Source organism: Rattus rattus, chromosome 1, assembly GCF_011064425.1.
Source record: "Rattus rattus isolate New Zealand chromosome 1, Rrattus_CSIRO_v1, whole genome shotgun sequence".
NCBI classification, from domain to species: Eukaryota; Metazoa; Chordata; class Mammalia; order Rodentia; family Muridae; genus Rattus; species Rattus rattus.
The window spans coordinates 44,578,463-44,722,641 of record NC_046154.1 but is presented as its reverse complement, the minus strand read 5'-3'; the positions used below and the strand labels follow the sequence as shown (position 1 = coordinate 44,722,641).

The 144,179-nt window shown below is 41.7% G+C and overlaps 2 protein-coding genes and 1 pseudogene across 2 annotated transcripts; 1 reads left to right on the top strand and 2 right to left on the bottom strand.

Annotated features, from left to right (window-relative positions):
• The first annotated feature begins 10,192 nt into the window (after window positions 1-10,192).
• Window positions 10,193-11,552, top strand: LOC116887469 (annotated as a pseudogene).
• A 17,274-nt stretch (window positions 11,553-28,826) lies between these two features.
• On the bottom strand, window positions 28,827-93,780 carry LOC116890245 (serine/threonine-protein kinase Nek10-like). Its single transcript, XM_032890993.1, has 13 exons — window positions 93,640-93,780; window positions 93,006-93,076; window positions 89,671-89,884; window positions 78,317-78,500; window positions 78,136-78,222; window positions 76,314-76,368; window positions 68,566-68,603; window positions 52,578-52,678; window positions 45,760-45,870; window positions 34,003-34,111; window positions 32,088-32,140; window positions 31,954-32,009; window positions 28,827-28,899 (listed from the first exon to the last, which is right to left on the bottom strand). Exons 1-13 carry the CDS (start codon window positions 93,778-93,780, stop codon window positions 28,842-28,844), a joined length of 1,278 nt encoding a protein of 425 aa, XP_032746884.1. The 3' UTR covers window positions 28,827-28,841.
• Window positions 93,781-109,955: 16,175 nt separating this feature from the next.
• Window positions 109,956-138,118, bottom strand: LOC116887459 (selection and upkeep of intraepithelial T-cells protein 1-like). The gene is made up of 8 exons (XM_032889070.1): window positions 138,057-138,118; window positions 133,356-133,436; window positions 119,826-120,173; window positions 117,812-118,093; window positions 113,930-114,040; window positions 111,742-111,849; window positions 110,521-110,643; window positions 109,956-110,035 (listed from the first exon to the last, which is right to left on the bottom strand). Exons 2-8 carry the CDS (start codon window positions 133,429-133,431, stop codon window positions 109,956-109,958), a joined length of 1,128 nt encoding a protein of 375 aa, XP_032744961.1. The 5' UTR covers window positions 133,432-133,436; window positions 138,057-138,118.
• Window positions 138,119-144,179: the final 6,061 nt, after the last annotated feature.

Genomic DNA, 144,179 nt, shown 5'->3' with positions numbered 1-144,179 from the left:
GTGGTTACAGTTTAGAAGAATTGGAAATACAAAATGCTGAGTTTCAACAGTAAGAAATATATGGAGAGTATGCATGCCAGGACCTAAGAAGATGGATCCAAGCCTACAGGTAGGCCCAAGAGAGCCATAATCAATGTGTGCTTGTGGTGGTTTAAATGAGAAATGTCCCTTGTAGACTCTTGTACTTGAACACTTGGTCCCTATTGGTAGAACTTTGGGGGTGGGGTGGGTGGCTATGGCCTTGCTGTAGAAAGTATGTCACTGGGGATGGTATTTGAGAGCTTAAAGCCCTACCCCACTGCCAGACTCCTCTCTTCCCTTTGTGCTTGTTTTTCTTTGTCCAGCTCCCATACCTGCTGTTTGCTGCCATGCTTCCCCACCACGATGAGCTCTTACCACTCGGGAGCTGTAAGTCCAAACAAACTCTTCTATAAGTCACCTTGGTCATGGCATTTTCTCAAAGCCAATAGAAACTTAACTAATACATGTGCATTAAAAGCTTTGCTCTTATCTGGTATTCCCAGCAATTCTTTTAGCAAATTTGTTCTTTGTGCTGAAGAAAATGGACCTACTTGCTCAAACTGGATAAAACGGTAAGAGAAAGTCCAAACGTAAAGCAGCCTTCATGGGCTGGCTCACGGCTGTACTGGAGCCACAGAGGCCTCAGTTACAGTTTTCCATCCTCAGTGTTGCTGGCTGTACCCTCTGAGTGTAGCAAGACACTACAGCAAGCTTCAAGTGAGCACACCCAAGTGTCTACTGAAAAGTACTGCTCCACAGCTCTCTCTGGTCAGGAAGAATCACCAACATGCTCCTTCACTTCTCAGAGGAAGCAAGGGGTATGATGTCCACTTTCTCTGGAATATGTGATTCTAAGGACAGAAACCTGAATAAAGCTAGAGTTCAGTTCATTTGAGGGAAACAGTGAAAGCATAAATGCTGGTTAGGTGACAACTAGCCCATCCCATGGCTACCACTGCTACATGTCTCTGTAATGTTAACTGGGTGAGACCAGCCAGTCTACCACATGGAGTCCTTGTTGCTCTCTGCATTTCTCTGTCCTCCACTCCCTGCACTATACAAACAGCAAATAGTATGTTCTGTCCTACAGCAAAGTTTCAGGTTATTGTTATTACAACAAGAAGCAAAAGAAGAAACTTATTGAGAGAGAAAGCGTGTCTTCATAGCATTGGGTTTCACAATATCCTTCAATAGTCTTTGAAGAAGACAGTTGCTTTGAAAAGGGAAGGTGCACTCTGTAAGAGCCTTGGCATTCTGAGTTGCAGAGAGCAAATGTTTTATGGTCACTAGTGGACTTGGGAAGAAGACACCAGCTTCCCCATCTCATTCCTTCAGCACTGGGAAAGAGTAGAAGAGGTGGAGAATTAGTGCCAGATGACTCCTTAGGCTCCACCTAGATAGGAGGTCACTGGGCAGCATCCAGCAGCTATTGGGGGATAAGCAAATATCCCATGTAGATTGGAGTGTGTTCTACACTCTGCTATATGCCAGTTGTCTTTCCAGGTCATCGATAATAGCAGCAGTCAAGGATTGATCTATGGGCTGTCTAGCAAGAATGATATCATTGAATAGCACCTTCCTATGAACACCCATAATCCTGAAGACAGGAAAGAGTGAAGGGGCAGTACCTGAAAAACAAGTGCCACCTCCCATTGAAAGTGCCCTTCTTCCTTATTGAGCATCTCAAGTCCCCAACACCAATTACCGCCCCCGAAACCTGTCCACATCCCTCAGTGACACCATCATAGCTTTCTCCAGCCCCACACATTCAAGGTTTGACTTGAAGACTGAGTGTTGTTCAGTGTGAATACACAGAACAACATAAATTTCCTGAACCCTACAGGGAGTTTTACACCACACCTCCTTGGGAAAGTCTTGTGAAAACTGCCAACCCCTTCTGTTAGGAAACAATCACTAACCATCCCAATATCTACACCATCGATGAACTGCTGGAGTGCCGGAGGGCCTGGTACCACACATCCAAAACCACAGGATCTCCATGACACAAGTCAACAGCAAGATATCCCAGAGGAGGCCTAGTGATGTTCCTGTACTGAGAGTACCAGAAGCCAGTGGCCTCCTACCAGGACAAGTCATTGTAATAAACTTTGCAAGCAAGTAAGTTTGGAAAAAAGGGAATCCTGTGAGACAGAGTGGGATACACTGCAGCTTCCACAACAAGATTTTTTTTCTCTGTTGCAGGAGGTTGCAAGGGTAGGGAGTCAGGGACATGGGAGGGGGAAATGAATGGGTTTGGGGTGTATGATGTGAAATTCACAAAGAAGCAATAAGTTTTCTAAAAAAGGAACAGTTGTCAGTTTATGTCAATATTCCTAGGATATTTGTTGGATTAAAAACAAGTGGATATGATAACAAAGCTTCCAAAGGAGCCGACACCAGGAAGATTTCACAGCATCTCTCTGCCTCCCGAGATGCCTCATTCCTGCCACTGCTGACCACTCCTTCCCACACACTTCCCACAACCAATAAACCAGCTCACATTGCAGGTGAATATCCTACTAGAAGTGAACTTTTCTCTCCAGGGGTGAAAACACAGAATCACAAACACTCTGCAGGGATCTCAGCACAAGTCAGCACCCAAGTAACAGCTTCTTAAGTGTCCAAGAACTGCTTTAACGGCTGCCTGCCCATCATCAAGGCTCCCAGAAGACAGTGAGTGAGTGTGTGTGTGTGTGTGTGTGTGTGTGTGAGAGAGAGAGAGAGAGAGAGAGAGAGAGAAAGAGAGAGAGAGAGAGACTGTGTGAGAGTCTGTGTATCTACGTGCCTGTGTGTGTCTCTGTGTTTGTGTGTATGTGTCTGTGTGTGTATGTGTCTCTCTATGTGTCTACCTAGGTGGGTCTGTGTATGTATCTGTGTATGCATATATGGGCATGTCTGTGTATATGTGTATATGTGGTGTATGTGTGTATGTGGGATATGTCTATGTGTATGTGTCTCTATATGTATGTGTCTGTGTATCTATGTGTGTCTGTATGTGTGTGTTTGGACATATCTGTGTGTCTGTGTATTTGTGTGGGTATATCTGTGTGGGTGTGTCTATGTGTTTTTGTGTCTGTGTGTGTGTGTGTGTGTGTGTGTGTGTGTGTGTGTGGAGAGAGAGAGAGAGAGAGAGAGAGAGAGAGAGAGAGAAGGAGAAAAAAGGGGGGGAGCTTGTGGTCCTGTTTCTCGCACCTGCTCAAGCACAGGTGTCAGTGACAACGTGGCTCAGCTGTCCATTTCCCAAGCCTGCCTCAGTGTCAGGCACACAATCTTCTGCAGATGACACAACCATGAAACAATCCCACAGACCTTCTAAGATTCTGTCATCCCCCCTGGCAATTCATACCCCTTTAGTGCCCCAAAGTGCTTAGACTCCTCAGAAGTGACAGTCCACATGGCTGTGTCCCTGATTCATAGTTCTCTGTGCAGACTGTTCTTAGCCCTTTCGCCATACATCACCAGAAAAGAAAAGGTTAAGTCCAAGCTCTCTGTCATGGGGGCTGGGCTGTGGTAGTGATGTCTGAACACATTGGCGTGACTCCAAACAGCTGTGAGGTCCCTAAGTGGTCCTACAGCTCACAGAGCAGCATTAAAAAGTTGATGGGCCATTCTGGCAGCACTGGGCGGGCTGTTGGGCACCAGGTCAAGCAATGAAATCCAAAAATGATGCCATACCTGAATCCTCACACTTCTCGGCCCAGCGCTAGAAATAAACCTTGAACCACTTTGGACACAGTAGAAAGAAAAGGTTGTAGATGGGTGAACATAAAACTTCAGGAGAGAGCATGCAAGCCAACTGCATAAGCCACACGTGGAGCAGATGTTGAGGAAGCTGTTAGTCTCCTAGTGTCCTTCAGTGACAACTTGACACAACCAAGGGTTATCTGAGGAGGCTCGAATCAGCCTGTTGGCAAGTCTGTGTGGCCTTTTGTTGATGGACATGAGAGGACCCCATGCCCTGTGGGCAGTGCCACCCCTGGGCAGACAGCCATGAGTTTATTAGAAGGCTGGCTGAGCATGAGACAAGAAAGCAAGCTGATACGTAGCATTGCCCCATGCTTTCTGCTTCAAGCTCCCGCCCTGACTTCCCTTGAGGATGGGCTGTAACCCGTAAGATGGAGAAATGCCTTCCTCCCCAAACTGCTTTTGGTCGTGATGTTTATCACAGCGACAGTAAGCATAGGACACAAAGCACCTCCTCAAACATTCCAGGAAAGTTGTCTACATGCTGCTTTTCCTCATCCCAGACAGAACAGATCAGGGGCAATAGATATTCAGTCCCGACAGTGGCTGGCTGGCCTGAGAACAAACTGGGAAATTCTATTAAAAAGTGGGGCTCACCAGAAAGTGAGAGAAAAGATAACCAAGAGCCAACCCACCTTTAGACCCATCCCATGGACAAGCACCAATAACTGACAATATTTAATGATACTCTGTTATACTTGCAGAGAGGAGCCTAGCATAGCTGTCTTCTAAGAGGCTTGACCCAGCAGCTAACTGAAACACATGCAGAGACCCGTGGCCAAACATTGGCCAGAGCTCTGGAACTCTTATGGAAGAGTTGGGGAAGGATTGAAGACCCCAAAGAGGATAGGAACTCCACAGGAAGACCAATAGAGTCAACTAACCTGGACCCTTGCGGGCTCTCAGAGAGTTGTTGGTAGCCGCCCGTACCAGCTGTTGTCTGTTAGTAGCCGCCCGTACCGCGCCCAATGTGGGGCCGATTTCCTGCGAGTGAGTCAACAGGGCACAGCTGTTGTCCACCCTCTTTGCCGGTGAAGGGGCCAGAGAGTGAACCATGAGCCAGGTTTGTCCGAGGTCCCAGCACGTCAGATGTGCAGCCCGTCCCCCAACAACCCTCCTCTGGGGGCATGCAAATTATCTGGCATTGGGGCTGTGACCCTAAATGTCTTGATGTTAGGTGGAGGGTATCAGACCCCACGAAGTCTCCTAAATATATATAATAAAGAAATTTTAATTTTCCTCCCCAATACTACAGGGTCCCCTGTCCCTGTTCAAGAGGGTTGTACAATAAACAGGCCAGGCTTAGGTTGCAGAAGAATCCTGTTTTCCTGTTCAGTTCTTTTTCCAGAAGGGCAGGGAACAGAAGAGCTTTGACACTATACCTGAAATGAAGCCTGAAACCAAAGACTGGAGGTGTGACCAGGAGCCTGGCTTTAGAGTCTCGACTGAATGCAGCTCTCAGACTCAAGGAGATTCCAAGAGGCGACAGCCCAGTGAGGACATTCTCTATTTCAGTTTGTCCGGGTCCCAAATACACGTTCATGTAGCAGATGTGCACATCTATAAGTCTCCATGTGGGGTCCCCCCTTGCATTACTGGCTCTCCCTAAAGCTGTTGCCTATCTGTAGAATCCATTCCCCCAACCCCTGTGCCAGGCTGACATATCTGGTCTCTGTGGATTAGGATGTTCCTGACCCTAAATGAACTTGATGTGTTCCTGGTCTGGTGAGATTGGTCTTGATCTGCTCAAAACAAGGAAAACAACACATTTTCCATCTGCTTTAAAAAGCAGAAGTGAGCTGCATCTCCACTTCATCAACTGAAAGGATACATTCAGCCACAGATCAAGGTAAACAAACACATTTTCCATCTGCTTGAGACAGGACATGCAGGACATGCTAATAGAAAGAGCTTTACAGAATGAGCCTCACATAGTTACTTCCTCGAGGGACCATATTTGCTCACAGCAGTCTAGTTCCGGGTGAGAACAGTGGCTCCACGGTGTTCCTAAGACTTTCGGTAGGGAAGCCACACATCACCAGGCCTTTGGCTGAACAAATGAAAGGAATGGGAACCTTCTGGAGCTTGAACAACAAAGCCTCCTGAGTCCCTTGGGAGTGGAGAGCCCCAGGCCCAGCACTGGCTCTCTCTGCAGCAAAACTACTCCCCAAAACTTTACAACTCTGCCTCTCAATACATGGTGCAGTGCCTGTGGATCTAAGTACCTTTAGACCTTGTCACTGTCCCTGAGACCCAGCCAGGATGTGAGGTGCCTGGTGAATTACAGACCAGTTAAAAAGCTTAGCACAAAAGACACCTCAAAGCAAAATACTTCCTTGGTAATTTTTGTACTAACATGCTGAAATTGTCAAACTTTCTATATATATTGAACAAAATAGGGAGCATCATTCAAATTGGTTTCTGTTTAAACTTTTTGTTTAATCAGTACTGGAAAATTTAATTTTAAGAAAACTGAAAACCATGTACATAGACTCCTGTTTTCATTTTGTGACTGAATGGCCCGACCTTACTATAAAGACTCTTTTTCATAGCTGGCCTCTAGTTTAGTCTCTGGCCCCACACCTGAATTGAGACAGAAATAGAACTTGACATCTTGACATTGGTTACATTGATCTAGGCTTGGAAGTCTGCCTTAAGAGAAAGCTGTTTGCTGCAGAGTTCAGGACACACATTTCTGAGATGGAAACTGCTATGTTTTCCATCTGTGTGTGTGTGTGTGTGTGTGTGTTGGGGTGGGTGGGGGAGCCATTCTGATATTCTTCTAAACAAACAAAAATTGGCAACTATTTAATTATTTTTTTCTCTTCCCCTTCCCGGTTATGTTTGGTTCTACCCTAGGTCTCTTGGCCATTCATCTAGGCAGTCTAGGGAATGGGCTTCCTTTCCTGGTTGACCTCAACCTCAAATTCAACCAGAAATTGATTGGCCATTTCAAGTTCTGAGCTACCATTGCCCCAAAGTATCTTGCAGGCAGGCGAGGTTATAGGTAGAGAATCTTGTGGCTGGGTTAGTGTCTAGGTCTCCCTTTCTGCAGTCTACATTGTACGTTCTTGCTCCAAAGAGACTAGAACACAGGTTTGAAGGCCCCATGTAGGCACTAGCTCAACCTTTCTATACTCAATGAGTTCTGTGAATGTCCTCAGCAATAGGGCCCTACCGTCAGGTTTCAGAGAGTGACCCTCTGGCTGGAGTCATCCTGATTTGTTTAGGGATCCTCGTGGGATGCCCTCAGCCGAAAGCACAACCAAATACAAACCAGTCCCACCACTGGCAGCCTCGCCTACCTACAGAAGATGGCCAGTTCTGACTCCTTCACCCCATTACTATGAGTCCTCACTAGGGTCACACACGGAGATTCCTAGACGTTCCCGCTATAGTAGATTTCCACAGCACCTCCCAAATATCCCCCAATTCAGCTGATTCCTCTATTCCTCTCCACATGGATCCCTCTGGTTCCCAGCCCCTCCCATCCCCAGTCCACCTGCAAATTATATTCTATTTCTCCTTCCCTAGTGTCCTCCCTAGAGCCACCCTCTTTACCTAGCTTCTCTGGGTCTGGGATTGTAGCATGATTATTATTTACTTAGGAGCTAATATCCAATGATAAGAGAGTAGATAGCATTTTTGTCTTTCTGGGTCTGGGTTACCTCATTCAGGATGATATTTTTTCTAATTCTATTTGCCTGCAAATTCCATGATGTTATTTTTTAACACCCAAGTAATACTTCACTGTGTAAATTGATTACACTTTCTTTATCTTTTCATAAGTTAAGAGACATCTGCGGTGTTTCCAGTTTCCGGATATGATGAATAAAGCCACTAAAATCATGAAGTTGAGCAAGTGTCCTTGGGGTAGGGTGGAGCATACTTTGAGTATATGCTCAAGAGTGATATAGCTGTGTCTTGAGGTATATCAATTCCCAATTTTCTGAGGAACTGCCATATTGAATCCCATGGAGGCTATACAAGATTGCACTCACATCAGCCATGGAGAAGAGTTCCCCTTGCTACAAATCCTCACAAGCGTGAGCTGTCACTTGTGTATTGATCTTAGTCATTCTGACATATGTAAGAAGAAATCTCAAAGTCATTTCTATTTTCATTTCTCTGATGGCTAAAGATGCTGAACAATTCTCTTTTTTTCAATTTTTTAATTGATTCTTTGAGTTTCACATCATATACCCCAGTCCCACTCATCTCTCTGTCCCCTACTATCTACCCTCTGCCCTTGCAACCTCCCCTGAAAAAGAAAATAAAAAACAAAACAAAGCAAAGCGTAGGAAACATCTCATGACATAGTGTGTCACAGTATGTCCTACCATATATCCCTCCGTCCACACATCTTTATTCGCAAATGTTTATTACAATGAGTCATTGATCTGGTTTGAGGTCTCTGGCTTCTGTCACACCATCACTATTGGATCTTCACTGGGACTCCTCCCAGTAATCCTTTGGTCGTCATAGGAGAACCTGCAGTTTTGGACCAACAGGACTAGATCTTTCACTCATTCCAATAGTTCACAGATGATGTAGATTTGGGGGTAGACCAACACAAAGTCCTGGATCTGGGCCTGGGAGGTGGCTGAGTTGGGCAGCCCACTGGCTCTCCCACATCTGTACTATCAGGGTGACTTCTCCTACATTGCTCTGGCTAGCTCACCCAGTACTGCTATCAGATGGAGGCAGGGTTAACTCTCCAGCTCTCATGCCCTAGGGGCATGCTTACCTGAACCCACACTTCCAGAGCCAGCTCCACTGTGCTGCCCAGTGGAGGCACCAGGCCTATTGTCCCAAGTACTGCAGCTAGTGAGGGACTGGGCCAGCTCTCCTGCTTTCACACACTCAGAGCTTGCTCACCCATGCCTTCCCATCAGGGCCAGTTCCACTGTGTTGCTTAGGCAAGGTTCAGGGCCTGTTCTCTGGAGTGCTACAGCCAGTAAGGGGTAGAGCACTGAACATTTCTTTTACTGTTTCTCACCCATTTGCAATTCCTTGATTGAGAATTCTCTGTTCCAATCTGTACCATTTTTAATTTTAGTTTGTTGATGTCTCGTTCCTTGAGTACTTTATGTATTTTAGATTATTACACCTCTATAAGATGTGGAGTTAGTGATTTTTTTGTTGTTGTTGTCGTTGCTTTGTAGGCTGCCATTTTGTTTTATTGCCAGTGTCCTTTGCCTTACAGACATTATTCAGTTCCATGAGGTCCCATCTATTATCATTCTTAATACCTGTGCTATTGATATTCTCAGAAAGTTGCTTCCTGTGCCAATGTTTTCAAGCTATTTCTCACTGTTTCTTCTATAGGGTCAATGTACCAGTTGTAATTGAGGTATTTCATCCAACTGGACTTGAGTTTTGTACAAGGTGATAAATGTGGATCTATTTGCATTCTTCCACATGCAGGCATCCAGTTAGACCTGCACCATTTGTTGAAGATGCTTTCTTTTTCCCATGGTGTATTTCAAACACCAGGTGACCACAGTTGTGTGGATTTATGTCTGTGTCTTTAATTAAATTCTATTGATCATGTGCCTGTTTTTAGACCAATACAATGTTTTTTATTATTACAGTTTTGTAGCCCAACTTGAAATCAGGGGAATTGATACCTCCAGGAGTTCTTGTATTGTTGAGGATTGTTTTAGCCATCAAGGATTATTGTTTTTCCATAGTAAGTTAAAAATTGTTCTTTCAAGGTCTTTCACTTGCTTGGACAGAGTTACCCTATGATATTTTCATGTTATTTGAGGCTACTATAAAACATGTTGTTTCCCTAATTTCTTTCTCCATCTGTTTGTCCTTTGTATAAATGAGGGCTACTGACTTTTGTGAGTCAATTTTGTATTTCAGCCACTTTGATGAAAATGTTTATCACTTGGAGGAATTTTGGGTGTCACTTATGTATACTATCATATTATCTGTGAATAGCAATACTTTGACTTCTTCCTTTTTATTTTGTATTCCTTCAACTGTCTTATTGCTTCAACTAAAACATCAAGTACTGTATTTACTAGATATGGAGAAAATGGACAGTCTTGTCTTGTTCCTGATTTTAGTGAAATTGCTTTGAGATTCTCTCTTTTTAATTTGATGTTAGCTATAGTAGACTTGTTATAAATTGTCTTCATTGTATTTAGGTATGCCCCTTGTATCTCTAATCTCACCTGGAAATTTATCATGAAGGAGTATTGGATTTTGTCAAAGGCTTTTTTAGCATCTAATGAGATAGTCATATGGGTCTTTCCATTTATTTATGTGGTGGATCACATTGACTTATTCTTGCATGTTGAACTGTCCTGGCATTCTTGGATGAAGCCTGTTTGATCATGGTGGATGATCTTTGTGATGTGTTATTGTTTTGATGTGCTTAATTGGAGACTGATGGGAGAGCTGGGCAGGGAACCTGATGGCACAGACTCTGGACACAAATAGTAAAGTCTGTTACTACTATGACAGATATGTTGGAAACTACCATTATGGACAAAAGCCACCCAATAAAGCCTCCCTGAATCTGCATGACTCACAATTTGCAGCTCAACTATGATCTCTAAGTTAATGCTGAGGAGATGACCAAGTACAACCATGATGACTACATTAAATTCTTATATTATATTGCCCAGACAACATGTCTGACTATAGCACACAGATACAAACATTCAATATTGGTGAACTCTGTCCAGTATTTGGTGACTTCTTTGAGTTCTATTGGTTGTCTACTGATGGCTCTGGATAAGTGCTATAAAACTTAACAAGTAGAAGATCCACATTGCTGTGAACTATGCTGGTATCCTGTGTCATATCATACAAAGAAGTTTGAAACATTTGGCTTCTGTTATGACCATCTTGAAACTGTTCAAGTGTCATCAAAGGGTGCTGTATATTGACATTAATATTCACCATGGCGATGATGAAGAAGAGGCCTTCTATACCACAAAGTCATGACCATGTCCTTTTTTAAATACTGAAAGTACTTCCCAGGAACTGGGAACCTACAGAATATTAGAGATGTCAAAGGCAAGTACTATGCTGTTAACTAGCATGAGGGGAGACCAATAAGGAGTCCTGTGAAGCTATTTTCAAGCCTATCATATCCAAAGTAATGGGGAAGTTCCTACCAAGTGCAATGGCCTTACAATGGTGCTCAGATTCCCTGTCCGGTAAGTAGTTGGATTGCCTTTATCTCACAATCAAAGAGCATGCCCAGTGTTTGGTGTTCGTCAAGAGTTTCAACTTGCTTATGCTAATGATGGAAGAAGGGACCATTCATAATGTCACTCTGTGCTAGATGTAAGAAAGAGCTCTGGCTCTGGACACAGAGATCACTAATGAGATACCATACATTGACTAGTTTGAATACTTTGGACCTAGTCTTTCTAATATGACGAAGCAGAACACTGATGAATACCTAGAAGAGATCAAGCAGTTGCTATTTGAGAACTTGAAAATGTGACCCATGCCTATGGGGTCCAAATCCAGGCAATACCTGAGGACGTCATCCCAGATGGAAGTGGTAACGAGGACAAGGAAGCCCCTGACAAACACATCTCCATTTGCTCCTCTGACAAGCAAATTGCCTATAAAGAAGACTTTTCCAATTCAGATGAGGAAGTGGTCGCAAGAATTTTTATCATTTCAAAGAAAGCCAAAAAAGTCAAAAGTGAAAAAAGGAAGATCCAGAAGAGGAAAATGAAGTCACAGAAAAGGAGAAGACCAAGGAGAAGAAGCCAGAAGTCAAAGGAATCAAAGAAGAGGTCAGGTTGATCTGAGCAAAATCTGTAGCTCTGGCCTGTCCCCAAGTTCCTCACTTTTCCACAGTCTCTCAGATTTTATATTGCTATTCTCTGTATATCCATATGAAACATATTAAATATAATGTCTTCAGGGACTAAATAGAAACTAGGGACCAGAGCCTGGGCTTGGTACTGGAGAACTCTTCTCAAAGTTTCTTTGGCCATCCTGTCCCAGGTCTTCATTTTGAACCTGAGTGGAAAGGAAACAACCATGAGACAAAATCCCGAAGTGCCCAGTGCCTGCCTAGGAGCTATGCCAAGATGCTCTTACTGAGCTTTCTAGAGGGGATGGCTGGGTCCTCTGGGACTCTTTGTTTCAGCTTAGGTAATATCAGCCATTTTTAGCTTGGTTCTTTTTATACCTTCCCATGAGTCTCAGGCAAGCAGAACTCATGTTGCCCTGTCTTATTCAGTTCTGCAGGTAGGGATGGTTAGCCTAACTTCTTTTTTGAAATATTTTCATGTTGTGAGACTCTTTGTAATAAAACAGCATATTTCCACTAAACATTGTTTATCTAATCTTGATTTAACTGTAGTAAGTGGTGTCTACCCAGGAGATATTCATTTTTTTTCAAATTTCCAATTTTGTGAAGTATAGATTTTGGAATATGACCTAATGTTTTTTTAGATTTCCTTGGTATCTTGTTATGTCCCCCTTTCCATTTCTGATTTTGTTAATTTAGATATTCTCTCTGAACCTTTTAGTTAGTCTGGATAATTGTCTGCCTTGTTGATTTTCTTAAAGAACTAACTCTTTGTTTCACTGATACTTTGTATTGCTCTCTTTGTTTCTATTTTATTGATTTCAGCCCTGCATTTGATTATTCCCTGCTGTCTAACTCCTCTTGGGTGTGCTTATTTCTTTTTGTTCTAGAACTTTCAGATGTTCTGATAAGGTGCTAGTATGAGAACTCTGCAATTTCTTCGTGTAAGCCCTTAGTGATATGAACTTCCCAAATAGCACTTCTTTCACTGTCTCCCATAAACTCAGGTATGCTGTACCTTCATTTTCATTAAATTCTAGGAAGTCTCTAATTTCTTTCTGTCTGTCTCCCTTGACCTACTTTCCATTGAGTAGAGAGTTGTTTAGTTTCCATGAGTTTGTAAGCTTTCTATTGTTTCTGTTGTTGATATTGGGCTTTAAGTCATAGTGGTCTGATAGGATGCAGGGAGTTATTTCAATTTTCTTGTATCTATAAAGACTTGCTTTGTGTCTGATTCTGTGGTCAGTTTTGGAGAAAGGTCTGTGAGATGCTGAGAAAAAGGTATATCTTCTTGTTTGGATAGAATATTCTGTAAGTATCTGTTATGTTCATTTGGTTTATAACATGAGTTGGCTCCAGCATTTCTATTTAGTTTTTTTTGTGTAGATGACCAGTCAGTTGGTAAGACTGGGTTATTCAAGTCTCCCACTATCATTGTGTGAGGTGAAATATGTGATTTAAGCCAGTAGTAGTTTGTTTGTTTGTTTGTTTTTTAACAGAAGTGTGTGCCCTTGTGTTTAGGGCACTGATAACAAGAACTAAAAGGTCATTTTGGTGCTTTTTTCTTTGATGAGTATGCAGTGTCCTTCCCAACCTCTTCTGATTAATTTTGGTTCCAAGTCTCTTTGTTAGTTATTAAAATGGTTACACCAGCTTGCTTCTTAGGTCCATCTGCTTGGAATGTCTTTTTCAAATCCTTCACTCTGAGTCTAGTACTACAATATACATCCTTCATGTTGATGTATGTTACTTGTGTGTAGCAGAAGGATTGGTCCTCTTTCACATCCATCTCTTAGTGGTATGAGTTTGAGGTGACGATAGGTCTAGGAGCTGATTCTCGGTTTCTCTTTATTAAGTGGGTGTTTTGTTCCATGGTTGTTGTTTCCTCTCTGGATTCTCAGACAGTGTTTTGTTAGTTTTACTAACCTCTTTGGCTGCTGTGTTCATGGGAATGCTTGCTGGTGTTGGAGGGTGGGGAAAAGGCAAGGCCAGGGTGAGATGGTCTGTTGTAACACTAGGTGTGACCCTGAGGATAGGTATTGAGGACAGAGACTGGAAAAGGTCTGAGGCTATACTACCTGGTCATCTGACAGCTGTGACCTTTGTTTGGGGGATGAGACACAGTGATATCGTGGAGGGCAGGCTATAGAGGATGTTCTGTGGGATCCACAGAAGTAGACAGGGGGTACTCTATTTCAGCACTGTGATCAATCCTGACAATTGGATCTAGGGGATCAGAGAAAGTGGAGAAGATCCATGAGCAGCCTACCTGCTCTTCTAAAACTTTTAATTCTTATTTAGTGCATTCTCAATATATCTGTCCCAGTTTAAGTGCAACTGGGTATTAACTACAGAAAACAAACAGCAGCCCCTTATTTGTGAAGCTAGCAATTTCCCCAATGTTCCAAAGATTTGTGATCCTAAGGTGCTGGGTTCTGATGCCTTATTATACTGTGTTATGTATTGTTAACTACACAGATAATTTAACTATGTAATCAGAGAAACAAACAAAAAAGAGAAAGTGAGGATGGAGGGGAGAGAGAGGAGAAGAAAAGGAATGAAGAAAATGAAAAGAAAGATGAAGAAGTGGATGAGGAGGCAGAGGAGGGAGCAGAGGAGGAAGACGCAGAGGAAGAGGACAGGGATGAGGAGAAAGGTATCACTTTCCCCTACCTTGGGGTTAGTGAATCTGTGTCTCTGTGTAAACTTGAATCAGACATTTGACCCCTCTGAGCCTGCTTGTGCTTCTAGAAAATGTGGGTAGCCATGCTACATCAGACCCATTTTTAAACTCAAAAAAGTAATTAATTGGAAGAACTTCAAAAAATGACATTTGTATTTCTCCTATTCCATCAATCAAACACGATTGATATTTTATACACATCCTTCCAAATATTTAGCCAATGAATCAGCCTTTGAGAGTAGTGAACAGGATACAGAAAGGATTGTCAGTGTGCTTTTAAATGTTGCACTAACAAAGGCAGAGGGCGCTTACCCAGGATGGCTGCTGTCCTCATCCTTTTGTGTGCAGTGAACTTTTAGAGTTCTTGTAAAACAAAAAAACTTCCAGGTCACATTTTGCCGTTCTCTGCCTCATATACTTTACTTGGGTTTTCCTGCTTCCTTACAGGTATAATGGTGGCAACTTCTGGTCTCCACTCCATAGGCTTTGAGGGAGCCGTGACTCTCCTGCTGCTCATCTCTTCTTGGTAGCACTGAGATGAAACTTCTCTCAGAACGCCCTCAAGCCTTCCCTAGAAGCATCAGAGGCTTTAAAAAGGAAATCCTTTCTCATGCACAAACCTCCTCTATGTTCAAAGCTCCCAGACTCATACTAACCCCCTGCCCACATTGGTTTCTTTCTAGTCATCAGCTAGCTCAGTGTAATTTTTCTTACTAGTGTGTCCTTCAGTACCTGCCTATCCCTGGACTAAGGTGAGCTTGTCTCTGAACTATAGTGTCTCTGGTCTCAAGAATTACCATCATGCCTTCTCTAATGCTCTACCAAGTGGGAGCTGGTAGGCCCAGCCTGACTTGGGCCTAGCATCTATTCTCTTTGGCTAGGTCTCAGGCCCATCCTCATTAGCCTAACCTTCCTTCCTGGCAATCATCCTACAAAAATTCACAACTCCCTGAGTGCTATTAGGCTGAACTTTTTATAATTACAAATTTGGTTAACCTTTGGACACCTCCGTGATTTTTCAATAGCTACTCCTTGCAATGCTGGTTGAGGTCCAAGGAAGCTTAAAATAGTATTGCCAGTTCTCAGCAAAGACGCCAATGACAGAAGAGGCTCAGAGAAAACTGCTGATGCATCCAGACCTGGCCAGGATAGAGTCAGGCCTACTCAGAGAATTAGAGCTAATCTACAATACATATATTCAAAACTACTGGGAGCCTACAGTGAGACAAGTTCATAGAAGACAAGGGGCCTGTTCAGATGGGAATGGCACAGACCATGTGCCTAAGCTGCATCCTAGTCTATCAATTTCACAAAGAGTAGCAGAGATTGTGCAAATAATGTAAGAGAATGTATGGTGGGGCAAGATTTTTCCTGGGGAGTTTTCAGAAAGGAGAAAGATGTAGCCAGAGATAAGAATTTAAGGGCAAGTAATTTACCGATGTGAGCCCAAAAAACCTGCAATAGGAAACTAGATCGGCAGCAGGAGAGAATGCAGAAGAGCAGAAGAGGGCAGGTAGCAAATGCCTCCCCTCTTGGAGAAGCTCAGAGTCAGGGGTCAGTTCATACTCATGTTTCCCTGCTCCAGAGCCGCAGCTGGTAACCAGCAAGATTGGGAAACAGGGAGACGGATTAGATGAAGCCCTTGACCTTGCTATGTACTCAACTCAGGTTGGAGGACAGATTCTAGAGCAGCAGTTCCCAGCAGGTGGGTCATAGCCCCTTTAGGGGTTGCATATCAGATATCTTGCATATCAAAAATAACTTTATACTTGGGGGTCGCCACAACATGAGACTATAACATTAGCGAGGTTGAGAAACAGTGCTTTAGAGCAGTGAGGTGAAGGAAATCAAAGAGCTATACCCAGTGATCCCTCCCATCCAGTCTACCCAGAAAGCTTAGGGAGTACCACATGCTATCTCTGCTAAGGGTTGGAAGAAGCTGGATCGAGCTTGAGAACTCTAGGCTTCCTTTATGTACGGTGTTAATTCGTCATCAACTAAGAACTACTGCATTGGAATTTAAACTTTTCTAAAAATAATATTTGTAGAACGCAGCAGTCCTAAAACTCAAATCTCAAATGCTACGTCACAGGCCAAAGAGAACGTCAGTGTGTGGTCATTATGTGTGGTGCCAAGTAAGGTCCCACTCAGACGCATATGCAAAGGGAGCCTCTGGTGAGGATGCTCACCGTGTGAGCACAGATTAAAGGGAGGGGTAGGGGAAAGAGAACACAAATTGCAGCCTATTCCTGTGCTCCATGAAGCTACCTCAGGTATGAAGGACATGGTGCTTCATGGTAACAGTCATCCAGTGGTAGCACTGATGGGCTACCTGAAAATCTGCACAGAGATCTTTACTGTCTTGCTGCTTGTGATCCTTATGACCACTACTCAACTATGAACACAGAGTCGGGAACAGGGAGAGGGGAACAAATGAAACATGAGGAATCCGGAACCAACTGGGGCATGTCACTCTCCAAAGTTGAAACATTTAACTGCAGGCCATGACTTCTTTTGTAAAATTTGTGACTGTGTGGTTGTAGGGGTGGGGGTGGGGGTTGGAGAGATGGCTCAGTGGCTAAGAGAACTGGCTGCTCCCACAGAGTTCTGGGGTTCGGTTCACAGAGCCCACATGGTAACTCACAACCATCTGTAAATTCAGGTTCCAGGAATCCAGTGCCGCCTTCTGGATTCTGTGGGCACAAGACACACATGTAATACATGTCTGTATGTTCAGGCAAAACACTCAGACACATAAAAAAACTAATAAGGTTTTTGAAAAATTGTTTAAGTGCCTCTGTGTGTGCACATCTGTATCCATGTGCCCTTTGATGGCCAGAGGTGAGTGCCACGGGTCTTCCTCAAATCACTCCTCGGTTTATTTTGAAAAACAGGTCCTTTACTGAACCGAGACTTGCAGATCTGGCAAGACTGGCCAGCCAGTGAGCATCCGGCATGCTGCCATTGATGCCTCTTCAGTGACTGACTCTTCAGTCAGGAGCTAGGAATCAAACTCAGGTCAACACACTTGTGTCATGAGGCCTTTCCAAGCAAAGTCATCCCCTCAGCCTTCTATTTTATTTTTGTAGGTACAGGATTAAACCTCTGACCTTGTGTATACTAAACACATGTTTAACCAGTAAGCTTTACCCCTCCCCCAACTGTATTTTAGTGGAAATGCTCACACAGCAAGCTAGCAGGCCAAGTGGGCAAGCTTCCACATCAGGGTCCAACAATGGCAAAGGTCAGACATGGTGTGCCTGGGCAGACTTTCTCTCTGCCAGCTGTTGTCTCTGAACTTGTCCTGGTATATGTGCTTGTCGCCCCCACTTCCTATATCACCAAACAATGTTCAGGTCTCAACTGCTCAGAACAGAATTCAGAACTCTGGTCAGGTTATCTGGAAGACTTTGGGGAGAATTCTTTTTAATTTTTGTTCTTTGACCAAATAAAGGTTATTTTAATAATGCAAGGAAGGAAGTTGGTGAGGAAACCCTGCCTGTAAACCTAGCATTTGGATTTGTCAGCCCTGGGTTCAGGAAAAGCTTGGCTACATAGTCAGTTTCAGGCACCTGAGCAGAGAGGGAGAACTTGCTTCAGAATAAAAGCACTGGGTAGGGCCTGAAACTGTAATTCCAGGACTCGAGTAGCTGAGATAGGAGGACCAGAGCCCATTCATGGCCAACCTCAGCTACATAACCCTAACCCCTACCCTGCTCCTTCATTTTAGGAGATTCGCAGAACGATGTGACTAGAGAGACTAGCTGTATTGGTGAGGTCTGAGTCTGACTGAGAGGCCCTTCCTCCAAAGGAAATAGGGTGGGGAAATGAGTGGGGAAGATTTCTAGCATCACCCCTTGGCCTCCATCCAGACACGCACACCCCCATCCACTCACACATGTACAAACACATACCACATACAAATGAAAAAAAAAAAAAGGAAAAATATAAAGTTGTTTTCCTGAGGATGGTGGTAGGAAGGGACTAGAGAGTAAAATCAGGGGGACTTAGAACCCCTGGACCTTTGTCTGACAGTTCCTAAGGCTGTTAGTGGGAATTTGGTGAACCAAGCCCCTCAAGGGGATCTGTGTGGCTCAAAGCTCTCCTGCTGTGTGAACTTAGCCTTGTAAATACAAGACAGAGAACTGAGCGAGGACTAACCATTTCAGTTAGTACCACAAGGAAAGGTTAAAGGTTAAGAATAAAATTTTAGCCCTGTTGAGTCTCATCCTTAAGAGTCTCTCCCTATAGAAGATAAAGATATAATAAACACTGATGAAGATGGTCAGCCCTGTGTCTCTTGCAAATATCATCTAAACAAAATTCAAAGTGAAGCAGTGTAATTATCTCTCCATAGGGACAGACTGAATAATGACAAGGCTGACAAGACCCCGGTGTTAAATGTTTCTCCAATATCAAAATATGACCTGTAGTTTAGGAGTCAGAAAACATTTTTTTCTTGAGGCTAAAAATAGTAAACATTTTAGCCTTCATATCAAGGTGGGTTTTCTATTTCAACTATTCAATCCTGCCATTGTGACTGGAAAGCAGTCAGAGGCCACACAGAAGGACAGGTAAGGCTGTGTTCTCACAAAACTGTATTTACAAAAGCAGGACTGCAAAGGTTTCCACCCTTGGGCCATAGTTGTTGGAATCATGTGTATATCATTCCCTTGATATCGTAGATGCCCACCTTCTATTGACAAGTAGAAGGTGTGAAGCTGGACATCACTGGATGGTTTGAGAGACCATGTCACCCGGCAGATCTTGGTCTGGTATTCCAGAGTTTCGTGTGTGTGTGTGTGTGTGTGTGTGTGACCACACCTGACTGAAAAAACAGTCTTAAAATTAATAACTCTGCAGACCTAACACCTGCTCCAGAGAGCAAGAGAGTCACTGTCATCTGTCCTGTCTTTTGCTCATTTGTATTCATCTTTCTGTAGAGGAGGGGGAATAAAAAATAGAAATGGATACGTTTCTTTAAAAAATAGCACTCTGGAGAGAAATTATTCTAATGGCTAGGTAGCAGAGGCATGCTTACAATTTCCCATTTGTCACTGTCAAACAGATGAGAAGCCAAAAGAGCTGCACTGTAACGGGCCACAGCACATACTGAATGTGCTAAGGAACAGGCACGAAAGAAGCCCAGCCTAGGGCATTTTTGTGCCAAGCTGGACCTCTCTGTTCTATACTTCTAATAGCCAAGAGCCTCTATCTGGCCCTCTGTGTTCTTCCACACTGAAGAGACACCAAACACATTTTTGAACTTGTAAAGTCTCCCAGGGCCTCTCTCTGAGTGTTCCCTGCATGCTGGTGCCTGACATAGAACCATTAGTTGCTTAGAGTTCTTTCTGCTATGGTGTGTTTAGCACACTCTAGGGGTTAAAGAGCCAGGACACTGAAACTGTGTGGCCAGAAGCCGTTAACTCAGAAAGCTGTCCCTGGTCCCTAGTTGTTCCCTACAGCTGTTAAACTGTGGCCATGGGTCGTGGATGTTTTCCATGAATGACCTCAGCAGATGTGAAGGTCACAGCAGTTTAAATTGAAATGGTGACCTTTGACCAAGAGAGCTGAGGTTCCCTTTGGGGCATTTCAGTATCATCAATAAAACAATTTAGAAACACACTTAGAAAAACACTCAAGGACATGTTTTACTAGGACTAAAGAAAGAAACAAAGAAAGAGAAAGAAGCACAGCCCAGTGAAAATCCGAATAGCCTAGAGGGAGGGAGGGAAGAAGGATAAAGCATGGCTCTTAAGTTGAACATGGAATAGAAATAGCCAAATGGCTAGCTTACAATAAGAAGAAACACTCCCAAGAATGGAAGTGGGCTAGCGAACAGAGGAAAGAGCCCCCAAAGCACCTAGGCACACAGGGCATATGGTCTTTTACACACACCCGGTTCAATGTCCCCATTTTGTATTTCTTGGGTGGTTTTTTCTTATGTTTGTTTTGTTTTATTTTGTTCTGTTTTGTTTGTTTTGGGTTTTTGTTGCTGTTTGTTTGTTTGTTTTTGAGCTCGCTCTGTTTCTTAGATGCTGTCCATGTTAGAAAAACTTTCTTGCCTGGTGTTAATCTTGACGTACCTCTCCTAAGCATCTGTCGCACTGTAGCTGAACAGACGTGGTAATTTCCCCCTGCCATTTAAATTGAGGAGACAACCCATTCCAGAGAGCCAGGGAAAAATAATTTAGCACAGGAATGATTTTAGGAGTGAGGTCAAAGTTGCTTAATGAGATGTTCTTTACCATTTAATGTCATTTTCAAAAACTCCCACCCCTGCAACTTATATGAGAAACCAGTCTTGCCAGAGTAGGGTGTCTGTAGTGACAATTTTGGAGTTTTGGGTTCTTTGAACAACACAGAAATATCACAAGAATTTGTTTTCATCTTAATGCCAGGTGTAGGATATGAGACGCTTCAGATTGCCCACAGCAGCTGACGATGATTTGCCTCTTGCTCTAGTGAGGTGTGATTTTTGCCAGCTGCAGATAATGTGACATTTGAATTCTGGGAAATTTTCACAAGTATTTATCTAAATGTTAGGGCCCCAAGAGGTAAGGTAGTTTGTTGGTTAGTTGTTGATTAGTTGGGAGGTGGTAGTGGTAGTGATGGTAGTGGTCATGGTTTGCTAAATAGTCGTGTGCAAAGAAGAAACAAGAAGAAGAAATTAGATATCCTGCTGATGAAGATCAAACGTGCCCCCAGGAACTAGACAATCATAATTGGCAAGATGTAGTCTAACAATAGCATTGCCCCTTCTGACCCCGACTTTATGCATGGACCTTCTTCCTTTCCTCTCTATCCATTTTTCTCTCCTATCTGATGTTAAAAGGTTGAAAGGGTAGAAGAAATTGGGTGGGGAAGGGTGGAAGAAAGAACCCCTAAAGTAGCAAAGACAGCTACAGGTGTCCATGGCTTGAGATGGGACTGTGGTGAAGGGGCTACAGGAAAGAGAAAAGTCGGGTTCACCCATGGTGTCAGATCAGTGGAATTCATCTACAGGATGTGTGGATACCCACAGTGCTGGGTCAGGGGAAGGGTCTCAGCACTCTCCCAGTCATCCCTTATCTGCATCCTGGCGTCCATTTTGGATTTCTTGGGGACCTGTAATGAGTTCTCCTCAAAGCAAGTTCCCCATTCTCAATACACATGACCCTTGACCTGAAATCCAAGTGGAAAATTAGAAAGTAAGCATTTGAACCCAAGTCCAGGAGCCAATGGACCAAATTCTTAATTGTGTTCACCTTTTATATCATGTACAAATACATCTAGGGGATTTGGAGCTTTGGGTAACTCTGTATGTGTGTGAGTGTTAGTCTGGGTTGAAAGTCAGGCCCTTGCCTCCTGTCATGTTTGGTATTGTACTCTGAGACAGACACGCTCCAATGTAACATCAATGACCTGTGCTCATGCACAGGCTCTGTTCCTGGTGGTGTTGTTTGGACTTGGTGTTTCCAGTTGCTGTTTGTGTCTTAACTGAAGAAAGGTACACAAATAGCTAAGCAGCAGAAGTTTGGGACAACAGCAAATGTGCAGGGTGGATATACTAACCAGGGAGAAGTGGGACCTAAGAATTGAGGAGTACTTCCTTTTATGTGTACAGCAGGAAGAAGTGGTTGTCAGGGACAAGGGGTATGTACTTCTTAGTTTTCCTTAAGCATGTCCCCGAGTCATGCACAGAGGATATTAAGTAGGGGATTCTCTCTAAAAGTTCACTTTGAAGACACAGTTTGTCCTACTGCACATGGACCTCAGTCAGTGCAGGCTGGATAGACTCAGTGCATCCAGATCCAGGATACATTCAAAGATGCATGCATTACAAGGAGGAGTTGGCATATGCGTTGCTTTGTTAGAAGTAGGGTATATGTGTGTGTCAATGCAGGTAAAGGTCCTGGTTGCTAAGCTCACCCAGCAGACTCCCTCAGTCTCCTCTCCTTGATCATCATTCCTGCTCACCATGGCAACAGTGCAGTGAGATCTATATTGCTTAGTTTTGTTTGTTGTTTGTTTTGAAAGTTACCGTCTCGACCCACAGCAGAGAAAGCCAGACACCTCCGTGTGAATTGTCTACAGACTGAGCCATGTAACAGAGCTGTAGGCAGTACTTACACGCTGAGCATCTAAGACGCCGACTGGTCCCCAAAGTAAACAAAGTCGCAGTGGTCTCAAGAGTTTGGCAGGTAGAGCCCTGACTCCAGTCAGCATTTGATTCCAGCAGTTAGACACTTAGCAGAAGATTAGCTGAACTGTGTTTAGGGTTCTAAAAACTATAGTGCAGTGTTGCTCAAGAGTTCACAGTGATTGCCATGAGGCAGTCAGCACTTGATCCATCTTTCCATGCTCATACTGACTTCAAACATGAGACTGCTTGGTCCAGGGCGAATAGGGAGAACCTGACACATCTGGAACTTGACAAAGAAGTCATGCATTCTCCCTTTAGTTCTTACTGTTGTCGTAAAACCACATCCAGCTGTTGGATAGATAATTCTGGGGACACCCAGAGGAGAAGGGATGTGAGAAATGTGGTTCCTTCTTTCTTTCCACCAAGAGTTCTCTGGGGTCTAGGTTGGTGACTGGCTCACCTGCCAGCCCTTATGCATTTGTATCAATGGGAATTTATTGCAAGAACGCGCCAATTATAGCCCAGGGACACAGAGTTTATAGATCTATGTGGATGTTTAGGTAGAATTATATGATGATGCACATCTGTAACATCATCAATGGGAAGGCTGGAGTAGGGAGTTTGAAATACACTGCAAGATCCAGCTGGTAAAATGGTCACAGAACAAAGGGGCAAGAGGGAAATGGAAAGGGGGAAAGGAAGATGGGAGAGAAGGAGGTGGGGAGGGACCTTTAAAACACAAAAGGAAAGAATGAAAAAGTTAAGAAGTGACCACTTACTCTTGACAAAAGACAAATTATTCTCCAATAATTTGAAAATACATTTTTATTTTCTTTAGCATTTTACAAAGCACATTTACACAATAGCAGAAAAAAAATAACATGCTTTCAACTTTCAGGTGAATCCTCTATAGAGGCATCAATTTCCCTTTTTCAGCCTGTAACTATGCGTCTGCCTTAGAGACTCACTGTGTTCATAGAGAGCTTTCCGGAGCAGCCGACGGACACACTCTCTGCCATTGTACCACTGGTGTCTCCCTAAAATGCAGGCCCCCTTCAGGAGAGTCACAGTCTCTTCTGTGGGTAAAGATGAGGGCATTGAGGGCTTGCAAAATGTGGGTGACCTGAATGAGAGGGTGCTAGGACAAAACAAGATCCTATCTCAAAACTAAGAAGAGACACTGGGAGGATTCTTGTCTGTTGTGGGCACATCTAGAAAACAAATCTGTGCTGCAGGAGAAAAAAATGAGGCTCCACTTCCTCTCAGAGGACAGCACTGATCTTTTTGATCTCCCCTAATCACCACTGGAAACCATAGAAGCCAGGAAGCCTTTCAATTCAGATCGTGCCTACTAAATGACCGCAAGCAAAATACTGAAATGATTTTTCTTCTATATGATTTCTGCTTCCCAGTTTGGAGGAAGAAAATAATGGAGTCTTTCCATAGCTAGTCACCATGCAGGCTACTGGCAAATCATGAAAATAGCTTTAGCGTCCCTTGCCCAGTCACACGGTGCAACCGTGTTCACACATCCCCACATTTACCCATTCAAATTCTTCACAAATTGCTTTGTAAAAATTTTATTGTCATACAAAAATGAGCCTGGGTTGGAAGATGGGGAAGAAAACAAGGCCCCTGGGATGCAGCCATGTTGACTTACAGGCAGATAAAACTGCTGCTTTGGGGCCTGTTTCTGGGTGAGCAGCAGAGTATTTGAACAGTTTGTGCCATGCTCGGAGCTCAGTCCCTGGCACCAAAGCCCGCAGTAGCAGCTCTACATGGAGCTCAATGCCTCTCCGCCTCACAGGGACCTCACAGGTCATGAGACCACAATGGAGCCCTGCTAATGTCTGACAGGCCAGCTTGCTGTGACTGTGCCCAGCTACTAGTCCCAGGAGACCCAACGGCAGGGATCACTTGCGCTTCTGATCAGCTGCTCCCCAGTGAGGCACCTCTGGGTGATACCTGCCCTGCCCTGGGAACTTTGTGCTCTCCAACTACTGAAAGCAAGATTGTGTTTGGGAATTGACTAACTTCCTTGGGAAATCTGTCAGCTTTACAAGGCAGAACTTCTGGGTCCTCACAAACACTATGTTCTGTCATAACATGAAGCTCCCCTAAAGAGTACTATTCCTACTCGATACACGGCAAACAGGACAGGGAATGTCAGGGATTTAGCTAAAACTTAAGAGCACGTCCACCTCCTAAATTCTCTCTTAGAACCTTGGCTCCAATGGCACTCAGCATATGGAGCTGAATCGGGGGATAACACATTCACTAAGAGGCCCTCAGTGAATGGCCAAGCAGTGAGCCCTTAAGCACTGCCTTCCTCAGATTATTGTTCCTAGTGTAGACTCGCTTTGTTTTGGGGGACAGTTTGTTCCTGCCGTGTTTTCCAATACTTAGATAAGTGTTCCCTAGTGACCATTCCATGTCAATTCCAAGCAGCCATCTTGCCTGCTAGTCATCAACATGGTATCGAGACTTTATTTTCCATAATGATTAAACACCTCGTGCAGGGAAAACAGATGAGCTACCTGGAATAGCTCACGTAGCAGCCACATTGTTCACGTGTTTTTCTTATTTCTGACCACAACAGACACAGAGGGGGAGCTGGCTTCACAGAATATAATGAGAGAAAGGGGAGCAGCATCTTGCTTTCAGGAACATAACATCCCACTTTCAGTTAAGGTGAACTCACTTTTACAATATGAACCGAACTTAATCATTTCAGTATGATCAGCCAAATGCTGCACAGATGTGAAATCCAGTAGACTTCCCACATGAAGAGGCTACTGGGACTTCAGGGTGGACCATCCTCACTTTTGCAAATGACTATTGCCCGGAGGATGCATAAGCTACAAATATCCATCTGTCACCTCATTCGAATTGCAAAATCTTCCCTGTCCCTCTTAAAAATGTCAAAATAACATCAGCAGTAAAGTTATAACAGTCACATTTGCTACATGCACATTAACGGAAGTCTCTTCAGGAAGTTGCTTCCTTGAGACACGTGTCTTAGCATCCGTGTGGGCTCACAGCATCCAACAGTCAGTGGCGTGTGCTAGCGGAACATCGTAATCATAAAACCAACTTATTCAAAGTTGTCACCTTACACCAAAGGACATTAACACAATCCAAAAGGTAACAAACATATATAGATCACATCCAGGCCTTGAACATAATCTAATATTCAGACAGAATCTCATACAGGATTAAGGTCAGAGTGTGGTAGCCTTCAGTTTCCATCCACTGCTGCATGCTTTGAACGCTGAGTAGCTGCTGGACAGCTGTCGGGTGGCCTTGCACTGCCTGGCAGGTGATTTTGGTACTCATGGAAACCAACATTTTCAAAAAGTAGGAAGTGAACAGTAAAAGTTGCTTCAAATCAACTCTTTTTATCTTTGCACACAGAGAGAAGATGTGGGCATTTCTAAAGGAACACAGCATGTTTGCTTAGGTAATTCCAGAGAGAGAGAGGGATTAAAAAGGGTATATATGTGTGTTCTATGCTTATTAATACTGATAGAGTGCACTTGCTGATATTATTGCCTTTATAAATCTCAAACATAAGTGGTGACTCGGTGGTGATATCAATGGAACTAGATATAATCATCCAGTTCCTTATTTGTCCCTGAGCATTAAAATTCATTACATTTAATGAGTCTCAGGTGGCACTTATGTAGGAAGACCTTAACTTGTATAAACTTGATAACAGTGTCCCCCAGTGTGTGTGTGTGTGTGTGTGTGTGTGTGTGCGTGCGCACGCGTGCATGCGCGCACATGCACACACACGCACATGCGTGCGCTGCTGAGGACAGAACCTATGGTCTTGTGGGTCTGCAGCCCATTGGTGTTCTACATTAGGGTACCACACAGATGCCCACATGAAAGCCAACAGCACATCTCTGGGTTTCTGCAATAGCTCTAACAATTCTGTCTGTTTGCTTGTCATTCCTTATTTCCTTAAAGACTGTACATTTGTCACATGCCCTGCCTCCCCCCAAAAAAATCTTTGCTGCATTCAGTTCCCTGAGAATGGAGTGTTTTGCTTTCAAGGAATGAATTGAAGTTTCAAGTACAGATTAACAGAGAAAGCTGCTGGGTCAAAACATAATTAGCTGAAGCATTTGGGCATCAAAAGTTATCTGAAGAGATTAATTCAAATTCTACCCCATAGGATAATCAGTCACTGGGAATGAGATGGATTCAACAACTCACAGGGTTTCATTGTAAAACAAGTCATTAAAAATTATACAAAACAAAAAGAAAATATAAATGCAATCAAGAAGAGATCATGAGGCACGTGAGTCTCAAGTAGCAACTTCTTTGCAGTAAAGACAATTGCATTGATCAAGATAAAATGGCTGCTCTTGTTCCCGTCTGAAGGTCACAGAATGAGAGCGCTGGAAAAGCTAACTTCGGTTGCAGGAGAAGGGCTGTATTACAGGACTTCCTCAGACAGTGCTTACATAGAGGATAAGCCATCCTTGACGGCAGAGACTGGAGTGGGAGTACGGGGGTGAGAACGCAAGGGGAGCACACACGTACTTTCCCTTCGGAGAACAGCCAGTTACTGTGCAGCTAGGCCTGAGCAGCTGTTACAGGGGTATGTGTTGGCTTATTTTGCTAATTTTATAATTTTCCTAATTCTTCTGTAATAAATACCACTCCTATGGTCTAAAAGAGGTACAAAGAAACTGTATCTCTTTCACCTTTTCCTCAGTAGACTATACTCATTTTTAAAAAAAAAAAACCTCAGTTTTTTTCTTTATCAAGGCAACGGATGCCATTATTGTATATTTATGTGCACTGTCATTTGAGAAACAATTTGCCTCTCTAAGCATTCACCCCACAGCTTAGTGCCTCTTATGTGGGTTTTCTGTCATGACTCAAGCCTATGTCTGTCCCTCTAGGGCTCTGCCCCTTGCCACGCATCAGATGAGCTAAAAAGAAATGACTGTGCAGACAGAAATAAAGCATTGTTTCAGTGAATCAATAATAATATTTGAATTCCATATGTGAGATCCATCTATGGATGGAATTCTTTTAAAAGCTGAAAATGTACAATTCATCACTATATTTAATAATTAAACCTACAGGTATTTTAGTTGCTATCTTGGCTTAAAGACAAAAAAAAATCATCAGTAACCCTCACAGGTATCAGTGTGTATATGATCAAGGAGAGTGGAGGTGTTATGTAAAGGTTAACCACACTAATTCTAAGAAATAATATGACCGCACATTATGTGATTTACATACTATTCAGGAAGGATCTACTGTGTTCTAATGACAGCCAATATATTGCACTATTCCATCATGCTAAAATACAGCAATGTAATTAAAAGACCTCGAAAGCCGATGGCAAGATAAACATGTAATTACAGCTTCCAACTTGCTAATTATGTGCAATGCGTTGTTCTGAAATGGAGACATGTACAGGTTGGGTGGGTCCTGTACTGGAGCTATCAGAAGCCAGTTGAAGAAGAGGAATTTGAGCTTAGTGGCCTAGTAAGTCCACTCCGCATAGAGGTGGAATGCTAGCCTCGTCTCTAAGAATGACATTCTCACTTCTCTTTGGGCTATCTCGTGGATAAAGAAGGAATTTATATTTTGGTTTATAACTTTTGGGTAATTTCTCAAACAGTAAATGCTTGTCTTACACACAGGGAATTTAGTAAGGTCTAAAATAAGAACTGTCATCTCTTTCACAGTCTATGACTTCTTTAACCTGATCTAATGACACGGCAAGCTTGATTAGCAGCAAACACTAGCCTTAGCAAGCCTCCCTCTTTCCCTGTATATACATATTGTACAGCAACAGACTCTACTAGTCTAGCTGCCATCCACGTATCCGAGCTCGCATACTTGTGTGCAAGGTTACAAATACTGTCTACACTGTGTCACGTTCCAGAACCTCTAGCACCCAAGTGGATCAGAGAGAACCAATCATTTCATTTATAAACTACTATATTCTGAATTTCTTTTAAGATTAAAAAGTGGGAACCCAATGGAATACCTAATATTTTGCACCTAATATTTTATAATTGTTTTATCTAAAACTATTCCATGTGCATGGAAGGCTACATACTTTTAAGCATAGTTTCAGCCATCCTGAATATAAAATGTCCCTTTGAAGAATATACATCATTTTCATGTTGACCTGGAGGGAAGTTCTGCGCTCTGTGCTGATGTTGCTCCACCCCAACCCTGGCAGCCATTTTGCCATGTTTTCTCCCAGAAGTACACTGATAGCCTGTTATTGAGCCCATAATGCACACTGGGGACAGAGCCCAGCACTCTGGGTGCCTCACACCCTCAGAGGACCATAAGAGCACTTTTGCAGCACTGTATGTGTCTCTTTCCTATGCTGTCCTAGCAGCATCCAGTCCTGGGCATTTTGCTGTCACATCACGGCTAAAACTGGAGCTTGAACTTGACTGGGAAACTCCATTTTCTCCAATGCAGGACTCTCATCTTTTGGCTGTGTAGCTCTTGGTCCCCCATGGATAAGAGTGACACCTAGAAGATCTACAAGTAGAAACAGTGCCATAGAGTCACAAATATTTCCATCCAACCCTCATATTTCAATACCCCTGGTTTAAACAAATAGGCCCAATAAATAAACACAATTAATAAAAACTAATTAATGAAATGGGAACTCTTAGAAAGCTCTGACCTTTTGCTAAAACTTGTTAATAACAGGATTTTTCTTAAGTTCTAAATACAATGACAACCAGTGATTCCTACAGTGGATAATCAATGCCATCCAAAGTAACATATGTTACACGAATGTCTGTGTTTATTTAACTATCACAGGTTCATCAGATTTGATGTGCATTGAGAGAGAGAGAGAGAGAGAGAGAGAGAGAGAGAGAGAGAGAGAGAAACATGTTGCTTCTATATATCTATATCATGACAAAATTATTGTTAAATAATCTTAGGAGTCAGCAAGCTGGCTCACAGGGGAAAGGCACTTACCAACAAACCCAACAACCTTGACTTCAATCTCTGGGACCCACACGGTGAAAGAAGAGGACTGTCTCCTGATCTCAAATTTAGCATCATTTGTAGGGTTATATAAAAACTCTAGTATATTCATAAACTAACTCTCTCTCTCTCTCTCTCTCTCTCTCTCTCTCTCTCTCTCTCTCTCTCTCTCTCTCTCTCCTTCTCTTTCCCTCTCTCCCTTTTCTATCATCTCCTTCCTTTCCTTCTTTCCTCCTCCCTCTCTCCCCCACCCCGTGCGTATGCGTGCATGCGTGTGTGCGTGTGTGTGTATGTGTGTTCATATGGGTGTGGAAATCAAATGTCAACCTTGGGTGTTGTTCCCCAGGACACCATATCCCAATCAGGGTCTCACTGACCTGAAACTCACTGAGTAGATTAGGCTGAGTGTCCAGTGAGCCTAAGGGATACGTGCTGGGATTACAGGCACATATGACCACACTTGTTTATCTCTAAATTTTGTAAAACGAAATAGTTTATGTCTACAGGTATTTTGCCTGTCTGTATGTTTGTACACCACTTGAATGCCTGCTGCCCAGGTGGGCCAGAAGAGGGCGTTGAATCCCCTGAGCTGCAGTTACGGTTGTGATCCACCATGTGGGTGCTGGGAATTGAGCCCAAATGTTTTAGAAGAGCAGCCAATGTTCTTAATTACTGAGCCATCTCTCCAGTCCCCATCCCTGTTTTAGTTATTTTTAGCATTGGAGGGGGGGCGTCTTCATACTTGCAGGGCGAGCATTTTCCCACTGAGCTGCATCCTCAGCCCCACATTTACAATTTAAGGCTCTCACTTATTTCACAGATCACCTGGCCAATCACTGAATCAGTAAGCTGTGATCTGCTGTGTTTCTAGCTTAGATTGCAGGGTTTACATTTATTCACAGATGAAACTGGAGAGGTACAATTAAATAAACCAATTCTGTCACTCATTAAGACTCTAAATGCATACACCTAATTTTTCATTTCATGCACTCTTCAGTTTTTCTACAAAAATGTGAAGCTGTTTGCTTTCCTTGCCCCTGAGCCTCTGCTGAAATGCACGCACAGTGACAATAGTTGAGAACTTCTGCCCCAAAACTTCAAACCAAGGGCACTTGAAATAATAAGATGCTGAAAGTGAGGAACGGAGACGTTTATACCCACAGAAAGCTTGTGTGCCCAGCACTGAAGCAAAGCAAAAAGTGAGAATGCAGATACCTCCACAGGGATGCTGGGAGAAGGGCACCGGAAGGATGTGATGTCTGTGAACCATGGACCCTCACAAGATTAAGATTACTCATCTTGGCTCGACAGTCCCAAATCAGAAGCAGTGCTAAATTTGCAAAGGTTGTAGTTTAGAAATATGTTATCAAGCCAAAAGAGCAAGTGGTTGAATAACCTCATGTGTGATTCATAAGAAAGGCTCGCTGGAATGGCAGCAGGAAGAGAAAAGCAAGAGACTGCATTGAGCTCCAAAAGGAATGTAATTTCTCTGTAATGACCTTTGCAAGCTGATCTTGAGTCCTCATTTTCCAGGCTACTACCTGTCCTTAAGGAACACTTCCAGATAATTTAGAAAGCTAACACAAGTGGCTCTCCTGGTTGCAGTAGGAAGTGTGCTCTCACAAGAGAAGCCTGCTTGGGGGAGCATACTCCAAAGGACTGTATATCCTAAAACAGCCCTGAGCATCTGGGGCACATGCTAGATGTAGATGGTTCAACTTAATGGCTCTTTGGGAACACAGAGGAACAAACTGTGAGCTGCTGCTACCATAGCCCATGCATGCCCTTCCCTGCATAGTACTTCCACACATCCTAGCCAATCCCCCAAATGGGAGGGCCTGACTTCTTTTCCATTGAACTTTTCTGGGATTTATTCACTTCTTGGTCTGACCTTAGGAAAGGCCAGAATCAGCAGGAATGGGTGCTTCCTGAGGAAGGTAACCGACAAGGACTTCCAAAAAGCTGGGCGATCACTACTCGGTGGGAGAACTCAGGGCACGCTGTTGACCATGCTTCTCAGAGTGGTTTCATGGCCCAAGACTGAGATACACAGTATGGAAACTTGCTTGATGGTGACATCTCACTGGCATCATCATCCTTGTCATTACTTCTCAGAACCACCTCTCAAATAAACAAGTGGATTCAAAGTGTTGTGCTATCACTTTGCCTAATAGTAAAAACCACAGGAATTCCACACTGGATTTCAATTTATCAGGTAGTCTGTTTATCTTTAAGTTACCAGAGGAGGCTATGCTTGGCTTTGTGGATAACAATGGCTATCTGGGCTTCCAGCTCTTCTAGAATGACCCAATCAAAATCAACCAACCCAGAAATGCTTTCCCATTGTCCCAAGCTCATTATCTGATGAGCAGGCAAGGACTACTACAAGGTAACCTTTTACTTCACAGTAGAACACAGTAGTGAAGTTTCCATGGAAGCCGGCCAACACATATTCCCCCTCAAAGCAAATATAATGGCATTTAAAGATAATTTATTGAAATTCAGCTTTCAGGAATCAAGGGTGGGGAAAGCAGATCTGATGGTTAACTCACCTCAATTCACCTTTCACCTTTGAAAGTAAACTCTGGATCTCACCTGTTAGTTGTAAAGTTGTAATAGCCACTTTCCTCCAGGACTTCTTCAATCACAGTCTGCAACCAACAGGCAGATCGGTTAATACGGGGTTACAAGCAACACAAGTAAAAGCACAGGGGCTGAGGGAACTCTACCTGCATCTGCTCATATGTGATTCCCTCTTCCACTTCAAGGCTGCTGGATGGACCTGAAACACAGCGGTTACAGAACATCAACGTTTGCTTCATAACTTCTCACTTATACCCTACTGGCAATTAATATTTCAACAACAACAAATATGGCCAACTTCTTAACTATAAAATCTCAAAAGCAAATTCCATGGCCAGAGAGGTGGCTGAGCAGGTCATAAGCCTGATTACCTGAATCCCTCCTGGACTCCTAAATGTTGTCTCTGACCTACACACACACACACACACACACACACACACACACACACACACACACACACAAGCACGTGCACACACACATAAAAATAATTTTTATTAATAATAAGTAAATTCCAAAATATCTTGGCCTTGCTTCTCCTCCATGCTTGGTTGTTCCAGGCAAGGCTGTTACACAGCAATAAACAAAGACATGGGAGCAACACGAGGACATGGAAGGTAAGGGATGTGTTTTAAAGTGAATGGTGATTCCAGGCACACAGCACCTGCATGCACCGGGAAGCTGCCCAAACCAACTGTCAGTGTCCCCTGAGCCAGCTGCACTGACCTTTGAGGAAGCCCCCTAGAGACAGGCAAGAGAAAGGTTATTAGGTTGGGAAAGCATGAAGACAAAGTACTGGCTCGTTTTAAAGCCTTGTTTAAAGGTACTACCCATAGTGCAGCAGGTTCTGGCGTCTGGATTTGCTGAGCCTCCTGTGACAGGGGCTAAGCTTCTGTTCTACAGTAGGGTGGCTAGCTGCCCTGGGAGGAGTTAGTTTACCCAGACTCGGGCTTTGAAAAGAGTTCCATCAGAGTCCACTGCACCTCAGTTACTTGGATGAGTTTGGTCAGCAGGCAAACTGACCCAGTCTGGGAGCAGCTTTGTTAAAAGCAAATGACTTCGGACATTCTGTTATCTTGCTCGGGAATTTCTCGGGGTTCTATCTAAATGACACTGTGCCCAGCAGGATTCGATTTGTGACAAGAATACGCATCCAAAGTTTAACACCATGCCAAAAAAAAAAAAAATGATTTCTTAGGCAACAACAACACACCCCTGCAAGTTATCAAATATTTATCTAACTGCGAAGCTTCTCTTCCAGAGCCTGTGTCCAGTGTTACTGCAGTTGCTGGGGAACTCTGAAATCTCAGAAGAATGGGACTCTGTTTCTCATCTTCAAGCATCTCAAGGAGAATGTGGCCACGCTGAGCCCCTCCAAAGGCATGGCTCTTTTTGTGTTCACTGGACCTCCTCACATCGAATATACAACCTCGAAGTAGTGTTTATCTTGCTTATCATTTTATTGTGGTATTCTTATATTTACTCCCATGTTATTGGAGGAACTGAACTGCAGAGGGACAAGATCATCTACTAAACGGCTGAGCTGAGAAATCCAGGTATCTGGAGTCTATGTCTTGGAGCTCATGAGACCCAGTTTCCTTATGTGGAATTATTTCTGAAAAGAAGAAAAAAAAAGGCAGATGCCTGATGTGGATTCTTTGGGTGTGTCTCAAGTTGTTTCCATTTTGAATATTTAAGCCTTCCACTTCTGCCTTTTATCTTCCTAGATTTGACTTCATCAGGCAACCAAGACAAAACTGTAAAGGAACTACAGCTCACACAGAGACACCGTTTGTTTATGAAGCAATGGAGGGAGTAGCCTGTATGGAGACAGGGTCTCTAGGAGCCTCTAGATCCTACTCAGTGTATCTCCAACTCCTGCCTTGGTGAATGAATGGAAACAGACTCCATTGTGTGTGTGTGTGTGTGTGTGTGTGTGTGTGTGTGTGTGTGTGTGTGTGTGTGTGTGTATGCGGTAGAGGTGACGCTTTAGGGCAGATGTCTATATGAGCAGAACAGTTCTTTCTGTTTGTTTGCTTTTTGTGCAAGCCAGCTCCCTCTTACCTGTGGGGTCACTTGGGGACCAGTTTTTTGCAGCGCTTGAATGGCGAAGTAAGTGGTAATCTGAGGTAAGAAAGTTCGGTTCGATAGGTTCTGGAGACCCCTGTGATAACTGAAAAAGGAAAATGCAAACGTGTATCAGAGGCAGACAGACAGCAGACAGAGGGAAGACAGATGGCAGGTCAAGGTGTCCCATTCCAATTCCGGAACTTTCTTTCTCGGTGCAGGGAAGTTGGAGTTCTGTGGTAGACAGAGAAACACCATCCTGCTTCCAAAGGACTGAAAGATTGGAAGCAGAAAATCACAGTGAAGGCAGGTCAGATAGTCCCGTAGTCATGTGAGAAAAGCAGGCTTTGTAAAGGCAAAAGGAAGGCAATGTAAATACAACAGCCCGTGCCTGGGACAGCAAGATGTTATTTTTAATCAGCTGTGGGAGGAACGAAGCCCTGTTATTCCACAGAACAACATGCTTAGTCCAAATCGAAGTGCCTTTTTCCTCATCTGCTTTAACAACTCCTTCTTGTTGGACCATGGCAAACGAGTTTCTTAATACATTTTTCTAAATTACTATTAATTAACTTGGTTCTCCAAACATTAGTTCCTAATACTCTATTCACCCAGTGACAGAATTTATTAAGTCCCAACTGTTTAATGCTCTTCTGTGCACCTGAAATTTTAAATAGAATTTCCTAATGGAATTTTAGGCTATAAATATTTTCCATCTCTTTATACTTTTAATTCAATCCAACACTTGGATTGGCCAAATTCTAGTGCCTGAGTTAATGTACTATTAAAACATCAAGTATTAATAAACCAGAAGCAGACAGCACAATTTGAATGGGACAGTAGTAGTTAATTTGGATTTACAAACTCTGTTTATGAGTTGGGCATGTCCATTGCCAATCACTTGAGAAGACTGGCAGCAAAACCACAACTAAACATGTGCCACCTGTCACCTAAAACACGTATGGTGTGCATATGTGTGTGCCCTTATGTGTTTATGCATGCATGTGTGATCGTGCATGTGTGGGCATGTGTGTATGTGTGTGTGTGCGTGCACATGTGTCTGCACATGCACCCTCCTCCTTCCACATCCATCCATCTTCTCTGCCCCCTTCCTCTTCCTTCTATCAAAATATGTGTATAACAATGTTCATAGCATACTATTTTACAGTAGCTAAAAAACTGGGAAAATCTCAACTGTCTACGTAGACAAATACACCATGCTGAGCTCACAGAGCACATTCTACAAAGCAATGAAGCAAATGATCAACAATGAGGACGTGGATGAATAGTGAACAAATGGAGTCTGACACAGGAGACATAGCAGGAAGCTTCACCTATGCATTGTTTTATAATCCATCAGAACCAATGAATGGCGATGGATGTCAGGGGTGTGATATGACTAGGACGGAGCCTGATGGACAGTTGGGGAGACTCTGTGTGCGGCTGTGGTGGAGATCACGGGGATGAAAGTGTACTTCACTACATATTCTGCATTATCTTGATATGTTTCAAAACTAGCTAGTCATAGCTGATCCATCACTGCACTGCACATCAAGAAGGTTGCAGTTAAAGGTTCAAGCCACAGCCTCACAGGATCTTGTGTATGAAACTTAGGGCAATGAGCTGGAAGCAGGACCCTGAGACTAGTAAAAGGACGTGTGGGAGGACTCGAACCAGCCCAAGTCCTGAGCTGAGGAACAACAGCTGAGTGGCCGGGTGCTCCGGGGGAGTTCCTGGTCATAAGCCAGTGTAGATGCTGGCCACGCATGTACCTTGCAACTCAAGACAGAGCCCCATCTCAGCCCTTCAAAGGAATAAGGGAATTTCTAGAAATTTTATCTATTACTGAGGTCATCTGTCTCCTAACATTTGACCATAATACACAAGCTGGGAACTATCTAGGGGGTCAGGGACTGGTTTTAGATCCTGGGCTGTCAGTTACCCTTAATCTGAAAAGAAGACAAAGATGGCAAAAGAAGGTCATTGGTGTTCAGTCAAGAGCAAAAACATCTTAAATTGGACCCCCCAGGGACAAAGCCTGGGGTCTTGTGTTTGAACCTAGAATTTTTATTCTAGAACTCCCAGGGGTCCTTTCTATAGCTTACCTTCCAACTAATCCTCTTGCCTCACACTTACTGGGCGCCCATCCTGACTGGGCCATATATGTCAGTATAGGACAGCATATAAAAAGAAACAAAACAATCAGTCCCTTGGCTGCAGAATTCAGAGGGTGACCTTCCACGCCATCAGGCAATGCAAAGACGGCACCATGGAAAGTGGGAGGGTTGTCAGAAGGAGGGTGGACAACCCAGGTGGTGCAAAAGCTGGGAGATTCTTAACGACTGCAGCTCAACTCACTGCCACTGGCTGAGGACTTTTAAGACATCATGGCAAGTTCATTTTGGCTTTTACCACTCATTGCCTTCATCTGTGGATGAGGGAACTGGAAAGGCCATTTACCCAAGGAGCACAGAGCAAATGTAGAATCTGAACCAGAGCCCGGACAACATCCTAAGGTCAAACATACCTTCTAACCCTTGGCTTGAGACTTGAGGACACAAAAAGATAAAAAGTCCACAGAGATTGACATTCTGACAAAGAGGAAAGGATACTGTTTCTAGTGATCTTGATGTGGGCATAGGGAGCTGAAGGTGACTCTAATTCTGGATGGGCCAGATGGCGACGTCACTGCTGCCCAGTAGGTGGAGACACAGAGGAAACGGAATGTATTTGAAGTCATAGTCTGTATGGCTAGAGGAAGCTGTAAGTGCTTGATATCCTCACCATGGCATTGTGAGTTCTCAGCTTGCTGTACCGTACTTTCTCTCTTTGCCTGACGCATAAGGCCCGTCCTCTGCCCTAGAGAGCTCGATCAGTTCAGAAGTACAAATGACTGCTTACATTTTTGAACTAACAAGTCAAGGAATATATTAGAGAGAATAGACTGTGGCTGTCACCACCTGGCTCCAAGACATTCCCAGTTTGAGACAAATACTGTGCCATTTAAGTTCTTCATCAGTTAAGAACAAATATTCAGTCAATTTCCCAAACATCATCTTTTCCATATCAGAAAACCTTGCTCTCTGCTGGAGAGCAACTTCACAAATGGCATGGGATCTAACCAGCAGAGAGAACTCTGGGAGACATAGAACCCAACATCAATGAGACCCGATGCCAGAAGTGAGGGGGGAATGCAGCTCAGATCTTCATTCTCCGCCCCTCTGCTCTAATTTCATGTAACTCCCTTGTCCCCTGAGACTGGATGCCATATTAGAAGCCGTAACACATTGCCTAATGTTCCATGTTCTCTAACCTACAGCTTCTTTTAGTTTACTAGCTTTTCATAAGCACTTTGATATCAGAAATGACCAATATCTACTGGTTTCTTCCACAAACCAAAGTCTTTCTTCTCCTTTTCTACCTAGGGTCTGTAATACTAAGCTTTTAATGAACTCATGCTTGTTCCCAGTAGATGGCATTACTCACTCTCCTCAGAGGCTCCTGTATCATTTCTTCACCCACACCAATGCCAGCCACCACCCTATCCACCCCATGCCTCAGTCCAGAAAAGGTTAGTTAACTCAGATGTGGCAACCCTGAGAGGCAGTCTCTTCCTTGGAAGCTGTTCTGCTTGCCTCCTTATTCTACAGCTCCTGCCTATGATAAAAACTCCTTCCTAAAACACACCTTTCCCTTGCCTGTGCAGTCCATTTCTCAGGCTCACAGGACAAGCTCACTACTGGCCTTTGATTGTCCAGGGCCCTCACACACGTCCAGAGTTATGCTCGAGTGAGGCAAGAATGCCGCCGTTGTTCCCAGGGACATGCCACCACTGGTTTTCACTGAAATATATTGGTTCCCAGCCTGGTAGTCAGGGAATGAGACCACAGGAGCTGTGTAACATGGAGCTCCTCTCCCGTTTCACGCTTGCTCCATCTACAACCTGTTCCTCCATTTCTCTCTCTGGTTTTTTACCATCACCCTTTCACTTTTCTTAGGACCTTTCATTAATTGGGGGTTGGGAGAAGCACTTCTCCCTTTCCTTCTTTCTTTCTACCATCCCTATATCCCAGGCTGGGATACCAGAGGAAGTGAGCTGAGCTTAGTTAAGCTGGAGACAAAGCTGTCTGAGGCCTACAGTTTTAACCTTTCCTCCACGAACAAGTATCCATTCATCCTAACTTCTGAGAGCCAGGGAGTGATTCTTATTTTTTTCAAAACTATTGATCATGGTCTGAAGAAATCATATTAAATATTTGCCTTATTTCCCTGGCTTACGGTGCCACATAGTTGGAAGCTAAAAGTGCACCTGAATAGTACACCTGTTCTATAGGACAGTGGCTGACTGAATGCCTGGGTAAAGAGATAGCTGCTAGGCTAACGAGCACTTGGAAACAGCGGCACCTTGGAGGTCCATATAGATTTGTGACAGCCAATGCCAAGTCTGGGAGATGCACAGAATGCTGGCAACCCTAATTTATATCCTGCTTGTACAGGCCAACAAGTGATTCCCAAGCAAAGACCACAATAGATAGATTCCAGGTTCTTGCTTTCACCTCCAGGTTCAGTGACAGGGACAGGCCGAGGAAAGAGTGTGCTGATGCCATCACCTTCTGAGTTAAAGACTAGCCGCCAGCAAAGAGTAAGAGGGAACCTGGGTGTTTTGGTGGTCTTAGTTTTCTGTCTGAGGCTTCTTTATAAACCTGTGCATACTCTCAGGGGGAGGAAACTCTCTGCTGTTCACGGAGCCCCAATCTCAGTGCATCTGGACTTCTCTGGCCTTTGCTCTTCCCCTTGTCTTTAGCTGGGTGCCAAGGAAACACCCCTTTCCTCATTTCACCCTGCTCGTATCCAGATGCAACTAATCGTGCATTGTGGAGGTCACGTAGATAAGCCCATTGGAGGGGTGATGCCCCTTCACTCAGCTTGAAGCAGCCAGATCAGTCATCCTAGGTCCCCAGCAGCAGTTACGGCCACCTCTTCAGAGAGGAGAATAATGAGGAGACACTAGCTGGCCAGGCAATGTGGGGATACGGACTTCAATTGTTGTCCTTAGCCAGAAGCTAGAACTGTCCTTTGTTCTGTGCTAGACAGAAGACAGACATGCTACAAGTGATTGGGGCTCCAGCCCCTGGCTCAGCTTCTTGTTATCTTTCTTCTTTTACACAGCCCCCTGGAATTAGACCTGAGTGTGTAACCAAACCAACTATGCACACCTGGCACACAGACGTCTCACGGGGAGGCCAGCTGGACTGACCAGCTCTCCTCCATGCCTCAACCCAGTTTCTTCCATAAATCATGAGAAGTCGCTAAACTAATGGCCAAGGTCAAGTCTTTTGATGGTGACCTGCTCTGTACAGGTGTTCTCTGTCTCCAGCTCTCACCTATCTTACAACAAACACCTCTCTGAAACTGGCCATCTTAGGTAGGGCTTCTATTGCTGTGATAAACACCAGGATCAAAAGCCATGTGGGGAGGAAAGGGTTTGTTTCAGCTCAAGGCTTTCACATCATAGTTTATTATCCAAGGAAGTCAGGGTAGGAACTCAAGGCAGGAACTTGGAGTCAGGAACTGAAACAGAGACCGGGGAGGAGTGCTGCTTACTGACTTGCTCCTCTTGGCTTATTCAGCCCACTTTCTTCTGTACCCAGGATCACCTGCCCAGGGGTGGCCCTATCCAGAATGGCTAGGGTCTCCCACGTAAATCACTCATTAAGAAAATGCCCCACGGGCTTGCCTGTAGGTCAATGTTATGGAGGCATTTTCTCAATTGTGGCTCCCTCTTCTCAAAGAACCTTAGCTCAGTAAAACTGAAAACAACAAGCAAACAATAATCTTCACTCCGCCTTTGTCCATTAAATTTATTCTTTGAGTTCAGAAGCCACTGATCCAAGATGGTTTTGGTGGCCATTGATTGTTAGGGATAATCCATACCCAGTGTTTGCTTGCCTGAGGGAAGAAAGCCTCTATAACTGTGAAGTAAGCTCCCCAATTTCTATCATTCCTAGACACATGGGCACCCACAGAAAAATGCATGTCACATACATGTACACAAACGAACCTCAAATGTTCATAAAAGTGGAGACAATACACTGAACTCTGTGTGCCTAGCTCTCTGCTTGCACATGGCCAACGCTGCCTCGTTTATCTCTCTTCTATTTCCCTTCCTATCTATGTCCTTCCTTTAGGAATTAGATAACAAATTCTGTACAATATATTTTATACTCAAAATATTTCAGCAGGATTCTTGAAAAACTATGTATGTTTTATTAAATTGTCATTAAAATCATGGGGAACTAGAAAGATCATATTGAGTGAGTTTATTTTAGACCCAGAAAAACAAACATCACATGTTCCCTCTCAATTGAGGCTCCCGACTCAGAACCTTCAGGTATGAGGATAAAAACCTCCAGTGACTGCAGAATCCAGGCAAACAAAAAAACATCATTGTCAGGAGGAAGATCAATAGAGAGAGAAATAATAGCAGGATACAAGTGACTTGAAGAAGGAAATCAGAAAAACAGTAGAGCTCTAATTAGGGAAGGGGAGAAGTATAATACAGCAGAAGAGGAAGGGGGTAAAATAACAGTAGAGAGGAATGGAGATGAAAATGCTCTACCTGGGCTGCCAATGCTTACCCAAGCACTATAAACCATTTACAAAGACCCCAGCACAAAAATGAAAGCCTTCCTTTGGGTTTTTGGTCAGGGATGTCCAAGAGACTCCCAAAACATTATAGGCTATTGCTACTGTCTTCAATTGCCCTCTACCTCCAGAGGTTGCTTAAGGTACAATGTATCTCTACCCTGTGGCTAAAGATTCAATGTATTTCAGAAAGAGCGCCCAGAGGATCCAAACTGCATCTTACCTGAATGCCTTCTCCTTGAGGACTAGCTTCTGTGGTGCCAGGAGACTCCATGCAAGCTTCCCAAGAAGAGAAGCAACAATCCTACTCGGCTATGATGCCTTGAAACTGCATCAGCAACCAGCATGGTAAGATAACCCTCACGGCACAGTACTGTTATGCATTCCTCGGTAGCAACCAACTGCTCTCTAATTGGACTTAAGATCTGCTCAAAAAGACTGAAATTGTGCCTGGTATTGGCTAGAAAACTTATGGATCTTAGTGGAGAACCTACAATTGCCACTTTAATAAACCAGTGTCACCCTAACTACACTCTAAACCTCTGTCCGCATACCCACAGGTAAATATAGTTCTCACTCCACATCACGGAAACTTCTGTTTGTGATCCATCGCAGAAAACCATGACCAATCAAAACGCGTAGGTATAGAGCTCAGACTTAATAGGTACATATACAGATCCTGCATGTCAGGCTCAGGGAACACAGGAGAGGGAGCAGAGAGATTGTAAGAGGCGGGAGATCAGGGATTTTGTTGTGGCTTTGTACCTCATAGAGGTGTCATGAAGTCTAACCATCTTGGCTGGCTAGACATGAACTGAACAAGGACAATACCAATAGATGTGCTGCCATGAAAAGGGGCAAGGGGATGAGGCTTGGCCCTAGATAAGGAACGACCAGCAACTAGGGCATGCTGAAAGCATGGGGAAATTGTCTTCCCCTAGAAAGAGTACACAAGTTAGCTCTCCAATACTAAATGATCAGACCTGAAAACACACATATATTTTCTAAGACAAGTTAGAACAGGCCTCGGCTCTCCGGGAACCATGCATGGAAGGAAGAATGAAGAACTGTAAGCACTTATTGCCCCATATCGCCCTGAGCCACATCCCTTTGAAAAGACTGGAACCACCTTCCTGTGAGGCACAGAGTTTCCGTCCCATTTTTATAAAACTGTCTCCTCCATCAGTCTTTCTCCTGGTTTGTCTAGGTAGCAGTGGTAGGGACATAGGACATAGGACGCCGGGCCCTGCGCTGCCTATATGTGTCCTTATTCTCTATTTACTGCAAGATCCAGAGCACATCCAGAACTGGAAAACTGTTCTCTGGCATCGGACAGTAACTATCTCCAGCTTGGAGGACATAGTTTCTGACTCTACTACTCACTCAGCTTTGCCTGTAATGATGAAACAGCCACAGGTCAGACAGAAATGAAAGCATGCGGCTATGTGAATAAAGCTTTATTTACAAAAGTAGACAGCAGGCCAGACTGGCTTGAGAACTATGGTTTCCTGACTTCACATCTAGAAGCTTGATCAGATGCAGCTGCAGCTTTTGGTAGGGCTGTGGCACACACTATCAGGCTGCCCCTCTCCGTGGGACCTCCATCCTTTCTTGCCCTGATACTGCAAACCTACAGTGCTAGCTGAAGTCTGTCCACAATACAAAATGTCCCTTCATCAGCAATTTGCCTTCCCTGAGGCAGAATTTAAATAGAAAGGACAAAAAATTATTGATTTCCTTCAGAAACAAGTCTTAAAACAATGAATGGGTTACTTTGCATGCTCTGAGGGTAACCAAAGAGTGCTCTCTTTCCTTTAGTACCAGTATTAACTCCTGAATTCAATGCTGCTGCCATGCTGTGGTGGCATTCTTAGTGATGCTTCAGGGACAGCCTCTGCATGCTCCCGGTCTTCTGGACACTGTGAGGAGTCCCTGGCAATGCTGTGCTGCCTATACCTCAAAACAGACCAGTCCCAGCGGTGCAATTTCTGCACTGAGCCAATCAACTGTGTCTCCTCAGAAACATGGGGGAGGACTTGAATGCTGCTGGATTAGTTTCTAGAGTGGTTTAGAGAATATATTTTTAAAAGAAAAAGATTGTCGTGAATTTACATGCACTGACTTGAACTAATGTTTTCTATCTTCCTCTTCCCTTTCTTCATGCTGAAAATCCCAGTTCCAAGACCGCTGTGTGATGACTCAGTTGACTTTGGTGCCCCTGAATTAGTGCAGTCAAAGTGAAGGAGCCTAGATCAAAGACCAGCTTAGATGAGCTAAGAGAACAAGCTTAGTTCTTAGAAATGGGCTTCTCCATCTCTGAACTCCTTCGCATAGCATTCTGGGCATAGGTGAATGATAAGTGCCATTGATAGGTGGCCACAGTAATCCTGGCCACAGTAATGGCTGACTCCTTCAGATGGTAGACGCAAGCTCCCTGGGTCTCAGAAGGAAGGAGAAAGTGTAAGTCAAGTAACCTGGAGGGTGGGGACTGGGGGTGAGACAGGGATCGGGAGGTGGTCGTGACGGCGTCTGTGTCTGACAGTTGGAGGTTAATGGGCTTCTGTGACTGTACAAGGGATGGAATGCCCATTTCGGAACAAAAGTCATTGCAAGGAAAGGGGGAAGACAGGGGTCATGACCTTTGTGGATTTAGATCTTTCTATACATGTAAAACTGCATGACTATTGCACCAACATACAGTTTAATAAGGAGTTGAAGAAATGAAGGCTGTCATGCAGAATGTATAAGTGCATACATAATATTGATGCTCCATTCACTAATGAGAACTATACATGAAACACTGACCACAGGCCAGGATGTGCAAGATGCTGACACATCAAAGGTAAGGGACCAGCTGTGCCCAGGAAACACACAGGCAGGTGAAAGCCATTTAAGTCACGGGCGTGAGAATGGGAGCTGGCCATGGAAGAGGAGGCTGTGCTCAGGGAAGCCTCAGCCAGGCCTCTGTGGAGAAACTGACGCCTTAGTTCAGGGAAGCGTGGTTTGCTTCTCTACGTAGCCTACCTTCCTTTAGAAGAATGGGACTGTGCTCAGGTCTGGTGGCTACAACAGAACCGCAGCTGTGAGCGTCTTCTTCCCCAAGCAGAGCAGCCCCATTGAGCGTGTTGTGAGCTCATCAGACAAGAGCCTGTGGCATCGTTCACTAGACAGTGTGACCTGCATCCTAACCCTGCTTAAAATGAACAAAACTCTCCCTGGCCCCACCAGAAACCATCTTGACCAAGATTAGGACACTCTAAAGATGAATTTGTAGCTCTACCATTATCTATCAGACTGTGAAACAAGAAAATCCCAGGGAATTGAAAGTTTCCTCAGGAAACCCGTGCTGAGAGGAGGAAAAGGCTGAAACTTGGAGTGGAGGAGGGTTTGTCTCCTGGAGAGAGAAACCAGAGTTCAGACAGCTTCTCAGACCACCTTGAAAGATTAGAGCCAGGGACTGACTCATATCTCCTCCTTCTATTTAAAAGCTGCCTTGCCCTTAGGATCCCGAAGACCACACCGGCTTGGAAGGGCCACTGCACCTCTGTGCCCCTCTTGCCAGTGTGGGCATATTGACTAAGTATCTGACCTGCTTTTCATTCTCAATTTGGCTCTTTGGTGGGCTTGAGGCAGGTGTGTGGGCCAGACTGGCTCGTGAGACTCTCATATGAGCTCTCCAGTCCCCTGGCTCCCAGCAATCCTGCCTTTTTGTTCAGGCCAGGATACTGGCTAGAGATGCTCTCAGGACATGGGAAGGGAACCAAAGACGGCAGCCTGGAGAATGATTTAACGAAAGAAATTGGCTTCACTGCTTGGAAGAAAGCAATTCAGGGGCGTCTGTATCAGAAAAACTACAAGGACGTGCCTTCCAGGGAGGCACGAGGGAAATCCATGGGGCGGGAGGCAAATGGGCCTCTGAACACCTTCTGAGGAAGGTGCTTTCCTCTCATAAAGCCAGAATTTCTGCTAAAATGAAATTGCATGTAAATTGGCTTATTCTCAATATCACTTTAGTGAGAACATAAAAGCCAAGCATATTATAGTCTTTTGTGGGAGACTTGGGCTTCTGATGTTTAAAAATGTGTTTCTTGGGATTTAGGATGCTGTGGGTAAGTGTGAAGCCTCCCGTACCTCCGCTTCACCTCCACCATCTCCTCGCCTTTGCCCTGTTCGCCAGCACAGCCTGTGAAGGGCAGGTCAGTCTCTTGTCTCTGAGGGATGGGCTCCTGCTTTGTTTACCTGCCTGCAGCTGCCTCTGGTGTATACATCAATAGCGCAGGCATCACTAGGGCTGTGTGCCAACAAAGCAGAAACAGGCTGCTTACTTCCTTTTTAAATCAAAGAGCCTGCCTTACTCCTGAGTGATAAGCTTGTGCTTAAAAGTAGACTCACTAATGGAAGGAAAAAAAACTCAGAGGAAGAATTCAACACAATACCAACATTTAAGCATATGAGGGCATTTAAGGAGAGGAGAAGAGATGACATTGAGGGATCAAATAATCTCCAGCAAGGTAGCTAAACTTTCCACATCCTGGGACCTTCGTGGACAGGACAGAGGGCTTATATGACTTCTAGGAAAAAGTGGGTTTCCTGTGTCCAACTCATGTCACCAGAAGCAAACAACTTTCTTCCCCTTTGGTATAACCATTTAGCTTCTGCATGTGTGAAAAGAAACTTTTGATGTACCCAAATACTAAAAGGGTCCAGAACGTTGAAGATAGGAAGGGTAAATTCATTCTGCCCCCATAGATAATTAAAATCATGACTTCGCATAGTCAGGTGACTGTTTCAGACAGAAAATGCAATTTAGGGCCCACTGAGTAGCCTTCTCAAAAATACTGGGCCAGACCCTTCAAAGGTAGGCTGCAATAGACATATTTTTAAATTAAAAATAATATTTATTTTTAAGCAAATATGTAGTGACAAGAAAGAGTTGTTATCAGTCAGTCCCCTGGATATAATAGCCACAGAAAGAAGGGTGGGAAATCAGAGGTAGGGTGGACCCGTGTGGTCAAGCATTAATTTCCCTTTAATAGTAGGCAGAGGTCAAGGCACGGATTGGGAGGAAGACATCCCCTGTGGACAGGTGCCTACATGGAGAACACATACCTTCTTAATTTCGGATTTCAGGTTACAGGGGTTGCTCTGCTGGCTGAACAGGGACTTCTTGAATCTTTCTATAACCCTTCTCTTCAGATCATGGTGGAGAGCTGGAGGGAGCTGCAGAAAGCAAGAAGACAGACATGACCACCAACTCCTCCACAGTGCATCTGCCCTACAGGATGAGAGCACTTATACAGGGCCAGCACAACAATCCACCCTCAACAAGACTGAGGAAGAATCCAAATCAGCAAATGTTATGCTATAGTTTCATCCTCGGTATAGGGGTGGCTCTGCTATTTTGTTTTTTCTTGTCACCGTTACACTTACTGATAGCACTCTTCCCGTAACAACTATGCACATACACATTCCACTCTATTCATGTGTACATGTCTGTCACATGCCAGAACCATGCCAAGCACCCAGCCATAGCCTTCAAAAGAACTGATACTGTATTTGCCTGTGTGCCTGCCCGTGAGTGACAGTTCTTCAGCTGGTCAGAAACAAAATCCTACAGCCTAGTATTCCCAGGAAAGAATGTACTGACATGCATTATGACCTGGATAGGATGATGTGGATTTCATAAATACCTAGGCAGTCACTACAGAGTCTTAGAAAAAAGGGGGATTTAAAACAATGACCCGATTTGCAGGGTTTTGAAGGAAGAATTTACATGGGGGAATCAGAGTTCTGGTGGCATGGAGGGTGAGGTAAAGTCTGGGAGAAGAATAACACAAAAGAGGGAAGATCAGAATTATCAGACGATTTGGTCTTCATAAGCTTTTTTTAAAAAAAAAAATAGCTCGACATTAGAAGGAAGAGCTGAGGAATGGGGGCAGGAGGAGTTTGCAATGAGTGCTCCCAACTAAAACAGAAAATGATAAACCAAATGGTGGCCAAGAGAGGCAGGAGCACTGCAGAGAGGATCCCACCCCAGCCCTGCTTCACTGCCTGCGACTTCAGTTTGAGTTGCTACCTTGTAACTATTTGGAGCCAATAAAATATGTGTGCCACCGTGAAGGAAGGCTAATTCAAAGCCCTTGAAGTTCACATTTATTCTTGTCTTTCGCATAGAATAGAGGAGGAACGTGTAAGTGAAGGAGACAGTTTTCAACATTAGTCTCTTTGCCAGGAGAGGGGTGGAGAACTGAGAGGGTGGAGACCCAGCCTAGGAAGACAGGACTTGCTGACTGCTTGCTTTCTACCAGAAGTCTCCACCTCCACAGAGCAAACACCAGGGGGCAGTGGTGCCCTAAGTCCAACTAGCAACCTGTGGCTCGCAACAAGTCTGTGAATGGGGAAAGACTTCACACCCTGCTTGCTACAACAGCATTTTGAAGACCTGAATCACCAGTGAGCTCAGCCTAAGTCTGGAAGGTATCAGAATAATTGTCACGGAGATCTTGACAAGTCTTGCTATTCATTTAACTTGGCGAGCCTCTGGTTAACCTGGAGATTCATCTATTGCGCCTGAATTCAATGCATAATGGCTCACTTGAGTAAGCTCACATCCCTAACATCCTCACACAAACAAGTGTGTCTCAGTGGGATAAATGCTATTAGCACAGTGTCCCATCCATAAAGCATTCAGTGAGAATTTAAAACTTTACACAGAACGGTGATGGCTCATCTGTGGATGAAGTAAGTATAATAATGAAGTTGATATAAAAACAGAATCCTTTGCACTGCCGTTCTTCATCTCTCCCACAGCAGAGTAGCAAAGCAGGTTCTCTTTACAGTAAAGGATGAGTCGCATACCTTCCTTCTGAGGCGTAGGTGTTTGTGTCAGCCTTATCCCTAAGCCAACACCACTAGCACATGGCTGCCATACTGTAGCTCACAGCGTACAAACATTCTCAGGGACTCATTACATCTGAGACACACACAGCCCACAGAAACGCCCATTTTCCTGCTAAAGAAAATTATTCCAGAAAAGATGATATTTTCTTCAATCCAAAGCTGGAAATGGTTTTTATTAGACCACAAAAAGTAATAAAAGGAGAAAAAAATTCTGGCATGTCTTCTCAAACTTGCATCAGTGTGGAGTCTTTCCAATACCCTGCATTCTCTACCGAGATATACATTAGCAAGACACCAGCAATTTGCAGGGCTCCACTGGCTAAATAGTAGACCAAAATAGCACTTTATTCTATTTTGATATTTTGCTGCTTAACAATTTTTCCCTAAATGTTAAAAGCAAATGTTCTAAGATTCCCATTTAAAGAAATAAAAACCTAACACTTCTCTTGAATTTGGAGTCCCTAAAAGCAGATTTGGTGTGAGAAATATAGGTATGCTCTTACTCCCGCTACACAGTGTGTCTCTCTGAGACCTCAGGACGGCGTCTGCTGCTGCTGACACCCCAGTGATGGGCAACGCTGCAGGTCCTCCCCAAACTTCCTATCTCCTCTCTTGGAAACAGATGTGTTGTCATTTTTTAAGCTGTTAGATGATGACTTCAAAGCATATATTTATTAAACTGACTGAAGTCCAGTAGAGAACTAAAGGCAGTCTGATCCCTTCAGCTCTGCGGGTCTTATCTGTGCAATAACTACAGGGTAATATTTGAGCATTAGATACCAGCTGCTCAAAGACACGCTGATGGCCAGCATCTGAGATGGACTACGCATTGCCTCCTTAGCATGCCAGCCTTAAGACTGCCTTTCCAGGTTAGGGAAAACCTGCCCGGGTTAAGATGTGCAATCGAAGGAAGAAGCGTCGAACATCCTGACTTGTAGAACTGTTGCCATTAGATGACTGACTTTTGCAGGTATGTCTCCATGGAAACTGGGCAGGGACAGAAGCAGGGTTTTCTGTCAGTTCTCCTGGGAGGACAGTAAGAAGGGGGGTGCTCCAAGTCAATCAGACTTGGAGCAGGATTCCTTTATTCAGCTCGGTCTTGTGTGTGGTAAATGCGTCAGTGTGTCATCTCAGCTGTGTCCCTCTCCTTCCTATGATGACACTGGCTGTATCGAGCACTGTGTGTTAAAATTCCCCGTGGGGAACCTTTCCTCGCTGTGTTAATAATGTTAGGCTGAAAGTGTTCTAATAGCACATTTGGAAAATCTGCAGTCTTATGTCTGAACTGGCAGCATGGAATGAATGCATGCCACTGGCCGAAAAATACAAAAATCGTCCAGCCCGCCGACAGTTTAAGGGAATAATGACACATTTACAAGAGTTTCATCTTCGCTGTAAAATGCATGGACTCCCATAAAGAAAGAGTATACACCCATTTATACATAGGGATTTATATATAGAAGGTATGCTAAATTTCGAAGGATATTTCTCTCAGCTTAATGATTAACAGATTAATTAAAGAGCTATTTCCAGATCTTCCTATAACACTAAAGGGTATTTCCCCAAATTCCTGGGCTAGTGCATAAATGGACATTAATTTCAATATGATATGTTTACTGTCTGATCTAGTAGGTGATACTTATCAAGTTCTCTCCCAGATGTTTGCTTATATTTCTTCACACGCTGTCATTTAATCAGTCAAAACGTTCTATGTGGCTACCTAAGAGACAGGCTGACAGCAGAAAATAGTGAGGAAAATAATTAATTTTATATTCTTGGGTCCAGAAAGGCAGTTGACTGAGAATACTAGGTTTGGGGCAACACTGTCTGGTAGGACTGATCTCTGAGCATAAAATGTCCCAAGGTGGGGGGCAAATGGCACCAGGGAAGCAAGGAGAACAGCAAGGCTGTGCAGTGTCAAGGAAGGGAGTGGCTTTGTCTGCCTGGTCCCTAGTGTAAGCGATGGTCAGTGCCTGACAGGCCATCCTGATTGTCCTGCTAGGACACCAGGGCATTTCTCCCTGGCTCAATGGCCATATACTAAGTTCTGTAGATACGAACTGTGAGAGACCCTGAGGAAGACGGAGCTTGTCCTTCTGAGTTGAGGATGCTCTGGCCTTGCTTGGCTCTAGCAGCAAACAGTTGTCTGTACCTGCTGGGATCCCAGCCGGTTGGTGCTTGCTCTTAGTTGCATTCAGTGGCTCCATCTGTAGGAGATAGTGTTCCAGAAAGTTCTACCAAACCCTGTCCTGTCCTATAGAAGGTGTTACACAGCACATTGCTCCCAGCGGTCTTCAGCAGGAATCTGCGTAGATTGCCTGCCTGTCTCCAAGGGAAGGCTTTATGCTTTCCCAGCACAGAACCTCAGCCAACCTCACTGAGCCTGGCGCAGAAGTTTCTGTTCCCGTATGTGACCTCTTCTTAGATGCAAGGCCTTGGCCCTAAAGGTACTAAATTGGGCCCCAGAAACATGAAATGGGGGCATCTTTCTGAACCCTGATGAAACTGGGAATTTTAAACCCAAGTCACTTTAGTATTTATTGTCAGAGGATACAACTTCTTACTCTGTTCTGAAAAAATAGACTCCCCTCCCCCTTCTAGAAAGTTGCAGAGATGACTGGGAGCAGGGATCTTGAGATGGCATGCATGCTCCCCACAAGACATTCAGGAGTGAGGGTCAAATCCATAACCCATCAGATCTCCATAGAGTTCATGGAAGCTAATCTCTGAGAGAGTTTAGGAGGAAGTGGTTTACATGCCCCAAACTCACAGACTGTACAGAGCAGTGCCACCTCAGAGTGTGTAAGATTGTATGTTTGCTGGCTATTGTATGGGGAGGAATTAATAGAGCACAGCGTCCAGCCAAGCCCTCAGGCATGGGGACTCACACTCGAGATTCTGCATGGGATGGGCTGGTCCTGCAGATTAACTGCTCCAAGGAGAGCTTGTGTTTAGTGGGGGTGCCATGCCAGAGCTTACAGAGGAGAGAATGTTCAGATGTTCCAAGAAGTGGGAGTGGTGGGTGATTTGGATGATGTATTATCTGCTGACCTGTGGTCTACACACCCCTCCCCAGCTGAGGTCAACCCAGAACCTCTGGAAGGTGTTCCTTCCAGGACAGCACATGCCCGTGGGGGCCCTGCATCCTTGCAAACCATGAGGTTTCTCTCCTTGGCTGGTCATGTGACCCTGAAGAATACAGAAATCCAGTGAATCTGACAACAGAAGCAGAGTGATAAAACCAGACCCCCAGTGGCCAGCTGGAGCACTCAGCACAGAGAAGCCGGCCCTGCTGACAGAACGCCTTGACTGTAGCAAGCTTTGGTGGAAACAGCTACTCGGGTGTTTCCAGACAGGAAGCTAATAGCTGTGTTGCCCCATGTGTTTGTTTGTTGTAACAGCAGAAAAGGAACCACGGGTTTTGTAGGCGACGTTCTGACCTGGGTTGCTGCCGTTTCAGTGAACTGTCTCTGCCTTTTCACACCTAACTCAACTCAGATACCCGCCAATGGCCCTGGCTAATATGGAAGCTGCAATTCCTGGATAAGGGACCTGAAACACTGTAACAGGAGCTCTCCATAAATTTTTTTCTGCACTCTCTCCAGGAAAATGTGCAACCATTTATCAAAGTGACTATCTACTGGGAAAAAGAATATGCAAGCTTCCCAGAAATATTAGGTGCTGATTATAAATCATCAGTGGTTCCTACAGTCTTCAACTGCCCCTAGCTTATAGAAATCAACGGCTTGGGTCTTGCCTTTCAAGATGGGGCTGGATGATAGATGAAGTCTGCGTGCACTTCTTTCTCACCAGGAGGCAGCTAGTACAAGGGCCTGAAGCGCCTTTCTGCAGACTCTGAATGTATAGCTAGACTTGTCATGAGTGGTTCCAACAACTCCCATGGTGGCGCTTACACTCTCAAGGTAATCAGGACATGGGCTAGTTATTTATCTTGTTGCATAGACAAAAAAACAAACAAACAAAAAAAGAAACCAAAGAAAAAAAACAACAACAAAAAACCCACTGACAAAAGCAATAAAAGGAGGGAGAGAGGGAAGAAGGGGACAGAGAGGAAGGGTGAAAGGGAAGGAAGGAGTGAGGAAAGGAGGAAGAGAGAGGGGAGAGAGAGAGAGAGAAATGTGGGAGAGAGAAATGAGGGAGAAGAGGAAAGAAAAGGAAAGGGGGAAGGGAGAGAATGAGAAAAGAAGGGAGGGGAGGAAGGAAGGAGGGAGAGCAATTTTACTTTGTCTTACAGTCATAGGGCTTACAGTCTGTCACAGCAGGGAAGGTTCCGTGGCAGAGCAGAATACAGCTGGTCACACTGGATGACTGATCCTATTCAGCTCCCTTTCTCCTCAATACTCAGGTCAGGACTCTAGCACATGATATGGCCACATTTGGGAGGAGTCTTCCCACTTCAGTGAATGCAGTCTGGTTAGTCCCTCATAGACATTTCTTTCATAGCGATTCTAATGCTCATCACGTTACAGTCAAGATCAACCATCATAAGACTATGCCTCGCAAAGCCTGGAACAGTATCCGGTGCTTGAATAGGTGCTTGCTAATTATAGGAAAACTAGGTGAAGGAATCAATAAATGAACCAGGTGACACTATCTTGAACTTCAAAGTACCTATTTTCTTACCCAAATATCTATGCTTCTTAAAAAAGGAAAAATTCGCAAATGGCCTTCATATTCTTGAGAGGCTGGGTTGTCAAAGTCAATGAAAGGAGAGGTCCCATTCCTTTTCTTCCTATGATAGAGTAGCTTGTAGAAAGAAAAAGCAACCCAGTTCTGCCCCTCCTTGCATTCCACAATGAAAATCCAGTTGTGTGGAAGTGGGATGTTTAAGAATGAGAGCACAGGCAGAAGCCATGGAGAAAACTGAATTTAATTCACATGCATGTGATCGGCGGGGTGAGTACGACTCCGTGTTTGCTCAACATCAAGGTCCCCCAAGGCTGTGTGTTCTCAGCTATGTGAGCTTTGGCCTGGAGGCTGGGAGGTGTACCTCTGTAGACACTGACCTGCGTGATGTAGATGACTTTGTGCAGCTGGATCAGGATCTGCTGAATGGGGTCGCAGATCTGCCGCACTTTCCGCTGGGACACAGCAATGCCTGCAGACGCTATGGGTGATAAAGTCGACAGTTAGTCAAGGCTCTTAGAAAAGTGGTGTTAGTGCAAAACAATAAAGTTCTGGGGGAGAAAGAACCCAAGATCTCATCTCACCAATGAGATACTATAACACTCTCGTGTTTTAGAATACAAAATAACCTGTTCTTTCCCACCACTACTCAAGCACCAAAGGAACAAAAATATTCCTTCCATAATATTTGAGAAACTAGATGCCCTTGGATATTTTGTCCGTAATTGTAGGAGGCTGTCATTGGGAGGAAATGGTGCCTCAGATAAGAAGTTCTGAGGAGAGCTTTTCCTTTGCTTACTTGCTCGCTCGCTTGCTCTGCTCGTTTTTAAATAATAAACTGTCCATACCTTCTAAAACACATTTTAAAGCTAATTTTATCAAAGATACTAGACACAAACACCAAAAACTCTATAGCAGAATTAAGTACTGTTCAAATCCTTAATTATTGTAAATCTTAATGTCTACTTAGATTTCTTTCTGGGGTGACTTGTCCTGAATTGTCCCTGTAAACCCACTGCACCTTCACAGATTCTGACTAATGGCTGTCAACGTGCTCAGGGGCTGCTTCCCCGGCTTCATAGTCCTTGGCACTGCACAGCGCTCTATTCTGGAGGACTGCAAAGCTAATATAGGAACGCCCCCCGCCCTGCATTAGCCACGCCCATCTCTCCTCATTCACGGATTGCAATGGAGTGCATAGAAGATGCCAGAAGATAATATCCCCTCTCTTCCCTCTGGAACGCACGCCACGCACGCCACTCACACACGCACGCCTGCACGCACGCACGCACCCCACGCATGCCACACACGCACGCACGCGCACACACACACACCTATACCATCGTTTATGCAATAATTTACCCTTATCTCATTAAAATTAAGTTTCTTAGGCCTCCTTTCCTTCCTTCCATACCATTTTAAGCATTTAAGAAATTAAATCTGTTATAGTGATTGCTTCAGCAATAGCCACAGTTTTAAAGACTCTTGTGTGTGCTTTCAGAAAATGATTGTGTGTCTCGCCATAATGGTTTGTTTTCAAAACATTTACAGAGAATTTTACATGGCTATTTAAAAGCATGAAATTATCCATTTCAGAAAGAAAACAAAAAAAGGTAAATAAAATATGAAGATTCTCCTTATGGCTCGCTCTATGTACTTGTTTGAAAATTAGCACAAGGAATAACCCAGCTCTGAGCCATCTGAGGCTAATTTCCTGTTGAGGTGTAAAGGCCCTGTCGCTTTTGAAAACTCCTTGTAAGCATAAATTATTGGATCATTAAGATGTGATTTAATAAATTACCCTTGGGGCAAAAAGCTGAGAAATCAAATCACAGGAGCCTAGCGGAGAGCAGCCATGCGGTCTGCTCCCCACCGTGCACCAGCCTGGGCGACAGTAGCCCCACCCTCTGCAACTGTGCTCCCCACCCAAAGACCCCCTAAAGGGCAGACTTCTGCCTAAGCCCCTGAAGACAGGACTTGGTAACGGCACTAAGTTCCTGCTGGCAGCAGAGGACTGGTGGCCTTAGGTTTGTCATCCTCATGACGGCTCGTCCATCATGATTTCCAGCTAAAGGCTCACAGCGTGGCCAAGCAGTTTTAGGCTTGTGACAGCAATTGAGTGGGCACCACAGACTTGACTCTACTTTACCACAAACGTGCACTCATCTGTGGCCCTACACACAAAAGCAAGGAGTTAGCCAGAATGTCTGCTGTTCAACATAGCTATGCACTTTAACTTAAAAAAAAACAAAAAACAAAAAACTGGGTTTTAAGTCCATCCAACCTCTGCGCCTCAGTTCTAGGAAACGTTTGACTTTTGCAAATTGCTTTGATCAGTTGCTTTCTTAAAATAAAATGTTAAAGGTTTAATTGCAAAAGCCCACCCCAACCCATAAATCAAGCAGACAAACACACAAAAATGTTATTACAGATGAGGCTCAAGGCTCGGGGAGGCACCTTTCCTCAGAGCCACTCAGTCAGAAATAACTGCTGACATCAGCCGTGTGTGCTACCCTTCTGCCTCCTGAAATATCTGTCTCACACACATGCACAAGTAACGCCCAACAGTAACCTTCAGACTGTCTTTCAGCCTTGACATCACTTTAATAGGTTATGAGCAGCACTGTGAGAAATGGACGCAATGACCTGACCAGAACGGGAGCGCTGCAGAGTACGCCACAGGCAGCTAGGGGCTGCTCAGTTAGCAATGGCGGACTGGTCGCTGAGGGCCGCTGTCAACACAGTTTGAAAGGCAAACTATACCTCTCTTGGGCATATACCCAAAAGATGCCCCAACATATAAAAAAGACACGTGCTCCACTATGTTCATAGCAGCCTTATTTATAATAGCCAGAAGCTGGAAAGAACCCAGATGCCCTTCAACAGAGGAATGGATACAGAAAATGTGGTACATCCACACAATGGAATATTACTCAGCTATCAAAAACAACGACTTTATGAAATTCGTAGGCAAATGGTCGGAACTGGAAAATATCATCCTGAGTGAGGTAACCCAATCACAGAAAAACACACATGGTATGCACTCATTGATAAGTGGCTATTAGCCCAAATGCTTGAATTACCCTAGATGCCTAGAACAAATGAAACTCAAAACAGATGATCAAAATGTGAATGCTTCACTCCTTCTTTAAAAGGGGAACAAGAATACCCTTGGCAGGGAATTTAGAGGCAAAGATTAAAACAGACACAGAAGGAACACCCATTCAGAGCCTGCCCCACATGTGGCCCATACATATACAGCCATCCAATTAGACAAGATGGATGAAGCAAAGAAGTGCAGGCCGACTGGAGCCGGATGTAGATCTCTCCTGAGAGACACAGCCAGAATACAGCAAATACAGAGGCGAATGCCAGCAGCAAACCACTGAACTGAGAATAGGACCCCCGTTGAAGGAATCAGAGAAAGAACTGGAAGAGCTTGAAGGGGCTCAAGACCCCATATGTACAACAATGCCAAGCAACCAGAGCTTCCAGGGACTAAGCCACTACCTAAAGACTATACATGGACTGACCCTGGACTCTGACCTCATAGGTAGCAATGAATATCCTAGTAAGAGCACCAGTGGAAGGAGAAGCCCTGGGTCCTGCTAAGACTGAACCCCCAGTGAACGTGATTGTTGGGGGGAGGGCGGCAATGGGGGGAGGATGGGGAGGGGAAAAAAAAAAAAAAAAAAAAAAAAAAAAAAAAAAAAAAAAGAAAGGCAAAACCAGAAAAAGAATGTGTGTGTGTATGTATGTACATGTGTGTATGCATATGCGTATATATGTGTATATTGTGTATATATGTGTATATGTATATGCTATATATGTGTATATGTATATTAATATGTTTATGTATGTGTATATATAGTATATGTGTATATGTATATGTGTATATATAGTATATTATGTATATATGTGTGTGTATGTATATGTATATGTATGTGCATATGTATATTTATATGTATATGTGTGTATATATGTATGTTTTTGTATATGTATATATGGAACCTCCCTTCTCGTTTATTTTCTCTTCTTTCCCCTCCACCTCCTTTTCAGCTAACCAGTGACACGTTATGTCCCAGACACTGCTGTTAGGGGTTACTGCTTTTCAGTGCACCATGGATAGAGCAGTTCTGGCTAGTTCCTTACGACCCTGGAAGAAGCTGTTGGTTCGCCTGTGCGCCCTGTGCTTTGTTTAGTTAACTTCTGTCCGGCCAGGACCTCGGCAGCCATCAATATCTCTCAGCTGTCGACGATGCCATCTGCATGTCTCACTAAGGAGCCAAGGGATACCAAGGCCAAAGACATACTCGCTTCTCATTGAAACAAATGTCCCCTAAAATGACTGAATTAAATCACACTTTGACCAGAAGGGAATGTATTATTCCATATCCCGATCAACACTACCTACTATCAAATTCTAATTATATCAGTCTGTATTTTTTCCTACTTTATAGTTTTGAAGGCTAGTGAAATTATTAGGCTTTTTAATTATTTATCATTGCTGTTGGACGATTGCTTATATTTTTATTGATTTGCAAATGTTCTTTGCATATCCTGAATTCTACTCCCTTTGAATTTTATGTTAAAAGTATCATATGTTTCTATGTGCTCTGTTACTTATGTTTGATTCAAAGATACTTCTCACCACTAACATATAGAATAAGGTGATTCTGAGTCCCACACGCTGCCAGAACTCTGAGATACCTGCTGCTGTCACACTATGCTGAGTTTAAGACTCCTGGGGGATGGGGGGTGTCTGTCACAGATACTATCCTGTGGCATGAGCTGGCTTTAGGAAGTAAAGGGAATTTCAAAATGAGACTGGCATGCAAGGAATCCTCTGTTACACTAGCAAGCAATGATTTCCCAGACAGCTTCAGGCCGCTGCAGTTAGCTGCAGTCTGCGAAGGAAGGGTCTCCATCTGTACCTGAGCTGACACTCAGCTTTCCTGAAGCCCCGACAGTGAAGGGTAACTTAGCCCTTAGGCAACCGAGAGCAATTTAGAAACCAAGCCAATGCAGTCTTTCCTTTTCCCTTATTTACTGATTGGTGATAAATACGATCAGGGCAATCCCAGTCACCTCGCGTTATCGTTATCTGGTTTTCATTAATTTCTTCTTAATTTTCTCTTCCAAATTAACTACCTGCCAATACTGTACTTATTAAGCATTGACAGAAGTGTCCAAATTTTTTCATCTTTTTAATAACTATATATTGCACTTGTCAGGTCAGCATGACACAGCCATGTGTGTCTAAGGTGAGTGGACGGTATACCATGGACGGTATAAGTCTAAGGAGAGTGGACGGGATACCATGTGTGTCTAAGGTGAGTGGACGGTATACCATGTGTGTCTAAGGTGAGTGGACGGTATACCATGTGTGTCTAAGGTGAGTGGATGGGATACCATGTGTGTCTAAGGTGAGTGGACGGTATACCATGTGTGTCTAAGGTGAGTGGACGGTATACCATGTGTGTCTAAGGTGAGTGGACGGTATACCATGTGTGTCTAAGGTGAGTGGACGGTATACCATGTGTGTCTAAGGTGAGTGGACGGTATACCATGTGTGTCTAAGGTGAGTGGACGGTATACCATGTGTGTCTAAGGTGAGTGGACGGGATACCATGTGTGTGTCTAAGGTGAGTGGACAGGATGCCATGTGTCTAAGGTGAGTGGGCGGGATGCCATGTGTCTAAGGTGGGGACGGATACCATGTGTGTCTAAGGTGAGTGGACGGGATACCATGTGTGTCTAAGGTGAGTGGACGGTATACCATGTGTGTCTAAGGTGAGTGGACGGTATACCATGTGTGTCTAAGGTGAGTGGACGGGATACCATGTGTGTCTAAGGTGAGTGGACGGGATACCATGTGTGTCTAAGGTGAGTGGACGGTATACCATGTGTGTCTAAGGTGAGTGGACGGGATACCATGTGTGTCTAAGGTGAGTGGACGGTATACCATGTGTGTCTAAGGTGAGTGGACGGGATATGTGTGTCAAGGTGAGTGGACGGTGTGTGTGTCTAAGGTGAGTGGACGGGATACCATGTGTGTGTAAGGTGAGTGGACGGGATACCATGTGTGTCTAAGGTGAGTGGACGGGATACCATGTGTGTCTAAGGTGAGTGGACGGGATACCATGTGTGTCTAAGGTGAGTGGACGGTATACCATGTGTGTCTAAGGTGAGTGGACGGGATACCATGTGTGTCTAAGGTGAGTGGACGGTATACCATGTGTGTCTAAGGTGAGTGGACGGTATACCATGTGTGTCTAAGGTGAGTGGACGGGATACCATGTGTGTCTAAGGTGAGTGGACGGTATGCCATGTGTGTCTAAGGTGAGTGGACGGTATACCATGTGTGTCTAAGGTGAGTGGACGGTATACCATGTGTGTCTAAGGTGAGTGGATGGGATACCATGTGTGTCTAAGGTGAGTGGACGGTATACCATGTGTGTCTAAGGTGAGTGGATGGGATACCATGTGTGTCTAAGGTGAGTGGACGGGATACCATGTGTGTCTAAGGTAAGTGGAGTGGTCGGGATACCATGTGTGTCTAAGGTGAGTGGACGGTATGGGTGGACCATGTGTGTCTAAGGTGAGTGGACGGGATGCCATGTGTGTCTAAGGTGAGTGGACGGGATACCATGTGTGTCTAAGGTGAGTGGACGGGTGTGTCTAAGGTGAGTGGACCATGTGTGTCTAAGGTGAGTGGACGGTATACCATGTGTGTCTAAGGTGAGTGGACGGGATACCATGTGTGTCTAAGGTGAGTGGACGGTATGCCATGTGTGTCTAAGGTGAGTGGACGGGATACCATGTGTGTCTAAGGTGAGTGGACGGGATACCATGTGTGTCTAAGGTGAGTGGACGGTATACCATGTGTGTCTAAGGTGAGTGGACGGGATACCATGTGTGTCTAAGGTGAGTGGACGGTATGCCATGTGTGTCTAAAGTGAGTGGACGGTATACCATGTGTGTCTAAGGTGAGTGGACGGTATACCATGTGTGTCTAAGGTGAGTGGACGGTATACCATGTGTGTCTAAGGTGAGTGGACGGTATACCATGTGTGTCTAAGGTGAGTGGACGGGATATGTGTGTCTAAGGTGAGTGGACGGGATACCATGTGTGTCTAAGGTGAGTGGACGGGATGCCATGTGTGTCTAAGGTGAGTGGACGGGATGCCATGTGTGTCTAAGGTGAGTGGACGGGATACCATGTGTGTCTAAGGTGAGTGGACGGGATACCATGTGTGTCTAAGGTGAGTGGACGGATACCATGTGTGTGTCTATGAGTGGACCATGTGTGTCTAAGGTGAGTGGACGGGATACCATGTGTGTCTAAGTGTCTAAGGTGCCAGTGGACTAAGGTGAGTGGATACCATGTGTGTCTAAGGTGAGTGGACGGGATGCCATGTGTGTCTAAGGTGAGTGGACGGTATACCATGTGTGTGTAAGGTGAGTGGACGGTATGCCATGTGTGTCTAAGGTGAGTGGACGGGATACCATGTGTGTCTAAGGTGAGTGGACGGTATACCATGTGTGTCTAAGGTGAGTGGACGGTATACCATGTGTGTCTAAGGTGAGTGGACGGGATACCATGTGTGTCTAAGGTGAGTGGACGGTATACCATGTGTGTCTAAGGTGAGTGGACGGGATACCATGTGTGTCTAAGGTGAGTGGACGGTATGCCATGTGTGTCTAAGGTGAGTGGACGGGATACCATGTGTGTCTAAGGTGAGTGGACGGGATACCATGTGTGTCTAAGGTGAGTGGACGGGATACCATGTGTGTCTAAGGTGAGTGGACGGGATGCCATGTGTGTCTAAGGTGAGTGGACGGGATACCATGTGTGTCTAAGGTGAGTGGACGGTATACCATGTGTGTCTAAGGTGAGTGGACGGGATACCATGTGTGTCTAAGGTGAGTGGACGGGATACCATGTGTGTCTAAGGTGAGTGGACGGGATACCATGTGTGTCTAAGGTGAGTGGACGGGATACCATGTGTGTCTAAGGTGAGTGGACGGGATGCCATGTGTGTCTATGTGTGTCTAAGGTGAGTGGATCGGGATACCATGTGTGTCTAAGGTGAGTGGACGGGATACCTGTGTGTCTAAGGTGAGTGGACGGGATACCATGTGTGTCTAAGGTGAGTGGACAGGATACCATGTGTGTCTAAGGTGAGTGGACGGGATACCATGTGTGTCTAAGGTGAGTGGACGGGATACCATGTGTGTCTAAGGTGAGTGGACGGGATACCATGTGTGTCTAAGGTGAGTGGACGGGATACCATGTGTGTCTAAGGTGAGTGGACGGGATACCATGGGTGTCTAAGGTGAGTGGACGGTATGCCATGTGTGTGTAAGGTGAGTGGGCGGTATACCATGTGTGTGTAAGGTGAGGGATGGTATACCATGTGTGTCTAAAGTGAGTGGACGGTATACTATGTGTGTGTAAGGTGAGTGGACGGTATACCATGTGTGTCTAAAGTGAGTGGACGGTATACCATGTGTGTGTAAGGTGAGTGGACGGTATACCATGTGTGTCTAAGGTGAGTGGACGGGATACCATGTGTGTCTAAGGTAAGTGGACGGGATACCCCTTTCTTATTCACAGCCACTGCCTTCCCTTTCTTCTCCCATGGTTCCCTCTTACAGATAAGGATATTTTATAAAACATGTTTGCCTAATTAAGGCAGGCACACACACACACACACACACACACACACACACACACACACCAGTAAACATATATCACACACACCACATATACGCCACCCACACAAACACACATGCACATAGTACCACACACACATACTAGACACCACACCACACACACACAAAACACAAACACACATATACCACACAATACCACACAAACCATATAGATACCACACATATACACCACATAAACACATACACCACATGTCATATACACATAACACATATATACACACACCATATACACACACCACACATATCACATATGCCACACAGACACATAGACTCACATACAACACCACATATATACCACATACACAATACACATAACAACACACACACAGCATATACACATATGTACCACACCACATACACACCACATGCACAATATATATACACCATACATAACACACAACACATACAGACTATACACAGCACACACACAACACATACACAACATACATACAACACATATACACCCACACAGCACATACACACCAACTACACAACATATACACATCATACATACCACACACACACTAGACTCCCCCACATACACACACACACACACACACACACACACACACACACACACACACACACACACACATTTAGAAAGAGAGAGAAGGAATATGTAAAGACAATCATTTATAATATGCTACCAATGTATTTCTTATAGCACAATATTACACATACATTGTTTGGTCTTATGTAAAGAAATTATTCTTAATAAAATAACAGTTTAGAATTTTAACTTTAAAATTCTTTATGGATTTTATTACTAAAAACGGAACAACCAAAAAAAAATGAAACATTCTGTTCTAACAGTTAGCCAGGATAAAGTATCAACCAGTTATTTTTCTGAATTCTTCCTGACGAGAATCAGAAACTCTGAGATAGGCAGACAAAATAGCAGCAGAGGAGGCAGGGCCTCCTGAACAAGGGGACGTAGTGCTCTGTAAAGACAAGCGAGGAATGGGGGCAGGGTGGATGTGCTGTGAGGACTGTAAAGGAAAAGGAGGCCTCTTCTAGACATGGGACACAGCTCTAGCATGATGGAGGGCACACGTGGCTGGAGGCCTCCAAACACAAGAATTTCACAAACGACATCATCAGCCAGCTCTGACCTGGTTGGGCAGTGCCATGAAAGATACAGTCAGTGCTCAGCAGGGAAGGAAAGCAGGAGCCACATGGACAGAGAGGAAGGCCTAGAGCTGGCAGAGGCCTGGATCGAGTGTTTCCTTTTCCAGGTACCAGCAGCGTGCTTTCAAGGAAGATGTGCTACTGAGTCCTAGCTTCCTTGTCGGAAGTGGGAGCACGGTGAAAAGGAGCAAACTACAGGAGGTTGACGCCGTGCACACCTTAGGGGAAACCTACAACATGTGGCAGCTGTCTGCAGAGAACCAGAGCCAAGATGGCTGTGGCAGTGTCATCCTCAGAGAATGACATTTACTGTTGTTTGATCTTGGTTTGTCTCGTGAATCTGTAAAAAAAATTCAACCTCTGTCATCATGTGATATTACTACATGGGTGTGATGGTTTGTATATGCTTGGTCCAGGGTGGGGTACTATTAGGAGGTATAGCCTTGTTGGAGTGGGTGTGTCACTGTGAATGTGGGCTTTAATATCCTCAACCTAGCTTCCTGGAAGCCAGTCTTCCACTAGCAGCCTTCAGATGAAGATGTAGAACTCTCAGCTCCTCCTGCACCGTGCCTGCCTGGATGCTGCCATGCTCCTGCCTTAATGATAATGGACTGAACCTCCGAACCTGTAAGCCAGCCCCAATTAAATGTCTTTATAAAAGTTGCCTTGGTCATGGTGTCTGTTCACAGCAGTAAAACCCTAACTAAGACAGTACCAGGGACTGGGGTTTTGCTGTAAAAGGCCTGACCATATTTATGTTTGGGAGAATGTGGATTTGGGGACATTGGATTTGGAAAGCAGTGGAATCCTTTAAGTGGGGCTTAATGGGCAATCCTAGTAGGAATATGGAAGACTTCGTGACTGAGAGTGGTTTGAACTGTGCAGATGTGACTTAAGAGGTTTCAGTGGAGAAGAATTTCAGTGTGTGGCATAGAGACTGATTTTTGTGGTAGAGAAGAATGTGGCTGGTTTTTGCCCTTGACTGAAGAGTCTGCCTGAGGTTAAGGTAAAGAGATTTATACTAATTGCATTGACATGGGAAATCTCAAAAAAGCCCAGCAGAGACTTGTATAAAGCATCTCTGAGTCCTCACGAGACCATCACTCCCTGACTATTGAATTCAAGATACAGAAATAGGGGCCAGAGAGGTGGCCCAGTGATTAAGAATTCTTGCTGTTCTTGCAGAGGATCCAAGTTCAGTTCCAACAACCTACGTCAGATATCACATAACACTTCTAACTCCACATCCAGTAGACCTGATGCTTCTGGCCTCTGTTGGCACTGACACTCATGCACACATATCCCCATACGAACATGCACACATAGACATAATTAAAAATAAAATATAAAAAATTATTTAGAAACATCCTCATCAACAGATAGCACCTTCCTGGGACCTGGCACACCTCCCTCGGTGTTTCCTGGGCAGAAGAAGGTAAGAAGCCAGTCATCACTGGTAAAGCAAGCTTGTCCCCTTGTCCCTCCCTCTCCCAGCCAAGTCTCAAGCCTAGAAGAAAAATTCTGGTGAGAAGCTTTCATCTGAAGTGTTTTGAAGAGAAATACTTTGAAGACTGGACTGCTTCATCTTTGGGAATAGTAGTGCATACTTGATGTGCTTTCTTGGGAGTGGGACTAAAGTTTGAATCCAAATTTCCTTCATAGTTCTTATGCACTCTAAATGCACAATAGTTTGTCTACATACGAGATACACACAACCTGACCACCATGATTTTGCACATCTTTACTGACTGGGATTTAGCAGGTCCCATAAGGTGAGAACCGTTCATGTCAGCAGCACTTAAATCTACTGAGTTTGAAGTGTTTCAGAGTTTGGACTTCAGAATAGATGTGAGGAGAAGCAAGAAAATTTGAAGCAATGGATCTACATTGCAAAGTCTGGCCTCATAGGAGGGAGGGAGTGTGTGTGTGTGTGTGTGTGTGTGTGTGTGTGTGTGTGTGTGTGCGTACATATGCTTACATACATGTAAAAGTCTATTCAAAATGCTTATCATCAAATTAAGAGACAAAAATAATATACTCCAAATTCCAATGGAAATACAGAAAAGTACACAATCGTGTGCCAGTTGCACTGTTGGGCCACTAGCACATGTACTTGGACTAAAATCTGCTGAGCTTATGAGGTCATTAAATAAAGTATTGATGGGAGGTGGCAGTGGTGCATGCCTTTAATCCTAGTACTTGGGAGGCTGAGGTAGATGGATCTCTATAAGTTCAAGGCCAGCCTGAACTACAAAGCCAGTTCCAGGACAACCAGATCTACATAGAGAAATGCTGTCTCATTTAAAAAAAAAAAAGACTGTGTGGAAAGGCATGTTCCAATAACTAACTGGGAAGACAGACAGAATGTAAACTGGTGGGTGAAAGGTTCAGGAAAAACACAGACTACTTTACTCAGGTCTTACTTTTATGAACAAAAAACACATAAAAAATAGATCATAGTCATTTAAAGTCGCCAACTTAGCAATCACTTCTATTGACAGTGCAGATGAGAACCTTTGACATTAACATGTCAACCCTGCTCCTGGTGTCATGTTCTAAGTGAATACTGAGGGAAGGAGGGAACCATCAGAATTATTGTAGCCATGTCAGGCCATGCTCTTAGCTGACAACACATGCATACTTAAGGCTCAACTTGGGCAGTCCTAAGCAGCACAATCGAGTTGGCCCTGTGACTAGGGGTGTGGCTGAGCCAGCCTGAGGTCATAAGAGTGGGAGAGCTGGCCCTGCTCTTTGCCAGCTACAGCTCCCTGGAAAGTGGGCCTAGCACCTAGCCTGGGCATCACAATAAAGCTGGCACTGGTTATGTTGGCATAGGAGAGCCTACCTGGGGGCATGAGAGGGGGTTTGTGAGAGCTGACCCTTGCCTGGGCAAATGGAGAAGCCTGACCCTGGTAGAGTGGGCATAGTAGAGCTGGCAGCCTGACCCACTCAGCCTCCACCCAGGCCCAGATCTATGGGTCTGAGTTGGTCCACCTATCTATGAATTACTGGAGCTCATGAAGGAGCCGTCCTGCAGAACCAAAGCTGCAGGATCCCCATGACACAGAGCAACAACAGGATGTCTGAGAGGAATACCAGTGAGGATCTGGTATTGATAGTGCAGCAGAAGCCAGAGGCATCAAACCAGACCAATGACTCACTGCAATGAGCATGTGCAAGTGAAGATGTTTGGGCAAAGCGTACACCGTGTGACACACTGCATCTTCCACAGAGAGATTTGTTGATATGGTTTGGTTTGGTTTGGTTTGGTTTGGTTTGGTTTGGTTGGGTTGGGTTGGGTTGGGTTGGGTTGGGTTTGGTTTGGTTGGGATGGGTTGGGTTGGGTTGGTTTGGTTTGGTTTGGTTTGGTTTGGTTTGGTTTAGGGGGAGATTGCAAGGACAGAGGGCAGATATGAAGAGACAGGGAGATGAGTGGTATTAGGGTTTGTGATATGAAATTCATGAAAAATAAATAAAATAGTTTTTTAAAATCTAGAAAAAAAAATTGACTTGGAGGCCTGGATGCTCCATGGGTTAAAGCACCGATCATTAGCATGAGGACATGAGTTGGGATCTCCAGCACCATGTAAAAGGCATCTCTGAAATTCCAGCCATGGGGGAGTGGAGACAGGGGCATCCTGAAATGTACTGACCACTTGGCCTGTCAAATGGATAAGCTCCAGGTCCAGTGACAAACCGTGTCTCAAGAGCTAAGGTAGAGTGTAATTGAGACCCCCTGACCACAGCCTCTGGCATCCACCACACCTGCACATACACATGCACACACCCGAACTCATTCACAAACTACACACAAATCCACATACATGAACAGAGATGTTTTTGAGGACTTTTGCTTATGTTTAGAACTGCCATCTCTTTATAGCAAAGAACAGTGCTTGCTCCCCATTACAGAGATAATATAAACATCTGTGATTTTGTTTTTAAGAAATTAAGAAAGCTTAGAGAAATGGCATCAATTTCACTCAGGTATGGTAAAATCTGTAATATCGCAAGTGACTAAAATAACTTATGCACTGATTCCTGGCCAATTCCTGACAATACTTCTACCCTAAGCTTTCAGTTCTGTAGACACGGGGCTACATCTTCCTCTGCCCAAGGATTATGAATATACTATACTATTGCTATAATATAGTTAACAGGATAAGATATGGCATTCATGGTTCCACAGGACTGGGATGCCTCATAGTTCTGCTGTTATGGACTCCGACACCCCTAAGAACCAGTCTGCATGGCCATATAAGACAGCAACATGCAAGTCCAAACTCACAGTTCTCACCTGTCTGTGCTTGTGTACTGGATGCCTTCCTGGGGGTTGCTCAGAGCCTGGCTAAATTCTCTCTTCCCTGACATTGTTAACAGAATATTTAGGAAATTTGGGGCTGGAGATGTTATGCTTAATTTCTAACATGTTTCTCCCCACATAAGAAAGCTGGATTTGATGTTAAATAAGTAAGAATACATCCCTTAAATAACATGCCTTAAAACACTACACGAGTCATTCACATGTGTCATGCTGTATGTCTTCTTCATAACTAAGCATGCTGGTGTAATTCATACCTGACACCCTAACACCTAAACGGTGGAAATTGGAGTCAATGTCAGCTCTTTCCTCTCACAGAGTCATCTCCAGATGTGCCAGCACCAGCAGGTGAGGTGACTGAGCAAACTGCCTGCTGCCAGCTACTTGTGACTTGTTAAACCAACACTGGTCGAATTTACCCATGACACTTTCAAAAGCACTTTTACAATAGGCAGAAAAGAAATTTAGCATTAAAATGGCAGAAGATAAAGAGCCAAAGTTCTGACTAAGAAGCAGGATAGCTCACGGGGGAGCCTGCTTCTCCCATGGGTGGGCGCGCTCCATAAGATGAGCAAAGACAAATCCCGCACTCAGCTAGTAAAAGGGGGCATTCACTGACACTTTAAATGCTTTAGTGCCATGTGGCTCATAAATCAACATTTTATAACGGCAAAGTATAAAGAAATTATATCTAAATTGGCAATATAAATCATTTTCGTAAAATCAAACCTATGCTATACCAACTTAACCCAGTCTTCAGAAAAAAAAAAAAGAATCCTTATGCTGAACTTCTTAGGCCCGTCCATGGTGGACATGGGTAGGAGCTCTGCCCTCACTGCTGAAGAGCTGAAAACAGCAGTCATCTGGATGTACACTTCTGCTCTTAACTCACTTTCGCCTGGCCAGCAGCATGGGAGCCGGGGTCCCTGTGATACTTTTGGACATTTTAACAATACAACCATCTTTGATTTGCATCTATGCTGACATTGTACAGCCTTAAGTTGTGAAAGTCGGTAACACTTTCCAAGGAAATTTAATAACTGCAGAGACATGGCCTCAAATTATTTATACTCCACCCACATTATCAGTGTAAACATTTAATGCACCAAACAAAAATGAATTAAGGAGTCGAAGTGGAATGGTACCGAAGAATAATTCCGAATAGCCTGTATACTAAATAAAACATCATACTCTCGTCTATGTTCAAAGCAGAATTAGCAAGCATCCACTGTGCTGTCTACACTTAGTTGATAATTTTACGGTTACTATTGGACACCAGTCTTCTATAATCATCCTTACTGGAAATTAGAAAACTATTCTTTTTGTCCCTCACCATCATTACAAACATTCATGTCTCGTGACATAATTTGGGGCTGCTGAGATGGGTCAGTGGGTAAAGTCACTTGCTCTTTAAGCCCAGTAACACGAGTTCAATCCCTAGGAACGGCCATGGAAGGAGACAGCCGATACCACACAGGGGTCCCCTGACTTGCATGCCATGTACCAGAGCAGGTATGCATAAGCACAGACAGACTAATACAGATAAAATAAATTCTGAGGATAATTCTAAACTTAAAGAAATTATGCAATAATTTCATTTCAACCAAACAAAAGTAGCTGTCTAGAAAAGTAACTGTGCAGAGCAAAAAAGAAAAACTATGTCAAGGAAAAAAAGTTGGGGAAAGGACCTTCTGGCATTGGAGAGGTTGAGTTTTCAAATATCCATATAGAAATGCCACTTTTTTTAGTAGTTAGAGATAATTTATAGCTTAAGCAATTAATAGTCTCAAAAAGGCAGAAATGCAGATTTTGGAAAAATACCCTATAATATTCTGGTGGGCAAGTCAGTCAGAATTCTGCTGTGTCAGGATTTCCCCTGGAGCATCATTCAAGGTATATTAGGCTCAACTTGTGTTCACGGTCATGTACTTAATATCAAAATGGCCTGCTGAGCACTGCCATGATGTTTGGGACTGTGGAGAGTCACAGCAGGCAGACTCTGAAACACCAGGCTGCACTGACTTGTCCTCGCCTGCCTTAGCTGGCCCTGGGCAGGGGTGGCGCCTTAGCTGGCAGGTGGAGAGACAGCAGAGCTGAAGGGAGAAGAGGGAGAGGAGGGGCTGACAAGCTCACTCACACTGGCTGGTAAGAAGGCATGACAGGGGTCCACTCTGAGTTACCTGGTCTTGGTCTTGATCCTAGTCCACCAATGAAGTCCCTGGAAACAGAATCAGACAGGAGCCATTAGGAAAGTTCCTCCTAATGATGAACACTTACTGAGAAATGCATTTTTCTGTATTCAGTAAAGAGATAGAGATAAATCAACATTTTAAATACAGGATGGATTTTCTACTGGTTAAACAGGCACATTTTGTTCTTCCAGGGATAACACACACACACACACACACACACACACACACACACACATTCACACACGCATATTTATATACATATATGTATATACACGTATGAATATATTATATATATATATATACACATGTGTGTGTGTGTGAATGGTAGAGTCTCATTCAGGCTAGTCTCAAACTTCCGTGTAGGTAAACTTTAACTGGCTATGATTTGTATATTAAAAGAATGAATACTAACTTTTTATGTCTTGTATTTGTCCATGATTTGTCTTTGAAATAGAAATAAAAAATAAGCCCCCTATATTTCTACGAGAAGAAATAATTTTACATTGCAGTAATTACTCCTCCACAGGGTCTCCACTGCTGTTAACATCCTTCTTCCTTGCCTCAAAATTGTAGGTTGTCCAATCATTTCAAAAGTCAGTCCCAGCGCCTTCTGGTGTGTGGAGGTGGCCTTCATCCATGTCAGGGACATGAATGAACAACCTATCCTCTTGCTCTTCCAAGTGGAACGCAAGCCTATTTCTCAGTCGTCTTTCGCACCCCGACAGGTCACATGGTACAGAGTGAGCACCAGTGAGGAGCACGGAGGAGTCTGCTCAGCAGCCCTGGGTGTGAGGACTTGGAGTAAACTCGGCTGACAGCTGTCCGCTCCAACCATTTTATGTCAGCACAGAGTTTCGGTATTCACTCGCAGCGTATGCATCACAAAGTTGGCATGCATTGACCAACCAGTCCAGCGCAAATGCTAGAAAAATCTCTGAATCTTAGTCTCACATCTGACTTTTCCCTTTATTCCTTTCTTCCTCCTTCTACCACTGACTTAAAACTTTCTCGGTGGACACATTTTTAAAAAGTAAAAAGGTGAGATTAAGCTGAGCGTGTGGTGCCTCCATTGCATATTTGTTTGTTCTAGTCAGCACGCGTGCCCAGCTATCCCCACATTAAACTCGGCAGACCTTTCCACAGGAGGCATTAGTCACCATCCCTACCCACCGCTTTAGCCAGGACATAGGGCTGCTGGGTCTGACACCCCATGGCGGATTAAAATGCAACTTGTGGGAAACTTTCCTTGTGTTTATGGACGGTTTTGAAAGGGAGGCAGCATACAAACCGAGTTAGCTGGATAGTCGTTTTATTGTCCTGAAAAGTCTTTAGTTTTAAATATTCCTATTAAGTGTATATGCGCTATGACTCAGGACCTGCATCTGGCAATTTTCCCTGCTACTCCGGGTGCTGAGCTGCTCTGTGGAGTTCTAGCTTCCTTTTTAGTAAGCTTTAAGATAGAGACTGGAAAGATGGCTCGGTGATTAGGGGCGCATGGTGCTCTTGCAGAGGACCCAGGTTCGGTTCCCAGACTATAAGACAACTTACACCCATCTACAACTCCAAGTTCCAGGGGATTTAATACTCTCTCCTGGCTTCTGTGGGCACATATAATCATAGATGCACATAAATACATACACATATTTAAAAATAAGACCAATCTAAAAAAAGCATTAGGGAATGTTCACATAAACATATCACACACACACACACACACACACACACACACACACACACACACACTTTCCTTGGAGGCCCTGTGCTACACACCAGAGATGGAAAGAAACTGTCCACACAGTTTCTGTGCAGTACAGCAGAAAAGCCATTAATTTCTTCAAAAATAAGTCATCAGTTGCAAAGATAGAAAGTCATTCGTAACTTCCCAAAAGCACACATCCACTGTGAATGGAAGCCACAGTGATGCCCAGCCATAGGTGGACAGATGGTGGAAATGTTACAGGGCCTGAGGAAATTCTCGACAGAGGCACACAGAATTCGTCTGATCTATGAAGCGTTGTGATTCCAGATGCTGACATTCCCACAATAGCTCGAGCTGGCCACAGGGATGGTTAAACAGGAGAAGCTTCAGACATAATTTCTGGTGAGAAGACTTAGCATATTAAAGATCATGTCTAATGAAAATTTTTGAATGGGCATAGATAGCTCCTAGAGCTGATGACAGTAGCAGTGTTTAGAGGCTGAATGGCCACAGAAGGCCATGACCTCTAGGTGTCCTTGGATCCAGCATGACCTGGTCCACAGCTCCTATTCCTTGAAGAGTCTTGAAGTGAAGACCGAGATTCAGCCTGCAAGTCCACCCACTCCAGTTGGCGGTAAGACAGAAAATACGGCCAGATTCCATGGCTTTTAAAATAGATTTTATTCAGAATAGATGCAAGCACAGTGTGAATTGGTTTGGTAATTATTTTGTCAGAAAAGCGTGAATTAGTTGGATAATTATTTTGTCATTAAAAATCCCAGCCATGAAAGAGATATTGCTCTAGAATTTTCTCTCGAGGAACTCCTTTAACTGCATCATCAGAAATGAGAAGCTTGGCTTACAACACTAAGAACCTGTCTTGTGAGGTTGCTGCAACTGTGACATACAAAGTAGCTAGAATTCTCGACATTCATCACCATGACAGCTGTGACAGGGGACTTGACGGGGGTTGGGCTCTTACGTTTAGTCAAGGTCTTCACCTGCTGCAATATTGACAGAGCTGCTGTCTCTGTGAGGAGGTGGGACCAGACTCCTGGCTCTCCCTCCAGACTGTGCTGATGGATGAAGGCAAACGAGCAATAAGCAGGCAATCTGAGAGCTGCCACAGAGCAGGGGCGCTGCTCTCACTGCTGCCACAGAGCAGGGGCGCCGCTCTCACCGCTGCATGGCACTGCCTGTTCGTGTGGCTAGGAAGACAGATTGCTGGACGGTGACACTGGCTGAAACCTGGTTTGTTTGGTAAGCAGTGATGGAGAGCACGCATTCAGTAAAAGCAAAATGAGACCCAGATTATGACTAAGAAGTGGACACAGAGTAGCCCCAAGTAGTGAGACGGCTGTTGGGAGGGAAGGAGCGCTCCCGAGACAGCTTGAGGGCCCTTCTGGTCACATCGGTGATGCTGCACGGTCAAAAGTCTCTGTAGCCACCTCTCTCCATAAAAACTGGAGTCAGGAGCACACCCTCTAATGAAATCATGCTCACAAAGAAGGTATTCACTGCAGGGATCTCTGACACTGCAAACATCCCATGTTTCAGAGCAGCCAGCTAACTACACCCTGTTGCCTTGGCAACAGAAGGCAAGTCGGCATGGAGAAATCTTGTTGCATAAGTAACAGATTTAAAAAAAAAAAAGTAGGCCTTAATTTATGGCTAACACTAAATTATTGGGCCACCCACCCTTCTCAAAAATTTAACCCAGAATTCCTCCTGTCTAAAGGAAACACAGAGACAAAGAGTGGAGTAGAGGCTGAAGGAAAGACCATCCAGAGACTGTCCCACCTGGGGATCCATCCCATATGCAGTCACCAAACCCAGTCACTATTGCTGATGCCAAGAAGTGCTTGCTGACAGGAATCTGATATGGGTGTCTCCTGAGAGGCTCTGCCAGAGCTTTAACTGATACAGATGCGGATGCTTGCTAACCTTTAGACTGAGCACGGGGACTCCAATGGAGGATTTAGAGAAAGGACTGAAGGAGTTGAAGGGGTTTGCAACCCCATAGGAAGAACAACAATATCAACCACCAGACACCCCCCAGAGCTCCCAGGGACTAAACGACCAGCCAAAGAGTACACATGGGGGAACCCATGACTTCAGCTGCATATGTAGCAGAGGATGGCATTGTTGGGCATCAATGGGAGGAGAGGCCCTTGGCCCTGTGAAGGCTCAATGCCCCAGGTAGGGGAATGTCAGGGCAGTAAGGTGGTTCTGGGTAGGTGGGAGGGGGAGCATCTTTATAGAAGCAGGGGAAGGGGTTGGGAGAGGGGGGAACCAAGAAAGGATTACATTTGAAATGTAAATACATAAAATATCCAATTAAAAAAAAGAAAAAAAGTGGGCCTTAATCTATGGCTAACACTATAAATTAATTCAAGGAAGTAAACAAGATTTCAGTCCTTTGCAGTAAGAAACTCAGAAAGTGCGATGAGAGGATTCATTAACATACTAATGCAAGCATCTATCAAACATCTGTGGTTTAGCATCTGTATGCAACATGCTGTACCAGGAGAGTGAAGGAGGAGCCCACACACAGTTCAGACTGAGCCTGGCATACCCTAATAAATGACCATAACATGAGATGGTTTTGTTTTTGAGATGGGGTTCTTGTTACATTGCCCAGGCTGGTCTTGAACTCATGGTTCCCATGAATCTTCCTGCTGCTATCTGGGGTGGTCAAATTTGAGAACTCCCTGCCTAAGTATGCTGTCTGTTTAACCACAGCCACTCAGGATCTCCTCACATCGTCACTAGTTGATGCTGGCTACAGAAAAGCCAAAAGCATCTCCAGGGTTGACTTTCCCTTTTATTTTTATTAGAGAATGGAGTATCATGGTCTTCCTTTATACTTGAATTTATCATTTGGTTTCTGCATATTTTAGAGGATTAATTCACTTTTCACGTTAATATACTACGAAGCTGAGGAAAATTCTAAGCAAAATAAGTAAAAATGAATGAGTTTTATTTAACGCCTGTAAGAGAAATAGAAATTATACTTTAGAGTTATCTCATTTAACTCAGAGAAGCCATTAGAATCATAGGGAAAGGAGTAAAGAATGTTCTGATCTCATTTCCCTTGCTTTGTGTGACAGGGCTGTTTGTTCTGTCCCATCCCCTGCCACAGCCCCACCTCAGTCTGCCCTGCGTCACTTTGCCCAGCCTGGACTGTGGCTGCAGTGAAAACTGTGCTTCCTGGTGGCTTGTCACACAGCACAAACCACAATGTGACACAGATACAAACATGGGCTTTAGGGCAGTTCTCAGCCACCTTGGACAGGGTTTGGGAAGCATCAGCTTCCCTGTGCTGGCCACTTGTCATGTTCCCAGATTCACAAGTACATGATAAAGACATGGCTACACAGTGTTTCTGCATCTGGATGAACTTCTGCCCACTAACTCTGATTTATACAATTTGTTACAAAACAATTAACTTATTTCTAGATTTAAAAAAAAATCCCAAGATAGAAAATATGGGGGTGGGGGGTTTAGTTCCTGGCTTTTTTGTTGTTACTTTTTTTTTTTTAAATTTTAAAGTCCTCTTTATTGTCTCAGGTTATGCCCATTTGATTATATAGTTTAAGGTGAAACTATAAAATCTTGTAGCTTGCTGAGAAAACCCATCGTACACTTATAAAATCTGTCCTCCAGATAGACCAGTGGAATAGAATTGAAGACCCAGAAATGAACCCACACACCTATGGGCACTTGATTTTTGACAAAGGAGCCAAAACCATCCAATGGAAAAAAGATAGCATTTTCAGCAAATGGTGCTGGTTCAACTGGAGGTCAACATGTAGAAGAATGCAGATCGATCCATGCTTATCACCCTGTAGAAAGCTTAAGTCCAAGTGGATCAAGGACCTCCACGTCAAACCAGATACACTCAAACTAATAGAAGAAAAAGTGGGGAAGCATCTCGAACACATGGGCACTGGAGAAAATTTCCTGAACAAAACACCAATGGCTTATGCTCTAAGATCAAGAATCGACAAATGGGATCTCATAAAACTGCAAAGCTTCTGTAAGGCAAAGGACACTGTGGTTAGAACAAAACGGCAACCAACAATTGGGAAAGATCTTTACCAATCCTACAACTGATAGAGGGCTAATATCCAAAATATACAAAGAACTCAAGAAGTTAGACCGCAGGGAGATAAACAACCCTATTAAAAAATGGGGTTCAGAGCTAAACAAAGAATTCACAGCTGAGGAATGCTGAATGGCTGAGAAACACCTAAAGAAATGTCCCAACATCTTTAGTCATAAGGGAAATGCAAATCAAAACAACCCTGAGATTTCACCTCACACCAGTGAGAATGGCTAAGATCAAAAGCACAGGTGACAGCAGATGCTGGTGAGGATGTGGAGAAAAAGGAACACTCCTCCATTGTTGGTGGGATTGCAGACTGCTACAACCATTCTGGAAATCAGTCTGGAGGTTCCTCAGAAAATTGGACATTGAACTACCTGAGGACCCAGCTATACCTCTCTTGGGCATATACCCAAAAGATGCCTCAATATATGACAAAGATACATGCTCCACTATGTTCATAGCAGCCTTATTTATAATAGCCAGAAGCTGGAAAGAACCCAGATGCCCTTCAACAGAGGAATGGATACAGAAAACATTGTGTACATCTACACAATGGAGTACTACTTACCTATTATAAACAATGACTTCATGAAATTCATAGGCAAACGGATGGAACTGGAAAATATCATCCTGAGTGAGGTAACCCAATCACAGAAAAACACACATGGTATGCACTCATTGATAAGTGGCTATTAGCCCAAATGCCTGAATTACCCTAGATGCACAGAACACATGAAACTCAAGAAGGATGATCAAAATGCAAATGCTTCACTCCTTCTTTAAAAGGGGAACAAGAATACCCTTGGCAGGGAATAGAGAGGCAAAGATTAAAACAGACACAGAAGGAACACCCATTCAGAGCCTGCCCCACATGTGGTCCATACATATACAGCCACCCAATTAGATAAGATGGATGAAGCAAAGAAGTGCAGGCTGACGGGAACCGGATGTAGATCTCTCCTGAGAGAGACAGTCAGAATACAGCAAATACATAGGCAAATGCCAGCAGCAAACCACTGAACTGAGAACGGGACCCCCGTTGAAGGAATTAGAGAAAGGACTGGAAGAGCTTGAAGGGACTTGAGACCCCATGTGAACAACAATGCCAAGCAACCAGAGCTTCCAGGGACTAAGCCACTACCCAATGACTATACATGGACTGACCCTGGGCTCCAACTGCATAGGTTGCAATGAATAGCCTAGTAAGAGCACCAGTGGAAGGGGAAGCCCTTGGTCCTGCCAAGACTGAACCCCCAGTGAACATGATTGTTGGGGGGAGGGTGGTAATGGGGGGAGGATGGGGAGGGGAACACCCATATAGAAGGGGAAGGGAAGGGATTAGGGGGATGTTGGCCCGGAAACCGGGAAGGGGAATAACAATTGAAATGTAAATAAGAAATACTCGTTAATAAAAAATAAATAAGTAAAAAAAATAAAATCTGTCCTTGGCTGGGTGTGAGTGTATAAAGGTGGTCTGCCTTTATGTGTGAACAGGAGTCATGGGCACACTATGGGGTGGGGGGCAGATCCTCAAGAAGAAGTGTGTGTCCCCAAGTTTACTGTCCACATCTTGCCCACGTTTGCCATGGACTGAGTCACATATCCTTGTCCTAAGGACCCACTGTCTCAGGTAACCTCACAGAGCATGGCTTGTCTGCTGTATTGGTCCAGTGTGTGCTCAGAGAGACTGGCAGTTTGGATATCACAGAACCAGAAGCAGAGTACACAGTGTCCAGGCTGAGGCTTAGCACCCTTCAGCCCACTAAAAAGCCATAGGTTCTGGCTCTGGGAGGCAGGAACTAACAATTGCTATGTCCACGTGCCCACAACGACTTCTGCTAGTCATGGGGCAACTTAATTCCAAGTGGCTAAGCGCTGCCTAGACAAAATACATTTCTAAGTCCACTGTTCCACAAAACAACATACCTTGCCTGTGAATGTCTTTCTCTTCCCGAAGCACTGAAACTTCTCTTTAAAATGCCTAAAACAAGAAAACAGAAATAAACGTCAATTACTGCTCCAGAAACTGGTTTTTATTGTTGTTGTATATTGCTTGTTTCCAGTGCTGGGAAGAGAGTCCAGGCCCGGTATATATGAGGCCAGTGCTCAGCCACAAGCTGCATCGTGACCTTCAGCACCCCTTTTCTAAAGGTCAAGGGTTCTACTTCCCTTCACTCTAGTGGCTATTTTTCTTCTTGACAGCATTAGCTCAAATATAATGTTAAACATTACTATGTACTGTGTACGTGCTCAGTTCTTCTGCCTTGGTGGTCGTTCTTCACTGTCACCACCATCACTATACACGTAATCTGTTGTTATAAGGCGTTTCCCTTACAAAGGAAAGATGCTAAGGAGATTACTATTAGACACGACAGCATGCCTGTGTCACTTTCACCCTCGCTTGTGTGCACGCCTCTCCATGTCAAGATCTGTCTCTCTTACTGCCTCCCCACTGCCCATCTCCAGCACTGTTCTAGAGATAAACAGTGTCATTCTTACCACCAAAACAAGAAGTGCTTCTAGAATGTGCTAAACATTTACATGTATGAAGAGTTTCTCCTGTGTGGTACCCACCATTACCCAAATACTAATCAAGGCACTTTATCTCCCAGGCAAGAGCTTTTAGAAAATATAGAACAAAGAATTGGACTTGGTGATTGTTCCAGAAATCTGTAAGATCTAGTCAACATTTTGATAGAGTCATTATGTGCAGAGAAGGCAAAGAATGTGGCTAAGTCCTTGGCAGTCCACATGGATCTTCAGGAAAGCATTTTCTGTCTTCTTTCCTGGGGTTTTTATAGCATAACCACTGAGGAGACAGAATTATTTTTACTTCACTTATTTTAAAGTATCTTTAGTTAGAAAACTTAAATCCAGTTAACATACTCTTCTGAGATATTTATCTTTTTTCCCATTTCTATTTTAACATTTCTTTCAGTTTCGTGTCTGCCAAACTGACTTGATCCTATTTTTCCATAATCTTTAAATTCTATCTATATATCATTATATCTTTTTTCCTACTCTTCAACATGTTTTTTAAATTTCATATTACTATTTCAATTTCAAACTAATTTTGGGGTGGATTTATATATCATATTTTTTATGGGCCTAGATTGTTAAGATCTTGATTTTACTTAGATGCACTAAACATCTCCTTTATGCTTGCTTTCATTCATCAATTTTATGCATTTTAGAGTCACCTGGGAAGAGTGTCTCAGATCAGCCTTAGCCAGGTTGGCCTGTGGGCGTGCCAGCAAGGGATTTTCTTAATTGAGTTAAAAACGTATGCATGCTGTGGTCCTGGGCTGTGTGCATAGAGAAAGTAAAACACCGCAGCATGCACACGTTCACATCTCTCTGCCCTCAGCCATGGCTGTGATGTGACTAAAGTCCCCGCCTCCTTGACTACCTGCTCTGATGCATGGTAACCTGGAGCCAAGAGCTAAAATAAACCCTTCCTCCCATAAGTTGCTTTTGTTAGCATTTTATCACAGTGACAGAAATGAAACCGGAGCAGTGAGAATGAATAAAATTGAACCCTAGTTAGTCTGCACTGTGGCTACTTTCTCTCCTAAGTTTCTAGTTCCTCTAACCCACAGACTGAATAATGCCACACTCATCGTTCCCAAGGAGGTTTGGCTGTCTGCAACCTCACCATTTCAGCTCCCTGGTCACACACAGTCTGTGTTGGCTGCCATAGCCCCACTCACTTCAGTTCCATGGAGGCAAATTTGTACAGAAAGCTTACTGAATGTAGACTCCTTTAGGGGGCTTGAACTGGAGCTGCTACAGTTGTCTGAGACGTCCAGCTCCTCATCTAGCTCAGAATACAGGTCTGCATGTGGAAAAGGAGAAGAGGGTGAGCCTAGCAGCAGAAGGGGCCCAGTGCCTGCCTACCCTCCCCTTGCTCTTGCTCTCAGCACACCCACCTTTCTCCACACTCTCCAGCTGGAAGTTGTCCTCTGACAGCTCCTCCTCGCAGCCCCTGTCCTCCTCCTTCCCACAGGGGATGTGGCAGCCCTCCCCAGGTAGCTCTGCACTCTCTGAAAGCTCACTTTTCAGGCTGGCTGCTCCACTGCTGCTGCTGCTCAGGCTCGCCTTCTCAAAGGTCTCCTGGAAGAAGAAGTCTGGTCCTGAGCATCTCATCGTCTCTTTCCTCTGCAGCAACCCACACGTGTTACTACGGGCATGTCAGCATCTAAGGCATCATTGCAAATACTTAATGCAGAAGCGATACCTTCCATCACGGGACCCATTTAACCCACAGCAAGAAGTAAATCTAAAATCAACCATCTGACAAAAAAAATAAATAAAATAAAAAATAAGAAAAATAAAAAGACTGGAGGCAAGGGTACCCACACAAAAGGCCTGTGAGAACTGGCAAACTAACTGTATCTCCATGGAACAGAGCTCAGGGGCCACTTTACCAGAAACTTCTCCCCTTTGAGCCTTTCCTCACATATTTCCTCACATCATCTGCTCAGCCCCATTATCTGTTAAGAGGTTTTCCAAAGAATGTTAGTAGCAGACAAGACAGGCCATGAGGAACAAGCAATGACATGCCCTACAGCAGCAGTGATGCGAACTCAGTCACTCAAGGCTCCAGCTCCTCTCTTGCAGAACTAAACACAAACTCATGCAGATCTTTCTAAGTAGATGAAGGTAGGTTGACTGTGAGACCACATCTGAGTCATTCATCTGGCCTAGGGCCTCAATATTCCACGACACTGTATTATAAACCATATGTAATATATCTCTTAGGTTCAATAAAAATAAAGATGTTCAATGACACAAAAGGCTGGCAGTTTGGGATTGTCAAAGCAGAAGACTCTGAAAAAAGAACTAACCAAGTAATTCTCAATACCGAAGATGCTGTGTGGGCCCACTCACAGCAAGCGTAAAGAACTGCTTGAGCTGCTGGCCCAAGATCACCAGCAGAGCTAAGATACAGAACAGGGACACAAACGGAGAAGCCATGAAAGAGGTCAAGCTCCCGGCAGAAGAGTAAGAAGGAAAAATGCTGTGACACTGGAGAGAGAAGCATTCTGGTGACCTGTCAGACGCTGTTCTCCTAAGTCCATCATTACTTAGTTACTAAGATGCCCGAAGTGAAGCAAGCCTTCTTGCAAGACCGGTTATGTGTTTGCCTACTTATTTTTCTGAGATTTTCCTACAACTCAAGCAGTACTCTCAGGCTCAAGGAGCAGGTTGTTCAGGATCCATTGGTGCCAAAATTTGTAGATGAAAAACTCAAGATCTCATGGTATACGATCAGTAATTCCATGACAGCATTCACATGCTTGTTACCTCAGCGAGACATGGGTCCACTGAAAACAGCCTGCCCAGTGGGACATGTGTGCACTGCAGGCTGCCTGCCCGGTTGCTATCTGGCATCCCACTTTGGGATCTTTTCCGCAATCTTTTCCTCAGGTTCACCAACTTCTATTTTGTTGAAGCTAATATGTGAGGTAAAGAAACACTTCTAATTTGATTTTCTGTAACTAGTCTTCCAGTCAATGTCCAGTCAGCTTTGACGAGCCTGGATTAATTTCTTAAGAGATCTCTAACATCTCTGCTCTGTCCATATCTAGTTCCTGAATCCAAACCTATGACCATCTTCTAAAATTTTACTCAGCATTCTCTGTACGCCTGGCCTCTTTTACTTCCTCTAAACAAAGACACAAAATTCTGCTTCTTCTAACTTTTCTCAGCTGCTATCCAGAAGAAACTATCCTAGAAATCAACACCGTACTTTTAGCTTTGTGCTCATGACCACATCAATGTAAATTAACTGTCATCTCCCTCGGCATTGTAAAGACCAACCCTTGGCCTTTCAAAGCCTTCTAAAGACTCTATCCAATATGCGTCATTACTGAGAAGAGATTGGGCTATAGATGAGGGACAGAGCTCCTGCGTATCATGATCAAGATGCTGGATCTAATCCACAACACAATAGGACACATTGAGACCTTTCCTGACGGCATCAGTGCAATTAGATGCGAGAATCTGCGAATCCTGCAGCAATGAGTTTTATCTGCGGCCAGGGCTAGGGAAAGGATCAATAAAAACAAAGCAAGTAGTGAGGCCCCATGGTGGCTTCATCCCATTGTGTTCACCACCTAAAGAAAATAACATAAAGAAGTTAATTCTGAAACCAGGGGACCCACATTATCCAAGTCAAAGTTGACAGAAAAACAGCAAAGCTGAGGACGTACACAGCCCAATTTGAGCACTGACAGTGCTCGCACATAGGCAGAGCTTCAGCCAGGGAGAATGGCATCTCCACAGGCTGCACAGGATGCTACAAGATACTGCATCCTGCAAACTTATGAGGGCAGAGGCAATGTGACAACTGCACTACAGGGAAAACGAATGCTCTCACCGTAAACATACTTCTCAATGCAAGATAAATACATACAAAAAGTGTCAAGCTTGGCCAAGGCACTGAGTCTATGGATTCAGGTTAGTGTCTGTGATGGCGGACAAAGAACCAGGACAGTTCACCTTGTGATCTGAAAGCAGGAGGCAGAGAAGACAAAGGGGATGGCCTGAGTCTTTTGGAACCTCAAAGCCTGACCTCAGTGACACACTCCCTTCAGCAAAGCCACACCTCCTAGTGCTCCCCAAACAACCGCCAACTGGGGACCAAATGCCTGAGACTTATATGGACATTTCCCTCAAACCACCGCCTTCTGTATCCTGCTCTAGGGACTGTTAATGTTTCCAACAATATATGGTTGGAAAGCTAGTGGTTTCTCTTGTGGTAAAGCACACACCTGCTTATGACCGACAAGTTCTATTTCAAAGTATTACCTAAAAGAAATGGAAACATATGCACAAAATGTCTCATGTCATAAAGTTCATAGCAGTCTTGGTTAAAACATTCCAATTTTGGAAATAACTACTCTGTAACATGACAATGAAACCTGGCAGGCACTTATTTTATATATAGACTATGGCATACATTTAGTATATAATATATTTAAATCTATAAATAAAAATTAATAAATCAGGAAAGTAAGGCAAGTCGGGATACAGCCTAATGCAAACAGAACTAATATGCATAAGATGGAGAACTCTTATAGATAGAGCTGGAATCCATACGTGAGATGTGTATGAAGCCCACCAGACCTCCAGCCCCAGCCCCAGGTAGGAGTCATCTAAGGTGGTGGGTGGGAGTTTTCAGATGGATGTGTACAGAATTGTGTGTGTGGGCCCAGCACTTAAACATACTAACAGTATTTATATGTAAAGTATGCTAATTTTAAGGGGAAGAGAGAATTGTATCTATTTGGAGAGAGTAGAGCTGCTAAAACACTTGTTTTCTTGTTTCCTTAAATCCTAATAACCAAAGAACAATTCTCAACAAGCCGTGATTTCCTAATTTCTGATAATTTTTTTCCCTACATCACTACTTATTGCATTTTCAGGGCCTTGGGAGAAACTCGGTCAGCAATTAACCAGACAAAGCAAAATTGTTCACCCAGACACTGTCCCCTTAAAATACGTTATTTTCTGCACGGCTTAACTTAATCTCTTAGCGGAAGATTCTAGGCACGAGCTCTTAGCAGTGGGCTCAGCATTTGTGAATGACATATGGTATAATAAAAACAAGGCAAGTGGACAAATAAAAAACAAATTTTAAAAGTCCAAGTCCACTAAAATAGAAAAAGAGCATCCAGATGCTTGGGGACTCCTCAGTTTAAGCACCCCACTGTGAAAGTATCTGAGAATTTAAGGGAAAAAAATCAGACCTCTGTCAATAAAGTATTCTAAGAACATAGAACACATTGTGTTAGAAAGCTATTATCAGAAGCCCATCACGATGTGAGTTTGCGAAAGACTCATGATTTTAAAAATGATGCTTGCTGCTAATTAGTACACCAGCTGCTCCATTCTCCAAGTGGGATTTAAGACACTACTCCAGGAAGACATATTTAAGCTGCCTGACGATAAATACCGCGCTATCATAAACATGCCAATATAGTGAGAGCTGAAACGTTCCAGTGCACTAGCATCATCTTAACTGTAGAATGATTTGCCAAGGCCACGTGCATGGGTTTGTTTTATAAATGATAACTTGGCTGGGCATGTGAAGGAAGGCTGAAAGGGGACTACAGACTGTAGATAGTGTGGATGGTGCCGACCGAGTCTGTGGGTGCCCTGTTATGCACAACTGGGCCCTTCCCAGGTGAGGAGAATCTACCTATGAGTTCCTAGCATCTGAGCTCTCACCAAACAGTTCCAGAAGGTTCTTCCCACTCCTGCCTTTATGGCGGCCTGTCCTGACTCTTCAGGAACACAAGCCAGTTCCTCCCAAATCTGCTGGTAACAGACATGTGCTGCACTGGGTAGTTAGAATCCACAGTGACACTTTAGATCACTAAAGTCAGTCACAGGGGTAAGCAGAAATGACTGGGAGTTTGAGGGCTGGTCTACAAAGAGAGTTCCAGGACAGCCAGAGCTGCACAGAGAAACCCTGTCTTGAAAACAAACAAACAAACAAAAACCAATAACGACCCAGCATTCTCTAGACTGGCTTATAGAGGAAGTTCTGGGTAGCCTAAGGATGGCTGTCTACACACCGGACAGACTGAGAAACTGCAGCTTTCCAGTTCGCAGGGCTGGATGCCTTAGCATCCACAGTTTAAGGCCAGTACTTTAGCCAGGATGCCAGCTCTGTACTACCTACTAGAGACCAAGAGTCACTAGGGCACGTGTCAGGGAAACTGAGAGACCCACCTGCCTCTGCAGCCCAAGTACTGGGATTAAGGTATATACATATCATCACTGCCTGGGGAGAATCCCTTTCATAATATGTAAACACTCTATTGGTTATATTCCTCTCTAGAACCTGCCTAATTACATCACTAGGCTTACTCCAGTTCTGTGTCTGTTACCTATACAGGTGATGTCAGGCTGAGATGAGGCTTGGGTCAGACAAGCCACCCGGAGGCTGGGGCTGTGACATACAATGACTGCATTCGTTAGTAGAAATACAGAAGGGTTTGAGGAAAGTCCGATTACAGTCAGAGAAGATGGAGACACTTCAGAACAGCCCGAGCCCACCACAGTGCTTCACTGGCTCTAGACATTTACCCACGAGAGCCAAGGCCTAGTACGCTGTAAACACTGTGGTACCACGACTGCCTACAATATTGCCTGACACCTAGGAGGCCCACAGTGGGTGCTTGAGGAACAGATAACTGAATGGCAGGCGGGTACCTGGACCCGGAGAGGAGGAAGAATGGGGAGTTACCTGAGCTGGCAGGACTGAGATAGTGCCTCCGACTCCCACAGAGATGCCCATGGCAAGTGCACGCATGGATAGGCACCTCGAGCCCTCGTGTGTCCCAGTGAGAAGTCACAAGCAGGCCCCAGAAGAGGGGCAGGAATGGTGACCCCCCCCATGTTGGAGATGAGGCTTAAAGGATCATGAGAACATATGACATAGACATTTAACAAAGAAGGTTATTGTCACCAAACAACATTAGTGACAGTGGTGAAGGTCAGCAGAGGCCACCCCAGACGTCCAGAATGCAGTGTCTTCCCACTGGTGTAAGCATGCCTCAGCCTCCTCCTGTACTCAGAAGCCATCTCGCCAAGAAGAAAAGAACTCTCAAAATGGAAAACAAACATTTAGGTCCTAAGAGACAGATACAATCAACAGTGGCTACGACTACCTCCTACTCCACCAGCAGTGGCTGCATGCCTAACTTCTACCCAATTCTTACGAAATAAAACATATAGTCAGAGTTGTTCATATGCTTGCTACACATGTCTGAGGACCTGAGTTCCCAACGCTAATGCCTGCCACCTATCAGTTTTAAAGAATTCAATAAAGACCTCTTCGTAATATTCATATTGATTTCCTGTCTCAGATCTAAGCTAATACCCACAGGGTAATGACTGTGGGCTCAATGCATTGTGAGCAGTGCCAGAACCCCCAACATTTTCAGAATGTCGCAGTCTCCCATGCACCGTGTATGCCTCTCGTCGTTAGGCATTTGACTAAAGACTGTACCTTATTCTAGTCCAATTATTTCTTATTTTTAATAGCTCTCTGCATCAGCTCTCATTTGGAATTTCAGAAGCTAAAGGAAAAGTCTTGCTTCGCTTTCAGAGTGGGTCACTGCAGGCCCAGTAGGAAGGTAGTTAATGAAGCTTCCCTGGTTCTTCTGAAATACATATTTATACTCATCTTTAGCCGCCTATTATGAAAACTTCCATAATTAAGAATAAGTAAAGTATGGGAATAAATAGCACATGCCCCAAGAGATGGATTTCTGTGCCATGTTTCCTGACAGTTATGAGCTAACCCACTAATCTGCAGCATTCAGCTAATTCACAGACCTCCTTCCAGGTGTGGGGATCTCAGTGTTCCGCTAATTTCTCTTCCCTCAGGCACTGGTTTGTAATGAGCTGTGTGGCTACGTTATTGATATTAGCTGCTCTGGGACAGCCCTCCTCATACTTGGAATGATAATAATATTGCTTAAGGAAAGCAGAGACAGAGTTAGACACAGTCGGGATAATGGAGAAGGCAAGAGTTCACATGCGGCCTCAAGGCACAAAGGGGCTACTTAGGGGAGGTCAGCGGATATCAGGGGTAACAGAGTAAGAGAAGAGAGGGAAGAGTCAACTGAAAAGATAGTTCACCAGTGCAGCAAGGAAATTCAACTCTGCATATGCTAACCGAACACTTCTAATGAGAATAAAAACAACGAAGTGAAAAGTAATAACAACAACAGTGGTGCCCAGTGAGGATAATGCAGACTAGCTGCCTATTAAGCCTGTTCTTATTGGTTCTTCCATAAAGCTGTGTTTTTCTCTTGACTTTTGACTTTTGAAAGGGAAAGATTATTAGCCTGCCTAAGATAGTACAAGGAAAGAGGTGTTTTGCACTTCTTTAAGGCAGTCACGGAAACTGGGTCTGAAGTCAAGCATCTATCAATGGTTCACAAAGACTGAACACTCCATGAAGCACCTTGTGTGGGATCGGGGACCCAGTGACTGTGTTTATCCACGTGATTGACATGCATTGATTTATGGCAGAGCTGCCATAAGCCAGCAACACGGTAAAACTATCCTTCCAAGGCAGGCAATTACACATCCGACATAACCAATGCCATCTTATATCGTGCACCACGTAGCCAGGACATGAGCCACAAGGCACACCCGTTTTTTTCTTTCTTTTAAAATCATTGGTGTGTGTGTTTAGCATGTGGTTTTCGGTGTGCACAGGTGTTCATGCATGTTCATGTGTGTTGATGCTAGAGAACAACCTCAGGTCATTCCGTTCCTTTTTTTATTTATTGCTTTGTGTGTGGGGGCCCACATGTGCTTGGCATGTATGCTTGTGGAGGTCAGAGGAAAGCTTACACTCCTTCCTCTTACCCTCCATCCCTGGGACCAAACTCCACTCACCCTGCTTAGTGTCAAGTCCCAACTCACAGCGGCCCCATCTTAGTTTTGAGGCAGGGTCTCTGACTGGATTGGAGGTCAGCAGGCAGGACAGGCTGGCTGGACAGTGAGCCCAGGGAGCCGCCTTTCCCCACCTTACCAATGTTGGGATTGCAAGCATCTGCCATGGTGTCTGCAATTTTATTGTTCCCATTTTTTACTTTGTGTTTATCTGTGTGTGGCACACATGTGGGCCTCAAGAGGAGGCTGTGGACCACACACAGAGGTCAGAGGACAATTCCGTAGATTCGGTTCTCTCCATCTGCCTTTACTCGAATTTTGGGAATCACTCTCGAGTTGATAAAGCAGGGTAGCAAGTGTCTTCACCCCGGGCATTGAGCAGGCTCTGGTCAGCAAGTTTTGTCTTTTATTTTTTAGTATTTGTTATGCATTGATTTTCTTTTAACTAAAAGAAATGAATGAGAAGCTCATGGGACTGAGGAAGTAAATAATTCACAAAAAAAGACACTAAGAAGTTCCTGAGTATGACAAGATTCACAAGCCTTTCCCCGAATGCAGATGCAGGAAGCTGGCTTCTGGGATGCTCTCCCACCAGCAGTTAAGCTGCCTGCAAGTCTCACAAAGAACCCAGTCATGTGCTGTTGTCACCTGGGCTAGGGCAGCCTTTTGGTGATACAGATGCATCTGAAACATGTCTACATTTCTACATAACCCTTCATCTATGTTCCAGTAAGTGACCTTCATCTATATTCATCCAGTAAGTGACCTTCATCTATGTTCATCCAGTAATTGACCTTCATCTATGTTCCAGTAAGTGACCTTCATCTATGTTCATCCAGTAAGTGACCTTCATCTATGTTCATCCAGTAAGTGACCTTCATCTATGTTCATGCAGTAAGTGACCTTCATCTATGTTGCAGTAAGTGCCCGGCATTGGTTTGCTAAGTCGGACTCTGGTGGGCTCATTGCTCTGCTGTTGGTACCCTGTCTGATGTGAGTAGACGCCTCTCAGTTCTCCTAGGGAAAGTCACGCAGCCGTACCAGGATTGAGCTCAGCCCAGGGTTGAGCACTTTATTGACTTCTCTCCAGCCCTGTTTTCCATTTTTAAGAAACATTTTTGAACTTTGCATTTTTACTTTTTTGTGTATAGGCATTTTGCCTGTCTGTACACTGTGTACTGCATGCAGACAGTGCTCACTGAGGCGGGATTAGGACCTCTGATCCCCTGGGACTGGAATTACAGACAACTGCGAGCCACCATGTGGGTGGTGGGAATCAAAACTTGGTCCTCTGGCAGAGTAGCCTGGTTCTCTTTATGCTAAGCCATTCTCCCAGCTTCCTGTCTCCTGGGTATTTTGTTTTCCAACAGATAATGTGCTGCTATGAAGCTTATGTAAAAAGCATTGCCTGCCTGCAGACCGCATGGGTCAGTAACTTCAGAGAATTCTTACATCACAGATCCACAGTCCACCATGGCAGATGCTTGCAATCCCAACATTGGTAAGGTAGGGAAAGGCAGATCACTGGACTCACTGTCCAGTCAGCCTGTCCTGCCTGCTGGGATGTAAAATCGTCAAAAAATGCATGCTTACAATTAAAGAATTTCTGTCATACTCATATGAAACTAAATCAAATCCTTTGAAAATTTGTATTTGACTTTTTGAAGTTATGCTGTAGATTTCAATACACTAAATTTTTGAACCCAATATTCTCTGAAACTGGCAAATACTTCTTCAAAACCCCTCCTTGGAGTCCACAGAGTGTCCTGTTTTGTTGGCCATGGCTTGATATTCTGATGTCTCCAGTTGAACCTTGTCTCCAAACACACACTGCTGAGTACAGTCGTGTGCATCTGGGATTGACTAACGAGGTCTGAGAAGGGCTGGGAGTGGGAAGGAGACGAGACAGAAGTGACAGAGATGCGCTCTGAGGATCCAAGAGCTAGGGCTGGAGGCGGGGCGGAGGGAACCATTTAGGGATATGTTTGAGATTTTCCACAGATATACTTTATAGCTTAGAACTGAAAATAAATATATAAAATGGTCCTTCTCAAGGTGCTTTGCTAAAGATAAGAGAATTTGTATTGTTCAATGTTAAATGAAATCTTCCTGTTCCCACGTCAATCTAAAAAAAAAAAAAAAAAATGATCCCTTTCATATCCAACTGAAAACTGGCCAAGAACTGTGCAGCACAGAATTTAACGCCAGGCTGCAAACTCTCACTAAGGCAGAAACAGCTAAATCTCCCGCATCTTAATCTACTAAAGATATGTAATATGCATGGGAGGGCTGCCTGATTCTATGAAATCAGGTAGAAAATAACAGGGAAGGTGAGCCCTGCCCCCCACATGGAGCAACAGCAATGAGAGCCATAGTTCCAGGTCCCATCGAAGAGCCTCAGTGTATCAGCCTCGAGTCACAGCTGGGCTCAGCAGTTAAGGGAATGAGGACGAGTCTTCCCCAAGAAACAAAACCATGAAACCCTCAACGTCAAGACAGGTGAGTACATCAGCATAAGCTCACACCACACAACCAGGACACTCACTCCACAGCATGGGGACAGGCTCAACCCACAGCAGTGGGGACAGGCTCACTCCACAGCAGTAGGGACAGGCTCACTCCACAGTAGTGGGGACAGGCTCACTCCACAGCAGTGGGGACAGGCTCAACCCACAGCAGTGGGGCAGGCTCACTCCACAGCAGTGGGGACAGGCTCACTCCACAGCAGTGGGGACAGGCTCAACCCACAGCAGTGGGGACAGGCTCGCCCCACAGCATGGGGACAGGCTCACTCCACAGCAGTGGGGCAGGCTCACTCCACAGCAGTGGGGACAGGCTCACTCCACAGCAGTGGGGACAGGCTCACTCCACAGCAGTGGGGACAGGCTCACTCCACAGCAGTGGGGACAGGCTCAACCCACAGCAGTGGGGACAGGCTCACTCCACAGCAGTGGGGACAGGCTCAACCCACAGCAGTGGGGACAGGCTCACTCCCAAGCAATGCTTTCCTTCCCTTTAGAACACCTTTGAAATACTGTTGCTGAAGAAATCAGAACTCTCTCTTCTTTGAGATTGACTCTTGCCTCATTCCCTCACAGACAGCAAGTCTTTAGGACAGTGAATAGAACTCAATGGCCAGGTATGGTGACTAAGAGTGACTCCTGTGGTCCTGTGGTCCTGTGGCCTGGAGTCCCACCTTTGGGACAGGAGCAGCATTTCCCAGTGGCCACTGAGAGGTATCCCCAGTAGTCACTGGACAAGACAAAAGCACTGGCTGCCACCGTGAGGCCAGACCAAGGCTCCTGAATCCTTAAACTATGCTCAAAGATACACTAGACAGCAAAATATTTTACAGATCAAAGAAAAACTGAACAGAAAAAACTCAAAAGTATTCAGATTCATTTTGCATCAAGGTCATTACACTAGATGCAGATAAAGAGTTTACACAGACCAGTAAGAAAAACTCAAAGGCAAATATTATTTTCTTTCTCTGAATGAACTTACATGTTTATCCTAAAGTACATCAAGATGACTTAGGAAAATAAGTGTATAAGCACTAGGTGCCACACATACAGCCCATTAGATTAGCACAAGCCCCGTCTAAGCTTTTCCTGATGCTCTGGCTTCACATTAGACAATGAATCATGGATAAGTTCTGCAGAAGACAAGTAATTCTGAATTATCTAAATTGATTTAGAGAAAATAATAATGGATACAAATGTGTAACTATATAGTGATTAAACATTTCAGATTTTGACTATTTTCCTTGCTTTAGGCAAGGTTTTTTAAGACAAACATGAAGAACTTCAGACAGACTATGAGACGGCCTCAGGTAGGATCAAGAGAATTGTTTTGTTACCTGGGACAGCAGAGATAGCTCATGGTGACACGTGACAGCATTCCTGTTGGCTTCCATGAAATATCTCTGTGTGCGCCTCCTCTCCCGTTCCAGCTTCCTCTCCAAGGCTAGCTGGGATGTGGACAAGCTGTCTAAATACTTCATCATGATATCTGATATCATGGAACTAACTTCTACAATATCTGGACGGGCTTCCGCATCAGGAGTGAGGCATCTAAGAGAAGACAAAGTATTGTAACAAACGTCATCAATGTGATGGCATTGGAGGTTGGGGCAGGGCAAGTTCAGTGCAACTGAGTGTCCATCATGAAATCTGCACTCAAGATCAGCTCAGACAAGACAAGCATCAGACCAGGCTCTGAATCCAGCACTAATCAAAAGATGTCGGAACTCTGGGGAAAGGGGGCAGTTATAGGGCTTTGCACTTGAGCTCATAGCCCAGGGTGGTAGGCAGGCCTTGAATTCCAGGTCTCTTGTCCAGGTGAAAGAAGGGGTCATCTTCCCCTGCATGCTTGACTGCCTTCCAAAAATTATAGCCTGCCCACTAGTCAGCAAAACAAATAAGGTCCCTTTGAAGCAAACTAAGAAAGGAAAGATTCTGGGAGGTCGCAACATTTGACCTTTTCCAGCTATATTCAGTCAACATTAACACAACAAGATTAGTAGAGGGTCTTACAAAACACAGACAAATATAAAATCCAGTGACTTAGATTTTTATAGATGATGTTTATAGAATCAAAAGTAAATTCCTACCACTCAGGAGTCTGAGTCAGGAAGTTCTTGAACTTGAGGCCAATCTGTGTTACAGTATCTTAAGGGGGGGGCAATTTTAAGTATATTTTTAATTTTTTTAAGATTATAGCTTATCTTGGCATACAAAAGAACAGTTCTTAAACTGTGAGAATCTGAGCTAACAATGAAAAACTGATGTGTGAGAGTCAATTAAACATAAAGCAGGGTGCATTTGGACCTTTCTTACAACTGGCTATCAGTGTTCTCATCCTTTTCAAAGCCAGCAGAGGTGTTTGCACTCGTTCTACCTGACTAACTTCATTTCACTCAGGCTTGTTGAGTTCTTAATATTCTGTGTTTTACCTCTGATAACAGAATTTCAGTGGCACAGAGATGACTTAAGTTAGGATACATTGTTATGGACAGTCCTCATGGGAATATGTCCTCAATTTCTCTTAAGAACTTTTGCTTGCCAAGTAACTTGGCACATTGAATGCTAATGATTCTATGGTCTTGGAGGCAGGGAATATCATCTGGCATGGTGAAGTGAGTGCCATTCCCATTTCATATAGCCACTGATAGAAGGCCATTAACGTAGCCGTGGAGCCAACTGGCAAGATCATTGCAAATGCTTGCATTTCGGTTTATAAACTATTGCATGATGGGATTTTAATGTTCTAATTAATCACTACAATACAAACTTCTTGAGAGGAGAAGGCTGTGCCCCTTCACAAAGACCTTAATTAGCATGTAAGATTCAACTGACTCCTGAGAACTATCCAGTGAATGACCAAATGAATGCCTACAGAATTTACCTATCCTTAACCAAGATATCTGGACAGACTTGTGCATTTCCAGGAACACAATAGCAAGAGTTCCCATGGAGCACTGTTCCTCGTCAGAGTATCTCAGACACCTTCTTCAGAGACACAAATATGCTAAAGACTGGCATGGGGTACTGGCAAGGCAGTGTTGATTGGAGGTCTGGTCTACACCAGGTGCTCCTCTGCTACTAACCAGGTTAGAACCAAAGTAACAAGTGTCTGCTCTCAAGTCTAACTACTGAAGGATACTGAAGCACACAAGAGCAAACGTGTGCTTGTGTGTGATATTTTAGGGGCTTTTCTTGGTTATTGTTATTGCTGTCACCAAATATTAATATCTGACAAAAAGCAGCTTAAGGTATGAAGAAGGGTTTATTTCCACTCCTGCTTAAGGCAGGATACAGCCCACCATGGTAGAACAGGACAGCAGCAGGAGCATGAGGCAATGAAACGTGAGCGGCTTCTAGTTCAGTTTCTGGCGAGATTCATGTTCCTTCCCGAGACTTCAGGAGTGGCCACGGAGCCCTGCCTACCACACTCTGGAGCTGCTTTAGCCCACAGCTCCAAGCTCTTCCACCTTTGTTCCATAAACCAGTCACACAAAGTCTACAAACTCAGGTTTCTCACAGCAACAATGCCAGGGTCAGAACCAAATTTATGTTTCTCCCTCCTTGATATCACAGTCAAATCACCACACAAAAGCAACTCTAGGAAAAGGGCTTCCTTTTGGCTCATCACATAAGATGAGATATAGTCCCTCATGATGAGAAAGCGTGAGAGCAGTCTGTGATGTAACTACACACATTGTGTGAGGAGAGAGAATGCCCGTGCTCAGTCCCCCCCCCTCTTTTTTCAGTCTGGGACCCCATCCCACACGGTGGTACTGCCCATATTCAGGGTGGGTCTTCCTTCAGCAGTTCAAACTTTCTGGAAATTCTTCCACAGATATATCCAACAGTATGTCCCTGAGGTGACTCCAAATCCATTCAAATTGATGACAAAGGTTAATGGTCACAGAATTTCAGACATGGGTTTTTAAGTGGTCAGAAGGGCACCTAGGCAGTGAGATAGTCAGCGAAGTTTCCTGATCTGAGATGTTTCTGTGGCAATTCGAGGGGATGAGGATAAGAGCCATGCATCTGTCTGAGAGAAGAGAGTTTCAGAAGAAAGAGCAGCAGGTGAAAAGTTATGAAGGGAGTGGCTGGAACCTAGAGCAGCAGACAGGATCAATCTGAGTGTGAGGTAAACAAGGACAGCTCCTGAAGTGAGGAGGGACCTGACACAGGTCTGGGGGTGCAGAGAGACGATGACCTTTATTAAACTCCTGCTGTATTAATATGGAAAGCCTCTTACTTTTTGAGAACTCAGTATAAAATACAGTATTACTAACTTTTAATAATATTTTCAGTTTTATCATCGTTCACAGCTCTTTTTAGCTTACATGTTACTCTTTTTTCCATATGTGTACATATTTCATTTATTTCACAAAATAGAATTTCATACTTTTAACTTAGTTTCACATACACACTCACACATTTTTCATGTTGACGTAAAGTCTTGTAGATTGACCCAGTAGCTGTACAACATCTCAAGTTCCACTCAGATGTCCCAATGGTGTCCAAGGAGCCAATATTACTAATGATGCTTAAACACCATGCTCAGTTTGGATTGCCTGGGCAGCCTTTCGTAAGTAGCTGCCAATATGTAGTGAATATATACATAGAGGCATAAAGTATTTTATGGCAGTTACTTTATGTTGTAAATCGTGAGACTACGAACCTTCTAATGGTCTCTGTCACTTTTTCAGAGTAGATACCTTCAGGCACTGGCTCATACACAGCCTCTACTATCTGCAAGACAAACAGAAAACAGCAGCAGCGTCAGAGGACCAAGGTAATTATCTGTGGCTACAATGTGGCTTGCCAATAAATGATATAACGTTACACACAAATTTTACTCAGGAATAGAAACATCTCAACAAATGAAAATCAATGCAAATCAGACAGTTCTAGACTAGAGAATCATTTTCTCCAAGCTGAGGTAAAGTTAATCTTAAGCTCATGATAAAGTAATAGATGGGATGGCATTATATGGTGGTTTGTAGGCCTAATGCATGGGCTGGCGACATAGCTCAACAGGATAGCACTTGCCTAGCATGTGAAGGCCCTGGGTTCCATCTCCACCACCACAAAGAAACGGTAATCACAGATTCATTTTTTATAATTTTATATGATAAATGGATATAACTAAGTAGAACTATATGTGCAGAATAATAGATATTTAAGGCAGAATGGGTTATGTAGGAAACCAAACAGTACATGCTTTAAATGACAGTGGGGTAAGTCACAATGGTTTATGAAGAACAGGGTATAGCCATTAGCAACAAGAGGCCCCTTTGTTCCCAATGGCATACTTTAGTAGCCAAGGAGAGCATGTTGGTGCTACAGAAGGGAGGATTCAAAGTCGCCATCTGATAAAGGATGCAGCCTGCAGCCCAGACATCAGCCTTCTCTCCATATGGCTCGCTCTTCAGGACCTCTGGGCTGAAATACATAAGGGATGTTATTACAACACCGTACAGGATGGAAAAGGAACTGGTACCAGAATAAGTCCAGTTTTCAAGTTGGTGGTGTTGATATAAAAAAAAAAAAACAAATCAATAGACATTAAAATGTCTCCTAACAACTTTGCACTGTACCCATACTTCTCTCAACCCTTCTTGGAAAGTGTCTCCTTGCAGTAGATAGCACTTAACACAGACACCCTCAACGAGTCAGTCTACAGGTAATAAAAGATTATGGGGTGCTCGGCCCTAAATGAGAAATACGGGTTACACCCCTCGCCCCTGAAGCCACAGGAATCTTCACAGAGGAGAGGAACATTCTAAGAATCAGAGGCAATGAATAACATTAAATAAAGAGTTGTTTCCAGACACAAGAGGGCAGAAGCACTTGTAACTTACACTAATTGTAACAGTACACACAAGACCTATGTAAGCTCCAGACAGACAAATCTCAGCATAGAAGGGGAAGGTGGTCACAAAAACCCAGCACAATCTAAGAAGCTACTAGTATTTGATAGATACTGAGAAAGATGGAGTCTGTTTTCTCTAAACTAGACTGTATGAAGAAAGACAAGAAAGGAAGGAAGGAAGGAAGGAAGGAAGGAAGGAAGGAAGGAGCGAGCAAGTGAGCAGAGTTGGATAGGAAGGGATAGGAGGGGGAGAAAGTGGTTATGGGAGGAGGTGAACAGAAGAATGTCAAATTACATTGTATGACATTCTCAAAGAGTTCATAAGATATCGTTTAATATACATGTGTACGTGGGCTGACAAGTCCAAGGCCTGCCATCAAGAATGAAGTTAGGATAGTCAAGCTGCAGGAGCCCTGCAATCCAGACTTCACCCGGATCTGAATGTCTGAATGGACCCGGTCAAAAAGCTCCCTGCACCCAAATCCCATAAGAGGGAGAGTTAGACCTTCAGAGGGGCAGACATGCCTGGGAAACCAGAGGAGACTATTCTCTGCCCACATTTCTGACTCTAGAGGAAAACACCTAGTGCCATCAGGGTCCCCTGCACACAGGGACAAAGAAGTAGGGGCAGGCCCTTCTGGTTGCTGCCCTCAAGGAGAGCTGAAACCCAGCCCCGAGGAGCGACTTCGGGACCGAGGCCAGAGGTAAGACCTCTGCTCCAAGCGACCTGCCTGGTGGACACAGGACACATGCCCACAGGAGCACCTGAAAGCCAGTGGACAGGAACCACTACATGCCTGAAAGCAGAGCACTCTGTTCCCCTAACTGGCTGAAAGAAAACAGGAAAACAGGTCTACAGCACTCCTGACACACAGGCCTATAGGACAATCAAGCCACTGTCAGAAATAGCAGAACAAGGTAACACCAGAGACAACCTGATGGCGAGAGGCAAGCACAGGAACCCAAGCAACAGAAACCAAGGCTACATAACATCATCAGAGCCCAATTCTCCCACCAAAGCAAACACAGAATATCCAAACACACCAGAAACGAAAGATCTAGATTTTAAATCACATTTGATCATGATGATGGAGGACTTCAAGAAAGACATAAAGAACTCATTTAGAGAAACTCAGGAAAACATAAATAAACAAGTAGAAGCTGATAGAGAGGAATCACAAAAATCCCTGAAAGAATTCCAGGAAAACACAATCAAACAGGTGAAGGAATAAAAAATAGAAATAGAAGCAATAAAAAAAGCACAAAGGGAGACAACACTGGATATAGAAAACCAAAGGAAGAGACAAGGAGTTGTAGATATAAGCATCACTGACAGAATACAAGAGATACAAGAGAGAATCTCAGGAGCAGAAGATTCCATAGAAATCATGGACGCAACTGTAAAGATAATGTAAAACAGAAAAAGCTACTGGCCCAAAACATATAGGAAATTCAGGACACAATGAGAAGATCAAACCTAAGGATACTAGGTATAGAAAAGAGTGAAGACTCCCAACCCAAAGGCCCAGTAAATATCTACAACAAAATCATAGAAGAAAACTTCCCTAACCTAAAGAAAGAGATGCCCATAAACATACAAGAAGACTACAGAACTCCAAATAGATTGGACCAGAAAAGAAACTCCTCTGTCACATAATAGTCAAAACACCAAATGCACAAAGCAAAGGAAGAATATTAAAAGCAGTAAGGGAAAAAGGGCAAGTAACATATAAAGGCAGATCTATCAGAATCACACCAGACTTCTCTCTAGAGACTATGAAAGCCAGAAGATCCTGGACAGATGTCATACAGACCCTAAGAGAACACAAATGCCAGCCCAGGTTACTGTATCCAGCAAAACTCTCAATTAACATAGATGGAGAAACCAAGATGTCCCATGACAAAACCAAATTTACACAATATCTTTCTACAAATCCAGCCCTACACAGGATAATAAATAGTAAAGCCCAACATAAGGAGGCAAGCTACACCCTACAAAAAGCAAGAAACTAATCGTCTTGGCAACAAAACAAAGAGAAGAAAAGCACACAAATATAACCTCACTTCCAAATATGAATATAACAGGAAGCAATAATCACTATTCCTTAATATCGCGCAACATCAATGGATTCAATCCCCCAATAAAAAGACACAGATTAACAAACTGGATATGCAAATGAAAAGGGAGACATAACTACAGATTCAGAGAAATTCAAAAAAAATCATCAGATCTTACTATAAAAGCCTATATTCAACAAAACTTGAAAATCTACAGGAAATGGACAATTTCTAGACAGATACCAGGTACCAAGTTAAATCAGGAACAGATAAACCAGTTAAACAACCCCATAACTCCTAAGGAAACAGTCATTAAAGGTCTCCCAACCAAAAAGAGCCCAGGTCCAGATGGGTTTAGTGCAGAATTCTATCAGACCTTCATAGAAGACCTCATACCAATATTATCCAAACTATTCCACAAAATTGAAACAGAAGGAGCACTACCGAATTCCTTCTATGAAGCCACAATTACTCTTATACCTAAACCACACAAAGACCCAACAAAGAAAGAGAACTTCAGACCAATTTCCTTATGAACATCAACGCAAAAAATACTCAACAAAAATTCTGGCAAACCGAATCCAAGAGCACATCAAAACAATCATCCACCATGATCAAGTAGGCTTCATCCCAGGCATGCAGGGATGGTTTAATATATGGAAAACCATCAACGTGATCCATTATATAAACAAAGTGAAAGAACAAAACCACATGATCATTTCATTAGATGCTGAGAAAGCATTTGACAAAATTCAACACCCCTTCATGATAAAAGTCCTGGAAAGAATAGGAATTCAAGGTCCATACCTAAACATAGTAAAAGCCATATATAGCAAACCAGTGGCTAACATTAAATTAAATGGAGAGAAACTTGAAGCAATCCCACTAAAATCAGGGACTAGACAAGGCTGCCCACTCTCTCCCTACTTATTCAATATAGTTCTTGAAGTTCTAGCCAGAGCAATCAGACAACAAAAGGAGGTCAAGGGGATACAGATCGGAAAAGAAGAAGTCAAAATATCACTATTTGCAGATGATATGATAGTATATTTAAGTGATCCCAAAAGTTCCACCAGAGAACTACTAAAGCTGATAAACAACTTCAGCAAAGTGGCTGGGTATAAAATTAACTCAAATAAATCAGTAGCCTTCCTCTACACAAAAGAGAAACAAGCCGAGAAAGAAATTAGGGAAACGACACCCTTCATAATAGACCCAAATAATATAAAATACCTCGGTGTGACTTTAACCAAGCAAGTAAAAGATCTGTACAATAAGAACTTCAAGACACTGAAGAAAGAAATTGAAGAAGACCTCAGAAGGTGGAAAGATCTCCCATGCTCATGGATTGGCAGGATTAATATAGTAAAAATGGCCATTTTACCAAAAGCGATCTACAGATTCAATGCAATCCCCATCAAAATATCAATCCAATTCTTCAAAGAGTTAGACAGAACAATTTGCAAATTCATCTGAAATAACAAAAAACCCAGGATAACTAAAACTATCCTCAACAATAAAAAAAAGGACTTCAGGGGGAATCACTATCCCTGAACTCAAGCAGTATTACAGAGCAATAGTGATAAAAACTGCATGGTATTGGTACAGAGACAGACAGATAGACCAATGGAATAGAATTGAAGACCCAGAAATGAACCCACACCTGGTCACTTGATTTTTTTTGACAAAGGAGCCAAATCCATCAATGGAAAAAAAGATAGCATTTTCAGCAAATGGTGCTGGTTCAACTGGAGGTCAACATGTAGAAGAATGCAGATGATCCATGCTTATCACCCTGTACAAAGCTTAAGTCCAAGTGGATCAAGGACCTCATCAAACCAGACACACTCAAACTAATAGAAGAAAAACTAGGGAAGCATCTGGAACACATGGGCACTGGAAAAAATTTCCTGAACAGAACACCAATGGCTTATGCTCTAAGATCAAGAATCGACAAATGGGATCTCATAAAACTGCAAAGCTTCTGTAAGGCAAAGGACACTGTTGTTAGGACAAAACGGCAACCAACAGATTGGGAAAAGATCTTTACCAATCCTACAACGAATAGAGGCCTTATATCCAAAAATATACAAAAAGAACTCAAAAAGTTAGACCATTGGAGACAAATAACCCTATTAAAAAAATGGGGTTCAGAGCTAAACAAAAATTCACAGCTGAGGAATGCCGAATGGCTGAGAAACACCTAAAGAAATGTTCAACATCTTTAGTCATCAGGGAAATGCAAATCAAAACAACCCTGAGATTTCACCTCACACCAGTGAGAATGGCTAAGATCAAAAACTCAGGTGACAGCAAATGCTGGCGAGGATGTGGAGAAAGAGGAACACTCCTCCATTGTTGGTGGGATTGCAGACTGGTACAACCATTCTGGAAATCAGTCTGGAGGTTCCTCAGAAAATTGGACATTAAACTGCCTGAGGATCCAGCTATACCTCTCTTGGGCATATACCCAAAAGATGCCCCAACATATAAAAAAGACACGTGCTCCACTATGTTCATAGCAGCCTTATTTATAATAGCCAGAAGCTGGAAAGAACCCAGATGCCCTTCAACAGAGAATGGATACAGAAAATGTGGTACATCTACACAATGGAATATTACTCAGCTAACAAAAACAACGAGTTTATGAAATTTGGAGGCAAATATACCCACCAAAACTAGATAAGACAGATGAAGCTAAAAATGCGCATGACCATATAAAGCCAGAAGATCTGGACAGATGTCTTTCAGATCCTAAAAGACCATAGTTGTCAGACCAGACTACTAAGCCCAGAAAAACTCTCAATCAACATAGATGGAAAAAAACAAGAAATTTTATTATAAAACCAAATTTAAAGAGTATCTTTCTACTAATCCATGCCTGAAGAAGACACTAGAAGGAAAACTCCAACACAAGGAGGATAACTACAACCAAGAAAACACAAGAAAATAGTCATCTTACAACAAAACCAAAAGAAGAGAATCACACACACACACACACACACACACACACACACACAAAAACAACAACAACAACAACACTTCCAACATTAAAATAATGGGAACTAATAATCATTGATCATTAATATATCTCAACATCAATGGGCTCAGTTCCCCAATAAAAAGACATGGGCTAACAAATTAAACACATAAATAGGATCCATGATTCTGCAGCATACAAGAAACACAGCTCATCAACAAAAATAGAACTACCTCAGAGTAAGGAGCTGGAATAAAGATTTCTAAGAAAACAGATCAAGGAAACAAGCTAGTATAACCATTCTAATTTCTTTTAAAAAGAGAATTTCAAAGCCAAAAGTTCTTAAAAGAAATGAAGAATGACACTTCCTATTCAACAAAGGAAAAATCCACCAAGATGACATCTCAATTCTGAAAATCTATACCACAAATGCAAGGGCACCCATATATATCGAAGAAACTTTAAAAACTCAAACTACACATTGAATTTCAAACAACAATAGTGCAGGACTTCAACACCCTACTCTCACCAATGGACAGGTAATCAAAGCAAAAAAGTAAACACAGAAACAATGAAACTAACAAGTATCATGAACTAAATGGATTTAACAGATATCTACAAAACTTTTCACCCCAAAACAAAAAAAATACACCTTCTTCTCACCACTTCCAGAATCTTCTCCAAATTTGACAATATAATCAGGCACAAAGCAAGCCTCAAGAGATAGAAGGTTTCAAAAACCTCTTCATTCTGTCAGATTACTATGGACTAAAGCTGGACTTCAGCAATAGAATCACAGATACTCATGGAAACTGAACAACTCTCTACTCAATGATAACTTATTCAGGAAAGAAATAAAGAAAGAAATTGAAGACTTCTTAGAATTCAATGAAAATGAAGGCACAAATACACCCAAACGTGTTGAGTAAAGAGTTGTTCAGTTTTCACAAGTATCCCACGAGAAAGTGGGAAATAGCCTGGAATTCACTTATACAGGAAAAATTTTCCTGAACAGAACACCAAAACCTCAGGCTCTAAGATCAATGATTAATAAATGGGACCTCCTGACACTGAAAAGCTTCTGTAAGTCAAAGGACACTGTCAGTGAGACAAAACAGCAGCATACAGATTGGGAAAAGATCTTCACTGACTCTACAACCAATAGAGGACTAATATCCAAATATATAAAGAACTCAAGAAATTAAACTTCAATGAACCAAATAACCCAATTAAAATGGGTTACAGAACTAAACAGGAAATACTTGACAGAAGAGTCGCAAATGGCCAAGAAGTACTTAAAGAAATGTTCAGCATCCGTAGTCATTAGGGAAATTCAAATCAGAGTGACCCTGATATTCCACCTCACACCAATCAAAATGGCAAATGCTGGCAAGACTAAGGAGAAAGGGAAGACTCCTCCATTTGTGGTGAGGTTGCAAATTTGTACAACCACTCTGAAAATCTATCTGGCAGTTTCTAAAGAATTGGAACTAGTTTAACCTGAAGACCCAGTTATACTGATCCTTGGCATATACCCAAAAGATGCTCTACCATACAAGGATTTGTGCACTACTATGTTCATAGCAGCTTCATTTGTGATAGATAGAAACTACAAACAACCCATATATCCCTCAGTTGAAGAATGGATACAGAAAATGGTGTTCATTTACACAACGGAATACTATTCATCTTTTAAAAACAAAGACATCATGAATTTTTCAGGCAAATGGATGGAACTAGAAAATATCATTCTGAGTGACATGCACAGTATGTACTCACTGATAAGTAGATATCACTTAAGTACAGAATAACTATAATACACCCTGAAGACCCAAAGAAGTCAAACAAGAAGGAAGGTACAAGCAAGGATGATCTCATCACACTTAGAAGGGGAAAAATATTCATAGAAGGCAGAGGAAGAGAGTGATCTGGGTGGGAGACAGAATGGGGATGGGAATAGGGAGGCAAAATTTTTGGGGGTAGGAGGAGACAAGAAAGAGTTCCGGAGGGACAGAAGAATGAATGGCAATCTGCAGCTGCTGGGGGAGGAGGGAGGAGGGATCTCTAAGAAGTCCCAAAGACCTTTAATAGGGTAGGCTCCCAGAATTCAAAATGGGTGATCATAGCCATGATAACTAACAGTAGAGACATGAAATCCAAGAGGCCTCCCTGTAGCCAGGCAATGGCTCCCCAGAGGAGGGATTAGACACCAACCCCTACCACAAAACTTTTTAATTCAAAGTTTATTCCCCAATGTAGGGGAATGTCAGGGCCAGGAGGCAGGAAGAAGAGGTGGGTGTTTCCCCAGAAAGAAGGAAAACAGTGAACTAGATTGTTGGGGAGAGGGGCAGTAAATGGGGAGGATGGAAGGAATAGCTATAAAGAAGGGGAGGAGGATTAGGGGATGTTTGCCCAGAACCGAAAGGAATAACACCTGAAATGTATATAAAAATACCAAATTAATAAAAAAAAGGGGGAAAAGGAGAAGATGGAAGTTTATGGAGGGGAAACACGGAAAGGGGATAACATTTGAAATGTAAATAAAAAATACCCAATAAAAGTATTGAATTATAAATAATAATAAGTATTTATCTATTGTTTATCAACATAATTTCTTCTTTATTATCTTGTTTTACTAACATTGGTCTATGTTACATATATCTTTGGGAAGCATGAATAATTTTAATTTTTATATTTTAATTAGCCTACAAAGTAACACATTTAATGTCACACTTCCATTCATGTTTAGTTCTGGTTAATTCTTCCATCCCAAGTGTTCATCCCTACTTCTGCACAGCATACCATCTACACTGTACCCTTATCAATATTTCTATTTCCCATTCCATTTTGATATTAAAATATACTCTATTATGCTGTCTCTCACTTAAAGCATTTCTTTTCAATTTGCTGGCTTTTATCCACACATGCCCTGTACTAAATGCTCAAAATAACAGAAGCTAGGAGCTGCATAAGAGAAAACACATGGTATTTGCCTTCCAGAGATAGTGTTATTTCACTTAACACATTAGTTTATCGATCCATCATTTCTCTACAAAGTTCAGTTTCAGATTTTATTTTATGGCTGGGTAAAATCCATGTTCATATATGGATCACATTTTTTGATTCGATGTTTTATTTATTTACATTTCAAATGTTATCCCCACTCCTGATTTCCCCGCCCAGGCATTCACCTACCCTGGGTATCAAGCCTTCATAGGAACAAGGCCTTTCCTCCCACTGATGCCAGACAATGCCATCCTCTGCTACATAGGAGGCTGGAGCCATGGGTTCCTCCATGTGTACTCTTTGGTTAGTGGTTTAGCTCAGGGAGCATTGGCAGGTCTGGGTGGTTGATATTTTTGTTCTTCCTATGAGGTTGCAAACTCCTTCAACTCCTTCAGTCCTTGCCCTAAAGTCTCCATTGGGGTCCCCATGCTCAGTTCAGTGGATTTAAGCATCCTGATCTGTATTTGTCAGGCTCTGGCAGAGCATCTTAATGTCAGCAAACACTTTGTGGCATTCACAATAGTGTCTGGATTTGATGGATCCCCAGGTGAGGCAGCCTCTAGATGATCTTTCCTTCAGTCTCTGTTCCACACTTTGTCCCCGCATTTCCTTTAGACAGGAGTTATTCTGAGTTAAAATTTTGAAGATTAGTGGGTAGTCCCATACCCCAACTGGGGGCCTTGCCTAACCTCTGGATATGGTCTCTGAAGATTTCCCTCCCTTTCGATATGCATTTCATCTAATCTCATCCCCTTTGTGCCCTGGGAGCCTCTTGCTTTCCTAGCATCTGGGACTTTCTGGTTGTTACCCCCAGTTCCCCATAACCCGTTGCTATACGCATCTGTTCAGTTTCTTTTTTTTTTTTTTTTCGATCTTATTAAATTGGGTATTTCTTATTTACATTGCAATTGTTATTCCTTTCCCGGTTTCCAGGTCAACATCCTCTAAGCCCTTCCTCCCCCTTCTACATGGTTGTTCCTCCCCAACCTCCCCCCATTACCGCCCTCCCCACAAAAATCCCGTTCACTGGGGGTTCAGTCTTGGCAGGACCAAGGACTTCCTCTTCCACTGGTGCCCTTACTAGGCTATTCATTGCTACCTATGTAGTTGGAGCCCAGGGTCAGTCCATGTATACTCTTTGGGTACCCTGGAAGCTCTGGTTGGTTGGTATTGTTGTTCATATGGGATCTCAAGCCCCTTCAGCTCTTTCAGCCCTTTCTCTGATTCCTTCAACAGGGGTCCTGCTCTCAGTTCAGTGGTTTGCTGCTAGCATTCACCTATGTATTTGCCGTATTCCGGCTGTGTCTCTCAGAAGAGATCTACATCCAGTTCCTGCCAGCCTGCATTTCTTTGCTTCACCCATCTTATCTAGTTTGGTGGCTGTATCTGTATGGGCCACATGTGGGGCATGCTCTGAATTGGCATTCCTTCAGTCTCTGTTCTAAACTTTGCCTCCCTATCCCCTCCCAAGGGTGTTCTTGTTACCCTTTTAAAGAAGGAATGAAGCATCGCATTTTGGTCATCCTTCCTGAGTTTCATGTGTTCTGTACATTTAAGGTAATTCTATCAGTTTCTTAACCCTCTGTATATCATCCTTGTCTCCTCCCATACCTGATACTGCACCCCTTTTCCCCTCCCCATCCTTTTTTCCTCCTAAGTAACTCCCATACTCCATCACTTGTGAGTATTTTCTTTCCCCTTCTAAGAAGGACTGAAGGATCTACACTTTGGTGTTCCTTCTTCTTTTTTTTTTTTTTTTTTTTTTTGGTTCTTTTTTCGAGTGGGACCAAACAGGGACCTTGCGCTTCCTAGGGCAAGCCAGCACTACCACTGAGCTAAATCCCCAACCCCGGTGTTCCTTCTTCTTAAGCTTCATATGGAAGCAAAAATCACTGGTCCTCAATATCTCTTACCACCAATGGACCCAATTCTCCAATAAAAGACAGACTAACATACTGGATACATAAACAGGATTCAGAATTTTGCTACATACAGGAAACATAGACAGACACTACCTCAGAGTAAAAGGGTGGAAAAATATTTTCCAAGCAAATTATTCCAAGAAACAAGCTGGAGTAGCCATTCTAATATTGAATAAAATCAACTTTCAAACAAAAGTTATCAAATAAGATAAAGAAAGACACTTCATACTCATCAAAGGAAAATTCTACCAAGAACTCATAATTCTGAGCACCTATGCTACAAATTCAAGGGCACCCACATTCACAGAAAAAAAAAACTTTGCTAAAGCTCTAAGTGTACACTGTACTTCACTCAAAAATAGTGAGCAACTTCAACACCCCACTGATGAATGGACAAATCATGGAAACAGAAAATAAACAGAAACATAGTGAAACTAACAGAAGTTATGAACTAAATGGAACATTTTCATTATCCATTGTTGTTTGAGTGAATGTCTAGGCTGACTCCATCTCCTTGCTGTTGTGCAAAAAAGAATGATAAACATGAATGTGCAGGTATCTCTGTAGCAGGATGTATTATACTTTGTGCATATGCTCTGTAGTGCTATAGCTGGGGCATGTGGTACTTATGTTTTCAGTGTGGACATTCTCAGAAAACCACCACTTGCCTCTTATTTTTGAAAGTCTGGTTCGAAATTATTTTACTCTTGTGTTTTAAGTCTCTTCTAATTAAGCATTATATATTTGAGACTAATTTCCTCATTTTTATCAAAATAATAGCTGTATATGTTCACTAGTTATATTGTAAAAGTCAGTGTCTGTATGCAACACATAATGATCAAACCAGGGCAATAAGCATTTACACCATTTCAGTCAGTAATAATCTTGTGTGATGAGAGGTTTGGAATCTTCTCTAGTCATGTTTAAATGTAACAGATAAATCTATGCTATCTCAGCACATATAGGGCTTACTAGGCAGATTACCTGAATTGAATACTATCAATATAAAAAAGAAAGAAAAGGGGAAAGGAAGGAAGGAAAGAAGAAAGAAAGAAAGAAGAAAGAAAGAAAGAAAGAAAGAAAGAAAGAAAAGAAAAAAAAGAAGGAAGGAAGGAAGGAAGGAAGAAAAAGAAAGAAAAGAAGAAAGAAAGAAAGGAAGGAAGGAAGGAAGGAAAAGGAAGGAGAAGGAAGAAATAAATAAATTACCCAAAGTCTGTAATCCTACTATTGGAGAGAGGTTGATATAGGAAGAACCCTATGGTTTTCTGGGAAGCAATCTTGTTCATTCAGAGAATACCAGTTTCATCAAAAGACCCTATTTGAACATATAAGGTAGGAAAGGATTGAAGAAGATTCTTGACATTGACATTTTATATCTACAAACATGAACATATGTGCATGTATAACACGTGTATGTATATGCATAACAGACATAACAAATACATCATAAAAACACACACAAAACACATATGTACATATACCTATCACATGCACACACATAGCACATACATACTTAAAACAAACACCTAAAACAAACAAATGCAGGCACACATATCACACACACACACACACACACACACACACACACACACACACACACAAACACATTACAGCTTGTACAACCAAGAGTTTCCCTCACCTACTTTATCAGGAACAAAGCTAATTCCTTTACAATATCATTGTGCTCTTTGCAAAATTTGTCTTTAATGTCTTTCTTTGTCTTTTAAATATTTATTTATTTATATCTTTTTATTGTTTATTTTATTTATTAACATTTCAAATGTTATTCTCTTTCCTGGTTTCCCCTCCACAAACCACCTATATCACTCCTTATCCTCCTGCTTCTATGAGGGTGCTCCCCTACCTACCCACCCATTCCCACTTCACCACCCTGGAATTCCTCTACACTGAGACATTGAGCCTTCACTAAAACAAGGGCCTCTCCTCCCACTGATGCAAGATAAGGCCATCCTCTGCTACATATGCAGCTGGAGCCACGGGTCCTTCTATGTGTACTCTTTGGTGGTGGTTTAGTCCCTGGGAGCTCTGGTGGGGTCTGATTGGTTGGAATTGCTGTTCTTCCCATGGGGTTGCAAACCCCTTCAACTCCTTCAGTCCTTGCCCTAACTTCTCTTTTGGGGTCCTCGTGCTCAGTCCAGTGGTGCATGTGTTCATGGATTTGGTTTGTGAGAATTTTATTCAGTAGTTTTGCATCATCTATATTTTAAAGGAAACTGGTCAACTCAGGGCTTAACTCAACCAAATATACTCAAAGAGAACTATACAAAGAATCAACAATCCAGGCGCTGGTTCTTTGAGAAAATCAACAAGATAGACAAACCTTTAGGCAGACTAACCAGAGGGTACAGAGACAGTATCCAAATTAAGAAAATCAGAAATAAAAAGGGAGACATAACAGAAACATGAAGTTCTAAAATCATCAGATCCTACTACAAAGCCTATGCTCAACAAAACTGGAAAATCTGGATGAAATGGACAATTTTCTACAGATACCATTACCAAAGTTAAATCAGGATCAGATCAACCTTCTAAACAGTCTCATAACCCCTAATGAAATAGAACAGTCATTAAGTTTCCCAATCAAAAGAAGGCCAGGACCAGATGGTTTTAGTACAGAATTATATCATACCTTAAATGAAGACCTAATACAAGTACTCTTCAAACTATTCCACAAAATAGAAACAGAAGAAACACTACCAGATTTGAAGCCATAATTATGCTTACATCTAAACCATACAAAGATCCAAGAAGGAAAGTGTCTTACATGATCTAATTAATGTGTTCTGCTCTTCTTGAGGTTCTTACCTGTCTGAATTTATCTTTCTTTTTATTGCTTAGGAATAGCCTTATTTGAACAAAACTGCTTCTTTACCACATTTCCTTAGACATAAATCTCTATTTTATTACTGACTTAAAACTGTATTTTCAACTCACAAACCTAATACACTAACACATGCAACCATTGGACTGACCACAAGGATTCCAAAAGAGGTGTTAGGGCAAAAACCAAAGAAGCTGAAGGGGTTTGCAACCCCATAGGAAGAACAACAATACCAACCAACCAGAACTTCCTAGAGCTCCCAGGGACTAAACCACCACCAAAGAGTATACATGGAAGGACCCATGACTCCAGCTGTGTATGTAGCAGAGGATGGCCTTATCTTGCATCAGTGGGAGGAGAGGCCCTTGTTCTTATGAAGGCTCAATGCCACCGTGTAGGGGAATTCCAGGGTGGTGAAGTGGGAGTGGTTGGGTGGGTAGGGGAGCACCCTCATAGAAGCAGGAGGATAAGGAGTGATATAGGTGGTTTGTGGAGGGGAAACCAGGAAAGGGGATAACATTTGAAATGTTAATAAATAAAATAAACAATAAAAAGATATAAATAAATAAAAATAAATAAATATTTAAAAGACAAAGAAAGACATTAAAGACAAATTTTGCAAAGAGCACAATGATATTGTAAAGGAATTAGCTTTGTTCCTGATAAAGTAGGTGAGGGAAACTCTTGGTTGTACAAGCAATGGGCGTGCACACACACGCATGTGTTCATGCATCTGTTTGTTTTAGGTGTTTGTGTTAAGTATGTAAATTGTATTAGCAACTGTGTTTGTTGCTATGTGGATCACTGCAATTTTAATATTCTAACTAGATTTTCAACTTTTTATTTAAAGTAAAGTAATTTACTCAAAACCTAACAGTGGAATGCAAACTGTGTGCCAAGGGTTTCTTATCATCTATAATCATCTGGGCATGTCTAAAATTATAGAACCATATTTATTTTCTTTGGAGATCTCAATACTCTAGTCTCTATTAATGCAGTTACAAGTAAGAAAATACATACATTTGTAGTCCCTTAACTTTTGTAAGCAATCAGTCAGGGGAATAATGTTTAGACTAGATACTGTTAACTCGTGTCTTATACTAAAAGTAAGGATATTTGAGAACACATGTGATTATATACTGAGGTCCTGTGAGATACCAGAAGTATTTAGTAAAACAAAAGTAACAACAGAGTTTCCTAGTTTAAATCCATGAGAGGAAAATACACTTAAGGAGGATTCTGAGGGTAAAATGAGCATCTTAGAAAGCAGCCTGACTGGACTTGATTATTTCTTTGGAAAATAGAGTAAACAGTGTATTGAGAAAAAAGAACCAGAGATATTTGTTGTCTTTCTGTCTGTGTGTCTGTCTCTCTCTAAATTCTTGGGACTAAGTTAATAACGAACTGCCACAGGTTATGGTTTACTCAGTTTTGCTATTGAAAATAAAATTGGTGCTTTTATGAAAGATATAAAAAGTTATCCAGGATGTGTGTAGTTTTTAAAGATTTTATGAAACTCCCTTCATACCCATATACCCCCTTAACTGGAAACTTCCAAAGTAAAAGGTATACAATTGTATTATTAACCCTTCAACATAGAAGGAGAAACATACTGCTTCAGGAAAGGGTATAGAGATTTCACCTACACACAAAACCTCAGACTGTAGCCCAATATTCCAACAAAAACTTTGACAAACTGATGTGAATGCAAGATAATGGCATAGTTACTTTCTTGGCAGAAGATTGATACAGAATGTTAATTTGTATTACAGCATGTATACACATGTCTATTGCCTTCTGTACAGTCCAACTGTTGAGTTTTGATTTAGTACTACTGAGGCTTTTAAAGTATTCTTATTTTGGCTTCTCCACCTATACACCAGCAACTTCAACAAAAATTTTATAGAAAACCAAGCAAAAATGTAAATATAGCATATTGTTCTTTTGCATTTAATTCATGGGTCTATTTTGCTTAATAACTGCTCTGCATCATTCATAAAACTTATTACAACTTTTGTTTCATTTAGAGCAAAGCTCACTGGAAATAAGATTATAATTTATTAACACTATATGCATATTCTGTGTAATAATTTAAGATTGTGGGTTATTGGTAGATCAAATAAATAGGTGTTGAAAATTTCTTTACTGGCTTACTTTTTTCATATCTCTTTCTGGTTCCATAAGGGCAATACATTGTAAAATAAAAGAGAGGCATTTAGCTTTAGACATTAGCTATGGAATGTTTCCAAGATGTGAATGTACGGTTGGGAATTTCTGGCCCCATTCCTTGTAAAAAACATGCATGTTTCTCCCTGAATAAATTATGGCATTGCATTATCATTTTAATTAGTTTATTTGATTACTTTTCCAGACCAATTTTCCCTACCTCTTCTCATCCCAGCCACCCCTCCCCCTACTGCACTCCCCTACTACTATCAATTCCTCCTCCAATCTTCTTGAGAAAAGGACAGGCCTCCATGAATATCAGCTAGTTGTGGCCTTTTTAGTAGCAGTGAGACAGGGCACCTCCTCTTCTATTAAAGCTGGATGTAGCAACCCAGCAGGTGGATAGGGTACTAAAAGGAGGCAACAGATTCAGAGATTGCCCTTGCTCCCACTGTTAGAAGTCTCAGCAGAAGATCAAGCTACACAACTGTAGCATATTTGAAGAAGGCCTAGGTCAGTCCTATTCAGGCTTCCTGGTTGACATCTCAGTTTTTATGAGCCTCTATGAATCCAGGTTAGTTGATTCTGTAGGTTTTCTTGTGATGTCCTTGACCCCTTTGGTTCCTACTTTCCTTGCCCTTCCTTTGCAGGATTCCCCCCAGAATTCTGCAAAATAGATAATGAAAGGAGATAAGGAGGGGAACTTCATTCTGACAAAGGAGATTCTCTGCCTATCATTTACAACTGGATTTCTCCACTGCCTACAATATTTGAAGAATTACTTAATGTTTAGATGTGGTTCTTTTGCATCTGTTTCCATCAGTTGCTGAGAAGTCTCTCTGAGGATGATTATGTGGCAAATCTATGAGTATAGTAAAATATTACCAGCATCATTTCATTGACATTTATTTCTGTCATGGTTGTTTCTATACTATTTCTCTGGGCTACTCTGCCTTTGGGTCCTGGCCTGCAAGGCAATGTCAGGGTGGGCTGCTTCTCATGTCATGAGTGTCAATCTGGACCAACATTTCCATCTTAATATTTGAGATGAGGTGGGAACAAACCTTGCAAGACTTCAGAAAATGGATGAAACATAGTAGTCTTCCCACTTTTTCCTGACCCATTTGTCAGAAGTGCAATCAGATCTGAGTATGACACTAGCATCTGAGGCACAAAGATGACTATAACTATATTCCCCAGATCCAGAAGGTCATTGTGGAGCACATACATGCTTTCCACTTTTTTGAGTTAAGATAAAGTGAGTAGCAATTTCAACATTAAGACATCTTTACATCATACCAAAACACACTCTACGAGTCAAGTCAACACACTTCTCATCCCATTTACCTCTCAGTTTGAAGTATGTGTAGGAAATGAGCATGGTAGCAGAAACCATCAGTGAACACAGGATTACACTTAAATCTTCCACCCACAAAATGTCCAATTCAAAATGTGCATCTGAAACAGGAACTGAAGAGAGTTGCAAAAGTTAGAAAGGTGGCAGCAGAGATGGTGCAGCTGGAACACAGACTTACGACAGATGCACTTCTCAGGTTGCACTGCTCTGTGTTTTCTGGATTTATGAGTGAGGGAGAGAAGGCTAACATATCCCAATATCTTACAAGATAGACAACGAAAGGAGATAAGGAGGGGAACTTCATTCTGACAAAGGAGATTCTCTGCCTATCATTTACAACTGGATTTCTCCACTGTCTACAATAAGAATTACTCATAGAACAAGCATATTGATGAATTTGTCTGTTAATTCTAGTTTGATTTTTGGCAGTGCCCATATCTCACAAGAGAGGATTAATTTAAAAAAAATTACTAAAAATACAGCTCGAGTTTGTGAATTCTGCTTTGGGTTCTGAGCTATAACTCAATTGCTATAAAGAATTGCCCCATCTTCATTTTCTTTCACTTCTTTATATAGCTTCTGTTACAACTATAAAATTAAAGAGTCTGCAAATCAAATTATAAGACAGGTAGGTGAGGAGTCAATGGATCTTGCAATCTAAGCCACCGTCACTCTTCTTTTTTTTTTAACAGTTCTTTTTTTTATTTCTTTTTTTTTTTTTTTATTAACTTGAGTATTTCTTATATACATTTCGAGTGTTATTCCCTTTCCCGGTTTCCAGGCAAACATCCCCCCCCCCCCCCCCCCTCCTTTTGGGGGTTTCCCCCCCCCCCCCCCCCCCACTGCTGCCCCCCCCCCCACAATCTAGTTCACTGGGGTTCAGTCTTATGGGACCCAGGGCTTCCCCTTCCACTGGTGCTCTTACTAGGATATTCATTGCTACCTATGAGGTTGGAGCCCAGGGTCAGTCCATGTATAGTCTTTAGGTAGTGGCTTAGTCCCTGGCTCTGGTTGCTTGGCATTGTTGTACATATGGGGTCTCGAGCCCCTTCAAGCTCTTCTAGTTCTTTCTCTGATTCCTTCAACGGGGGTCCTATTCTCAGTTCAGTGGTTTGCTGCTGGCATTTGCCTCTGTAAGTGCCTTACCAGTGACAAGGCATTTGGGAAAAGAAATATTTGCTAGAAGTGTCTACATACTTGATAGCACTTACCTCTTTGTTTCAAATGTAAATACCCCATGATTGATATGACAATCACCACCGAAAATATCATTATTAATATGCCTGTCACCCAAGGAGCATCACATGTACACCTACACCCTGGAGAAACAAAGTTATAATCACCATTTATGGTGTAAATATTCTTATGGTTTGGAAAGTATGTCAAGAAAGCAGGAGCTATAGTCTGATGTCATATTTCTATGTTCATTAGAACCTAGTATGACTTAAGACTAAAGCTCACAGAACTGCTGGTGACATGATGGAGGGGCAAACTGTTTCTAGGATGGAATGAACTTAAAGGATGTTCTGAGACTGACAAGCACACAGAAAGAAGCTCTGCTTTGCTGCCTCTTGTCAATCAGTCTGGGATGTAATAATTCTCATTACAAAGTTAATATTTCCCCCTTGTAAATGATCCATTCAACACTTTCTACACAAAATTAGTAAAATGATAAGTGTTCAAAGTGTGCCAATGAGAAACAGTTGAATAATGGGAGGAGATTTTTAGAGTAAAACTCTATTTAGAATTATTTTTTCTACTGTAAATCTCTCAAGAGCTTTGGGAAAGTCATATTTAAACCTTAATACCTGAATAAATGGATACACAGAAAATGTGTTCTACATTTAAAAAATGTTTTCTATATTTTTAACATTTTAAACAATGTAAGTTTACCATTAAATATATAAAACATCTGCATATGGCATTAGAATCCCAAGGGTGCAATATTAGCATGAATGCCCTCAGAGGTAACTAACATCATAACCTGCTCAACAAGAAGGAATCATGCCTGGTACTGGAGTCCTGGATAAACATCCAGGGCTAGCAAAATTAGGTATGTTAAAGGAGAATCTATAAGTGTCAACTTACTAAGCCTCCTTAATTTCTAAATACAGTGTAAATATTTCCTTAAATCTACATTTTGAAAATATGCAATATCTGTATGCAAATGTAGCTCAGATAATAAAGTGTATTATAGTCTGCACAAAGCCCTGGGATCCATCCCCGACATTGTGTAAAACCACGCTTGCAGCACATACCTATAATATTAGTATTCAGGAGTTTGAAGAAAACAAAGGAAATTCAAGGTCATTTCCAGGGATAGTAAAATTGTGAATAGTATTGGCCACATGCTTCCAGGCATTCCTTTCTACATTCTTTAGATGCAGTAGCAAAAAATGTGAGCTTCTTGACAAGGCTAGGAAGCTCAGACTAAAATAGAATTTTTCAATGTTCAGAGGAAATTAATGAACTTACCTTGAATAACAACAATGTTCTCAAGAATACATTGTAAAATGACTATACAGAGATCACTGATCACAGCAAAGGGATAAGAGACAACAGAGGGAGGTGTACTAATTGTGACATCACAAGTCTGAATTCCTTAACTGATGGCTAAACTATACTTGGAAGGAAATCTAGGATACCTATTGTGCTCTTCCAAAAGCAATCCCTATTTGAGGCCTTTTAAGTGGAGAGTATCCTCAAATCCGAGACAGCTTTTTATTAATTAATTTATTTCTTCACTTTATATCACAACTTCTCCTCCCTCTTCTCCCAGTCCCAGTTTTTGTTTGTTTGCTTGTTGTTGTTGTTGTTGTTGTTGTCTTGTTTTGTTTTCATTTTATTTTTATTTTGCATTGTATTTTTAGGGGAAATTCTTCTCTTGAGCACAGCATAGTTGAGAATGTATGCAAACTTTGTCTCCTATAGTAAATTAATAACCTGATATCAAAATTAGCACCCCTCCCACTGTATTCTATTCAATTTGCTGAGATGAGTGACCTCTCCATGGTCATTTTGTCACGTACAGTCGAAAACATTGCTGTAACTACAGATAAGGTCATTCGATCCTTGAAGAAGTGAAGTGACAAAAGCATTAAGTGTTAAAACATTTGTTAGGTGGGTTTGAGTCTTCAACATAACCAGACAAAAATGAGGTTCTAGAAGACAAACAGCGTTGTCAAGAGATCCAGCAGAAAGAAGTACATGTTAAGAACAAGGGTAGACAGCTAACTGAAACACACACACACACACACACACACACACACACACACACACACACACACACACATACAAAATAGAGCACTTTAAAAGGGAGCCCTGCAAATCAAGGCTCATGCAAAGTTAGCTTCCTTCCCTTCTCCCACATTGCATTGCCCATCCTTCAGCAGTACTTACTGTTATGTTCAGGATGTAGGAGAAAACTAGAAACCAAGATGGAGAGCACCATCACAAATAATATTATACCCAGAATCATTTTCCAAATTATATTCCATGAAAAAAATGCATCTGTAATAAAGGGTTACAAATCTTATAACATAGAAATTAACATGTCTTCAGACCAATGCATTTCAAATGATGAACTTGCAAGGCATGTTCCTCTTCAAGATCTCATATCTCTGGCAGATTAGATGTAGTACATTTTGGAGAAAGTTATCATGGGACCAATGAAAAGCACAGCATTGTCTCTAGTAGAGCTAAGCCAGGCATGAATAAGTTCAAGACTGATGCAAAGTTAAATGAGAGCACTTTTCTTATGCATCCCTTCCCACTTCCTCTCAGGAGCTTATTTGGTAAAAGAGAAGAGGCAAAGCTGCGGGTTCCTTTTCCCTGTCTATGGCTAAATCACAGGTTTCCAGGAACCATGGTAAGTCCATTTTCCAGCCCTTTGTCTAAGCTCTCATACTGTGTGCAGTACTGAATTCATATGTGGATTACATTGAATTTCTGATCCTCCAGCCTTTACCTCTCTAATACAGGGATTACTAAAGCACATAGGAAAGTGCAAAGTATATGGTACTAGGAATTCAACTTATGACTTTGTGCATTCTAGGCAAATACTCTACCAACTGTATTAAAACTCTAGACCTCAAACATGTTTTAAAACAGTTTATCTTCTCTAAGGAACTACTGACTCATACAATATACTTTGTCTGATTTACTTAAATTGTACATAAATAAGAAGTATCTCCCTTTTGTTATTTTTTATATATGCATAAGTTTGTAGGTGCATTATACATGTGTCTATGTGAATGTTTCTCTCTCCCTCCCCCCCTCTCTCTCCATATATATATACATACATATATGTATATATATGTATATATATGTGACATATATACATATATAAAACATACTGTGTGTGAAAGAGAGGAAGTGTGTGTAAGTACATATATATTATATACATATAGGCTATGAACTCTAAAAGGAGGATAAAATATTTAAATTTAGTTCTTACCTTGGAATTATTTTACATTCCTATTTCTGCAACTGTTGTACAAAGATTTACTTTTCCATTGAAGATGTAATTGAATGAGAAAATGCAGTTAACTATAGAAACTAAATTGTCAAAGGCAGAAGGTGAGTTATTCCTATATCTCTTGAGTTCTCAACATATTTCCCTTCATCTCAGTATTCCATTGTCATCATGAGCACATATAAATGCTGACACATGCATGACTGTTTGGCACTTTAAAAGGCACCCTTTAAATTTTATTTTAATTCAGTTATATACATTGGCTTATATAAATATAAATTAGATAATATGATATGCAGTATTTGAAACAGTTTGCAGACATCAGTATATACAAATGACAAGTTTAGACTTTTATACTTTTAATAAATAGGTAGATAAGGGACCATAAATAGAATTGTTATACAATGTGTTAAAAGGAAATAATACTAAAAGAATAAGAAGTTGAAAAATAACAGCATGCCAGATGTATGCAGGGGACAGATGACATGCTTTTAGGTTGTTTTGTATAAGTAGTCTTTTATAAGATGGTTGACAATTGAACAAAGAACTGTGGAAGAAAAGAGGAAAATAAGTAGTATATGCAGAATTTTGATAGTAAAAGGCATTCGAGTGAAGATCTCACAGTCTCCACAGATGAGAAGCAGCAGAACACATGTTGATAGATTTGTGTGGACAATGAAGACCCTTAGTGGATGAGATCAGATAAATTAATGGGCACATACAACACAGAACACTGTGAGGCACTGTTCTGGAAAAAAAACATTTTAATAAGTCTTCCCTCCTATTGGTTAATTATAATTAGTCATAGGCAAGAATGGCAATAAGTAATTTCCAGCTTCCTATTGATAAAACTGAACATGGGTGACTGTGTCTTAAAATTGAATGGTAAGGGTAATATGGTCAAAAGACGTGATAAAGAATCCAGTAAACTTGAATGCATTTTTTCTCTGCCCTGTTATTTTATGAGATGCTCTGTCTCTAAATATATCTTAAATTTGAGAAACAAAGGTTTGACCAACACCTTGTACCCCAGGACTATAACCAGTAGATTCCTCCAGTCCTTAGAAAAGCAACAGTTTTCTTGGTTCCATTACCATGGTATCTTCCTTAAAACTCCTCAACCCTTTCATTTCTTCAATCCCTATATAATATGACAGCACCTGATGCTGCTAGTAGAACATCCACCAAATTTGTCTTCCCACTTTGACTACACGAAAATTAAAGTTACTTATTATGCATTACCATCAAAATCATTTTCTAAATTTTATTAAGCTTATAAATGTGTGTGCATTTCTATGTGTGCACATGTGCTCATGCATGCACATTTAAATATCAAAGAACTACTTAGGCTAGGGGGTTCTATCTTTTTACTTGTGAGTCCCTGTGATCAAACTCAGTTCATTGCCCATCAAGTCCTTTATCTGTTTTTCATTTCAAATATAGGACTGAATTTATGTCATCAAGTCCTACAATCAAATTTCTGCTTTAACATCACAATAGCAATGAGACACTGGATAGACCTACTGCTTTCCCATAAAGAAAAAAGTCAAGCATTACTTCAAGAATTTTGTTCAGAGAATCTGAATATATGAAGAGTAGTTTGTAAGGCAACGAATTCATCAAGCTTCCCTCATGGTGGCTAGCTTGTATAGTATTGGAAGTTTCTATGTGGGTGGCTGGGAGAGAAAAGGCATTAATGGTCCTACCTAATGCTGAACTCTGAATAATTCAATACTCATGTTTGTGGCAAAATGTGCTACTGGAGCAATAGCACAACTATAAAAGAGTAACTGCATTCTGATTTTGATTGTTTGAGACATACTCCACAGGAAGGAATTTCGTGCCTGTTACTGGAATCCTACTCAAAAGCACAGAAACTCACAAACACTAGTGTTGAACCTGCTGTTGATATTTTTCTCAGTTGCTGTGTGTTGAATTGTCTTCTAAATAATTATGTTTATACCCATAATCATAGACTCCTCTCAACCTTGGTCAGAGAAGCTTCTTGTGCAATGGGCAGTAGTCAATGGTCACAATTAACTGAGAATAAGAAATAGAATATTCTCAGCCCCTGAATATGACATCTATATTACATCTATATTAGTCTCACCAGCATTAGGTCTCTGGGAACATTTCTGAAGTGAGAACAGAAAGACTATGCTAGCCAGAAGATAGGGAGGAGTGCTATAAAGGGATATATTTTGGATGTGGTATGGATTATGCAGTCGTGAACCCACAGCAGCTGTGCAAGTCCTCAAAAGATCAAGCAGTCAAAATCCTAGCACAGATAGTGGTAACTGGCGTCCAGGGTCCACTCTGAACTATTTACAGGAGATAGTTGCTGAGAGACAGTAATTCATTCTCTGTTGCAACATGATCACTGGAAGGTTCCCACCACTTCCAGTGGTGCCTCCACAGCCACAGTCACATGAAAAAAACTAACTGGATAGAGTACATTATCAATAACAAAAAGGACATGGAGTTGGGAGATGTGTGTATTGCGGAGGATACGGGAGGGGTGGTATTTAAAGGTAGAAAGGGGATAGGTATGATTATATACAACAATATACATGCAAAAATTTTCCCTAAATAAATTTTTTAATTGCCATAGAACTCCAATATGAGTAAGCAAAAGTGAAATAAAGAATGAGGGAAAATAGAATAATCATGGTAAAAGTAATAGTATAAATAAAACCAAAATAAAGTAGAGCTTTAGAAGTCAAGTCAAGAAAGAAAATGAATCATTCTGTTTATCTTTAAACTATCCTGCAATGGCTGATACTAAAAAACAATTACACAAACTTTACCTGATAAGATAACACTTGTCCTTCCCTCTTGGCCTGTCAGAGGGTTCTGAAGGCAGCAAGTGATTTTCTGGAAGGAGCTGTCACTAATGAGAAGGGATATCTTCATATTGAACAGTCTGTCTCCACCCTGTGAATGGGATTTTGATGCAGCTGGAATGACCTCCCCTCTGCTGTCTCTCCATTCCATGAGAGGCCGTGGGAACCAACCTCCAGAGTGACATTCCACTATCACACCTTTGGTATTAGGTGGATGCACATGAATCTGTACCCGTAAGTTTATAGCTGATTGGGAACACAGGAGTAAAACATTATTTTTATGTTAATAAAAGGGGAAATAAAACTGAAAAAGTAAAATTCTCTCTCACATTTTAAGTAATTGCTAAAACCTGAAGAGGCAGGAGGTCTGGTGGCTTGAGTTTTCAAAATAGAAAAGTACCTGATAGAAATCACAGTACTACTAGCAACATATTCTATATTGTTTATTTATATATTAATTCACTCAAAATGCTATTTTTATATGGACTCACACAAAATGTTTTTTATTAAATCGAAACAAGCTTAGGTCCTTGAAATATAATACAAACCAAAATCAATATCCATATACTATAAAATCAATATCTATATACTATAAAATCTATGGTTTAAAATGTTTTCTCCATAGACAATGCTTAATCACTATTGAGACCAAATTTTAAATGATGAAGTCAACAATATCATAATAAAATTTTGATTCTTTAATTGAAACTTCAACTGTATATTTTGAGTATATAGCTGATGCTTTTGTACAGTATATTTCATATAAAATAACTAATACATTAGTGTTTTCAAAATGCATTATATACCAATTTGGATCAAGTTAATGTCTTTGAAAATGTTCGGACATTATATGGGATATAAAATTTGACTAAAATGTGAGAGGAAAGAACTGCGATTTAACCCAACCCTAAAACAACTCTGTTTTACAAATCTTTCTGGTATAACAAAATTAGCTTATATTGATGTTTGATACAGTCCTATATTCTCCATGAGAAGGTTAAGCTTCTGAAATATGGCAAATGATATTTAAGAAGAGAATGACAAATTTTAAGTTTTATACATACATACAAACATACATACATACATAAATACATACATACACATATAGCTTTGCTGTGATTCTCTCTCTCTCTCTCTCTCTCTCTCTCTCTCTCTCTCTCTCTCTCTCATCTCTCTCTCTCTCTCCCTGCTCTACTCTACAATCCTGTCTGGCGTAGAGCTCTCTACATGGACATGAGTCTCTTAGAACTCTGTGTAGACCAAGCTGACCTTGAACTCATGGAGATTTGCCTACCACTATTTCATATGTACAGGGAACAAAGAGCCATGCCAATGCACCTAGCTTTAAAATATAAATTTAATTAATTATATCGCATTCCTTTAGGTTAGTTCTTAATTATTGGTTTGGAAACACATATGAGGTTCACAAATATTATCTATGAGCTTAGAGGCCAAAACACACATGATCAAAGAATCACTTTCTTTTTTCAATTCCTCACTTTTTTGTATTATTTTCAGATTCATAAGTTTACACAGTGAGAAGAAAAATGTAAATGTGATAATACTTGCAGAGATGATTACTCAGGAAAATTATTCTCTCACAAAATACCCAGTGGATTGATTTAAGGAAAATTGAGACTAAGAATCACCACAAAGAAAACTATTTTAAAATTTAAATCACTGGTAGATATCACACTTTATTAACATATTGTTAGAAATCACTAAGAGGATAGCACAAAGTGTCTTATTGATAAGTTAGAAATCTAGCAATCTGTGTAAACAAAAATCAGAATTTACTGGTGTACTTGATGTATACACAGACATATTTTTAATCTAAGTAAAAAGCAAAATTCATGATACTGAATTTGGTAATACTAATTTTATTTATACACTGAAACACTGAAAATCTATCTAAGTTTCAGACCATGATGAGTTAAAAATGTTGATTTATAGAAATCTCAGAAAGATCCATGCCTACCTGTGACCTTGACCTCTGTGATGTGCTCTTCATAAAAATCACCTTCTTTGAACACGCAGTGGTAAAATCCATCATCATCAACAGTCACATTATAGATCCTAAGGGTCACTTTCCCTTCTCCAATCGCATCTTTTAGTAGTTCTGTCCGTTCCACATACTTGGAGATAATCTCTCCAAACATGTCTTTACCATCTCTGTATAGGTGCACGGGCTCTCTATAGAGGTTCCGGAACCAGCGAATCTCCATGTGCTGGGCTTGTTGTGGTGGAGACAACTGACAACTGAGTTCTAAGTTTCCACCCAATGAAGCCAAGACTGGCCCATCTGAGCCAGTCACTGTAAATAGCTCTGGGAAGGAAAATAAGAATATAAGATAGTAGAGACAGGACATAACTTTTGTTTAAATCAGTCTCTCTCCCTGATCCCTCTATACCTCACCTCTCCTTTCCCCTTCCCCTTCTCCTTTCCCTTTGCCTCCTTCTTTTCAACACACTACAGAAACAAAAGCACCCCTTATTTAAAATCAGCTACTTCATCCCAAAGATATCATAATATATACATTTAGCTGATTTTTGTATTTGATATACTTTATATTACACTATTGTATATAGTGTCTCTTCTTTTTATCATACAGTTACACAGAGTTTTTTGAACTGTGTGATTCTTACCTTTGTTTATTTCTGAATAATTCCTATTTATTGAATATTTTTCTCCCTTCTTCATTCACTATGTTACCATAGTACCCTCTATTATCTGTCTTCAGAATCACCAGCAAGATATAATAAACTACCATAATCTATCCCATTAAGTACCCCCTAGTTAAAGTGTATCTTTGTTGTTGCTTTTCCTTTTAATAAAAGATGGGAATAGTATATTTCTCTTTGGTTAGAGATTCAGAAATTCTCAACTTTGACAACAAGTATCTGAATGGAATAAAATACACAATACCCAAGCTACACTCCATGTACCCAAAGAAGCTAAACAAGAAGAAAGGTTCAAGCTATGATGTTTGAATATCAATTAGAAGGGAGAATAATATTGTCATAAGAGGCTAATGGAGAGAAGAAACTGGGAGGGAGAGGGAGTGGGGAAGGAAATGAAAGGATTTGGGATCAGGTGTCTGGAGGGCAGGAGAGATGGCCAGATGGCCATGAGAATGACCAGTAAATTGTAACTGACAGGGGTATAAAGGAGGGGAGCATCTCTAGGATGAAACAGAGATCTAGTATAAAGGAGGTACCCAAGAATCAATAGGGGTAACTTTAGGTAACCTTAGCTGTGTCTCAGAGAATTGGAGAGATGAAACTTGAACAGGTCATCTCCTATAGCCAGGCAAGAACCCCAATAGAGAGGTAGAGACAGCAACCCATCCACAAAACTTTCAACACAAAATTTACCCTGTCTACAAGAAATGCCGGGTGAGGATGCAACTAAGACTAGGAGATTAGTCAACCAATAACTGGCCCTACTTGAGACACATTCTGTGGGCAAACACCAATCCCTGACACTAGTAATGATACTCTTTTATACGTTCAGACAGGAGTCTAGCATAGCTGCCTTCCGAGAGGCTCCATCCATCAGTTGACTCATATAGATGCAGACACCGAGAGCCAAAAAGTAGATGGAGCTCAAGAACTTCTATGGAAGAATAGGGGCAAGGATTGTGGCCTGAGGGGTATAGGATTTCAACAGTAAGATCAATAGAGTCAACTAATCTGGACCATTGGGCCTCTCAAAGATAGAACCACCAACCAAAGAACATGCACAGGCTGGACCTAGGCCTCAGCATACATATGTAGCAAATAAACAGCTTCGTCTTCATGTGGGTCCAGAAAAATTGTGAGTCTATACCAAAAGTTGTTGCTTATCTGTGAGATATGTTCCTCCAGCTGGGCTGCCTTATCTACCCTCAGTAGAAAAGGATATGCCTAGCCCCACAAAGACTTGATGTGCTAGGGTTCAGGAGAGACCCAGAGGAACTCTGCTCAAATAAGAAGGGAAGTGGGCATGAGAGAAGTATTGTGAGTGAATGGGAGGAGAATAGGGAAAAGAATGTAAACTGAAGAAATAAAAGTAAATAATTTACTAGTAGAGAGATTGATAAATAATAGATAAAATGGGACCATAGATGTCTATTCTAATGACCATGTAATAATATTAGTGTGCTTATATAATTAATAATTAAAAACAAATATCTGAGCATTGCTAAAAATAATTTTATTTGCTTGGGGAAAAAATCTGAAGATTGTGACTTGGGAACCTCAGATGAAGAAAAAATGAGGCATTTGTTTTCAGTGTCTGGCTTACCTCACTCATTATAACTTTTCTACTTCCATTCATTTTACTGTGAAGTACATGATTTCATTTTTCACAGCTGAATAAATAGTATAGTCTAGTATATAAGTGCCACATTTTCATTGTGGAGTGAACATCATGACTTGAAGTTCATTTAAGTTGTTTCCATTTTCTCGCTATTGTTAATAAAGTAGCAATGAAAACAGATAAGCAAATGTCTGTGGAGCAGGATATTAAGTCCTTTATGCATATGCCAAGATACATATTTAGAGTTATTTTTATCTTTTTAGAGGGATCTCCACACTGATTTCCAGAGTGACTGACTGTACCAGTTTACAACCCTATCAACAATGAAGGAGGGTTCTGTTACCCAGTCATTCCTACCAGCATTGGTTGTGCATTGTTTTCTTGATCTTAGTTACTCTGAGTGGGGTAAAATGAAATCCCAAAGTTGTAATGATTAGTATTTCTCCAATCAGTAAGGAAAATGAATACATTTGATATATGTCTTGGTCGTTTTTATTGCTTCACTTCAGAATTCTCTGTTCAGATTCATAGCCCATTTTTATTTTGGCTATTTTTCTTGACTCTTTGTTTTCTGAGTAACTTATACAACTGTATCATAATCCTTTGATTAATAGGTTTGATTAATAGCTGACCAAGAATATCTACTATTTCATGGGATTCCTTTTTGCTCAGTCAGTCGGCTCCTTGTGCAGAAGCATTCCACTACTACTGCCACTCTCCTAATTCAGTATAATTCCTAACTACACACTAAATTTGTATGTTTAAACACAGAGGTCAGGTTTAAACCTGTGCCCTGAGCAGACCTGGAATGCTGACCCCCACTCCTATAACACCTAGAGGAAGCCTGACTCCAGGTGCACTGAAATGCCCATGATCATAAGAGAGGCCACAACATCTGGCACAATATTCACAGTAACTTTAGGTGCTGGCTCCCCACCCACTCCTGCAACACTCAGAGAGGCTTGACTCCAAGGAGCACTGAGACAACAGGAGCTTAGGAGTTTGGTCACACCAAGTCACAGAGACAGCTGGACTCTGAGAAGTTACAATGCAACCAGGATCACAGGAAGACATCCTAAAGTCAGAGACAGCAATAACAGTTAACACTAGAGATGACCAGATGGGAAGAAGCAAGTACAAGAACATAAGCAACAGAAACAGAGATGACTTGTTATCATCCGAATCAAGTTCTCCCAACACAGCAAGTGCTCGATAACCCATCACACCAGAAAAGCAAGATTCCGATTTAAAATCACATCTCATGATGATAATAGAGTACTTTAAGAAGGACATAAATAACACCCTTAAGGAAATACAGGGCAACACAGGTAAACAAGTAGAAGCCCTAAAAGTCGAAACACAAAAATCCCTTAAAGAAATATAAGAAAACAAAAAACAAAAAACAAAACAAAACAAAAAAACAGGTGAAGGACATGAACAAAATATCCAGGATCTAAAACAATAGAGAAATCACTAAGGGAAACAACCCTGGAGATAGAAAACCTAGGAAAGAAATCAGGAATCATAGATGCAAGCATCAACAACAGAATACAAGAGATAGAAGAAAGACTCTCAGATGCAGAACATACCATAGAAAACATTGACACAAGAGTCAAAGAAAATGCAAAACACATAAAATTCCTAATCCAAAAACATCCAGGAAATCAAGGACACGATGACAAGACCAAAGCTAAAGATAATGGGTATAGAGGAGAGCAAAGATTCACAACTTAAAGGGCCAGTAAATATCTTCAACAAAAAGTATAGAAAAAAGCTTCCCTAACCTAAAGAAAGAGATGCTCATGAACATACCAGAAGCCTACAGAACTTCAAATAGACTGGACCAGAAAAGAAATTCCTGTCACATAATATTCAAAACACCAAATGCACAAAATAAAGAAAGAATATTAAAAGCACTAAGGGAAAAGGCCAAATAACATATAAAGGCAAACCTATAAGAATTACATCACACTTTTTACTAGAGATTCTAAAATGCAGAATATCCTGGACAGATGTAATACAGATCCTAAGAAAACACAAATACCAACACAAGCTACTAAACCCAGCAAAACTCTCAATTAACATAGACAGAGAATCCAAGATATTCTGTGACAAAATGAAATTTACACAATATCTTTCCATAAATCCAGCCCTACAAAGGAAAATAGATATAAAAAAAAAGCCAAACTCCAACACAAATACAGAAACGTCACCCTAGAAAAAGCAAGGAATCTTCTTTCAAAAACTTCTCCCAAAAAATAGCCACACAAAAATAATTCCATATCTAAAACAAAAATATCAGGAAATAACAATCATTTTCCTTAAGGTTAAGAATATCAATGGGGTCAATTCCCCAATAAACAAGCATAGACTAACTCCCAGGATCCATAAACAGAACCAGAATTTGGCTGCATACAGGAAATTCACTTCTCTGACAAAGACAGACACTACCTCAGAGAAAAGGCTGGAATTTTTTTACAAACAAAAGGTCCCAAGAAACAAGCTGGCTTAGCCATTCTAATATCAAATAAAATCGACTTTCGACCAAAAGTTATCAAAAAAAAGTAGGGAAGGACACTTTATATTCATCAATGGAAAAACCTGCCTATATGAACTCTCAATTTTGAATATCTATGCCTTAAATGCAAGGGCACCCACATTCATAAAAGAAACTATATTAAGCTCAAAGCAAACACTGCACCTTACACAATAATAGTGCGAGACTTCAACATCCCACTCTCAGCAATGGCCAGATCATGGAAACAGAAACTAAACAGAGACACAGTGAAACTAACAGAAGTTATGAACCAAATGGATTTAACAGATATCTATAGAACATTTCATCCTAAAACAAAAAGAATATACCTTCTTCTCAGCACCTTACGGTACCTCCTTCTCCAAAATTGACTATATAACCCATCATAAAACAGGCCTCAACAGATACAAGAAGATTAAAATAATCCAGTGGATCCGATCAGATCACCACAGGCAAAGGCTGGTCTTCAATTACAACAAAACCAATGTAAAGCCCACATACACATGGAAGTTGAACAATGCCCTACTCAATAATAACTTGGTCAATAAAGAAATAATGAAAAAAATTAAACACTTTTTAGAATTTAATGAAAATGATAGTACAACATACCAAAACCTATGGGACACAATGAAAGCAATGCTAAGAGGAAAACTCATAGCTCTGAGTGTCTGCAAATGTAAAGTGGAGAGGGGATACACTAGCAGTTTGAGAGCACACCTGAAACCTTTAGGACAAAAAGAAGCAAATACAGTCAAGAGGACTGATGGCTGAAAATAATCAAACTCAGAACTGAAATCAAACAAGTAGAAACAAAAAGAACTAAACAAAGGATCACCAAAATCAGGAGCTAGTTCTTTGAGAAAATCAGCAAGATAGATAAGCCCTTAGCCAACTAACCAGAGGGCACAGAGAGCATATCCAAATTAAAAAATCAGAAATGAAAAGGGAAACATAACAAAAGAAACTGAGGAAATTCAAGAAAATATCAGATCCTATTACTACTCAACAAAACTGCAAAATCAGAAGGAAATGGACAATTTTCTAGACAGTTATCAGGAACCAAAGTTAAATCAGGATGAGGTAAAACATCTACAACATTCCCATAATTCATAAAGAAATAGCAGTCATTAAATTCTCCCAACCAAAAAGGACCAGATGGACTTAGTGAGGAATTGTATCAGACCATCAAATAATACTTAGTACCAGTAGCCTTCAAACTATTCCACAAAATAGAAGCAGAGGGAACATTACCCAATGCACTCTTTGAAGCCACAATTACACTTATATCTAAACAAAAACTGAACAAAGAAAGATAACTTTGGGCCAATTTCCCTTATGAATATCGATGCAAAAATAAGGGAAAGATTAGGAAATCAATGCCTATACCTAAACATAGTAAAAGTAATATACAGCAAACCAGATGGTATGATAGTATAATTAAGTGACCCCAAAAGTTCCACCAGAGAACTACTAAGCCTGATAAACAACTTCAGCAAAGTGGTTGAGTATGAAATTATCTCAAACAAATCAGTAGCCTTTCTCTACTCAAAGGATAAACAGGCTGAGGAAGAAATTGGGGAAATAACACCTTTCACAATAGTCCCAAATAATGTAAAATATCTCGGTGTGACTCTAACCAAGCAAGTGAAAGATCTGTGTGACAAGAACTTCAAGTCTCTAAAAAAAGAAATTGAAGAAGATATCAGAAGATGGAAAGACCTTCTTCTATGCTCATGGATTGGCAGGATTAATATAGTAAAAATGGTCATTTTGCCATAAGCAATCTACTGATTCAGTGCAATCCCTATCAAAATTCCAATTCAATTCTTCACAGTCAGTAAGAGCAATTGGCAAACATGTCTGGAAAACAAAAAACCCAGGATAGCACAAACTATACTCAACAATAAAAGGACTTCTGGGGGAATCATCAACCCTGGCCTCAAGCAGTATTACAGAGCAATGGTGATTTAAAAAAAGCTGTATGGTATTGGTACAGAGACAGGCAGGTAGATCAGTGGAATAGAATTGAAGACCCAGGAATGAACCCACACACCTATGGTTACTTGATCTTTGACAATGGAGCTAAAACCACCCGATGGAAAAAAGATAACATTTTCAACAAATGGTGCTGGTTCAACTGGAGGTCAACATGTAGAAGAATTCAAATCGATCCATTCTTATCACCCTCTACAAAGCTTAAGTCCAAGTGGATCAAGGACCTCCAACTTAAACCAGATACACTCAAACTAATAGAAAAAAATTGGGAGGAGTCTTGATCACATGGGAACTGGGGAAAATTTCCTGAATAAAACAGCAATGGCTTATGCTTTAAGATCAAGAACCGACAAATGGAACCTCATAAAACTGCAAACTTCTGTAAAGCAAAGGACACTGTCGTTAGGAAAAAACAGCAACCAACAGATTGGGAAAAGATCTTTACCAATCCTATATCTGATAGAGGGTTAATAACCAAAATATACAAAAAAAACTAAATAAGTTAGACTCCAGAGAGCCAAATAACCCTATTAAAAATGAAGTGCAGAGCTAAATAAAAATTCTCAACTGAGGAATATTGAATGGCCGAGAAACACCTAAATAAATGTTCAACATCCTTAGTCAGCAGGGAAATAAAAATCAAAATAACCCTGAGATTTCACCTCACACCAGTCAGAATGGCAAAGATTCAAAAACTCAGGTAACAGCAGATGCTGGCGAGGATGTGGAGAAAGAAGAACACTCCTCCATTGTTGGTGGGATTGCAAACTGGTCCAACCACTCTGGAAATCAGTCTAGAAGTTCCTCAGAAAATTGGACATCGCACTACCTGAGGACTCAGTTATACCACTCCTGGGCATACACCCAAAAGATGTCCAACATATAAGAAGGACACAAGCTCCACTGTGTTTATAGCAGTCTTATTTATAAGAGCCAGAAGCTGGAAAAAGCACAGATGTCCTTCAACAGATGAATGGAAGCACAGAATGTTGTACATTTACATCATTGAGTTTTACTCAGCTATTAAAGACAATAACTTCACTAAACTCATAGGCAAATGAATGGAACTAGAAAATATCATCCTGAGTGAAGTACCCCAATCACAAAATGTCTCACATGGCATGAACTCACTGATAAGCTTAAACTAGCCCAAAAACCTAGGAATACCCAAGAAACAATCCACAGATCATATGAAGCTCAAGAAGAAGGAATACCAAAATGTGGATGCTTCAGTCCTTCTTAGAAGGGAGATAATACTCATGGGAGGAAATACAGGGACAAAGAGGGGAGCAGGAACTGAAGGAAAGGTCATCCAGATCCATCCCATATGTAGCCACAAAACCCAGTCACTATTGCTGATGCCAAGCATCAGCTGACAGGAGCCAGATATGGATGTCTCCTGAGAGGCTCCAACAGAGCCTTACTAATACAGATAAGGATGCTTGCAGTTAACCATCAGCTGAGCACATGGACCCCAGTGGAGGAGCTAGAGAGAGGACTGAAGGAACCGAAGCAGTTTGCAATCCCTCACGAAGAACAACAATATCAACCAACTAGACACCCCAGAGATTTGGTGGACTAAACCACCAACCAAAGGGTACACTTGGAGGGACCCATGGCTTCAGGCACATATGTACCAGAGAATGGCATTGTCTGGCATTAATAGGAGGAGAAGCCCTTGGTCCTGTGAAGGCTGATTTCCTCAGTGTAGAAGAATGCCAGGGAATTGAGGTGGGAGTGGGTAGGTGGAATTGGGAGCATCTTCATAGAAGCAGGAGGAGGAGAGGGGTGTGGAAAATGGGAGAAAGAGGATCACATTTGAAATGTAGATACATAAAATATCAAATAAAAAAAGAAAATATCCAGTTAAAGAAAAGAAAAAAAGCAAAAAATAAAAACCCAGAGGCAATGTAGCCCTCGCCTCTCGTTGATGTAGCTTTTTTTGCAGAAAGTTATAAGTGGTCAAAGTACAGAAAAAAAGTGACCTTTGCCTGCTTAGCCAAATATATAACACAATTCATATAAATAAAGCATAGTGTTTTCTTTATATATTTTTATATTTTAAACTATGGATAAAGGAGTCAAAATGATTATAAGAGCAAGAGGTACTAAGAAATCTCCTGTGAGGTTCTATCTAATAGATAAGACAAGAAAACCCCATCCATGAAATCTCAATAGTAAGACTAAGACTAGAACAACATCTGCACCTGTTGACATGCCAGTATGGATGGGGAAATTCCACTGGGCTCACCCTTAGATGAATAACTACAATCAGTTTATGATAACTGAGAGAGAAATCATTAATCTTCTCCACAGAGAAGCCCACTTTTTGGTAATCCAATTCCAAATGGTCAGGTTTAAAAGCATTTACATATAATCAATACTAAATATATTAAATATTCTATTTATATATGCATTTGTGTGAGTGTTTGTGAGTGTGTGTGTGCGAGTGTGTATGTGCAACAATTTTAAGGAAAGAGGCCAAGAATTTGTGAAGAATTAATGGAGGGGTATACTAGGAAGGGTTGGAGAGAGGAAAGAGGTAAATGATGTAATTATATTTTTCTTAATTTTTTTAATTTTATTTAATCCTTTTTTTACACTCCATATTTTATTTCCCTCCTGGTCCACCATCTGACTATTCACTGTTCCCCATCCTGTACCTCTTCTCTACCACTCCCCATTCCCAGGCAGTCACCATAGGACACAGGAAGCCCCCAGGCCTCCCACACACACCCCACCCTACCAGACCTCTAAACTCCTTGGTGCTTCCAGCCTCTTGAGAGTTTGGTGCATCTTCTCTGACTGAACCCAGACCTGGCAATCCTCTGCCGTATATGTGTTGAGGGTCTCATATCAGCTAGTGCATGCTGACTGGTTGGTGGTCCAGTGTCTGAGAGATATTGGGGTCCAGGAATTTTAAAATGTACTTCCTTGGGATATATTTTAAACAAATAAATATTCATGACTTTAGTTTGTTGCTAGGCAACTTTAGAGTCAATGGATATTAGTTTAGAAGTAAAGGTAGGAACAATATACAATTCATTAGGACCTAGGAACTAGAGAGAATTACTCTATCAATTAACTATTTAAACTTAAATTCTGTTAGTAATAATCTATCTATAATGAACTCATTGTAATAAATGTATCATACTAACTAGAGATGTTAATAATTAGGGAAATTCTATACATTTGAAATAGGAAGAGTTGGATTATTTTGGAAACTGTGTGTGTTTGGTGCATAATTTTCCTATAAACCCAAAGATGGTCTAAAGATTATACAATGCTTTAATGGTAGAGGCCAAAAAGAGAGAGAATAAAAAAGAACATAAAGTTTGTTGGGAGGGAGGTGGGGAAGAACTAAGAAGAGTTGGGGAGAGAAAGGAATATGAACAAAACCTATTGCATAAAAGTGTCTTATAAAATTTTTAAAATTAAATGTTAAAGAGAAAAATAAAACATGATTGAGACCTACAGAAACTTTGTCATCAACAAAATTATAAAAAGTCGGAAAAAAACTCTTCTACACATGTCAAAAGTATTTATCAGTTTTTTGAATTTTGTTAAGACAAAAGTACTTGGATAAAATATAACACAGAAAAGCAAGAGGTTCCCAGGACCCAAGGGGATGACATTAGCTGAAACACCCAAAAAAAGGGAGGGAAAACCTGTAGAAACCATATCCAGAAGTTAGGCAAGGCCCCTGGTTGGGGGATGGGACCACCCACTCATCTCCAAATTTTTCACCCAGAATTGTTCCTGTCTAAAGGAAATATGGAGATAAAGTGTGGAGCAGAGACTTAGGGAAAGGTCATCCACAGACTGAACCACCTGGGGGTCCACCATCCCATATGTAGCCACCAAACCCAGGATGCCAAAAAATGATTACTGACAGGAGCTTGTTAGAGATGTCACCTGAGGGGCTTTGCCAGAGCCTGAGAAATACAAAGAGAGACGGATGTTAGCAGCCAACCACTGGACTGAGCACCGGGACCCCAATGGAAGAGTTAAAGAAAGGACTGAAGGAGCTGAAGGGGTTTGAAATCCCATAGGAAGAACAACATTATCAACAAACCAGACACCCAGAGCTCCTAGGGACTAAATCACCAACCAAAGAGTACACATGGAGTGACCCATGGCTCTACCCACATATGTAATAGAGGATGGCCTAGTTGGGCATCAGTGGGAGGAGAGGCCCTTGGCCCTGTGAAGGTTCAATGTCGCAGTGTAGGGGAAAGCCAGGGTGAGGAGGCAGGAGTGCGTAAGTAGGTAGGGGAATACCCTCATAAAAGCAGTGGGAGGGAGATTGGATAGGGGATTTCCAGAGGGGAAACCCACAAAGGACATTAACAATTGAAATGTAAATAAATAAAATATCCAATTAAAAAATTAATAAAATATCTGTAAATAACACAGAAGCAAATTAATTCTTAAAATTAAGAGTTGTTAAAAATCAAGGAAAAGAAGATCAGAAATGTAAAGGAAATAAGGCATAAATGTATTTCAGAGAAAATGAAAGGCTTTGAAATATACTTGGCATTACTGATTAATTCAAAAAGAAAGTGTAAAAAGAGACTCTATTTTCTCATCTGTAGATGTCATTAATGACTTTGACATCTGTAAGAAATATACCTGAGGAGCTCATACATGGCAACAGTGCAGAATATCATTTCTAATATCATAGTAAAATACTAATATATAGACATGCACTAGCAGATCTACTCACAGAAATATGTGTAAAAAAAATACCTTTAATATAAATGTAAGCAGTGAATTAATTTGGCTGCTGCACTTTATATTATGCTAGTCCCCAATAACCACACAAACAAAACAAAATTTATTTGAAACTGTCCCTCAATCATTGAGCAGTTAAATGAACTTTGTTAACTTTCTATGCTATTCTATCCACCTCCCAGTCCCATCTTATGATACTTTTATATTTTTATTGATCTGGAACTTTGGGCTTCAAATGTATTTTCGTTGTCTCTCTTTGAACCAATTCCTCCATTGTCCTGGCTAATCTGATCCCCCTCTCTCCCTCACTCCTTCCTCTGGCTGGTCGACAGCCAGCCCTATTCACTATTCCACCAAGTCATTGGGTGATCAGCATTTATTGACAAGACAGATAATAAATGGTAATAATTGTTTACATGATTTGAGACAGGAGTTCTTGGTATAAGTACAATAATGCCGTGTTCCAGTTGAAACAAGATATGAGACCAGGGAAATCGACATCTGAATAACACAAGTATAGACTTTATACATTGTTCAAAAAGATTATGCCCACAAATATGTTTATAGCCATATTCATAGTTATGTTCAAAACTCTGTGAAGACACATTTGTGGCAACCTAGTCAAATGTGAGCCCCAACTAAAAAGGACTCAATAAGAATTTTATCACTTAACGTGCAACTTTTACTGGAACATTCTACATTTCTGTGCCATTTACTGCTTCATACTTTGTTTACTGTACCTCCAAAGAAGCTACATGTTGATTGTATAAATTCCCTTACAAATAATTGAGCAAGATTTTAATTTTCCTCATTTCATTGTGTTGATAATTCTCATGTATTCCCATAAAAATCCACATCCTTGACCACTTCCTCAAGATAAAAGTGGTACATGAGACACATTTGCTCGATGTGAATACTGAGCTCTCAGGAGCAAGAAGCTGGTGTTCTTCACCCTTTTTTTCTCCAAAGAACCTGGTACAAATCTAAGAAAACAAGACATTCTGGTTGGAAATGACTCATTATTTCTACCCATGTGGTTACTGTGTCTGAATTAAAGTGGATCCCAGGGCTCATATGTTTGAATACTTAGCCTCCAGTTGGTTGAACTACATGGAAAAAATTAGGTGTGTTCCTGTTGGAAGACTTGTGTCACTGAAGGTTGGCATGAGTCACAGTGAATATTCTGCTCAAGATATGAGTTCTCATGGATGTAGATCTCTCCTGAGAGACACAGCCAGAATATGGCAAATACATGGGTCAATGCCAGCAGCAAACCACTGAACTGAGAACAGGATCCCCGTTGAAGGAATCAGAGAAAGAACTGAAAGAGCTTGAAGGGGCTTGAGACCCCATATGAACAACAATGCCAAGCAACCAGAGCTTCCAGGGACTAAGCCACTACCCAAAGACTATACAAGGACTAACCCTGGGCTCCAAATTCATAGATAGCAATGAATAGCCTAGTAAGAGCACCAGTGGAAGGGGAAGCCCTTGGTCCTGCCAAGGCTGGGCCCCCAGTGGATGGGATTGTTGGGAGGGTGGTAATGGTAGGAGGATGGGGAGGGAAACACCCATATGAAAGGGGAGGGGGGGAGGGGGATGTTGACCTGGAAACCAGGAAAGAGAATAACATTTGAAATATAAAAAAGAAATTCCCAATTTAATAAACATGGAAAAAAAGATATGAGTTCTCAGTTGTTCTGGCCACATGCCTTCTGCACCATCATGGACTATAACCCTCTGAAATGTTCAGTCCAATTAAATGCTTTCTTTTATACTTTGCCTTGTCTGTGGTATTTTATCAGAGGAATAGAAAAGTAACTAATACAGTTACCTAGGTCCTTAGGAATAATAGTTTTAAAATCCTACCCATTTTATTCTTCCTTATTATTCCTAACAAGCTTGATATTGCTAAAGCTATATAGTGAGTGACACATTTATACCTGAGTTTGCTGTATTCATCTGAAGAAGGAACATAACAACACAGTGTCCATAAAAATACAGTCCTGTGGATCCCATTGCACCTGTTAAAAATAAGGATGCAAGTTACAAAGTATTAAAACATTAAGAATTTGCAGAAGTGAAAACAGACTTGGGGGAGAAAAAGAAATAGATTGGTCACTATAAGAAATGATATTTGTAAAATTCTACTGCTCTTCACCATTTCCAATAGACCTAGAAAATGGATATAAGAAATGGGAGTTTTCAAATGTTAAAATGGTTATTTGAGAAGACTTTTGGAGAATTAAGCAGTTTGTTTTGCTTTGAAGAAATTCCCCCATCTTCTCCGTTATTATAGGAGCTAGTAATAAGACTTAAGTTTAGCTTCTGATTTAAATATGTGCAGAATTGGGGCAACGTTGAATTTAAATATTTAATGTGCTAAATATTAATCTAAGTTAAGAACAATGAAAGGTAGCCTGAAATTCATAGAACTGGGGTAAGGAAAATTTTGCACAAAAATTAGAGTCTTACATGTGATAACTAACATGCATTTCTTGACAGTCAAAACAATTCATTTCTAACTAAGGTCCCTCATGGTTATCTGGCAGCATCTGCCATAGATGATTAGCTACTTTCCTCATTACCAAATACCAAAATTAATAGAGTGAAGTTTTGTTTTGCCTTATAGCTTAAGAAGTGTTATAGTACACCATATTTGGAAATACATGGTGGCCAGTGTGTAAAGCAGTGTGTAAAACAACATTGAGTCTGCAATCAGGAAGCATCGAGAGAATAGAAGTGAGGTCAAGCTATCAAACCACAAGGCCTGTCACCAGATGACTACCACATCAGAGCTCCACCTACTTAAAGTCCCATGACTTCCAAAACAACTCCAACATCCAAGAACAAAGCATTTAGACCTGTGGTCCTACGGAGATTGTGACTGTAAATATTGATGGCCAACATGAGAGTATATAACATCACCTAGGAGATAGCTCTCTGGGCACATGTGAGAAAATTTTGATACCAGGTTATTTGTAGTAGGAAGACCTGGCCTAACTGTGAAACAGTATTCCATGGAGTGTGATCCTAGAATAAATATAAAGAAAAAAGACATAAATAATCTCCTTCACATCTGTTTACAGTGACCAGCTAGCTGACTCATGTTTCTGTCAACATTATTTTTCTTGCCAAGATTGGCTTATTTTTTTGAATATTAGGCTGAAATAAACCTAACTTTCTTAAGTTGCTTTCTTATCTGGCATTTTGTGGCAACAATAAAGAGGACAGGATTTCAGATTCAGCCCACATTACTTTCTTATCCTCATAGGCTCATATTCATCTTACAATGGCAATGCATTTGTTCCAAATCTAGAAGTTAACATACTCTCTAGTGGTCTTAATGTTATTTGAGTGTTAAAAGTCTCTTCTGAGACTCAAGGTGTAATCTCTTAACTAGACCACTCTAAAATCCAACAACAAGCTACGTACTTCAAATACACAGTGACACAGATCAAACATTCCAATTCCAAAAGTAAGGAGCAATGAAATAGAAATATTAGGACAAAAGTAAGACTAAGAGCAAATAGAAAATACTGCAGCTCAATGCCTGGTGTCTGGAGCTCACGGTGTCATTATCTGTTTTCTAAATGTAACCTTTCCCCAGAATTCTGCCCTCTCCAACACACATAACCTTTCTGGTGGGTTAGACCTATTCTGTGCATTTAGGTCTCCACAACTGATGCCTCCTGGGCCTGCCATCCCCAACATCCTGAAGTTTCCATTGAAACTTAAGCTTTCCTTCCTTGTTTACTACAATGTTTTTTGTGGAACTTCCTATCAGGTTTTCAAACTTTGCCACATAGAGTCTTTTGTGGGTTTGGGAAACTTCCATACAAGTTTCCATTACCCTGCACGGTTGTGTGTTCAGTGCGTTCAAAGCTGGTACTATGTAAATGATGTTGCCAAGTTCTGATGCCACTTGAAAACCCCAATAGAGGAAATAACAACTTATCTTCAGCAGATAGATACTCTGTCATTGTATCTGGCTTCCCGGATTATAGCAATTCACATGCATTGATACATGTTCGGTCTTTTCATTCTCATGTTGTCTTAGGCACACTTATTTCTCACCAAGTGATTCATTTTGCAACTAAGTAAATTTCCAGCATACTGAAGAACAGTAAATTCTCTTGTCTTGTCATGTGCAGTTGATTTATGACAATAAATCTATGACATATGATCTATGCTTTAAACCCAGGGCTGACTGTGCCACCTCCCACTGTAGAATGCAAAGGAATCCAAATCATAAGGTAGGTATTTAAGATTCTGATTTCACTAAGTGGGTTTAGAACCTATATTACCACTTTCTTTACCCTTTATGCTGGATGTTTAGAGATTCTAAGATTCTGAGATCTCACCAGAATATTCAATTAAGAATCTGATTTATTGGAAGCTGAGACTTCTCCCTAGTCATTTGGAGAATCTTACATCAGTGAATGTGGGTCAGATGGGTGTGTCACTGTACCCTGTTGGGAGTGGGTGAAAGCCAAAGTAGTTCCTTGACTGATAATTGCAGTCAATAGTAAACTGAAGTGTCTCACAGCTGCCTGTAACTCCAAGTATCTGATATTCTCTTCTGGCCTCCGTAGATATCTTCTGCATTCATGAACCATACAAATAAGAAAAACATACAGTCATAAAAGAAATGAAGCAAATATTTAAATAAGAACCTCCCTGTCAACACTGAATGTGCAGGTATTATTAATAGTTTGGAGTTCAGTAATTAGCTTACTTGTAACTCCTAGAATAGCGCTTTGTCCTTACCAATGAACTGTGACAAGAAGCTCAAGGCACGTTCTTCACTGATAACTTCAGAGAAGTCACCTCAAGAAAATGACTGAAGAGAAGGCTGACTGATCACCGAAACTATCAGTTACTGGCTTCCATTGACAATGTGTAATGATTTACTGCTGACATTTGTATATTCCTGATGCTGGATAAGAGAGCTACATATCAGTGTCCTGCTTCAACTTACATCACTGAGGCATCTCTACTGTTCTGTTATAATCAGAACTGTAGTGCTAAGAAGTTCTCACCACATGAGAAGTTCAGAAGCAATCTTTCTGTGGAGGGTGAGAATGATTGTATACAAAGTAGAGAAGTATCCAGTTATGTGACAATCTTTATGTAATAAAGTTTTATTTAAAGTTAAAAAACAGCTATTTTTAAACACTTAACATTTTGGCATAGTTGTTTAAACTAATATTAGTGGCAGCAGTATAAATTTTAGACCAGAACTGTGGCCAAACTACTAGTTAGCATGCTAACATCTTATAGGTTCGGAAGTTTGTCATGGTGCTGTTGTAAACTTTCATGCACCTATTGGAAAATCTGAGCTGTGGACTAGACAAAAGTCAAAGGTTAACTATAATGAATAATGTCTTTCTTTATCCATAGTCACTACTCTGAGTTATTTTGTAAAACCATCTCAGTGAAAGCCAAATATCAAAATATTTGCAGTGTTGAAATCAAAGTGATACTCCTATGAGAAAATGTGTGCTTTGGAACATTGCTAAAGAGACCAACAAATTGCATTCTCACTTAGGTGAAGATCACAACCGTTCACATGTCTCAGGCTGCTGATCAATGTTCAGCTATTTAACAGTAGTGAGTTAGGTGTTTCATGATGTAGAGTTTCAATTTATGGAGATAAAAAATGTCTAGAAATAGAACATGAAGGTGGTTGCACAGTAATGTGAATATATTTAATACTACTGAACATTGCATTTTAAATAAGTGGAAATTTTAATTTATTAAGAAATTTTTAAACTATTTTACTAGTTCTTTTAGAATAGTATATAATATATTGTGATTGTACTCACCCCCTCCATCAACTTTTAACAACTTTTAACAGTTTAATCACCCTTCCCTACCAACCCACTTTGTGTCCTTTGTTGTTGTTGTTGTTGTTGTTGTTGTTGTTGTTGTTAAACCATTCAGTCCTATTTAAGATGCCCATCAAATTTTAAGTGTGGCACCTTCCACTGTACCATGGTCTATCCACTAGGAACCACAACATTGAAGAAAGTTGACTTTCCTTTCTCAACCATTTTCAATTGTCAATATCTCCTCGAATACCACTGGGACTTCAGGCCCACGTCTCTACTCCATGCTTGGATTTTGTTTGGCTTGAGTTTAAGTTGGTGGGTGACTACAATGAGTCAATATTTTCCAAACATAAAAGGGCTGCTGAACTTGTGGACTCATAGCAGTTGTGACAGCCTGTAGCACCTTTGGTACACTGAGCCAGTTAGTTTATTTTTCCTGAATTTGCTAAAGATTTTACTGTAATAAACCAAATATACTTACAATTTATACAGAATTTAAACTAATAAAGGTACAAAAAGTAATGTCAGGAAGTGTAATGTTAGGAAAGAAGTTCATTGGCAACATGAACACACTCTAAATTATTCAATGTCTGGGTGACTACTATTCATCCTCTGACTCACAAGATTTCACTAATCTTCAGATGTAGGTCAAGTGACAGAAATTAAAGAGAGCACAGTTCATGAAGCATAGGAAATGGAAAGGAATGAGAGAGAGAGAGAGAGAGAGAGAGAGAGAGAGAGAGAGAGAGAGAGAGAGATCATTGTAGGGAAAGAATATATCCCCATATCTTACTAAAAACTCTCACTTACTTGGTACTGGAGATCCTGGGTCAGCTCCCTTTTGTTCCTGTAGAGATAGTCCCAGTTAGATCACTTAGATGTCTGACAATGCTTTTGAGAATATCCTTGAGCAAGGGCAGTGTATGTCAGATGCAGATGGGAGCCAGGAGAACTCATTACCAAAGTTTCTTTTTTGCAGTCACACCTGGATATACTATTCTCTAACACTGATGTTTGCATTACTTTCCAAGGGAAATTTCCAATAGACTGATTACCTCAGCATGTAAATGAAACAATTATTTAGCTCTGTCCTTACACTTGGCATTACACAAGTACTAACATGACTCTTCTCACTGTGGGAAGAGGCAAAACAAAATCTGACTCATAAATGTCAAGTAACTAGCAATGCAGTCAAGACCGTTGATAATTTGATTTTAAAACCTTTATCTGTACTTAGAAAGAGACAAAAAAAAAGATTCCCCAACTAAAGTAGACATTCAAAGAATCAGAGAGCCAATGACCATTGCAAGGAATCTTGCCTTCAAGGCAGTTAAGTAAAGAAATACAGCAGGTATTCTAGGTTGTGGGCAAATGTTTTTTAAAATATTGAATGGAAAATTCACAAAAAGTAAATCACTGTTATTGGAATAGGTGAAAAGATGGAAAGCAAAGGAGAGAGGCAATCTGTACAGACAAGCAAATGTGAAATTTTAAGAAAAAAATTTCCACTTAATTTTATGTTTATATGTATATACTTAAGTCTACTAAAATATATATATACAAATGTATATATTTGATATTACATAGACAATAATCATATAGATTTATAATAATTATCTATGAATGCATATATAAGCATATAATATACACATGTAACACAATTATATATATATAATGAATGTGTTTGTCTACATGCACATAGAAATAAGTTTATGTATAACACATATATAGGTGATAATGCTCATATGTATTGATATACACATGTGGAAATTCTACATGTATACAGATATATGACAATAAGATCATATGTGGATATATATACTTCCTCATATATAATTCATGAACCATATACACATTATTTATACACATGCATGTTTATATACATACACAAATCCTATCTTAGAAAATATAAATATAACAAGTTATATTACTGTGAAAGCATCTACAGTACACTTGGAAAAGACTGAACTCTAGTTGGGGTATAGAATTGATAGAATGATAGAGTACAGGAAAATATTACTTAGAATGCCTCTCAGATTTTAGTGTTTTCCAAACAGGATAAACAGAGGGAATACTATGTGAAGTATAATTTCATGAATGAAAAGCTCTTAATAAATGAGTAAGTGAATTCTTGGTGTGGAACATATTTACATTTGTGTACCTATGTTATACTCAAGACAACTTGATTGACTAGGTCTCATGGTATGTATTTTGACTGCACTTTTAGTAATTCAGATAGGGACCATGTCTACAATCATTTTACTACCAAGACCCTAGAATACTATGCCTTGGTTCTTCTTGTTCACCTTAAGTCTTTGACCAGATTAACCCCATTCAGACTCCCCACTGAAGTCACGACTTTCAGAAGAATAACGCAATTGGGTTTGTTTTCATATTTCTTGTATTTCTTGGATATTTTATGTATTTACATTTTAAATGTTATCCCCTTTACCCCCTCTCTCATAACCCCTCCCCCTGCTTCTATGAGGATGCTCCCACTCCCACCTCAATGCCCTGGCACTCTCCCACATTGGAGAAAGGAGCCTTAACAGGACCAAGGACTTTTCCTCTTATTGATGTTGGACAATGACATCCTCTGCTACATATGCAGCTGGAGCCATGAGTCCTTCCATGTATATACTTTTTGGTTGGTGGTTTAGTCCCTAGGAGCTTTGGGCGGTCTGGTTGGTTGATATAGTTGTTCTTTCTATGGGGATGCAAATCCCTTCAGCTTCTTCTGTCCTCTCTTTAACTCCTGCATTGGCATCCCCATGCTCAGTCCTATTGTTAGCTACAAGCATCCTCATCTGTATCAGAAAAGCTCTAGCAGAGTCTCTCAGGAGACATACATATCAGGCTCCTGTCAGCAAGCACTTCTTGGCATCAGCAATAGTGACTGGATTTGATGACCATTGCAGATATGCCAACTAGAAAAATCACTGTTTATGTTATGAGTGTCTTACCTTGGCCTCTCTTTAACTCCATCTTTATGATCTCGAAAAAATGAACTTGGAGAAGACATACATAATATAAAACATAGGTGATTTATTGCAGAATTATCAGGGTTAGTAACAATAAAAGTGAGCAGTAGTCAAAGGAATAATTGCAAAGAAAAACACTTTCACTTTGTGAGCATGAACCCTAGTGAAAGGAATAATTAGGTTGAGCACACGCTTTGGGGTTAAGAGTAAACAACAGGTCAAGAAACAACTATACCAATTTAAAAGTTTATGTGAGTTTTATACTATTTGTTAATAGTATAAATAGTATAAACAAGACAAATTCCTTGAAAGTATTTTTCATCTACTGATGATTGAGATTTCATTTCAATTAATTCCCAAGGGAGGGATAAATAATGTGTCCTCGACCTTTACCAGAAAGCATTTAGGTAGATAATAATTTTATACTTTTGGAAAGAATAAAATGTCACAAGTCTAACCATACCACTGTTTCTACCACTAACCAAAGTCCTGATACTTTATACGTTGATGATCATAAGGGAAGTTTCACTATGCAATAATCTTCAAGATTGTATCTAACTAGCTACCTAAAAATACATAATATTTGTATAAAAGCCATGTCACTGTTTTACCAGTAGTCACATCTGGCCTGCAGGTTGATAGTATAGCATGCAGGGTTAAATCTAAGTAAGATTGTTGGTCTCCCTCAGCAGCCTGAATAACACCTTACAGCAATACAAAAGATACCCTACAATGAGAGAGCTTCTAGTTCAGTCCAGCATGTTTTTCTGGATCCTGAGATCAACATAGTATTATGAAACAACAGCAATGGCAAAGAATGTTTTGTGAGGATTCTACATATTCCTTGGTCAATAAGTCATAAGAGGATCCTCATACCTGGCATAAGGGTTTCACTCAACGACATTATAGATGTTGGTGATGGTATGAAATTTGATTCATTGAGGATGAAGCAAGAGAGAGTAGTACCACTATCCACTTTGAGGACATCCTCCATATGAAGATACTATCAACTATAGCTCAGATTTTAAAGTAGCTAGAATCTGCCGATCGCACTGTGCTAGGATTAGAGACTTTGCAACCTGAACCTCTGACGGATGTTTAAAACAGAAATGTATGTCATTCTACCCCTACCCTCCAAAATATCCATTCCAAGAGAATCAAAATTACAAATGCCCCAGCATTGCTCAAAAGTATTAAACCCGTAGAACTATAGTCAAACTTGACAGTAAATGAAAAAAGGAAGTTATACGTTTCCACTATATAATGCAGACCCAGGCAGAGGGCAAATATTCCTATACAAAAAGAGAAGGAAAAGGAAATACAAAGGACAAAACTGGTGAAATATAAAAAGTTCTAGCTCTGTTTCTGATTGTGGAGGAGCACTGTGGTGGGGTGTGATCTCCCAAGGGCTTGGCTGTCTTTTGGTCTGGCTTTGCCCATTGCATGCAACCTCTCTTGCCTCCATATTGTTGACATCTCTGCTGCTGACATCTTTTAACTTAGCTCCAGTTTCATTTTCTTTTCTGCCAGTTACCTTGTCCAAGGCTATGAATAGGGATTCTGACCCTTCAACACACAGCCTGTCTTCCCAGGTTGTCTTTGAAATCTTGTTGGAGCCTTACATGACTCCAGAATTCTTACAGTGAACTGGCCTATAACTCCATAATCATGTAAATGATAAGAATTGAAGTAAGAGTGAGTTGTGACCAGTCTTATTTTAAACATATCTGCAATGGCCCTTCTGCCCTTTGCTGTTGAATACAGAAAATATTTCCCTGGAAGTTCTCAAGGAACTGAAACGCCGCAGGGATCTCTTGTAGATACAGCAACATAGAAAGGTCTTCAAATAAATTTATAACTCTCCATCTCTGAGCTGTGGAGAAGTAGAGACTCACCAACTTCTGATATGTCTTAAATGAATAATTTCTATCATCTAAGGACAAAGCACTTGACGTATAATCCTTCTTGACCAAAATTTTTTATGTTCTCTTTTATTTACCAAGCTGTCCTACTCTATTACTCAGGACTCTCTACCGAATATATTTATATGTATATGTGTATATAAATATATACATATATATTTATATGTATATATTACATTTTAATTTTATAAATATATAATTATATTTAATTTTATAAATATATAATTATATTTAATTTTATAAATATATAATTATATTTATTTTATAAATATATAATTATATTTAATTATATAAATATACTATATATATTTTAATTAAATAGAATACTATGCAATTATGATTACATATATTTGTCCATGTACATATATACTTGTATGATGTATAATTTTTTTCTTTATTAACTTGAGTATTTCTTATTTACATTACGATTGTCATTCCCTTTCCTGGTTTCCGGGCAAACATCCGCCTAACCTCTCCCCCTCCCCTTCTATATGGGTGTTCCCCTCCCCATCCTCCTCCCATTACCGCCCCCCCCCCAACAATCACGTTCACTGGGGGTTCAGTCTTAGCAGGAACAAGGGCTTCCCCTTCCACTGGTGCTCTTACTAGGCTATACATTGTTACCTATGAGGTTGGATCCCAGGGTCAGTCCATGTATAGTACATACAGATGTTTTACTAGCTTGGTTAAAGTCACACCGACATATTTTATATTATTTGGTACTATTATGAAGGGTGTCGTTTCTCTAATTTCTTTCTTGGCTTGTTTCTCTTTTGTGTAGATGAAGGCTACTCATTTATTTGAGTTAATTTTATACCCAGCCACTTTGCTAAAGGTGTATATCAGGTTTAGTAGTTCTCTGGTGGAACTTTTGGAATCGCTTAAATATATTATCATATCCTCTGCAAATAGTGATATTTTGACTTCTTTTCCGATCTGTATCCCCTTTATCTCCTTTTGTAGTCTGATTGCTCTGGCTTGAACTTCAAGAACGATATGGAATTAGTAGGAAGAGAGTGGTCAACCTCTTCTAGTCCCTGATTTCAGTGGGATTGCTTCAAGTTTCTCTCCATTTAGTTTAATGTTAGCTACTGTTTTGCTGTATATGGCTTTTACTATGTTTAGGTATGGGCATTGAATTCCTATTCTTTCCAGGACTTTTATCATGAAGGGGTGTTGAATTTTGTCAAATGCTTTCTCAGCATCTAATGAAATGATCATGTGGTTTTGTTCTTTCAGTTTGTTTATGTAATGGATTACGTTGATGGTTTTCTGTATATTAAACCATCCCTGCATGCCTGGGATGAAGCCTACGTGATCATGGTGGATGAATGTTTTGATGTGCTCTTGGATTCGGTTTGCCAGAATTTTATTGAGCATTTTTGTGTCATATTCATAAGGGAAATTGGTCTGAAGTTCTCTTTCTTTGTTGGGTCTTTGTGTGGTTTAGGTATAAGAGTAATTGTGGCTTCATAGAAGGAATTCGGTAGTGCTCCATCTGTTTCAATTTTGTGGAATAGTTTGGATAATATTGGTATGAGGTCTTCTATGAAGGTCTGATAGAATTCTGCACTAAACCCGTCTGGACCTGGGCTCTTTTTGGTTGGGAGACCTTTAATTGCTTCTATTTCCTTGGGAGTTATGGGTTGTTTAACTGGTTTATCTGTTCCTGATTTAACTTCGGTACCTGGTATCTGTCTAGGAAATTGTCCATTTCCTGCAGATTTTCAAGTTTTGTTGAATATAGGCTTTTGTAGTAGGATCTGATGATTTTTTTAATTTCCTCTGATTCTGTAGTTATGTCTTCCTTTTCATTTCTGATTTTGTTAATTTGGACAAAGTTTCTGTGTCTTCTCGTTAGGCTGGCTAAGGGTTTGTCTATCTTGTTTATTTTCTCAAAGAACCAACTTTTGGTTCTGTTGATTCTTTCTATGTTCCTTTTTGTTTCTACTTGGTTGATTTCAGCTCTGAGTTTTATTATTTCCTGCCTTCTAATCCTCCTGTGTGTATTTGCTTCTATTTTTTCTAGA

What these genes read in the sequence shown, in the direction of transcription:
- LOC116887459 (XM_032889070.1), bottom strand. Translation starts at nt 133,431, where the DNA reads ATGGGATCCACAGGACTGTATTTTTATGGACACTGTGTTGTTATGTTC. An exon ending in GATGAATACAGCAAACTCAG is followed by an intron (nt 120,174 to 133,355) that starts GTATAAATGTGT and finishes TTTCCTTCCCAG; the next exon opens with AGCTATTTACAGTGACTGGC. An exon ending in CCTACATCCTGAACATAACA is followed by an intron (nt 111,850 to 113,929) that starts GTAAGTACTGCT and finishes TTGTTTCTCCAG; the next exon opens with GGTGTAGGTGTACATGTGAT.
- LOC116890245 (XM_032890993.1), bottom strand. Translation starts at nt 93,780, where the DNA reads ATGTATTTCAGCCCAGAGGTCCTGAAGAGCGAGCCATATGGAGAGAAG. An exon ending in AGGATCAAGACCAAGACCAG is followed by an intron (nt 52,679 to 68,565) that starts GTAACTCAGAGT and finishes TATCACCCATAG; the next exon opens with CGTCTGCAGGCATTGCTGTG. An exon ending in TCACATATGAGCAGATGCAG is followed by an intron (nt 32,010 to 32,087) that starts GTAGAGTTCCCT and finishes TGTTGGTTGCAG; the next exon opens with ACTGTGATTGAAGAAGTCCT.